The 116,882-nt window shown below is 45.7% G+C and overlaps 10 protein-coding genes across 21 annotated transcripts; 4 read left to right on the top strand and 6 right to left on the bottom strand.

Moving 5' to 3' along the window:
* The first annotated feature begins 3,421 nt into the window (after positions 1-3,421).
* GPR75 (G protein-coupled receptor 75) lies at positions 3,422-11,439 on the top strand. Of its 2 annotated transcripts, XR_007375499.1 has the most exons (3): positions 3,422-6,325; positions 8,085-8,213; positions 11,328-11,439. XR_007375499.1 is itself a non-coding variant. In XM_048938049.1 (1 exon), exon 1 carries the CDS (start codon positions 3,440-3,442, stop codon positions 5,048-5,050), a length of 1,611 nt encoding a protein of 536 aa, XP_048794006.1. In that variant the 5' UTR covers positions 3,422-3,439; the 3' UTR covers positions 5,051-6,585. The 2 variants fall into 2 exon arrangements, 1 of the variants encoding a protein (XP_048794006.1); XM_048938049.1 differs by lacking the exons at positions 8,085-8,213; positions 11,328-11,439 and having other exon boundaries at positions 3,422-6,585.
* On the bottom strand, positions 8,270-11,826 carry LOC125690080 (toll-like receptor 2). 2 transcript variants are annotated; one of them, XM_048938041.1, is made up of 2 exons: positions 11,807-11,826; positions 8,270-10,888 (listed from the first exon to the last, which is right to left on the bottom strand). In XM_048938041.1, the coding sequence occupies exons 1-2, from the start codon at positions 11,809-11,811 to the stop codon at positions 8,281-8,283; spliced, it is 2,613 nt and encodes an 870-aa protein (XP_048793998.1). In that variant the 5' UTR covers positions 11,812-11,826; the 3' UTR covers positions 8,270-8,280. The 2 variants fall into 2 exon arrangements, with proteins under 2 accessions (XP_048793998.1, XP_048793997.1); XM_048938040.1 differs by lacking the exon at positions 11,807-11,826 and adding an exon at positions 11,322-11,425.
* A 5,221-nt stretch (positions 11,827-17,047) lies between these two features.
* Positions 17,048-27,054, bottom strand: ERLEC1 (endoplasmic reticulum lectin 1). Its single transcript, XM_048938051.1, has 14 exons — positions 26,855-27,054; positions 26,679-26,783; positions 26,516-26,596; positions 25,594-25,671; positions 25,416-25,479; positions 23,910-23,950; positions 22,972-23,195; positions 21,401-21,530; positions 20,581-20,742; positions 19,166-19,225; positions 18,570-18,694; positions 18,125-18,202; positions 17,835-17,910; positions 17,048-17,345 (listed from the first exon to the last, which is right to left on the bottom strand). Exons 1-14 carry the CDS (start codon positions 26,990-26,992, stop codon positions 17,274-17,276), a joined length of 1,434 nt encoding a protein of 477 aa, XP_048794008.1. The 5' UTR covers positions 26,993-27,054; the 3' UTR covers positions 17,048-17,273.
* Positions 27,055-27,063: 9 nt separating this feature from the next.
* On the top strand, positions 27,064-52,684 carry ASB3 (ankyrin repeat and SOCS box containing 3). 3 transcript variants are annotated; one of them, XM_048938046.1, is made up of 11 exons: positions 27,115-27,165; positions 39,377-39,477; positions 40,809-41,020; positions 41,348-41,506; positions 42,185-42,297; positions 42,786-42,921; positions 43,640-43,817; positions 45,144-45,341; positions 47,280-47,531; positions 48,854-48,987; positions 51,736-52,684. In XM_048938046.1, exons 3-11 carry the CDS (start codon positions 40,825-40,827, stop codon positions 52,002-52,004), a joined length of 1,635 nt encoding a protein of 544 aa, XP_048794003.1. In that variant the 5' UTR covers positions 27,115-27,165; positions 39,377-39,477; positions 40,809-40,824; the 3' UTR covers positions 52,005-52,684. The 3 variants fall into 3 exon arrangements, with proteins under 3 accessions (XP_048794004.1, XP_048794003.1, XP_048794005.1); XM_048938047.1 differs by lacking the exon at positions 39,377-39,477 and having other exon boundaries at positions 27,064-27,165; XM_048938048.1 differs by lacking the exons at positions 27,115-27,165; positions 39,377-39,477 and adding an exon at positions 40,342-40,451.
* CHAC2 (ChaC glutathione specific gamma-glutamylcyclotransferase 2) lies at positions 32,632-40,314 on the bottom strand. Of its 2 annotated transcripts, XM_048938056.1 has the most exons (3): positions 40,149-40,314; positions 35,107-35,142; positions 32,632-33,121 (listed from the first exon to the last, which is right to left on the bottom strand). In XM_048938056.1, exons 1-3 carry the CDS (start codon positions 40,281-40,283, stop codon positions 32,738-32,740), a joined length of 555 nt encoding a protein of 184 aa, XP_048794013.1. In that variant the 5' UTR covers positions 40,284-40,314; the 3' UTR covers positions 32,632-32,737. The 2 variants fall into 2 exon arrangements, with proteins under 2 accessions (XP_048794013.1, XP_048794014.1); XM_048938057.1 differs by lacking the exon at positions 35,107-35,142.
* A 113-nt stretch (positions 52,685-52,797) lies between the features above and the next one.
* MALL (mal, T cell differentiation protein like) lies at positions 52,798-58,507 on the bottom strand. Of its 4 annotated transcripts, XM_048938054.1 has the most exons (4): positions 56,830-57,089; positions 55,583-55,750; positions 54,946-55,074; positions 52,798-54,618 (listed from the first exon to the last, which is right to left on the bottom strand). In XM_048938054.1, exons 1-4 carry the CDS (start codon positions 56,929-56,931, stop codon positions 54,556-54,558), a joined length of 462 nt encoding a protein of 153 aa, XP_048794011.1. In that variant the 5' UTR covers positions 56,932-57,089; the 3' UTR covers positions 52,798-54,555. The 4 variants fall into 4 exon arrangements, with proteins under 4 accessions (XP_048794011.1, XP_048794009.1, XP_048794012.1 ...); XM_048938052.1 differs by lacking the exon at positions 52,798-54,618 and having other exon boundaries at positions 54,633-55,074; positions 56,830-57,097; XM_048938055.1 differs by lacking the exons at positions 52,798-54,618; positions 56,830-57,089 and adding an exon at positions 55,829-55,916 and having other exon boundaries at positions 54,633-55,074.
* A 172-nt stretch (positions 58,508-58,679) lies between these two features.
* Positions 58,680-78,262, bottom strand: NPHP1 (nephrocystin 1). Of its 4 annotated transcripts, XM_048938043.1 has the most exons (21): positions 78,156-78,262; positions 77,822-78,016; positions 77,679-77,743; positions 75,409-75,469; positions 74,857-74,993; positions 74,266-74,476; positions 73,863-73,964; positions 73,096-73,187; positions 72,094-72,136; positions 71,660-71,744; positions 70,920-71,014; positions 70,058-70,186; positions 68,674-68,748; positions 67,838-67,948; positions 66,312-66,394; positions 65,625-65,701; positions 64,801-64,897; positions 64,289-64,401; positions 62,259-62,332; positions 61,842-61,886; positions 58,681-59,081 (listed from the first exon to the last, which is right to left on the bottom strand). In XM_048938043.1, the coding sequence occupies exons 1-21, from the start codon at positions 78,210-78,212 to the stop codon at positions 58,803-58,805; spliced, it is 2,226 nt and encodes a 741-aa protein (XP_048794000.1). In that variant the 5' UTR covers positions 78,213-78,262; the 3' UTR covers positions 58,681-58,802. The 4 variants fall into 4 exon arrangements, 3 of the variants coding, with proteins under 3 accessions (XP_048794001.1, XP_048794000.1, XP_048794002.1); XM_048938044.1 differs by lacking the exon at positions 61,842-61,886 and having other exon boundaries at positions 58,680-59,081; XM_048938045.1 differs by lacking the exon at positions 77,822-78,016 and having other exon boundaries at positions 78,156-78,261.
* MTLN (mitoregulin) lies at positions 78,018-78,544 on the bottom strand. The gene has a single exon (XM_048938058.1). The coding sequence runs from the start codon at positions 78,492-78,494 to the stop codon at positions 78,318-78,320; it is 177 nt and encodes a 58-aa protein (XP_048794015.1). The 5' UTR covers positions 78,495-78,544; the 3' UTR covers positions 78,018-78,317.
* On the top strand, positions 78,539-93,012 carry LOC125690081 (uncharacterized). Its single transcript, XM_048938042.1, has 19 exons — positions 78,539-78,658; positions 78,797-78,879; positions 80,253-80,367; positions 80,908-81,036; positions 81,275-81,391; positions 82,471-82,589; positions 82,776-82,877; positions 84,098-84,224; positions 85,198-85,399; positions 86,017-86,161; positions 87,888-88,073; positions 88,479-88,543; positions 88,826-88,913; positions 89,226-89,295; positions 89,867-90,086; positions 90,351-90,441; positions 90,768-90,881; positions 91,267-91,385; positions 92,138-93,012. Exons 1-19 carry the CDS (start codon positions 78,638-78,640, stop codon positions 92,281-92,283), a joined length of 2,259 nt encoding a protein of 752 aa, XP_048793999.1. The 5' UTR covers positions 78,539-78,637; the 3' UTR covers positions 92,284-93,012.
* Positions 93,013-93,654: 642 nt separating this feature from the next.
* On the top strand, positions 93,655-112,987 carry BUB1 (BUB1 mitotic checkpoint serine/threonine kinase). The gene is made up of 25 exons (XM_048938059.1): positions 93,655-93,708; positions 93,819-93,878; positions 93,949-94,093; positions 94,426-94,622; positions 95,791-95,831; positions 96,522-96,628; positions 97,923-97,975; positions 98,083-98,273; positions 98,655-98,815; positions 99,128-99,444; positions 100,331-100,383; positions 102,023-102,160; positions 103,264-103,359; positions 104,245-104,335; positions 104,708-104,780; positions 105,410-105,590; positions 106,181-106,259; positions 107,301-107,500; positions 107,767-107,907; positions 108,546-108,661; positions 109,891-110,052; positions 110,244-110,401; positions 110,485-110,662; positions 110,938-111,044; positions 111,266-112,987. The coding sequence occupies exons 1-25, from the start codon at positions 93,686-93,688 to the stop codon at positions 111,459-111,461; spliced, it is 3,264 nt and encodes a 1,087-aa protein (XP_048794016.1). The 5' UTR covers positions 93,655-93,685; the 3' UTR covers positions 111,462-112,987.
* The last annotated feature ends 3,895 nt before the right edge of the window (positions 112,988-116,882 follow it).

Below are 116,882 nucleotides of genomic sequence, written 5' to 3'. Positions count from 1 at the left end.
AAAAAAAAAAGTGATCAAGTAGGGGAATAAAGCTTAAACTGTGCTTTTGGGTGGCACAGGTGGCAACAAGAATCACCTGAGCTCATTGGTGAGCTGTGTCATTAACAAGCTAAACTGTGTATTGATTTAAAAGACAGAAGAGGAGAAGGGATGGCCATTGTGTCTGATATGGTACACTAACTAGGGCTTGCAGTCCTTTCATATTGAATTATACACCTATTAGCCTTTTCACTTCTTTACCAGGCTGCTGGCAGACCTGTCCTTGGGACACAGGGATGAGTTCTGTCTGTTCTGGTAGGCATCCCCCGTGTCCCATCCATACTTTCCGCTCAGTCTTGCACTTTCTTTCAAAGCTTCAGCATTCCTGGAATCCTGAGACTCGGTTTTCTTTTTCTACCTACCATGCTGAGGAGAATCCCTGTAGCCTGGTAAGATGAAGGGAGGAAAAAAAAGTTGATTCATGGAATGTTTTGCTGATGCTGTCCCTGCAAGATTTTAGCTTAAATTAGTCTGTAACTCACAGTAGGGTTAGTTGTACATTCTCACTGGCACTGTGCCCGTCCATTCCCTGTCACAGAATAGAACCATTAAGGTTGAAGAGGACCTTTAAGGTAATCTGTTCCAACCATCAACCCCATCAGGTACTTTCTGTACAGTCACTCTGCAGAGGCTTTGCGAATGGGGCCCCAGTAAGGAAGGGAAAGTTAACCTAAACCTGACCTCAGACGGTGGAGATAACCTGGTGGAGATGCTCTGGGGAAGAGGTTTAGTGGAATTACCCCAACATGGCACTTCAGGCATTGGGGCAGTGATAATTTCAGTCTGCTGCAAAGAAGTGGGGGTTTGATTGCAGGAGAAAATTCAACGGTGTGGAAGATGCAGATTATTGCTGAGGTGTTTATGGCAGCGTGCACAAATAACATGCAAGCTGTGGTTGGTTTGCACTGATGTTTTTTTCTCTTTCCCAGTCAACAGATGCCTCTGAGTTATTAAAAGATATTTAGGAAGAAAATCTCATGAGTTGATGTGAAGAAAGATTGCTACCCTCTTCCTAGGAAGGAGAACAACTCTTAGTAAAGCAGTTGTGAGTCCAGAGATCCCTCAGCACAGAATAAGGCTCGGATGGTTGCCTGCAAAAGTTGCTAGCAAAATCATCTGTGATTTCTGTATTAAGAGCACAGTGCTTGGAGGAATTAGCTGTGTTCTACAGAGGCAGACTGTCCAAAGGCAGAGAGCCTTGCTGGCCACGATAGTTTTCAAAATCTAGAGTTGTGAATTGGTTTAAGGAGGGGTGCAAGAGTATGATAAAGAAAAGAGTAAATATTCCAGTGCCTTGTGTAAGATGTTGCAAAAGTTGTTGAAACTGTGATTGCTGCTTTCCAAAAGGCAGGCTCGTTTCTTTTGCTGCTCTTTTCCCTTGCTCCAAAACTCTGGCAGCCTATTTGAAAGGGCCGGGCCAGTGAAACGCTTTGCTGAGCAAAAGGGGCTGCACTGTGTTTCGTGTTCCCTTGGGATCTTTCTGCCTCAGTTCATCCCCTTGCTGAGTGAAAGCCTGTGTTCCAATGACCTCTTGTGGTTGCTGCCTCCTGCAGCCTTTGCAGGCACTCAGCTGGACACCCACCACTGCCTGCAGCATTTCTGTGCGCATCGCTGAAGTGCACACCTTTGCCATTTTGCACATAAGCAGCTCTAAAATACTTTCAGAAGCACACGAGGTCAAAGTCAAGCAAACTCCTTTAAACTACGTGGACTTGCAAAGAAAAAGAAAATCTCACCAGGCATTTGCAGCTTTATTTCTATATGTATTTCTATATGCGTGCTTCCACCTGCTAGTCTAGTTACTAAGGGAAGTTCATCCACATCTGAGCATTCAGCCACCTAATGTAACGGTGGGAATTATTCAGCCTTTCTTATCTTTCTAAAGGGCTCCTGTTTGTGACTGTGTTCGTGTTGCAAATAAGTGACACCACAGCAGCAGCCAAGTCTAATGCGGGCATTAGGCATAATGTGAAACTAAGACAGAAAGAAGTTCTTACACAGTGCCTTGCTTCCAGCTGCGTGCAGCACATTGCCTGCTCTGGAAGGATGTGGATAGCATGTGCACATTAGTTTCACTTACCCAGAACAAGCATCTCAGTTTCCCCAGCATTAATCACTTTGAAGTAATTGAAGCTTGCATGCCTTGTTTAATCACACAGTTCAGCACTCTCTGGTGTTTGTGAATTAAAAACCTCGAGGGACGTTCTGGCTCCATGGAAAACCCCATACTGATTGAGGGCTCACCCAAAGAACTGAGGAACAAAAATACAAGCAAGAGTGAAAACACAAGCGGTGGCCAATCTGGGACGCTTGAAGCCATGGGAAACAATGCAGGTGATGTTCTGCGTTTGGGACTTTGCCTAATCTTACATGCAGCCGTTTTAAGACCAAGGTGGTAGGATGCCCTGAGCAGAGTGCACCGCTCCCATGGCTGCTGGCACTCCTGCGGCAGAGCGTGGTTCCACATCAGGACTGATTGCCAGCTGGGGGTTATGCTTAGCATGCCATGCCTGGCTGCTGCCGTGAGTCACGGGTTTACTGACAGAAACTGCTTTTACTTTTAGAAGGAAATGTGTTGAAAAACAAACCACTGACGAGCTTTTGGATGTCAGCGTAACATGACAAAGCTCTTGTCTGCCTTGAGGCTTCCACAGAACACTGCCGTGCTTCTGCAGGATTGCTGGGGGTTGAGGCGGGCTACTAAGACGACAGACTCATATATTTGTCTGCATATGTAGAAACGTGCAGCATAAGGCAAGTGCCGGCACATAGGGCAGAAGTTCTGCACCTCCTGCATTTTCACAGCACTTCTGTGCCTCGCCTGCCCGTGCTCAGTTTGCGCGTAAAGCGATGGCGAAGGACAGGCAGATGTGCTGCCCGAAGCGCTGACGATCACAGCCGGGCCCGTGCTCTGGTGGTGCTCGGCCGGCACGGAGCGGCAGCGCAGCCTCGAGCCGCTCGTTTGGGGTCTGGGCACGGAACGGTTGCGAGAACCCTTAAAGGCCGGCCGGCCCAACCGCCCCGCACGGAGCGGGAACCGCCGCAGCCCGCAGAGGCAGAACGGCGACACGGCGGCGTGGCTGAGGAGGCGGCGGCGAGCACGAGCCTCTCCGCAGCCGTGCCGCCCGGGCAGGCGGAGGTCCGGGGGGCCGCGGCTCCGCCGTGCGTGTGCGCGGCCGGAGGGAGCCGGGCGGGAGGCGCCTCTGAGGCGGCCGCGCCGAGCGGGGAAGGGGCCGGGCCGCGGCGGCGGCGGCGGGCGCCATGGCGGGGCGGGCGGCGCCATGTCGGGGGCAGCCCTGAGGGAGCGGCGGCGGTGGCGCGGCCGCGCGCGCTTTGCGGGGCGGCGGGAGAGCGGCCCCGCCGCGGGCCGGCCGCGGCCTCGCCGAGGCGGCGGGCGGAGATGAACGCGTCGGGGCGGCTGCCGGCGGGGGGCGAGGAGGAGCCCCCCTCCGCCGCGCTGCTGCCGCTGGGCGGGAACGGCAGCGCCGCCGCGGGGCTGCGGGAGGGCACCCACACCGCCACCCTGGCGGCCTGCGCCTCGCTGCTGGCCCTCGTCTTCTGCCTGGGCTCCTACGGCAACCTCATCGTCTTCTTGTCCTTCTTCGACCCGGCCCTCAGGAAATTCAGGACCAACTTCGACTTCATGATCCTCAACCTCTCCTTCTGCGACCTGTTCATCTGCGGGGTGGCCGCCCCCATGTTCGCCTTCGTCCTCTTCTTCGACCCGGCCCGAGGCGTGCCGGCCGCCTTCTGCTTCGCCTTCCACCTCACCAGCTCCGGCTTCATCATCATGTCTCTGAAGACGGTGGCGGTGATCGCCCTGCACCGCCTGCGCATGGTGCTGGGCAAGCAGCCGCACCGCGCCGCGCCATTCCCCTGCACGCTGCTGCTCGCCGCACTGCTCTGGGCCGCCAGCTTCACCCTGGCCACCATGGCCACCTTGAGAACCCGTGGCTCCCGGCTCTGCCTGCCCATGTCCAGCTTCGCCCGCGGGGATGGGAAGGTCATCCTTTACCTCTACGTCACCGACTTCATCTGCTGCGTGGCCGTGGTGTCCGTCTCCTACGTCATGATCGCCCAGGCCCTGCGGAGGAACGCGCAGGTGAGGAAGTGCCCGCCTGCGGTGGCCGTGGGCGCCTCTGGACCCCAGCCCTTTGTGGGGCCGCCGGCCGCCGGGGCCGGGCAGAACGCCTTGCCCACCCTGTACAGGAACCGGGGCTCCAGCAAGCCGCAGCACGGCCAGGCTCACAGCTACGCCATGCATCTGGGCCAGCCGTCAGCCACTGGCCGGCTGCAGCTCATGCCGGCCGTCAACCTGTCCGCAGCCAAAGACTCCAGGGCGGTGGTGACGTGTGTTGTCATCGTGCTCTCCGTCTTGGTGTGCTGCCTGCCCCTGGGTATCTCTTTGGTGCAGGACATGCTGTCCGGCAGCGGCAGCTTTGTGCTCTATCAGTTTGAGCTGTGTGGATTTACCCTCATTTTTTTCAAATCTGGGTTAAACCCTTTTATATATTCCCGCAACAGCGCCGGACTTCGGAGACGAGCCCTGTGGTGCCTGCAGTACCTATCCCTTGTCTTTTTCTGCTGCAAGCAGAAGACGAGGCTTCGAGCCATGGGCAAAGGCAGCCTGGAAGTCAACAGGAACAAGTCATCCCACCATGAGACCAATTCAGCGTACGTGTTGTCTCCTAAGCCTCAGAAAAAGTTTGTGGATCAAGCTTGCGGTCCCAGTCATTCCAAGGAGAGTGTGCTGAGTCCCAAGGCATCCTACGGACATCAGCACTATGGGCAGAGCAGCTCAACCCCCATGAACACTCGCATCGAGCCCTATTACAGTATCTACAACAGCAGCCCTTCCCAGGAGGCGAGCACCCCAAATAGCTTGCAGCCGGTGAACTCGACTTTTGGCTTCACCAAATCCTACATTGCCATGCACTACCACACCACCACCGACCTGGTGCAAGACTGTGGCAGCGCTTCGACCAAGCCGATACCCGTACCCTCAGTGTAACCTTGGGAAAGCAGGTCTGATCTAGCTCATTTAGGGGATGCCCATCACTGTTGGAGTTCTAAACTCAATGGTATTGCTGTACTGCTCCCAGCTTAAAAAAACCAAAACAGTAGTGTTAACATCCGGCTACATGCATTTGAAGTGAATACTAGAAAATTACTTCTGTGGCTTTTTCTTGAATTTCTCTGTCAAATCAGAAAGGGCAACATTTTAGGCTTGGATTTCGAATTGTTACTCGATGACATGTGTTTGATTACATTTTGAGGCAAAATATCTCAGAGAACAATCTGAGGCTGCGCCAGGAGTGTTGTCTGTTGAAGTGCATACTTGCCATATTTTCAGGAAGGCAGAGTTGGGAGGATGCTTGGTAATGCTCTGGTTTAAATTTCCATTTGCTGAAGGTCACAAGGATTGGTGGTGTTTTGATGTAGCAAGTGTCAGCAGCACCGAAATCTCTGTGAATTTCAGCTTCCTGGAGCAAGAGGGTTTGACAGACAGTGATGTATTGCCACCGGGAGGGGACTGGGGAGAAGAGTTGTGGTGCCATAATGAACCTCTGAAGTATACGTATTGATTTCCACTGTACATTTATTGTAAGGATTGGTGCCATTGTATATCCCAAAATAATGCATTCAGCCAAGTGCTTTTCGTCTGATAGAAATAACTGCCCAGTATGAATTAGAGGTCTTATTTGAGGATAGGGCTGAATATTGCAGTATTGCAGTACTGCCTCCTGTGTCACCTCTGGAATATTCTAATCTGTTCTGGTGTTGCTGGTAGCTCTTTGTGTGTGGTTTTATTTAAGAGTGGGAAGTAGAGAAGTTTGGCCGAGACATTGCTGAGAGCTATGAACAACTTTTAGAGCAAGAGTTCCAAGCTGTTGGAGGAGCCAGGCCACTACAAGGCTTTGACCTCGTCCTGCGATGTCAGTTTGATTTAAAGTTTAATATGTCTACTGATACTCTTTATCTGGTGGTTCACACTGTGAGCAAACAACTGAAGTATTTTTTACAAATCCACCCACTGGTGTCGTGCAGTGTGTTGTGGGACCTCCTTGTCAACTGGAATCATCTGCAGGCCTTTAAATTCCGGACAGTCACTGCTTTGAGCGGACAGATCTTTTCCAAGCAAGCAGTCGCCCCTCAGCTGCTGTTGGCTTCAGGAGAGCTGTGGTATCTCCAGAGCCAAGAGTTCTGGTGCCAGTGGTGGGAGAATGGCAGCCCTTCAACAAAATGGTCGCGATGGGAAGATGAACCGTTCGCCTCATTGCTGCATGTGAGTCGTCGTTGGTTTGGGCTGTTTGTTAACCCAGCTGTTTTCAGGATTTTCCTGGAAGGCTGTTAGTTTGTGAACACTGCTCTTTGTTTAGCACTCGGAATTTTAGTTCACTTTGAATAATTCAGTGCGGCTTTATTGCAATAAAATGAACGCAGACAACTTTCTAATACCAGTGTAAAATGGAAATGATTTCAGTAAGTTTTCCCCCTGCCCAGACGTGGTTCTTACTAACGTAATTACAAAAGGTGTTTAAAAGATGCGTTGTTTGCTTTTTTCTCTCTTTGTATTTCTCTGAATTTGGAGGTAAAAATACATGGGATTTTGACCATCTCATATTGCAGAATGTAGGGCAGGGCCTGGGATGGACCTTGTGGGGGTTTAAGGTAGACACTAAGACTGGTTTGGACATGAAGCGTGGAACGTGAAGCTTTTGAGTCTGCTGTATGTATGCACACTTCCATACCATGCGTTTGTCTTGGGTCTCCTGAACTTCATCCCACGACAGGAGATGAACTCCTTCTTGCCTTATTCACAAAAGGAGTTCACTGAAGTGATTTGCATTGAATGTTCATGTGGGAGTAAAGAGGAGAGGGTACAGCTTTGGGACAGAGGGAGCTTTTAATTCCTTTATGTGAAATGTAATTAAGGCAAAGGAAATTAAGTCCCTTTCAAGCACCTTGTGTTACTGTTCTGCTTAACCCCTGGTGCCAGCCGTGCTCCTAAAGCAGCCGATGTGTTCATATGTCTGTGATAGGCAAGTATAACAACTTCATTCAAGCAATATCTGATTTAAGGTTTTGATTCCATTTAATAACTGTCTTTTTGGAGGAGGTTTATGGATGTAGTAAATAGAAGAGTGATTTCATTTTGAAAATACATAGCCACAATTTCTTCCAAGCACAATTTAAACTGAAGTAATCAGTTGTACAACGAAAATGACTTCCTGTAGACTCTGCTGTGGTATATCTAGTCTTTTCTTTTCTTTAGCCCACTTGGACTATCAGAACCAGCCAAGTAAAGATCAGTGGTTTGGGTTTGCTCATCTTACAAACGAGTCCAGATTGTGCTGCACCAAATGATCTGTTCCCAGCTGATAGTTCTTTCCTGCCAGGACCTGTTTTTCTCGCTTGAATGTGGAATGTGTTAGATAGCTGATCATTCTTTTATTTTTTCATACAATGTAAGTAAGTAGCGTTAGGTGATGGTGGTGACTAGGCAGAGGTAGCACCGAAATGATGTGAAGTGGATTAGGCTGATTGTGTCAAGTGAAATTTTCTTAAACCTATTATTATGATATTATTATACAGAATTTTCTTGCCTGTTCTTCAGAGGTTTGTGGTAACAGCATTTAGATAAAACACCAATTATTTAACAGTACAGGCTGGCGTACTCTGCTAGCTTGTTCTTGGTTGTCTGGTTCTAATGTTGGCCTGCAGTTTTGAAAGATTTGTAAGTCTGTTCTCTTCCACCACGTACCCAAGTGAGGCAGCACCATGGATTTGCATTTGCATCTCTCAGGTGGCTACACTGACTTCAATCTTTTTGTGCCAAACCACAGGAGGAAATTTTTACCTGTGTACTATTACAGCTTGTGTTTTTCTTGACTGTAACCCCGGTGCATTCTCTCTGAAGCTGTACTAGATTTAAGAATCTGAAGCACGTTGTATTTGAATGACACTACTTTTCATTATTACTGCAGTAATCTCCAAAAGGTAGTTAGGATCTGCAGTGTGACTCAAGCTGTTCTTCCTTTCAGGTGCCAACCACAACATTTTAAGAAATGCTAGTAATAGCTGAAGAAAATCAAGCGCCCAGAAATGAAAGGCTGTTCAGCAGGGCTCGGGTATCAGCCCTCTGGATAACAACACAGCAGGCTTTGCAGAAGGTAATCATGGAAACACTTTTATTTGACTGCTGACTTTCCAGGCACAGTCTGTGTAAGTCCTCATCTCTCATTCCATCTCAATCATATCCTCATTGGGTCCATTTTCCGCTCTCACCAGCGGTTCGTTTGTTGTTTTTAGCACAGCTGCCAGCTGATGCCAGAAAATCCTCTGTTTGTGTTCTTCGGGGCTCCACTTTAAGTAGGTTTTTCTTTTCAGCAGCTTTCTGAGTTTGCTGAACTTCTGAGGCACGCTGTTGGGCGGGAGGTCTTCCAGCACGATCATAATGAGGGAGTCCTGATTTTCATCCAGGACCCGATGTTCAGCAAAATACAGTTCATACTGACACCAGCAGCTATTTACGAAACTGGGAGAGAGAACAAAAAGGACTTTATGGCTGTTCTCTATGCAGTAAAAAATGTTGCCAAGTACAGGATGCCCTGGTTTGAAGTCTCTTTCGTGATAACATATCTTGAATCCGTCAGTTTCCAGTTTTTTCAGTAGATTCTCTTTTGTCCAGTCTGCATCATGCTCGCTGTATGAAATGAAGGCATCGAAGGGCTTGTTTTCTGGCCTCTTCTTGTACTGCTTCCTCTTTGCCATACACCAGTACCAGCCCATTCTCACATACCACAGCCCATCAAAGCGCCAACATAAGCCAGTTAGCACCAGAACAACCAGGATGGCCACAGAGGCTGTAATGGCCATCTGAATGCCCAGGGAGCAGTGCAGAAGTGTGAGATTACTGCTCTTCACCAGCGAGCCCCGCCTGTCCGGTGGGAAGCTGCACCTGAGATCATCTTTGCCATTTATCTGCAAATGTGGGTTATGGATGTAGACGTTTACAAACCAGTACAGGTCACAGTTACAAAAGAAATGTCTGCCTTGAACAGTCAGAACACTCAGACTCGTTAGCTGTCCAAAAGTATCCTGCACAATGGTAGTGATGGCGTTGTCGCTGATGTCCAGCTCCTGCAGAGAAGCTGGGAGGGAGCCGCGCTGCAGGAAGGAGATCTTATTCCCTGATAAATTGAAATGCTTCAGCATCGGGAGAGCTCGCCCAAAGTGGTCGGGGAGTTCTGAAATCAGGTTGTGACTGCTGTCCAGGTTAGTGAGTGCAGAAAGTTGGCTGGCGGGTTCCAGTCTGGTTATGAGGTTTCCAGAGACGTTAAGCGATTCGAGGTTCTCTAGGGCTTCGGTTAATGCCAGCACCTTCAACTTGTTTTTACTAATATCACATGTTGTTAAAGTCGACGGGAAGTATTCAGGATGCATATCTGTAATTTTATTGTTTTGAATGTTAAATACGGTTAAGTTGGAGAGAGATTTAAAGCTGGGGGGTATCACCTTAATATCGCTGTTGCTTATGTCGAGGTGCTGCAGAGAGATTGGTAAGTCAGGAAGCATGGAAATGCGATTGCTGCTGAGATCCAGAAATAGCAGTTGTTGCATTCTGTTGGCAAACCATTCTGGAAGTTCTACAATGGAGCAGTTGGACACTTTCAGGTGCTTCACTCTCTCTGGAAGGCTTTCGATGGGTGTACCAGCCTGGTTTCTGACAAAGGAAATGGCACTGATATGTACAGTTCCAGGGGGAGGCCTTGTGGCTGCGCTGGGGCTGTCTGGACGTACGGTGTATATGAGCTGATTTCCTTGAACATACAGACGTTCCAGTTTAGATAACTTTTTAGCAAAATTTGCAGGTATTGTACTGATGTTTGTGAAGGACAAATCGATGACCTTGATGGTTGGAGGGAGACACATCGTTTCCAACCTGTTTATGGGATTGTTGCTGATATTTAGAAATGAAAAGTTGCTGAATGGGAAGCGACAGATTGCTTCAACGTCTATGTTGTTAATTGTTATTTTGTTGTAGCTTGCATCAACGGACCGTATGTCTTTCATTGGCAAAAACAGGACGAACAGAGATAGAAGATCCATTTCCAGGTCGCTGTGACTAATGTTAAACTCCAAAACAGCACCCAGCTTAGCTTGGCAGAGGTCTGCATCCAGTTTTGCTTCCAGCTCTTCATTAGACAGTTTGGTCCTTGATAGGTCAAGCAACCCATTGATTGGTGCTCCACACACGTCAGGCCTCAGCGTGGCTGCTGGAGGGGAGGTTGTATTTTCCTCTGCTCTTCTTCGTCTGAACCTTGGGCTAACATCTCCTGGATTGGATGGATCTTCCAAATGTGGCAGCAGTTCAGCTGGTGTAGGAGGCTCCAGAGCAGCCTCTGCTGATTTTTGAAAATACATATAGGTCTGTGAAGGTCCTGAGGCCCCACTGGTTGGTATGAGTTTCAGGTGAGGTGCAAGATCAGATACCAGAAGATTCTCATCATTAAATGATAAATCCACAGAAACAAGGCTGAGCAGGTTCTCAAATGCACCGAGTTCAATGTCCTTAATGTGATTGTAGGAAAGGTCCAAAGCTTCCAGTACATCAAAACCTTCAAAGTCTCTTTTGGTTATTTTTTCAATTGCATTATGTGAGAAGTTGAGAGCTCTTGCTGTTTTGGGAGCTTGTGCTTCTGATACAGAAGTGAGGTTGAAGTAAGAGTAGTTATAAAATGGGAAGGAAGACATTGGAGATGTTCTCTGAGTTAGGAATCCATTGGCTCTACTGAATAAGAAAGAAATGAAGTAGAAATAAAGACTTCCAATAAGGGTCCTCATCCTAGAGAAAAGAAATGTAAAATCCATCATTATACTATGCTCTACATTGCATAAATGAGTATCCTTTAAATATGTTAAATTATCCTACTTTATGGGCAAGCACATAAATTGCTTCACTAGTCACATCTGAATCCCTTGTTATCCACACAAAAACGTGTCCTGCTTCATTATTTTGTTCAAGAGGCAGGACTAGAAGAGGTGTCAGAAGGATCTGAAGTACAGCACTGTGCATTTCAGATCACTGTAGCGAATGTGAGTGTTTGCTGCTGTAAAATAACCTTTTCCCCTCCCCAGGCAGGTTGTAAGCGGCCTTCTCAGCAACAGCTTCCCGTTGTGCAATCTGAATTGCGCTTTCCTAAATGCTGTTTGCAGGTTTCGCGCTTCTCATCCTGACTCACAACTGAATTTACCACTGAACATTGATTTAATCTTACCTGCAGGAAGAAGAAAAAGAGAGAACTGGCTCCGAAGATGAAATGGGTGGATTTGGATGTGGCATCCTGCACCAGGAGAGGTCACTGCCTGCTGACCCACTCATCTCTGAAGACTTCCCTGAGCCTGGTAAGGTCGCCGCTCGGCTCCTCTCCTGCCCCACGTCTTTCTTGGAGTTTGCTCACACTGGTTCATGCGCTTCCATGTCTTCTATTTGTTATGTGGAAATGTGCACCATTAGCAGAGTGATCGAGCCTTATCATAGCCCCTTTTAGCCGACATCACAGCTACCAGGCCAGGATCCTCACATTTGACTGAGAAGAAAAAAGCAGGGGGAAGGCAAAGCCCTTCCAGGTATGTCCTCAGTCCTGAACAGCCCCAAACCAGAACCAGGATCAGCCCCACTAAACACCCCACAGCAGTAAGCCACCCCCAAGATGTCAAAGCCTTGCACAGCACCTACAGATGAGAGACAGTTAGAGCCTACCTCATGTTTCTAGTGCCCACTCTCCTCACAGCCCTGCTGCAGCCTCCAGAACTGCCCGGTCCCACTGCTGCTTTTGTAGTGCTGCCAGTGGGGTGGCACAGGCTGTGGGGTGAGTGTGGCAGGGTTCTCCTTCTCACAGCAAGAAACCTTCCTGCCAATGGGAGCCCATTGCTTCTGGGGGAAATGGGGCGTGAGAGCTGCTTGATTTAAGGTTTAGAGGTCGCTCTCAACGACCTGCTCCCAAGGTATTCTCTGGGATTTTTGCTGCCGTGCTGCAGTTATGATAAAGATAGAAAGGAGAACCAAGAGAATACTCTGTAATGGATGTCCCACTGTACTGTTCTCAGCCTTTCTGGAGGGGGAAGAAAAAACAAGTGTCATTGGACTTACATTTGGAAATGGGAGAGCTGGTCACGCTGCTGCTGGAAGCCTCGCTTCTGTCTGAGCAGGGAAAAGAACAGGAGATTTTCTTCTTGTCTGTAGTGCTGCCTTTAAAGATGTGCTCTGCTTACAGCTCGCTCAGGTTCAGGATGTTGGTGGAGTCAACAGATTGCACAAGGCACTGAGTGCTGTCATTTGCTCTGCTTCTTCTAAAAAAACCTAATGATGTTTCCACTCTTTTGTAACCATCAGTGACTGGAAATTCTTATGATAGCCCTGAGGCTCCCTGTCTGGACCTGAGGGACCGGAAAACCCCAGGGTTGTTTGCATCCCCTTTCTAATCAGACCAGCACTTTCCTCCCCAGCCAGACTGTGGGAATTGCCCTGAAGCCGTGCCTTGCCCAAACAGATCCCTCCCTGCTTTAGCAGGAGACAGGAAATCAAGAGCGTTTTGGATGTCAGAACTGAACCTGCAGTGACCCCCTGTAGGTAGCTGTGTCTCCCTGGTGAGCCTTCCTTCCTTGACCAGAAAGGAGCCACTCAATTCTTGAAACTCACTCTGTAGCCCCCTCCTTTGAGAAGATGGACCAGCTGTGTTCCAGCACAGGACTGTTTTGGGGATTGTGGAGGAACAGCAGCACACAAGAAAGCCCTGTGTGAGTGATGAGGCAAAATGCAAGTGTGGCCGAAGGCAGAACTGAGGCAGATTTGGGGAGTCCAAGTATTAGTGTTGTAATGTTAATGTTAAAATAATACCCCGTGTTTCTGTACTTGAGAAAACTGTTTCCAAGCCTGATTGTCTTATTTTGACCCTTGAGCTAGGTGAGACTTTGCAGGGGCTGTTTTGCCTCACACATTGAGCCACTGCATCCTTTCAGCTGTATCTAGCTGTGCTGGTGTCTTACATAAATAATCTCTCTGCTTCTTGTTTCAGTCATGCAGATAATTATTTGTGAGTTTGAATGGCAGTTAGGAATTAGCTCTAAAAGGAATCCCTATTGTCTGAAGGCTCAGGGCTGCTGTGTTTGAGCACTCTTTGAGTAGAGATGGAAGATCATTCATCATATGACTCTTACTTTCTACATAAAATTCCAATCCCATTTCCTGATGGCTTTTTAGCAGGTCCTAGCAGGAAGTGAGTGACTCTGTGCTACATGGGTTGGGTTTTGTAGGAGTTCACCAGTTTCTGACTCATAAGTGAGTTTGAAGCATTCCTGTACTGATAAGCTGGGGAGAGGGGAACGTCATTAGGTGCTTATTGCTGATGATCTTTTTTTGTGTGGATGGATCTAGTATTCTGGGGCATAAAACAGTTCATTCTTTGAGCTCTTCTCATTGAAATAAATACCTTCAATAAGCGGCATGCTTCACTTTCACAGATCTACTTTCCTTTGATGTAATTCCCTTTGACTAATTGCAGATTACGTAGGTGCAATTACTGCTGTCTGCTGTTTGAGTTATTTTCCACGCTGGTGATTCTTAAATGAGGAAGGAAACAAATGCCTCTCAGGCTGAGGTGCAAACCTGCATACCATCACAGGCATAAACCTAAGCAGGTCGGCCCCTGAACCCAGAGAGCTCCAGTTCCACTTTGTGCTTTCTGCACACCCAAGGAAGCTCATTTTCCCCTCTTTTTGGTTCTGAGAGGCTTCCACATCCTAGGGCCTGCTTAGTAGAGCATTGAAGAAGGAGCTTTTCTTCCAGATTCAAATGTATGAGAACGTAAGCTTATGTTGGGATTAATTACTTCCAGCAGTATCAACTTGTGATCTGTTGTGCTCTTTGGTTTTTGGTGCACATCTGTCCTCCTCCTCCTCCCACACTGGTTCTTTCCCAACTCAGCTGTTAGCAGGGGAGATACAGGACAGTGTAAAAAAGAAAAGTGTTCCTCATCTCTGAGTTTGAATCAGGTCCTTCCTGAAGGACTTGTAAGGAAACCTGCGCTGTCTGCTGGGCTTTCCCTGTCGTGTGGGAGGTGTTGCACCACACAGTAGTTCTTTTCTAACTAAGTAACTTTTTTCACTAAGGACAGGGTGAAGAAATTCTCATGACTTGAAAAAAAATATTTGTTTTCTGTGAGCACAGGAAAAACCTGCAGTGCAGCACTGCTCCTGCTGGGCCTGGAGCAGATGGTGTCAGGACCCTCTGCTGACCTTTACTGGCAAAGGTAAATGACGTGCACAACCCAGGTCAAAAGCAGTTAATTTAGGTGCTGGCCTGTCACCCAGTTCCTGTCACAATAAATAATTGGTTGGAGAGATAATCAGTGGTAGTCTGTGGTGGCTGGACAGAACGAGCTGCCTGGGAGAGGAGATGTCCTGACAGAGGAATGTGAGACCAACATGCAGCATGGATTTGGCTCTTAGTCTCTTGGAGGCAAAATGCCTCAGCTACCTGAGCTTTAGCTTAGTGCTTTACTTTTCATCTTTGTTATCCAGCCGTGCGCTTTGCTCATTGCTGGCAAAGCTTTTTCTTCCTGTAATAATAATTGGTTGTAAGTCTGGTGTTGCCTCAGGTACCGTTTTGGTGTTTGATGTTCAGTGAAGCCCTTGTTGTGTAATACAGAGTGCTAATGGCAAGAGCCAGAGGGTTGGATGTCATGGTGTTATGCTTGCAGGTGTGTTGGGTGCAGAGCAGGGATATGTGAGCACATTGCTTCCCTGCAAGGGATGGCAGAAGCTGAGGAATATGGAGAACTGGATTTTGTGGTTTTGGCAAAGGCACATAAATAGCAGCAGAACTTCATTGGTTTCAGTGGCATGCTGAGGTGCTGTGGCTGCTTAGTCACAGAGGCTGCACTTCCCCACTGTGCTGGGGACTTCTCTGCTATGAGGGGAAGTGGAATTCTTTAAATTCTGCAGGTATCTATCTTTATCTTCTCCTCTCATCTAATCTACCACAACAAACAGATGTGCAGATAGGTTTTAGTCTGTTGTGGTTTCTCCTCCCTTGAATATGACCTAACCCAATACATGCTGACGAGGTCTGACAGTGTCCCCACACATACAGCCTGCGGCTCGAGCACTCACTGCTTTGTGGTTCTGCACAGCACTGAGCCACAGTGATGCTGACTTTCCTAAAAGCAGGTAAATAGAGATGGAGCAGCCTCAATTCAGAGCTGCCATCAGGGGTCGCACAGTTCTGTCTCACACTTCCACCTGCAGCCTCAGTAAGAGTCAGCCGGCCCATTATCAAGACAGATTAGAGGAAGCTAAAGCTAAACACTGTATTTTCTTACTGTTATGTTGACCTGGGAGTACCCAAAGTAGTTTAAAGACGTTTTGGTTGCAGCTACTCACACTGCAGTTCCACCTTTGGCATCCATGCAGGCAGTATGGGAAGATGCTGCTGGAGCCTGCAGACTTTCTTCCCCTGTCTATCATCTGCGCTTTCTGAGACCACGTTCCTGAGCACACTGCACTGCCCACTTGCAGACACGAACTCGTTGAATCGCGTGTAAAGACAGCCTTCGGTCAGTAGGGGGCCCAGATTGCTAGCGGCTGTTCCGGATGCCCAGTGAGAGGATCGGGCTGTTCAGGCAAGTTAGAATACTTCAAGGAAACAAAGTTAAATATCTAAAGTTTGGTCTTTGCTTCTTATGCCTCTAGTTTTCTAAAAGCTGGCTTAATACGAGATTAAAATGTAAGGATGATTTTCCTCGTGCTTTAGGGAACATTACAAAATCTAGCTAAGTCAAGTCCTCTTCCCCTGTCCTAGCCATAACAGGACCGGGCAATCCAAAATTAGGACGTGAACAGGAAGAATGACTTTGCATCTAAATGGCCCATCATCGTGCTGCTGCTTTGTTCTCTTCTGCTGTGAAGAGAGTAAATTTAGTTGCTAGTTGCAACAGTGTCCCAGCTTTACTTGATACTCTGGATAGTACCAGACCAGCCACATGCCAGATGCTCAGCGGATTTCCGCTCGAGATCAGTTATGAAACTCCTACACTTTGCACAACTGTAGGAAAGAGGAAACCTGCAGCAGGCTGACAAACTAATGGCAATCCAGACACTGAGAACACACAATTGCTATGCACTGAAGTGTTGCCCAGCTTCTGTGCATCTCAGCATCATTGCACACCTTGCACAACTGCCAAGCTCATTATGGCAGAGCTCAATAGAAAGTATCTGAAAGCACTCAGTAAGTTCTTTCTCAGTTGGAACCTTGATTCTCAGCAGGATGGTGCACATGCCAAGTCTTACTGCAGGGCTGTGACCAAAGGACACACAAGTCATCTGGTGTGTTTATTGTGAACAAGGTCGGTTTGTGGTCACTCAAAACAAGTTAGGGATATGGCACTCAGGAAAAGCAGCAAAGGAACTTTCTGCCAGCCCTACAGTGTTCTCAAGGAAGGAAATCTTTAGGGGTATGCTGCATGACAGCTGCTGCAAAGCAATCTAGTATTATACCTCAGCTCCCCAAGCAGAACAGCAACTCTGGTACACGTCAGTAGGAATGGTCAGCAAAATAAATACATTAAGATGAACCCTGTGAAGTTAGTAATACCTACAAAGACAACAAAATAAATGGGACTTCAAAAGCAGCAGTGACAGCTGAACAGGGACAAAGTAAGTTAAGAGGCAAAAGGACTGTGATATTAATACAGGTTCCATCAGTCAAACTGAGGCAACATTTGCATTTGGACAAATGAAGTGCATTAGAACAACTAATTATTGCTGGGGTGCCTGCTGAAGGCTTCTGCAAGAAGTGCTGGTTTCCCTTTTCCCTTCTGTTGGCAGTTGAACCCCTCTCTTGAAGCCAGTCTGTGTCCATTTTGCCTTTTGAAAGGTGGTCATTTGTAACTCGATGATGATGACAATCGATGCAGAATGCCTCACACACCAGTCAAACAAGGAATGCAAGACAAGATTTTAATTGTTAAAAGTTTATCGATAACCTCTTATATACACATAATTATACACAAAGTGGTTCACGAGTCCCTCATCTCGGACAAATCTGCTGGTGAGGCTGGTTGGCTGAACACTTCTGTACTGGTCGCTCATCTCACAGGTACGGTGTGAATGTGGAAAAGGCCAGCTGGGATGCTGATGGGTATGGCTTTCTTCATGGACCGTGCTGCTCTTTAGCTGGGTACTGAAAGGAGCCCGTATTCATCTGCTGTATCCAAAATTTTACAGATGACAGGAGATTCCACCTTGAACACACGAGATCAAAATTGAAGTGTGAAAACATGAAATAACTGGGAAATAACTTTTACAAGAGGTTAATGGCAATCTTGGGGGTTGAGGTTGGGGGTTGCCTGAGGGGAGGAGGCGCAGCACATGTCGCATATTTAAGGTGCCCAGTGGTGACCAGATGGAGCAGCACCTGCATCAGATTTGCTAAGAACACTGAAATGACATCAGCATTTTTCAGTGCATTTGGAAATCCTGATGTGTCTTTCTGGACAGTGTCTATGTTCCCCTGCCAGGGGCAGGCTGCACTGCTAACCCTGCTTCAGATGGCAGCTGTCAAGTTTGTCACTTGAGCAGAAAAAGCTACCAAATCATACTCTGTGACTAATAAAAGCAGTCAATCAAGTCAGAACTGATCTCACACTTTCCATGAAGTGGAACATGTACCCTGAGATATCCTGCACTACGTGGCAGCTGATCTTTGGAAAGGCAAGAATGTGTTTACATACCCCAAGGATGTATTGGCAAGAATGAGGCTCTAGCATATATATGGTTACAGCATGAGGTGAATCAGACTCTTTGCATCTGAAAAAAAAGAAATGTTGCTGTTTTTAGCATTTAAGAAGCACAAAAATAAAATATATTTCCCTACTATCAGCATCATTTTTATCAAACCCAGCTAACAGTCACTGCTTTCTGAGCCTTGTGAAAGGCAGAAAGATACTACTTTCCTTTCTGGAAGAGAAAGCAGAAACACAAAACATCAGTTTACTAAAAAGAAAAAAAAAAGTTAACTTACTTCAATTTCACTGTCACCTGCCTTGGCTTGTCAGTTAAGTCACAAACATCTCCATTTCCATAGAAATGAGACACCATCCTGCCCAAAAGTTTGCAAACAGTAAACACAATTTTTATGCACAGAGCTCATTTGTTTAATATGGTATAATTTCAAATATTTAACTTCAATATGTATAACAAAGAAGTAAAATAATGTATTTCAGTATTACAGGAGCAAACAGTTGTTTACTATTGGAAGAATCTGCCTCATATCCAGTCTTGAATGATCTTTCTTGACATGGCATGATGATTAGGGGGAAAAAAATCAACATGCTTGTAACAGCTTAGCCATTAGTAAATATTCATGTGTGGCTGAAGTGGATGTTGGCATTTATTTCTCTCTGCCACACATATGAGAGGAACTCAGGAACTAACCAGAGCAGTAATCTCAGTGACTGTGACCATACCTAACTGTCTGTGTGCCATCTTCTTTAAGATAGTACGTTCTAGCAGCATTCTTTCTGGACCATTCAATGTGTTCCTCCTTGTTCCAGGTGCCCACGACCACAGAAGTCTTGCCACTTTCCTTGTCCTAAAAAAAGAAAGGCTGACAGTGATCTTGTACTGTAATTTTAGCAGTGAAGATGTCTTAATGAGTGGAGTGTCATCTCTAGAGCGAGTCTGCTCCCGTCCACATGCCACGTTCTTGCACTTGGGACGAGCCATGAAGGATGATGTTGTAGGGTCAAGGCTCAAGCTGATGGTCTCTTCAGAACAGCCATACAGGCCGTGTAAGCTGATAAACGTATTTCAATGACCAGAAGAGCATTTCCACAAGACAGACACCTTTTCAGCTTTCCTTATCACTGTGCTCTACCTGACACGGTATCTACGTCACCCTGCAGCACTGAGGATTGACGTTCTGAAATCCACGCTCTTAAACCCAAAATGCTGATCAGCCAAGAAAAGGATGCTGCTTTTTTCAGGCCAAATACGGGTCCTCCAGCCTCCCCATCGCACCCGCAGCCATCTAGCGGCAGAGCACAGAACTACGTGCACATACCTCATGATACTGATGAACGTACTTGCCGTAGCAGAATTCATACTTCCACCAGCCAACTCCCTAGGAGGGGTATAATTTCAGCATTAAACCAAAACAAAAGCCCCAAACAGCCACTCCCATTTCCCTCCTGACCCAAAACCACTGGTTATTTTAGCTGTAAAACTCCAAACCTATTAATCAGAAACAATGATTCCTGATTTGCATTGAAACAGAAACTCTTATTAGATTGACTGGCACAGTTAAGAGCTGGAATAGAGGAGTTCAAGCAAAGAGGACCTCAGTTTTATGAAAACTCATGAGAACAGCTGCAAAAGGACTAAATTCCTTAAACTACTTGTATCCCCTCTATTCATCTTTTCAAGAAATGTTTTCTCTTTCAAACAGCACAACCTCAGATGCCTTTTCTCTGTGGCTGTTTATGTTTTATCTGTTCTTTTCTGGCTTTCTCATTAACAAAATCAGCACAACTCTCATGATCTACTCTCATTTCACCATTTGTTCAGTTAAGTCAGTTTTCAACAGAAAAAACTGAAGACACCTTTCTAGCATAGAACTTAGTATACAAACCTTCCCTTTACTGATGCAATTATGTGCAAAAGAGTGCTGTTATAACATTAACTTGATGTGGCTTCTGTAAGTTATGCACTGGTTTTATTTAGATAATAGCAGAACTGTACCATTTCTTCAACTCTGCATTTAGCCCAGCACAACCAAGCAAGCATCACTTAATGAGGATCTACTTAAATACCTGAAAGTCAGGGAAATATTTGTGAACAGTAAGACTTCCAATTCTCTGCTCTCCATATCCCAATGGAAGCTATAGATGTATACCCCAAATATGCTTTTCTCTTCAAACACAGAATAGTCCTATACCTAGCACCACAGCAGCACTGCATACACAGAAATAACTGCAGTATTTGGGTGGGAGAGAGGACAGAAAACAGATAGGAGTGCTGGCTTTAAGGAAGGATTTGCCACAGCACAATGCAACACTGAGATGCTCTAGGCTGGACATAGCTAAGACAGCATATTTAGAGATCCAGGGCAAGAACTGTACAAAAATAGGTCTTGAATTTAGCACAGAAAAATACTTCTAGTTAAGGCTGAATGAAATATCCCAGAATCATACAATCACCAACATCAGAAAAGACCTCAAGACCATCCAGTCCAACCATCCACCTACCACCAGTACTTCCCCACTTAGTACAGCATCTACATGCTTCTTGAACACCACCACGGATGGTGACTCCACCACCACTCTGGGCAGCCCTCCTCTGTTATGAGGAAACAGTGTGGCCCCCTCACCTCTCACTGAGGGATTAATTTCACAGGGAAAAAAAATTTATACACACTTATAAAATAGTATGTACAATTAAGGAGGAGCTATTTGACTGTATTGAGCTTTTATTTCTTACCCCGTGGAAACAGTAGGAGCCACTGAGAAATTCCTTTATAAGTTGGTCGTCAGTCAGTTTGGAGATGAGGGTTGTTCCTACAGTTAATAGTTGATGGCTACCAATAGCAACAGGCTTATGAATGGAAGAAAACTTCTCTTCCTTTGTTGAAGGTGTCTCTTCCTGGAATTAAAGTACAAACAAATACAGTACATAGATTTAATACGGAATCATAGCATCACCAAGATTGGAAAAGGCCTCCAGGATCATCCAGCCCAACCACCCACCTACCACCAATATTCCCCCACTCAACCACATCCCCCAGAACAACATCTGAGCAGCTCTCCAACACCTTCAGGACAGTGACTCCACCAGCTCCCTGGGCAGCCCACTCCAGCAGCTGACCACTCCTGCACAGAAGAAATTGTTCCTATGTCCAACCTGAATCTCCCTTGGTGCAATACATGGCCCCTGTAGAATCATCTCAACTATGGGAAATTACTTATTACTTGTTACATGAGGAAAGCTGTGCAAAAAAGCATGAAAGCAGTGACAAAATGTACAGCTGAATTCCAAGTCTGGATCTTAGCAACTCTGCAAACTGCAGGCTAACAAGGCTACAGAAGTTTTCAGTCAGTTGCCCAAACTTAACTGATACGTTTTCCTTCCAATAAGCAAGCTACATAAATAAGCAACTAACTTATAGACTGTTCCACAGTCTGACATGGTCTCCTAATGTAGATTAAAACAACCTGTTCCAGTGAGCTGCATGTTATGTGTATTGTAACACAAACAGTAAACACTATCAAGCTTTAAAAACAAAACAAAACAAACCACCTACCTCTTTAGCTCTTCTAAAAGGCATCTTCATCATTTCTTGCTGTTTCTCCAGTTGTTCCAGAGTATGGGGTTTAAGTGGGGATCCAGGCAGAGATTGGCAAAAGATGTCATTCACAGGGGAAGCCCTAAACCTGTCCAAAGGATGTATGGATGTATCACTTAGTATGCTTTACAGACAAAACACGCTTTTCTCTATTCTTCCACATTTCTGACTGCCTTGGGGCAGTTATTTCCTTTCCTGCAGTTACATCATCACGGTTAAAGCCTCAATGTTCTCACAGTTACAAGTGATGTAAGTTCCTACAGAAATAAAGCATAGGGCATGCGTGTCTTTTTCCCCTGCATATAAGCCATTATTCCTCTAACATTCTTTCTAGCTATGCAGAAAGCAACTCATCTCAAGAAAGGAGAAGCAGCAGGATGAAGCAGGGTTACAGCTGTCTCCTTGCTTTACACAAGGCAAGGCATCGTTAAAAAAGAAAAAAAAAAAACCATTAAAAAAGTGAAATTGTAACCAAAGAAGTTCCAATGGATATTTGTCTGCTAAGTTATTGGAGCTGCATCACTGGTAAGACAATGATTGCCGTGTCTGAAGTACTGCTCAGAGGAGTCTCAGGGAACACTGCAGGAAAATGCCCTTCAAACAAGGTTGGTTTGTTTGCTGTGAGCTCTGCTGACACTGAGCAGCAATCCAAGCCTGCTATCTCCATCCATCTTTGCTGACTAAGATGATACAACTGGGAAATAGCCCTCGTATTTACTTTCAAGTGTTTCTTGCCAGTGGTCAGAAATCCTTCCACATCTGGCAGGGATTAGTGGCTGAAGACAGTATTCTTATCACATGGAAGAACAACTCAGTTCTGCTGATACATACAGTACAGATAGAGAACATAGGTGCAGCAGTAAGTGCATCAGACAGTGCACTAGTAACACATCCGTCCACGTGAAAAGAAGTAGTAACTGATGATTGGAAAATAACACAAACTGTGAACTGTTCATGTGCAAAATGAGTGACACAGCAGAAACAAAGACACTAAACCAAGACAAGCACAGGTGGGAACTCCCTAAGCTGAGAGAACTGGTAAAATAAGTCTTACTAAGGTTTAGCTGAAGACAATACTCTTGTTTTCTGAAGTTAAATACAGAAGTTGAAGTCTATGTGCACGTATACGGCACACATACAACGTGCAGTATCTGAATACCATGCAGGTGATCCCCAAAGAGCTTGGAATCATCAGCTAAGAGAAGAGATCGGATATTCTTAATCTGCCTGCAGCCTTCAGGCCCTGGTTTGTACTTCTCCAGAATGACAAGGTTAGAAACTTACCTGTTAAAAATGAAGTACTTTCCACCTGCTTCTCATATGGAGTCAACCAGCAGACTTCCAAAAAGCAAGTGTGACTCAGCTTAAGATGAAAGCTTTTAAGACTTGGCAAAGCTGTACTTGCCAAAATAAGTACATACAAGTGTCACAGCTGCATACCAGAAAGCACAGGTGGACAGAAGGCTGATATAAACGCATGCATGGCAGCTGATGCAAATTTGGAGTTAGCCACAATCTGAATACTGTACCTATATTTAGGATGGTTGCATAACAGAGGTGTCAATATAACCACCTCATATTCACAAGTTGTAACTTCTGCTACTGAAAGAATCTCATGTTTAGCTTCTGGATGACAGATGTACATGACTGTACTTGATCTGGGGAGGTTCTGTCTCAAGCTGCAGGGTGTGCCATTTCCCATTTCTACAGGATAGTATGGAGTCATCTGCCCTTCTATGTTTTTTGTGGGTATCTGTGTGAAAGAAAGCAGGAGTTAGGAATTGCAGTAAAACTCCTTTGATTCTTCTGAAACAGCAAACACTGAATTGCAGTGAACTGCAGAGTCAGCAAACCTGAATTGAAAGCCCTGCTTGGTGACTTGGTTTCACTGTAACATCCAAACACATTCTGGCTTACTGCCTCCAGCTCAGTGCTGCACAGATGCACTGCGCCATGTGTGGCCTGATAACAAGCCTGACTGCAAAGGCAGCTGCTTCCTGTGCACTGGTTGTCCAATGCTGCAGTTCTAAGAAAGCTTCCCAGCTGGGTGCAATGTTTTGGAACAGCTCCAAAGCCAGCTGCGTTCATCCTGCAGCCTCAAGATAAGGAGCAGTGAGCAGCTCTGCCAGAGTCAGCTCAGGTCTGAGTGCTGCCTTCACCTCAGTGCCAGGCCATGAAGAACCTGCAAGGGCCTGCTGCGAAGCCATCCAGCTTCAGTGCTACAGCCTTCAACACACCCAGCCTAGAGCATCCCACACCATCTGCTGGCTTGGCTAACAGAAAGTTAACAACACCTGGGAGTTTAATTGCACAGGCACTCGTTGGCTTCCAGTCACACAGCCACTCTATACCTCAGAAAGTTTCATTTTTCTATACTCATTTTGGTAGGGAACTACTTATACAATCTCATCACGTATGAACACCTCTACTATGATGGCAAGAGTTAAAATAGATGTTTTTCACTTGCCTCCTTTGTGCTTTCTTTTGGCTTTTCCTTCTCTTCTTGATCTAGGGAATAATTAAGAATGAGATAAGCATAAAAATCCGTGAACTCAAAATAAAGTGAACTCACACAGGAAGGTTTATACGCTCTGTCTATTTACTTGTACTTTGTTATTAAGCTGCCAACAGACAACTGTACCAACTTGCAGGTGCAGAAGAGGAAGAAAGGAAATAAAGAATGATTGGGGGTCCAGAGCAAGGACAACAAAACAGGAGTAAGCCTGGACTCCATTCAGAACAGATCAGCAAGAGGCAACACTGCTCTGCTGTTCCGAGTTTACTGCATCACACCTGTGGATTCAGCTCACAACACTTTGAGACACCATCTGTTTTATTGTGCAAGAGTAGTGTGAATTCCTGCATAGGAAGCATAGAAAGAATAAAATCTGCCACCCAAGCAGAGAAGACAGTCGATGTGTTAGAAGACATGACAACTTGTAGCATCATCACATGCAACCTCTCCACAAAATAATTCTTAAACTCAATTTAGACATCTCATAGAGCAGCTTCTAAAGAAAATTAGTTACCTCTGCACAGGATTAATGACAACACAGACACTAACTCACTAATAAGAAAAGCCAAACATCACAGCTTCTTCTCAGGACTAAGATCCATAACTGAAGATCTCAGGAATTTGAAGAATTGGGATTAATGGCTCTAGAACTCCCCCAGAATTAAGGCACTAAGATTAATTTTAGGAAGAAAGGTGGTGCTCACCTTTCATGTGCTAGCCTAGAATTAAAAATAATAAACTCTCTTGTTTCCATCAACTCTGCTGAATGATTAATTTGTCAATTTTTAGAGTTCTCTGAACAAATATACTCCGTATTTAAGGGGAGCAGATATTGCCAGGTGTGAACACAGAACTTTTGGCATCCACAAGAATTCCTGGGCAAAAATGCAAGCACTCAGAAAATTATTTTAGACTGTAATCTGACCTCAGGGCTCAGCTCCCTTATTTCTGAAAGTCTGTGGCAGAAACCCTAACAAACACTCTCTGATTCCAAGGATCATATCTACCTGCAAAGGCTCCAAGCGTGTGGGTTGGCATCCCATGTTTTATTACAGAACAGCTGAGCCCAACACATGCTACATGCTCTGCCCATTGCTCACAGCAGTTAAGACATCTTCCCACCCAAAAAGAAAGAGGGGCAATAGGTCACACATCAAACAGACTCATCTGTCACATATTGCTTCCATCTATTCTACCACGTATTTTCTTTCCCGACCCTTCCTATTGCCGATGGATGTAATTAATTAGACAGCATGGCAAACTGACAGGATGGATGACTTCAAGGTGCTGAAAAGGAATTCACTGAAAACAACACATCTTCAAAAAGACAGCCATCTGCAGAACTGTACTATTTTATTTTTTGCACTGGGAGTCAGTTTTTCTACAGTGTTTTTCTCAGATAATAGCAATTAAAAACAAAAGAGCTCGTGAGCATTAGTAAAATAACCTAAGACAAACCTGGTTCAGATAATGGGGTCTTCGTCATCATATTCCCGAGATAGTATTCTTGGATGTTTATTTTCTACAAGCAAAAGAAGCTTAAAAACGTTATCATTTTCCATACTTCTTCAAAGGAGCTCTGCATGCTCCCAGCAGTGAGAGGGAGGCTGGGAGCTCCAGATGGTAGGAAACTCACCTGCCCCGTTTCTTTTTCCTCGTGATACTGGCGGATGTGTTTTCCATGGCAGACCTCATAAGTCCAGTAAGATTCAATCTTAAAATGAAAAGCAAAAGAAGTGACATTCTGTCTAGACACGCTACTCCTAAAAAATAACATCTCCCCTCACGTTCTTGGCTTTCGCAGCAATGAAATGCAGGCCAAACTAGTGGATGAAAGCACCCTCAAAAATAACAGCAGAGTGAGCAGTCTCAGCGTTCCCTCAGCATTTTCTCAAGGTTCCAGATAAACAAAGGGACAAAGCTCCCTCAGCTTTCGCACAGATAAAGCAAAAACAAAAACAAACCCACAACAGGTGTGAAGACCGAGTTTACTGCAAAACCACTGGGGTGAGCAGAGGTGACTCAGCACCGAGCCGCTCAGGCAACTGTTTGTATGCATTGTATGTGTCATCCTGCTTGCCAGCTGGGCCTGACCCACTCTGTTCCTCAAGCACTCTGTGGGACCTTCTGTGGGTGCAACACCCGCACCTGGCTCACTGTGCTGCTCAGCACAGCCTGCTTGCTATCTGTTCTTCTTTCACAAGACATGAGCCTTGCCAATGGGATGGCAGAGCAGCGGAAAACGGCAGAGCCACAGAGCACGTGTGGTTTGAGCCTTCAGTGCTTCTTCGGGAACACCTGTCCTACAGCAACTGCGTGGGAAAGCTCACACGGCCGCTTTACTCCTGCAGATAAGCACTTAACAGCCACAGCTTCACACCGCTGTTAGAAGAGACGGGGGTACGAACACATCGGGCCTCTAGGTGGGAACTGAGCAATGAGATCAGGATAACAAAGCCGCAGCATCACGGAGAGCTGATTTTGGCGCAGGAATCCCGAGCCGCACCGCCGGCACGTCCCACACACCGCGCCCGAACGCGGCCCGGCGCCAAGCTCACCCTGTACGAACAGCTGCTCTGCTTAAACAGCGGCTCCAGCAGCTCTCCCGGCGCCGGGCCTCGGTAGTCCTTCTCTTCTTCCTACACGAGAGCGACCGTTTGGGTTCGTTACCCGAGAGCAGCGGCGGTGCCGCCCGCCCCGGCTCCGAGCACAGCCGCTCACCTCGGCGCCGCCCGCCGTCAGCGGCAGCACGCACTTGTAGCGCTCCTTGTCCGCCGTGGTCATCAGGATGTAGTTGTCCTCCCTGTACAGGACGCCCGTCGTGGGCTGCAAAAGGCAGCACGTTACTCGGGCCTTCCCAACGGGCCTTCCCTTCCCGCCCCGCAGCCCGCACGCACCAGGCTCAGCTCGGTGCCGGGCCAGTTCACCCGGAACGGGACGTCGTCGCTGAGCTGCGGGAGGGCGCGGCCGCCAGACGCCACTGCGGCCGCCAGCAGCAGCCCGCACAGCAGCGCCCGGGGCCGGCAGCGCCTCATGCCGCCCCGCGGCCCCGCAGCAGGCACCGGGACACGTCGGCTTCCGAGCGGGGCGGAGCTGCAGCCGCGTCCGCGTCCGCATCCACATCCGGGGCGGCCGCGAAGCGGGGCGGGGTCTGCGCTGCGCTGCGCTTGCGGACGGAGCAGCGTTGGGTGTCCGCGCCGGCCCTGAGGTGAGTGCTGCGTGTGTCACGGCGCGTCGGCGGCGGGAGGTGAGCGGCCCTCCGCACTGCCGCTGGTGAGGCCGCACCTCCAGTGCTGCGCTCAGCGCTGGGCCGTCACTGCAGGAAAGACACCGAGGGCTGCAGCGTGTCCAGAGAAGGGCAGCGGGGCTGTGAGGGGTCTGGAGCACAGGTGTGATGGGGAGCGGCTGAGGAACCGGGGCTGTTCGGTCTGGAGAAGAGGAGGCTCAGGGCAGACCTCATGGCTCTGCTACCACCTGAAAGGAGGCTGTGTGAGGCGGGGTCGGCCTCTGCTGGCAGGGAACGGCCATAGGACGAGAGGGGATGGCCTCACGTTGTGCCAGGGGAGGTTCGGGTTGGCTGTTAGGAGCAATTCCTTCTCCAGAAGTGATTCTGCACTGACACAGCTGCCCAGGGAGCGGTGGGGTCACCTGGAGGAGTCCCAGAGCCGTGGGATGTGGCACTGAGGGACGTGGTTATTGGGCACAGTGGGCTGGGGTTGCACTGAATGATCTCAGTGGTCTTCTCCACTTTCATGATTCTATGATTCTCAGCATCTCCGCTTCTGCTGCAGCTCCTCTCATCCAGGTCCCAGAAGGGAGCTTCCTGGTGTGTTGTGACAGACCAGTCAGCGTTGCTGTATACATAGAGTAAGCCTGGAAACTGGAAGGCAGTTTTGTACCTTTGTACGGGGTTATAATTAAGTGTGGAATGGCTGCAATTCATATATTTCTTTTATAAGAATTTCTTCTTCATTGTTTTGGTGTGGGCGAAGACCTACTGCCATTTATTTACACCTCGCTGTTACTCAACTAGAATCATAGAATCATTGAAATTGGAAGGAACTTTTTAAGACCATCTAGTCCAACTCCCCTGCACTGAACAGGGACAGCCACAGCTCCATCAGTGCTCAGAGCCTCATCCAGCCTGATCTTGAGTGTCTCCAAGGATGGAGCACTCACCACCACTCTGGGCAACCTGTGCCAGTGCCCTATTGTCAAAAACTTCTTCCTTATACCCAGTCTAAATCTCCCCTCTTTTATAAACCATTTCCCCTTGTCCTGTCACACAAATCCCTCTAAAGACTCTGTCCCCTTCCTTCTTACAGCCCCTTCAGATACTGAAGGTCACTCTCAGGTCTCCCACAGCCTTCCCTTCTCCATGCTGCACAGCCCAGCTCTCTCAGCCTGTCCTCACAGGGAGGTGTTCTATCCTTGGAACCCAACAGTTACCTGATAGTTACACCCAAATATCTGCTACTGCAGAAATCTACTGAAGCGTTTATCCTTGTACTAGAAGGCTTAAAGCTTCAGATACAGCACAACGAATCTTCTGCACAGGGCAGTGTGCACTTTTTGTTAGTGTGCACTTTTTGTTAGTGCCATAACTGCTGGTTGCCCTGCATTGTTCCCATCAGTAAAATGAGCCATGGAGCACCAGTGTAACTGCTGGCTTGGTTGTGTCACAGAATCCTTGTTTTTGTCCCCCAAGTAGCTCCAACAAGGCTTCTATTACACAGGATAGGCTTGGGAGATCAAAGAAATAACCCTATTTAATGCTCAGGCAAATATGAGACAAGTGCTTGCTTTTATCTCCAGTTAAGACTGAAGTGTTGAAACATGGTTGGGCCAAAATGGGAGATGCTGGAGGAAGGAGAAATGTGGGGCAGTGTACCATCTGCCTTGCAGCTGGGGAAGGGACATGATGGGGGGACGATGGGAATGTTTTGGTAGCATACAGCAATTGTTAATAAATTCTTAAATGTTTAATGAGAGGATGGACCCAACAGGTGGCTCATGTAGGTGTGAGGAGTGTGAAGACAAGGAAGGGGGTGATGCAAAAAGGAAGCTCTGGCTGCTGTGTGGGCTGTGCAGATGGGTTGGTTTGTGGTGGTTTGTTCCAGGCCATTCTTATCATACTTGCCAACAGCATGATGGATGGATGTAGGTCTGTGTGTGCACTGGTAAAGTGAGCTGAGTTAACCCAAACTGTTCAAATAAATGGTTTGTATGCCCTTGGTTAACTTTTGCCCTGATAAGAAGAGCAATTTCTAGATGGAAATAATGTAGGTGAGATAGCTAAGTCTGTACTAAACAGCGGTCACAGGTCTAGCAAATACCTTTGAGCTGTGCTATTGTATTCTATTTAAGCACATATTGAAGTGTAATTTTTTTTTCCTGTTAACCATGTGCTGAAGTTTGGCTGGGAATTAATTAATCCAGTTAAAATGCATGTACAATGTGAGCACGGTGCCAGGAGGGAAGACATAGGCTGTAAAAGACCAGAAGGATGCGGGCAAGATAGTTGAGATAAAGGAGAGGAAGAAGTGAAGGAAAGTTACCTGAAGAAAAAGACAGAGGAGCAAGGAAATAATTGTAGTATAAGAATACTGAAGGAATGAAGCTGGAATAGTAAGAGCTGCTGTAGCTGGCAATTGAAATGAGGGTATGGGTGAAGTCAAGCTTCTGCAGAAGACTGCTAGAGAAGCCTAAATACTTGAGGAACAGTCTCTCTCTGACCTTACACAAATCACATCCTTGCACAGCAGAAATTCAGGACACAGTGCCATGCTGGTGGTTTGCTGTGCTGCTGCCTGCTTGTGTGGACAGCCAGCATCCCCCTGCACACCAGCAGCCTGGCGTTCAGCTGAAACGTCTGGACTGTCAGAAACAGTTTAGAGATGGCTTATTGCATGGGCATTTGTATATTAAGCCCTAACCGACATCTCGTATCCTTTTGTCACTAATTTAGATTTGATTCTATCAAGGAGGGAAGAAAAGTAAGCATGTGGCATGCAGAAAGCATGTATTAATTTTGTGGTGGGTAACAGATCTGAAAGCATACTGGGATTGTGCTGGTGACTGAAGCTGTTGGCAGGGTGGCTTGGATGTGCTTCCAGTGCTTTAATTAATTGCTCATGTTGGCATCATTTATTACTGCATAGTGGTAGCTAGCTCATGCACATCATTTTTCATCGTGATATCTAACAGCATTTTATAACCAGATGCTATTAAGATACACGGTGGTGCCCATCCTATTACTGGATACCTCTTAAATGTAACATTACTGGAAATTTCTATCTCCAACACCATTAATAAAGGTGATGCATTTTATTGTATTGAAGTTGTATGCACAAACTGGAATGTATCATTACAGATATTATTGCAAATTTTATGAATCTGGAAAGCAAATGAACCAACAACGTCCTGAATATAATTAAAGATACAGAGTGCAGAGCCATACATAAGCACAATGCCCCAACACAGTACTTAAAGATAGTTTCAAAGAGAAAATCATCACCATTGTTTTTGGGTGGTTAGCGAGCGTGTTGCATCCCTTGCCCTGTTTTGAGGAACACAGATAAGCTTTGGAGGAAAGAATTACAAAATGCATCAAGTGGACATGCCATTCCACGTGTTTTAACTTTACTACAGCTTGTCTGTACCCGAGGCAAGCACAAGAAAAGAAGGGGGTTTTGTTTTGCTGAAGGAGGAACGCTTACGTATTCGTGAAATAAATCATACCTAACATTTCTAGTAGCAGCTGAGTATCCCCTAACGCTTCAGACTTGTTCTTTAAGTCAGAGGGAATAAATGCATGTGTTAATGGCATGTGTTCATCGGTGCTGATGTGGGTGTTGGCTGTCACTGTCAGTCTTTGGTGTGCAAAGCCACTCAGACGTTGGTGTCATTACGCTCTCAGGCATCTGAATGACTGCCATTATGGACAGACACCTGGATGTCCTGACCACCCTTCTGTCCTGCCCTACAGGTGCATTAGTCAGGGTTGCTTTTCCACTCAGTTGTATCAATCCTAAGCCAGCACAGTGCAGTGGAGAATCAAGACCCCCAAAGCAGTTTGCAAGTAACTCAAGGAAGAATGGGGCCTCCCTACATATGATTCTAACACTGATATGATCAGAAGGTTTGCTTCTGCAGTTTAGAGTCGTCCATCAAGTGAGACCCTGCTGTGTCCTTTTAAAATGGCAGCATTCAACCATTAAGCAGCAGATTCTAAAAAGCAATCTGCTTTTTTCCCCACCAATGAGTGCATGCGTGAGAGATGCCAGAAGCACGCTGAATTTGTAACCTGGTATTTAAAACATACAGCTTTCTTGGCTACATATCTCGCATGGTCTAATTATCTGGAATTTGGGTTTGAAATGTAATATCCTACAGTCTGCTTGTCCAGGTGCCTTTTCCAAATGCTATTTTTGACTTTTGTAGGTGGCCGAGAGAAATAACAGCAGCTTGTTGTTCTGATAACCTTAGCATTTTTGAGAAATTACAAACATAAAACAGGGCAATGCAAAGAAAGGAAATGCACAACCTGTATGGTAGAAACAGATGTTTTTTGCAAGTACCGATGCAAAATAAATAGCCTTCTGAACTACTGCTAAACATACACATCCCCTGTATGACAAGACCTGATGCTACGTGGTATTTTGTTAACACACAAAAATACGTTTTGATAAAACTCACAAAAGTAAGGTTTTGAGAAGCGAGACAAGTCGTCGTGGGGACGGAAGCTCCATTTACCTCTGTTTTGCATAAAGTAAGGCTACTGGCCTCAGCTGGGGGCTTTCCAACCTTGGCTGACTGGCAGCCCATACAACGCCTGTCTGTTGGCTGAAAAGGGGGTTCCTTTCTTAATGGCCCTTTGTTTCAAGTCCCTGAAACGCTGCTTGAAAATTGCTGACTTAAACTGTATCCTCAGAGACTGGTGAATCTTTAAGACGTGCAATTGCACCAGCATCGAAAGGCAGTTATCAGAGCTGAGTTTCTGAACGTTCTGGCACTGTGGCTCAAGTCATACTCTTAGCTGGTTTCAATAATTTAGACTAATTCTTGATATTAACCTTGAAAAACAAAAATAAGGCACTGATACAGTATGGCTTGTTGATGTCAGAGTACCCCGTGCTGCGCTTCTCAGGGGCATGACATAATGAGCCAAGGGCAAAGACTATTTTCCTACCACTGAAACACTTTATCCTCTGTGCCTAAGGACAAGCTAGGATCTATGGGATGAGGTCACTGATGCAGTGGAATAGCTTAATTTCCGTGAAGTTGAACACTGGTGGAAGTGTTCTACCACACATTCACTCTGCGATTTACAACAAGTACTTCACATCTCTCTCTTCTGCTACGCTGAGCTCCACGCTGGTGGTCTTGAATTGGGAAGAACCATCACTTCAATGACTCGGGAGTTGGAAGTGAATGCAGATTTTGGTCGGAAAAAACACTGTGAAGGTTTTTTTTAAACCTGAAGTAACAGAGAGGCTTAAGTGGTTCCCTGGTGATTTTTGTAAAGAAAGATGTAATCCTTGGCTAAAATACCAATATACCAAATTCAAACCTAAAACGCTTCCCCTGCTGCCCTTTCTATAGATTCCCAAAAGAATGTTTTTTAAAACAGTACGTTTTAATGACTAACTACTCTTTTGAATGCAATATTCAATAAATAAGATAGCATAGTACAGAGCAATATGCCTCCAAGTCATATACCCACTGTGCAACGAAACCATTCCTCTGAAGATGAAGCAATACCGCCGAAAGAAGTTCTTCTATAGGCAGTTTAGGTTTTGCTCTTTTTCCAGGAGTTCCTTTACTAGTTTCTCTAAGGAGAAGAGATGCTCGTCTACATCTTCTGGCACAAGGTTTCTCATAGAATTAGCGAGTTCAAACAGGTATTCCGTGTTTCTTCCACTGGGTCCGACGGCATCAATGATCTGCTCAGCAATCTCCTGCAGAGGCGCAGGGCCGAGGTAGTTGGGGTTATCGCGAGTGCCGATGTAGAGCAGCACATCAAAGGGTCTGACTGACGAGTCCTTGGGGTAGAAAACCACCGCCGTCGTCCTGTAGCCTCCCTTCTCTCTGAAGTCCAGGTACGCCTTGACTTCGCATTCTTGTCCAGCTGGCAGTCTGTAAGCAACGCCCCACACGCAGCCCTATGGGAGGACACAGGAAAAGAAAACCCAAGCGGGGTTTAAAAGCGTACTCGGAAATGAGTATATTTCTGTTTAACAAAACGCTTAAAATGTTTTTCTTCTATTTTCAGTCTTTTTATAGCCATTTCTCACACTGTTCTTGGAGTCAAGAGGGCTGTTGTTCCTGATGCTGAGGCTTTTCTTAAATAATTTCTTGTTGCAACTAAATCTGAAATAACAGACAGCCCTCATGAGCTTCTGAACGCTGTCTAGTAGAGAGCTGACAGAAAGGAAATCAAGTATCTTCCTGACCTCACAGAAATAGTGCAGTGAAAATCAGAATTGTGAACAGGGCCAAATTCCAAGAATTTTGATCAAGTCGCTGTCTGTGTTTCACTTTTAAGGGTAGGCTGTCCCTTCTGTCACAGGTCTGGCAGCATGACAGCACTAATGCTGCCACACTGACACTGAGCCCAAGAAGATAAAGCTGATCTGAACCTTGAGTTTGCACAATGAGGTGTAGCATAGCTAGTTCCACAGCAAACACTGCTGGGACAAATTTCATCACCACCTCTGTAAGTCTCTGTATTTCTTCTTCATTGTGAGTAAAATCTCTGAGAACATTAACTGTGGTGAGTTATATTCCTGGAAAGTTTTAGATGGGCAAATGAGTGAGATCTGAGTTTGCTGTCTGTTTCGGTTTTGTCTGCTTGATGCAGCACAGCAAAATGATTGTGGTTTGTTATCCATTACATTCATGTATGCATACAAGCACCACTACTTCATTTTGCTTTCAGTGGAGGCAAATCCTATTTCAGACAATGGGAAATTAAAAGCCAGAAATCTGACAAGGAGTACAGTGTTCCTTTTCATCTTGGTTTCCTTTGAACTGGCACAGAGATTTGAATGGAGCACATTAAAGTAACTGTGAGCTAGACGTTTCCAGACAGCACAGTGCAACTGCTGCAGGCCACACAGCTGGCGTGGAGCTGGGGGCTGGCACTGCCAATGAAAGCACCACTGCCACCAACGTTTGGGTGTGTGTGCAGTGGAATAATGGCTGTAGTCTGTGAAGGGAGACTCAGGAGTGAGATGGCCATGTGAAACTATAAGAATGAGTAGCTAAGAGTGAAGTACAGGCCATTCATATCACTTGATGTTTGTGTGAGCTGTGCCAGATTCTGGAGAAAAGGGGAAAAAAAACCATCCAAACAAAACTGGTTTGCTAAGGGGAAAAAAGTTTCTATGACAACGAGTAAGTTTGCTTAACAATAGAAATGGAGTGACAACAAACATAACCATTCTTTGTTTATATAGGAGTCTGTAACATAATGGTACCCAGCAGTGCTGTAATGTGAAAAAAACCCTTACTAGAAAGGTACAGAAAATCACAATGAGGGACAGTGCACTGCATTTTGCTGGTTTTGCTAACTGCAGAAACAGTCAAAGTTTACAATTACTGCTAAACTTACCTCTATCTCTGAGCTGTTTACAGTATTAGGTAAAAACTAAACACACAGTTGTGGCATTCCTTAAACATTTTATCCATGTAGCAAAAATTAAAGCAAGTGAATCGTTTTAATCACTGTGACATAACCTTAATTTGTTTCAGTTTTTATCTTGGGAGGCTGAGATGATGGCTCTCACACACCATCTGATGTCTGATACCAGTGCATCTTCAGCACCATACATACACTGAAAGCAAACAAACCTGCACTGTACAGCAGGAGAGCTGAAGTGACTGCTTAGGAAAATACTTTACAGTACACCTTTAGTAATAGAGCAAAACTATTTTCAGTTGCTCAGTTTAGACTGATGGATTTATTTGCAATAATGAAGAGTTGTTGGTGTAACTCTCAAGTCATTTTGAGAAAACGCTTCATTTCAGTACAGATAACTCAATTATTGGCTTGTAGAGAAGCAAAAATTAATAGAGACTTACTACACGGGCTGGGAACACAATAGGACAGTCTCTATACTATAGAGACAGAACAGGAGTACTGTACCTCAGGGTCTTCAACCAGAGTCACAACTCTTCCAGGCTAAAATTAAATGAAAATCCTTGTTAGTTCAGTCAGCAGCTTTTACTGTAAATGACTGGTGACAGTAATTCATTAGTGCAGGATTATCTGGAGTATCCCATCCTCTGTCATGCTGCTCCTCACCAGGAGCACGCCGTGTTTTCTCTGGAGCAGCGAGGAGGTGAACCTTCACTACAGGAGGTTTTTACCAGGCACAGCAAATGATGTCACGTGGAAATCTAGCCTGGCTAAACAAAGCGAGATGCTACCACTGCTGCCTTGGATTGCACTAACAATCTTAGAAAATGTTAACTATGCACAGTGGCAACTCCTGAGTTTAAAAGCACCCTGCAAATCAGATGGTTTTGGAAAGTTACAGCTAGCTGAGTTTTTATGTGTAACCTGTGGGATTGCAGAATATCCCAAGCTGGAAGGGACCCACAAGGATCACAGAGACCAACTCCTCAATAAAGTTTAAAATAACAACTTAAAGCGTAAAACCCTACGAGGAACTACATCAGTAGTGTAGAATTGCTGTTTTTAGCATCAGATTAGTGTCTAGTTATGTAAGGGCAGTGTCAGTGTTGGAGACTCTGTACCTAACCTTTGGATGGGCTTGGGAAAACAAAACCCTAAGGAAATGTGATGACAAGACTGATGCAGCTCCAACTGCCTGCTGCCCACTGTTAACCCCAAGGGACTCCTATGTGTTCTCTCTGATGTGGGGTTACCAAGTTTATAAAAAATGAGTGATTCAGCTTAAGGTGAATGCATTTTAAGATGAAGGGCTTTTACTTGTTAACCATGAAGTGGAGAAAAAAGGTAATCAAACTAAAACCTTTTCTAAGGTAATGTTTCCTCTTTATCCCATCCTATTTTTGTCCTCACATGCCAAAATGAATCCATTCTTCTAACAGTAAACATTCGGTATCTTCAGGATCTGAGCACTTTCATGCAGCATTCAAAATAATCTCATGTAGCAGTGGAAGATCTTACTTCTGTTTGCCTTTTTAATTTCATAGGACACATTGGCTAGGCCTGAGGAACTGCAAGCTGTGCAGAACTGACAGAAGTCCCTCCCAGACCCCTGACTTAGGAGATCATTCAAGTTCATAGTAGAGCAGAAATCATTTTCATTTATTATATATTGTATAACTCATCATTTCCAGCTGTGTTATTTTCTTTACTTAGCTTGCAGAGGTAATACTTGTGGTTCCACAGTGCTGTTTGGTTTATGTAGTTCCCCACAAACCAGTCAATGTAACAAGCAACCAGCTTGTTAAGCCTAAAATACTTAGCAAAATATTTGATCATCACAAGTTTCCATCTGTGAGAGACAGCCTAGCAGGACTTTGCTGTTATTGCCCAGATGAGATCTGTTCAGATATACTGTACAGACAGACAGTGGTATATTTAGCCTAACTCAAGGTGAACCCTTCAGCACTATTATTAGTGCAGCGTGTTAACTAGCTTCTCTTGAGGTTAAAGCTGAATGACAGCAAAACAGCCCCAGGTGATTTATTGATTGAGACTGTTCTCAAATGGACGAGGTGAACAGGTAGCTGTGCCAACTTTTCCCCCAAAATAAACAGCCATTAAGATGCTGAAACAGCTTACGCTGAATAAATAAATAGTACCTGCAGTTGATGGAAGATGGCTCTGCAAAAACTAAATTTTGTATTTTCCTTCTTAGGAAAGGAATTTCTGTTCTTCTGAGGACTCGGTGTAGGAGAATACCAGCATTGTTACTGTGTGAAAGAGACAGACTGAGCAAAGAGAACTAAGCGCAGACACGTCAGTGAAGCTATGATAGAGGAGTTGTAAAAAGAGTGAAATGATAGAGTGCCCAAGGGCCAAAGTTAGCTGCGACTCAATGAAAGGCCTGCACCCACACACACCGAGTTCTGATCCTCTGCCTAATGCCCAAGGAAACAAACTTCTATCCCAGACTACAATTGAATGAACCAGTATCTCTGTGGGCACTGGGCAGCTACAGCAGGTGGGCAGGAGCTGGGAGAAGGGGCCTGTAAAGAAAAGCCATCCAACCGCCCTTCTGGCTGCTGCTGCAAGCTGTTAGTTTGGTCAAACTGTGCTGTAGTAACAGTGGTTTCATGCTTCAGCCCTTGAATGTGTTTGCACTTCAGTGCTGTTCCTGTGGCTTGCAGAAGAATGAAGAACACAGGGCAGTGGGCAGAACCAAACTTGCAGTCCTAACCTGGTGCTGCACTGAGACACAGCTCCTTGTCTTGTACAGAGCAGGCCTTGATGCAAATGCAGACACACTATGCACGTCTGGGGCTCTTCAGAGAGCTGCCAAAAGTTAAAACTGTTCGAATTAATGCATCTGGGTGAGATTATGCCCTGAATTTTAAGTTCGTTGAGGAGCTCTTAATAAGTGAGCCTTGCAACCTATCTTAGAGAACTGCAGTACTAAGAAGAATTCAGCATTTTTAAGGTAGCCTGAGGAACGGCAGGTTAGTCTGGTGTTGTTGGAAGAGATTCTCTCAAACACATGGAGGCTAAAAATACAGTCTGTGAGCGTGGAAAACTGGTTATTTTGCAGAAAGAGCTGGATTATTATGGTAGCCCAAGCTATGTGCTTAGTTACTGGAAGAAGAAAATTTTGATGTTTTTAATGTATTTCCTCCTTTGCAGTTGAACAGAGAAAGTGACTTATCATGCTTCAAGAAGGATTTGGAAACAGTGGGAAGTCAATGGGTGCCCAAACCATTGCTAAGTAAGAAAGCCAGCCTTACTAGAAGAGGTTTGGGAAGGTCGGAAATGTACTTTTAGGAGGGAAAGTACCAAGATATGCTTTGGTTATGTTCTATTAAATAGATGTTGATTGATCCCCTAGGTTTTAGTCTGAGGAGTTTAGTGTGAATTGTATAGAACTGTGTTTTTGTTGCCATTTTCTCTGAAGTTTGGACTAGGACGTTTGAATTTGCCATTTATGAAGTGCTTACTGTTATTCAGGTCTTTCCGAGCCAACGACAAGATGATGAAAACATCACTTTGTGCTATAAGAAGATGGTTAACTGGTTATCAGCCGAGCAGTTCAGTGTATGCGTACAGGGCCAACTGAGTTCTGCACTAAAAGCTTGCAGCCATTGTATGTCAAAGTGCTCTGTATGTTGTTGCTGTGCTGACCATGGAATGTTGGAGCAACCTGTGATTTCAGGAGGGCATTTTTAACTTGCTGGCTAGTATTTCACTGCTCTCCTTTAAAATGCTTTAGTACTGAAGGACCAATTTCTCCAATAGCTCACCCACAAGAGACATTGCTCCTGATGTTAGAGGTTTTAATGGCTTATAGCAGAGATCATCAGGCCTTGGTAATTGTGGTGCATTTCCTCAGCACACAGTGAGGGAGCCCTTTGCCTTGGAATTAGCAGCAACTCGTGGACTGAGTAATTCCAGAAGGCATTAATGTGTTGGTGCTGAGGAAGTATGTTCTGTTAACACTAAGCATTTCCATCAACAAAACCAAAATGCATTAATCAATAAGCATAAATAATAACAGACTATTCCTAAATAGAAACAGAGCAGTGCATGAGCCCCTGTAGGGCTTTTGTTTTGAGGCTGTTTATGGCTGCGGATGATGGTTCTGGGCATGACCTGCACTGGGGGCACAAATGCAAACCGTGGAGCTAACTGGAACAAGGATGCACTGGCTGGTAGTGAGTTGGCACAGCCATTCTGCAAGACTTCCAGAATCCACACAGACACAATCTGGCTATTGCCCTGAATTTCAGTTAGCCCAACAGAAGGTAATGCAGTACAGAAAGAGAGGAACACTGGCCTGTGAGGGATTTATGACTTTCTGAAGTCCAAAGAAAGGGACTTTCTCTACTGATTTTTTAAAATCTTGTTTTAACGCCCAGCATCCTAATTAGTGAAGGCTTGCAGATGATGCTCTTAGGCCTCACCTGAACAACTCTGCAATGCTTTTGGTTTGGTTTCTTTGATCTGGCGAGATGCAAGAGAGGAACAGAACTTTTGCAACGTACATGAGCAGAGTTTGGAAAAGGATGGCTGGTGGCTCCTGCTAAGAAGGCACTCAGCTGTACAGCCAGCATCACAGCACGTGCTGTGTCCTCCCAGCTCAGAGAGCAGCAGGGAAACACTTGGTGTGCTCATACCTAAAAGCACTGCAAGTGTCACCTTCTGCCAGAGGTAGGAATCAGTGCTGGTTAGGACTATTTGAAATTCCTTCCGAGCTACGTGCAGCAAAGAATCCTTCTGCTTTTGCTAGGGGTGCCCTCACTAACTCCAGCCCGGCTTCAGAGCAGTGTCAGCAGGGCGCAGGTTTGGGGAAAAGCCGTTCCACACGACTTAAAGCAGCACCGAGTGCGGGTGAGTTGTCAGCGCCGTACCAAGTATCGGATCCTACACATTTATGACGCAATCGCATTTCTGATGACTCAACCGTGAGCAGCATCTGCAGCTGTAAATAACGCAGTCCTGCCACATCAAAGGCATTCATCTAACCTGCTGGGCGCTTCTGTCACCTATTGTCCCTTTAGTGCCTGCTGAGCTCTTTAGCCCTGTATGGGGAGGGCCGCAGCAACGCGATGTTATTCCCATTCCAGTGTCTTAACCACACCAAGCAGTACCAGAACGAAGGAGAAAATTAAAACTCCGAGCATTCCAAAGCGCATCTTGCCGCAGCGAACGACACCGGAGGTATTCGTCCTCGGTGCCTCACAGCGGCAGGATGGAGCATCAGGTGCCCTGCCAAGCTACCAGCAGACAAGTCCCGGGTGCAGAGCGCAGCCGGTGCCCTCAGGGCCGCCCCAGAGCGGCGTTTCGGCCGGCCGGCCGTCACTTGGCGGGACGCGGCTCTATGGACAGACCCGCCCCGACAGAGCGCCGAGCGGGCGCGGAAGGCAAGCGGCCCGCCGGCACGGGCTGCGGATCGGCGGCCACCGCCACGTTACTGTGCGGCGCGGCGAGGAGCTGCCCCGGGCACATCCGGCCCTTCCGAGCGCGGGTGCGGAGCTGACACAACCCGGCCGACCCCTCACCTTGCCCGGCACGCCCCGGTGGTCGGTGCTGCCCTGCCAGAACCGCCGGCTGTAGCCGCGGATGCGCCCCACCATCTTCTCCTGGTAGGGGAAGTCCACCTTCCAGATGAGGGAGCCGTAGCCGAACACCCACATGGCCGCAACCCGCCGCGCTGCCCCGACTGCGGGCGGGACGGGGCGGGGCGGGCATGCGCACTGCGGGCGGGGCGGGGCGGCTCCTCCGTGCCTCCTCCTCCCGCACCGCCCGGCTGCGAGGCGGTACCGCAGCGCGCAGTGACGGCGAGGGGTGCCGTGCCGTGGGAAGTGAGTATCCCTGCCGTGCCTGTATGCGACTTGCTGTGCCCCAGGCTGTGCCTGTTGCTCCTTGTCCTGTCCTGCACAGCGCTGCAAAGATCTGCCCCCACCCGCTGGACAGTTGGTCTCACCAGAGCAGAGCAGAGGGGAAGGATCACCTCCTCGCCCTGCTGGCCTCGCTCTGTGTCACGCACCCCATTGGCCTTCCTGGCATCAAGGCACGCTGCTGGCTCATGGCCAGGCTGTCAATCACAAGGAGCCTGGACAGTTGGTGCTTCTGGCCCTGTACTGTAGTAATTTCAGTGTGTTTTGTACTAACAAGCTTTTTTTCTCCTTTATTTCTTCCCTCCCACCTTCCCACTGCAGGGCTTATTAGTAAAGGATGGATTTCACAGAGGCGTATTCTGACCGGTGTTCTGCTGTGGGACTTGCAGCAAGAGAAGGGAATGCTAAGGTGCTGCAGAAGCTGATCGGGCAGGGATACAGCCTTGATGTCCCCGACAACAGGGGCTGGATGCCAATCCACGAGGCAGCAGCTCACAATTCTAGCAAATGTCTGAGGCTGCTAATTAATGCAGGTGAGGAGAAATGGTGTGCAGTCGTTCAACTTGCAGCTCAACTCCCCAGTGATGTAAAATATGAATTAAATACATTTATCGTGTTCCTTTGTAAGTTTGTTTCATAGATATTGACAAGATGTGGTAAAGAAAAAAACGGCAGTGTTATGGTCTGTGAATGACAGCTGGTTTTACTTTATCTTCTCAGTCCAAAGCAAGTACCTGTACGTGGCCAGTGATAACTGATACACTGCAGGCCTTGCATTTCAGTACCTCGAATATTTTAAGTTAAGAACTGTGCTTTTAACTTATTGCTAAATACTTCTTCTTCGTTGTTCTCATCTGTAGCTCCATCTGATGACTACATACATTCAAAGACGTTTGAAGGGATGAGCGCACTGCACCTTTCTGCACGCTGTGGGTCCTTGGAGTGTGTTGGGGTTCTTCTGGAAGCTGGAGTTGATCCTGACCAAGTTACCACCGAATCAAACACCCCCCTCTTCCTAGGTGATGCTTTTCTGAAGTCTCAGAGTGACTGCTATGTGGGAGAAGCTGTGCTATCCTCCAGAGTTAATTCTCTGCTTGTCATATTCCATGCTTCTGTAGCCTAAATAGCAGTCTTGGGGCTCACAGGTGGAGTAGATCCAGACACCATTGATTTAAAGAAAGTTCTGCAGATTGTGCCTTAAAGCAATACTGAAAAACGAAATAGTAGGATTCATTCATTAATTTATGTAAATTAAAAATACGCCTTGTGAATGAGTTTCATATCGACGGTGTTAAAAGTTTTAAACTTTTTTAAAGAAAGCTTAAGTTTTGGGCAATCTGTTGGAACGTAGGCAGTGGGCTTCTTAAGTTCTTAAGCTGCTATAGAGGCTGTCACGTAGTTAGGTGCCTACTGCAGGGTTGCCTCTGCTTCACTGGAGAGAAACCTGCATTTGTTGTCAGTCTCAGCACAATGGCAGTGGGTTTCTAACGTGTCCAACTAGAAATTTTGTGACTCAAGTTCCATTTCCCACCTCTGTTCCCGCATTTTAAATGTAAAAGTGAAGTAAGCAAATATAAACGGGTATACAATAATCAAGAAAGTTGTGTCAGGAACTTAGTGATGAGACTGCCTGAGTTTTTCAGTGAGTTCTTTAATAAGAGGTTGTTGAATTTTTTGTTTTACTGTTTGATTTGAAGCTGTTGAAAATGGGCATGTAGATGTTGTAAGGTTTCTGATCCAAAATGGAGCAAGCGTTGAAGGATCTCATTCCTGGTCTGGGTGGAATTCTTTGCACCAAGCTGCATTTCAGGTAACCTGTAAGCACATCATGCTATTGGCATGTAACTAGTGTATTCTGTGCAGTAATTCATAGCTCTGGTCTTTTGATCAGGTGATGTTTTCCTAACCTACCTTAACAGCCAGAAATACTAAAGGGCTTGCAGTGGACTCATGACATGTTGATGTTGGGAAGCATTAATTGAAGTATTATTAATACTGCATGCACTCCCTGGCTCACTTACTGTATGTGGGAAGTGAATGTGTTGTAGTATTTCCTGACAAAGTTCTGTTGAGTATCTCCTCATCAGTGAGATATAAGAGTTATTTCCAGGATAGAAATATATTACTTTAATGTTTCCAATAAATTAATTTCCATTTGCAAATGAGCAAATGTGAAAAAAATAAATTCAGATTTTTTCCAAAACTTTTTCTGACATATCTTTAGAACGGCGAGTAGATTGCATTTTTCTTATTTCTGCTTAGAGTGTGTTTTGTTACTAACAAAAATATTTATTTCAGCAACATATTGAGATAATGAAAATACTCCTGGAGAAAAGAGCAGACATCGAGTGTAAGGATGACTTTGGAATTACACCACTGTTTGTTGCTGCTCAGTATGGAAGGCTGGAGAGCTTAAGAACACTTATATCCCATGGTAACAGCAGTCTTTTGTTGGGCTTTGTTGTTCTTAAGCTTACATCAGATGCCTGTCATCAGATACGATGTTAATTCTACTTTTGCACTTCATAAATTCACATTTAATTATTTAAATGCGATATCAGTTGCAGATAGATGCAACATCGTCTTGATTAAAAGTTGTTTCAGTAATTTGGTGTAGTTTTCATCAAGTGATAGTAGGAAATAGTACAACTATGGAGTGATGAAGGATCACTAGTCTTCAGAAGACCTTCACTAGCACTGTGTCAGTAGTTGGTGGCACATTGTTTAGGCTAATGAAGAGTCCTCTCTCTAGTGATAAAGTGACAGCAGGGGTTTCATCCACACAGTCTGCAAGTGTCATGTATCTAAGTGCATGTATCCTCACAGCCAGAATTAACTGCCTAGCTATTAAAGCTGAGGGTGCCTTGACCTAATCAGAGGAAGCATGCTAACAGAGCTACCAATACGAGGGGAGAACAACTTAAAAATTAATTGCAATCAAACACTTGTCTTGGCCATTGCCTTTCCTCCAGCACTTTTGTTATCATTTGGGGAAGTTAATGCACGGACTGTTTAAAAAGTCAGCAGCAAGCTAGTGAACGTTTCCTTACTGCTGTGGAAAAGACTTGTGTTGTAAAGTCACTCCCTGAAAACCAGTTACTTGTTAATTCGTTGTTTATTTTACACCAAGTGACCTGAAGTCTTTCTGTCAGGTGCAGACATCAACTGCCAGGCCAAAGACAGAGCCACTCCACTGCTGATTGCTGCGCAGGAGGGCCATGCCAAGTGTGTGGAGCTGCTGCTATCAGAAGGGGCAGATCCAAATCTCTACTGCAATGAGGATAACTGGCAGTTGCCTATTCACGCAGCAGCTGAGATGGGCCATAAAAAGTAGGTGGTTAAAGTTCATTCAGAGAAAGCGTTCTGGTAATAAAAGCCTCGCCAACAAAGACGATGTTCAGCTCTACAAGAAAGGAAAATGAGTTTTCAAGCTGATTTATAGCTTAGAATTTCGAATTCCTTTCATATTTTAAACATGTTAGCAGTCCCAGTAAAGCGAAGATCCATTTTCAACAGCAAAGAACCAGCATTTAATCTGGGTCAGTCTGTAACTGGATGTGTTTAGAAGGTTTCACACTGTGCTGAATTGGATACTAATTCCCTTAGTAGCCATATTACTTTTTAAATGTAAATAACAATTGCATATGATTTATACATCTCTTGTACAGCTCTTAATTAGGATTACCATTGCAACTGTGAAGTAGCAGAAAAAATTGTATGCAAATAACAAATTAAGTCACTTTTCCATCCAGGGTGTTAAGAAGTTGGTGGCATAACAGACACTGTGAAAAGCATCTGTCAGGAATCCCTGTGCTTTGCACGTGTATGACTTAAATGTATTAATGATGACACTAACTGCTGGATCATTAGCAGAGGCTCAGTCTTAACCACTGATAACAGGTGTTCTTCAGCTGAGCTGTCATGCAGTGTGCGTGTCAAACTGGTGCCTTTCTCAAACTGATGAGAAGGGGAGGCTGGTAGATGCTGAGTTGATTTTTCTTCATTTTCTCAGGAACAGAGGATGGGTTGGCAAAATTGTCAGTGCTAGGAATATCTTTAAATCAAATGCTGCCTTCATAGCTTTTGCAGTGGAACTGGCAATCTCTGAGCAGGAAGTAAATTCTCATGACAAAGGGTTTTTCAGTGATCCTCATTGGCTAGGAAGGATTTGGGCTGCAGGCATGAAGGAAGAAATTGAATGATTTTTCTGCTTCAGTATCTCTATGATTACTGTAGAACAGAAGTAAATATTAATTTTATTTGCAACTCAGATGGCTTTCAGGCCTCATAGGAGTCTGGCTTCTGCCAGAGGTACTCTGTTTCTGTAAAAAGGATTGTTGGATAATAGGAAATATCTCTCATTCAAATTAAAGCGCACTGCCAGCCTTCCTCAAATAAGAGGGCACAATTTGTTAGAGGCTCTGGGGCCTGCATGTGGCAGGGCAGTTCTTTCAGCCCATCGTCAGCGTGTTGAAGCACACTGCTGTTGGTCTGTGTCTGTGATCATGGTTCTTCTTTAAAGCAAACTGAGTAATGAAGAAACAGGTAGGGTTTTCTTCTGGAGTTGGAATGATGATTTAAAAAAATGAGTGTAAGTATGAAGCTTCGTTATTGTGTAAGATCACACAAATAAATATTGTTTTAAAATCCTTGCAGTATTTTAGAGTTGCTGATACCAATTACCAATCGGATTTGTGACAAAGGAAAAAACAAAGTGAGCCCCGTGTATTCAGCAATATATGGTGGAAATAAAGAATGCTTGGAAATGTTACTTAAAGAAGGCTACAGTCCAGATGCTCAAGAATGCCCAACCTTCAGCTGCAGATCACCCATGTGTATGATTTTCCAAAGAAAGTAAGTACACATCTTATGTTCTGGAATTATTCATAACTCCATTGGACTATAACTATTTCATTAAATGTGCAAGGTTTTCCTGGCCTTTCTCCTCAGCTCTTGAGCTGGCAGAGTTGAACTGTGAGTAGCAGGCAGATGTGTGGGGTGGTTGCTGAAGGCTCCATGGGGGGGCCTGGCTCTCTGACTCCTGTACAACGTAACTGCAGTCTAGCTCTTGTGCTTTCACAAGGCCTTATCCACACGTCTCTGTCTTCTGGGAACACAACTTCAATGCAGGGGACTCTTAATCAGCTAGATTCTTTTCAGAGAGGATGAGTTATTGGAAAGCAGTCTTTTACTTTTCTGTATGCTTGTCTTGTACTTGTACTTATTTTAGAGTTAGTGTACATATTAGAGTCAGTGTACATATGGTGTCATGTGAGGTGTTCTTCAAACCCCCATTGCTGAGTTTTTCCTTTAGTAATGAAGCTTCTTCATTTTTCCATGGGAAATTACTCTGTGGAGTAGTGAGCTGTTAACTCAGAGGTGTAGAGGTAGCAGGCCCTGAGCTCACTTTGTCCTCCTCCCATAAAACAATTGGAGGATTGAGTACTGATGCAGCTCAAAGCAAGATGGAGAAACAGATCTTTGTTACTTGTTGGCAGTGCTGAGCTTTGTATAGACCTGTAATGCTTTGCATTTTAATTGAGTCTCCATTAAATGTATCTCATAAAGACTTAAATCTTCTTAAAATTGAGATTCTAGTGGAATGATTCATGTGTATGGATCAAAACTTGTTGCTTACACTACCATTTAAACTCATGAGTTCAGGGGTAGTTGTGAGTTTTGTTCAACCCCTGTTACAAGACATTAAAATGCACTTTATCCAGCTGATCTTAAAACAGAATCTTGGGACCAGCTTAGATTTGTGATTCGTTACTTAATTTTTTCTGTTCTTGTTGATTGTCTTCCATGTGTGACTGCTCTCAAATCCTTTATTTTTAAAGGATAGTAACCAATTTAAGCAATACCTTACTTCATCACCTACAAACTTTCTTAGCCAAATATTAAGGTTAGAGGATGAGCCCCGATTGCTGTCACTAATTGAGGCTTGAACACAGGCATGCAGAGCCAACTTGAGAAACTGCTTTTTAGGAGAAAGCCTACTTTGATTTAAAATGGTGGTCTAAAGGGAATGTACTTTTTTTTTTCCTGGATAAAGCTGTTAGAAGAATTAGCCTGGCTGGGATAATCCTTGCTGAATACATACGAATATTTGTGCCTACTATAACTGATAGTGATAACATTTATTTTAATAGAAGTTTGTTTTGTTTTGCTTTTTTTAATTAAAAAGCAAACAAAATTGCAACACATTTTAAAATGTTGGCAATATTTCAGTGGGTGGCAGAGCTTCCCACAAACACAGCTGCATGTAAACCCTTAAACACTGCCAATGTTGGGCTGCTCCTCGAGTTCAGCAGCGCAGTCCTTTGCTCTTTTCACATACTTGTGCATCCTACACACATGACGTTTCCAAGGGTGGTGAGCAGAGTGCTTTTTGTTCCTAACAAGCACACAGCTTGTTGTGGTTGGGTGGTGTGGCAGTAGCTCTGTGCTACAGGTGCCCATAAAAACGATGACTTTGGGTGCATCTGCTTATCACCAAGGCTTGCTGTGAAGAGTTGAGAACTGGAAGGAGCCATGCGTTGTTCGTCCTTCAGGACGAAGGGGACAAATGTGTGAAGCGTAAGGATTAGAAACAGAAACCAGATTTGCTCTAAACTGATGCTTTCTAGAAACAATTGCAGTCAGCATGGAGAGATGGACTTTTCTCTGGGGGAGGGGAGGTGGAGGGGCCTATGGTAAAGCAATCTGCTTACTTGGGGGCAAGAAGTGAACTAACAGATGCCTCCTGTGAAAAACTAATGGAATATCCTCTTCCTCGTGTGCTGTTGATAGGTTTTTTAATTTAGTTGATGCTCTTCTGAACCACGGCATCACCCTGTGTGGGATAAATTTGGGATATTGCCTGTTCCATGACAAGTTTACTTTGTTTCGACGCTTGTTGAAGATTGGCTGTCCGCTGCCTTCTCCCGAAGAGCTGCCAGAGTTTCTAAGCTGTGCAATTAAAGCCCTTGGTATGCACAAGGAATGGCTGCCTTATCTGCTCTTGGCTGGCTTTAACCCAGTGAATTTACTGTACAGATTCTGGTAAGCAGATGATGTTGCCTCATTTTCTTAAATAGTCTATGCTCATCTGTAAAGCTGTTGCCGATGCTGTTTGACACATGCGTTCAGAGGGCAGCACAAGAGCCGTGCCTTGCTCAGGAATGGTGAGGGTAATGGAAACTCTGAAATAAAAGATTAATGCCTAGTGGCTGGATTGAGCAGAACAGGTTTCTTTTAGGGAGAAAGTTAGATTGAGGACTGCCGCTCTGAAGAATGGCATCCATCCTCAATTGTTACACTCAGCATTTCTTAAAATCCCCCCAAATTTTGTTGCTAGTTGAGTTAGTATGTGTAATACAGTAACTGTAGGAAGAATTTCAAATACTGAGAAAGAGATTGGGAGAGATGGGAAATCAGTGTAAGGTGACGCTGCCCCAGGGGTGGGAGAGGAGGAAATGGATAGTTAGAGGTTGGTTTAAACAAAACACTGTGGTAAAATCCACAGGTAAGTAAGTGCTTGGTAATGCTTTATATCAGGCACTGCAGAATTAGGCATGTATTTAAAATTAGGAAGTTTTTCTGTGTTGTTTTTCTCCTGTCCATGATACTTGGGTATCATATTGTGTTGAATAGTAGAGGAGCATATGTAAAGCATGGCATGTCTGCTTCTGCCCGTCGTATTGCTACTCTTTGCATGCATTTTTGTGTGTTCAGAATACTCAGATTTCCATTCAGATGAAGACTGAGGGTTTTATACAGCTAGCCAAGAAGATGTGCTGTGAAATTGCACGGCTGTTCATCATGTGTAATGCTAAAGCAGCTGTTTTACTTGCTGTTACTTCAACCTCTGTCAGCTATTGCTAGAAGCTTAGAGTTTAAATCGTACTGATTTCTGAGTGCTTATAAACATCTCTGGTAGGAGAGTTTCAAACTGCAAACTTTGTTGATGTGTTTTTAAGTGGTTAAATACAGGTACTCTGACTTCTGTTTCCTCACGTGTGACAGTAATGCCTTTTATGTCCTTGTGCCTTGAAACCTTACTCAAATTTAGGTGCAAATTAAATAAGAAATCAGTGCAGAGAAGAGCACTGCCTGTTACAAAGCAACTTATATTTGAGAGCAGGTATTTTTCCCTTGCAGTCTGACTGACTTAAAAAGAGGTAATGGAGGAAGATAAAATTATGCTGGTAAAGGGTCACGCTGTCAAAATTACTTTGAATTTCTCCTTATGTTTTAAGCAGGGAAACAGGAAAATGTAAATGAAGAATTTGTTAGAGAGTAAGAAGGCTTTCTGTGTGTTGTTTCTATTAACATATTTACACTACTGTGTAAAATGAGATTTCACAGTCATTTCTGTTACTCAGGATTCACTCTGTGAGTGAGGATACCCTCAATTTCATTCTGGAGTTTACGAACTGGAAGAGGCTTCCTCCAGCTGTAGAGGAGGACCTTGTACACTACAAAGAGAAGTTCAGTTGGACTCCCAAGAGCCATTTTGGTAAGCAAAACAATGAGGAAAAAAGGTTTGTCTGTACAGCAGTCTCCAGGATGTAAGTGGGAAACAGCTCTTTGTGTGAAGGAGGTCAAAGAAAGTCAATAAAAACTGCCTGTCCAGAAGCTGGGCAGCAGAAGGAAGTTACCTTAAGCAAACAAACAAGCCACGTTTGTATGGATGTTACTCATTATGCTGTTCAGTTCACATATTTCAGGTAGGTGTTCTCAGTCTAGGTTATCTTTTCCACTTCATATTGATGTGCACGCTATGAAATGCAGGCAGTGACTGTGAGTTGTAACCACATCCCTCAAATGATGTGGTTAGCCTCTTGGAAGACTGAAGGGAAGGTGATCAGCATTACTTGGTTACATTTTCTAGACAGTATCCCACTGAGTTTGTTTTTTAATTTAATTTGTGTTTCCCATGATGTGTCTGCCTTGTTCTGCAGGCATTTGAGAGTAATTAAAATACATACTCTAAATCATCATATTAAATAACTGTAAAGCTAGGAGTTTCTTATTACTGCTATAATTGAAATGTGGTCAGCCAAACAGAATCACTAGCAGACTGTCCAGGAACACCAGTGCTTGCTGCATTCACCCAGCAGCTCCAGCATACAGGGTTGCACTGAGACGTGCATTCAGTGTGCATGGAGAAGCTGTGCTCCAGTGTCCTTGTTCAGTGCCTCATCTTAAAGCATGTTAAAAGGGGCTGCCATCATTATGAGAATGTCTGAATTACATTAGTGTTACTAAATAAGATTTTCCTTCAGATTGTTGAATACATTTGTAACGTAAGTATTTATGCACTTATATTTAATATGAAATACACTTCAGATATTTACTGTGTTATTTATTAATGTATTTATACCTATTGTTATTATGAACAGTAATAGTAACCAAACCACACAGAGAAAAAAGGGGGAAAAGTTTTAAAGCTTTTGCTTTTCCATTCTTTGAGGCAAGATCAGTCAGGGCAGGCAAGCCAGCTGTGGTGCTGGAGCTTTCCCCTGTGGAGAGTGTGAAGTTCTTGAACTGAGATGAGTTAGTCCTGAGAGTGAACACAAGAAATTAACAATGAAGCATTCGTGAAGGATGGAGATAATTCAGTGAAGGGTAGAATGGGTGACCTACAGACATGTCAGCCTCACCTCTGTGCTGGGGAGGATCCTCCTGGAAACTATGCTAAGGCACGTAGCAAGAAGGAGGGGATATGAGACAGCCTGCGTGGCTTCACCAAGGGTAGGTTCTGCCTGACCAACCCGCAGGCCTTCTTGGTGCATAACTGCATCAGTAAACAAGGAAAGAGCCACTGATACCATCTATCAGGACTTCAGTGAGGCCTTTGATGTGGTGCCCCATAACATCCTTCTCTCTGAATTGGAAAGATAAGGATTTAATGAGCAGGCTGTTCAGTGGATGAGGAACTGGTTGTGAGATCACACCCAAAGAGAGGTGCCCAATGGCTCAGTGACCAGATGGAGGTCAGTGATGAGAGGCGTCCCTCAGGGTCAGTACTGCTCTTTAATATCTTCATCAGTGACGTCAGTAGTGGGATAAGTGCACCCTCAGCAGTTTGCAGATGACACCGAGCTGTGTGGTGTAATGGACGCAGCCTGGGAATGGGGAATGGGATGCCATCAGAGGGACCTGGACAGGCTGAGCAGTGGGCCCAGGTGAACCTCTTCAGGTTCAAAAAGCTGAGTGCAAGGTCTGCCCCTGGGTCGCAGCAACCCCCACTATCAGTACAAGCTGGGGATGTAAGGATGGAGCACAGCCCTGCCAAAAAGGACCTGGGGTACTGATGGATGGCAGCTGGACATGAGCCAGCACTGTGCCTTCACAGCCCAGAGAACCAACCACATCCTGGGCTACATCCAAAGCAGCGTGGCCAGCAGGGAGAGGGAGGGGATCTGCCCCTCTGCTCTGTGTTGTGAGACCTCACCTGGAGCACTGTGACCAGATGGGGAGTGTTCAGTACAGGAGAGACATGGAGCTGTCAGAGAGTGTGCAGAGCAGAGCTGCAAAAATGAGCCCAGGGATGGAACACCTCCCTGTGAGGACAGGCTGAGAGCTGGGCTGTGCAGCCTGGAAAAGGGGAGGCTCTGGGAGACCTGAGAGTGGCCTTTCCATAACTGAAGGGGCTGTAAGAAGGAAGGGGACAGACTTTTCAGCAGGAACCATTGTGTTAGGGCAAGGGGAAATGGTTGCTAACCATCTCTCCCCAAAGAGGGGAGATTTAGGCTGGATATAAGAAGTTTTTTACAGTAAGGGCAGTGAGGTACTGACACAGGCTGCACAGAGAGGTGGTGGTGCCCCTTCTGTCTGCAGACACTCAAGGTCAGGCTGGGCAGGGCTCTGAGCACATGATGGAGCTGTGTCTACAGCTGCAGGGAGTTGGACTAGGTGACCTTTAAGGGTCCCTTCCAACTCCAACAATTGTGATGGTTTTGTGCTGAAAGATTCAAGAAGTGATGTTCAGACCTCCAGGTCTTCAGGCTTACAAAATACAGCGTCCTGTAAAGTTCTTAATTTCAGTTTAGAAGGGTAAGTATAGCAGGTGCAGAAATGATTGCAGTTAATATTGTAGCCAAAATTTTGACTCCAGCAGCAAAGCGTCCCTCACAGGCAAGAATTCTATCTCAGTATCTGGTAGACTGGAGTTTCACACCGGGAGCATCTGTCTAAAGCAGGTTCCTGTAGACGAGTGGTGTATGATGATGTTCCCTGTTTGCCTTTTGTCATTTTTCAGCCGACATTCCTTCCCTGTCTCACCTTTGTCGCCTTGAGATCCGCTCCATCTTGGGGACTGAACGTCTGCGATCTGACCGGTTTATCCGGGCTTTGCCCTTGCCAGTCTGCCTGCAGGACGACCTGCTGTACCTCAACCTGCTGCGTGCCAGCACTGCGCCGGAAGCAGAGGAGAACCTGAGGCACGGTGAGGAGGGACCTCCCTCTGCTGCTGCCTCCAGCGCCGACCATACAGAGAAGGGGGACACCAGTAATTCCCCTGCTAGGTGATGGCACTGCCAGCGACTGAACTCGGTGGCCGCAGACATTGTAAAGGCAATAAGCAGACAACAGGGACCTGCTGTAAGTCACTTTGTAGTCATAAGTCTTTTCACGTTGTCGTTTTATACTTTGTTGAGAAGTTGGTTGAAAGTTCAAGGGTGTGCTCATCAAAAAGTCTGTTGTAGCCTTTGAAGTCTGCAAATGTTTTCTGGTTTTGAAAGGAATTTATAACTCTTACGGAGTAAAATTACCTTGTTCAATGAACAGAGGCTGTACATAGAAGCTGAAGTCTATTTGTTCAGGCACTGCTAATAGACACTGCACTCCGAGTATGGCACATAGCAAACGAAATATCTGGAAGTCGAGGACCACAGTGTAGTATTGTTAAGAATTTCTTTTGGTGAGGAGTGATCTAATTAAACCGGATAGCAAACTAATGAGAAAGGAAATTGGTTTTCTTCCTTCTGTCTGCATTCAGCACTTGAAGTGCTTGCTGTTCTTTTGCCATCATTTTCAGTCATCTTTCAGAGCATCCTTCTATTCCACATCCTTTGGAACTGCTCCTGCCTGTGTTAACAAGCTGCTGCTCTTGTCACTGTTTTTCTAATTAGTGAAAAGCAGATCACAGCCTATAAAGATGAACAAGGTTTCTGCCTTACTCAGTGGCTAATACACCAGTGTCTTTATAACTGTTTGTAACTTTGATTCCGAGTAGTAATTTCTTAAGAATACTCCCCACACCTCAAACACGTGTACAGTGAGCACTGAACTCTGTGTGAGCTGCATCTAAAACATTGAGAAACGTCTGGAGCTTTCTGCTCAAATTTACTGTACGACATGGGTCAAAGTTTGTGTTCTTTAGTAACAAAATTGATTACGGAATAAAGGTAATCCATATCTCTGAATGGGATTCCTTGCATAAAATCTGATTAGCTTGTGATATTTAAAAAAAGAATACTTCTGTATCTACGGCTACATCAAGCTGCACGTTTTCATTAGCAGTTACAACACATTTTTGCAGTCATTATCAGTGAATTTTCTTTCTGTTAGCAGCCCCATGTAAGGAAAAAAATGACATTGAAGACTTCTTACCATTTTCATGCTGGTTTCCTTTTATGCTCCATCTGCACCTAATTGGGAAAGGGGCAGCTCTGCCACATCAACAGCCCTTCCCTGGTTGGGTGAAAATGGCTGTGGGGAGGTCAGGAGAGCCCCTGCTCCTCTATGGGGGAAATTCCCACTTGGAACGTGGGGAAAAGGACTCTCCCTTTGGAGGAAGTTCCCCCCTTTTAAGAAAATTCCTATGTGAGTTGCTGGGAACTTGCTCTCTTTTTTCAGAGAGCTCCTATTGGGGATTGTCAGGAAATTCCTTCCTCACATGTGAGGAAATTTCCACTACAAATGCCAGAAAAAAATTACCTCATTTTAAAGGAAATTTCCCCAAGAAATATTAGAATTTCCTCCCTTGCTGTGGTACTAATTACCACTTGGGTTACCAGGTAATTACCACCCCACCTTTGACAGAAATTTCCATGTGGAAGGCCAAGACCTCCCCCCTCCCGTGACACCGGATGAAATTCCCACTTTGATTCATGTTTGTTTTCCCCACACTTGGAGGAAGATGCCCTGTGGGATAGCAGGAACTTCCTTCTGCTTTGGAGAAAACTGCTATTGTGAGTGCAAAGAAGGGGGAAAGTTCCTCCTTGGAATGCAAGGAAACCCCTCCAATTGCACTCCCTTGCCCTCCCACCCCTTGCAGCCCCCATCTGTGTGCATCCCCACTCAATGGGTTCCCAGCAGTGCACAAATGCGCCCTGGTGTGGGCAGCAGCTCCTGGCCTCACTGCATGCTCCCTGTCCCATTATCAAGGTACATTCCTTTCACCCCTTGCCCTAGGTGCCCTCTACACCCAGCAGCTTGTAAATAACTCATTGCCCATGTAGTAAGCTACCTGTCTGTGACCTTTGAGCCTAGTGCGGCTGGGTGACATTTCACAGGGGAGAGGCAGCCCGAGGAACAGGAGCAGCTACAGTGCTGTGCCAGCATGGGCAGAGCAGCATTGCAAGAATGGCTTGAAGTAATGAGATTGCCCAAGCTGTTTACTTTCCCTGTACTTGATTTGCAAACCTCTAGCCTGTGGGGCTGGGATGGATTTTGCAGAGGGCTCTGCAAGGCAGAGGAGCTGGGGCAGGACTCCAGGGGCCGGGGCAGGATGGGGTAGAGACGAGGCATGCTGCTGCAGGGGAGGGCAGCATGAGATGCTGCCAGGGGAGATTGCCCTTCCCAACGCTGTCTGACTTCTCCCCTGGGCTCAGTGGAACATTGGAGCCCACATGCAGCCTTCCCTCTTGTAGCCTACAGGCCCCAGCATCAAACATCCCCAAAACCACAAGGACACGACACCGCTGTACAAAAAACCCTCTTTCAATGAACTGAAAGAACAACCGCGTCTCGCCGGGGTCGGTGGAGGTGCCAGGACACCTCTGGAAGCCCACTGCTGCCTTTGCTGTAGGAACGCCCTCATCCTGAAGATGTGAAGCTGGTGCCATCTCCACCAGGCTCACTGGTAGTAGTTGCTGAAGGCATGAAGGATATACAGGAAGGTCGTGATGAAGGCGAAGAACTGCAGGAGAGGAGCAAAAGCTGGAGTCAGCAGAGTCCCCACGGGGTTACAACTCCGCTGTCTCACAGTGTTCTCTGTCTGGGGAAACCACTCGGCCAAGAGCTCCCTCCAGCCTCACAGAAGAAGCAAAGCCCCCACATTGCTCAGGATGTCCCTGAGCTGCTGAGCCCCAAGAACCCCCTTATGCTGGCTGCACAGTGTGATGGACAAAAGCAGCTGAGGCTGCTGGGTGATACAGGCTTGGGTTGGAGTGTCCCTGCCTTGGAAGTCAAGTTTGCTTCTGCTCTCCCCGGGAGAAGCTGCTGGTGTGCTTCTGGACTGACTCACCGATGCCGCACAGTTGAGCTGGTAGTAGCGTGGTGAGCTGAAGCTGAACTCGGAGTTGATTGTCGCGTTGGCTTGCAAGACAGCAGCGCTCATGTACAGAATGGCTGTGGCACCGTGGTACAAACTATCCTGCAAAACAACGGAGTGTCATGGATCAAAAATTGCTCTGCCTTCCTTTCTGCCATTCACCCTTGGGGCAAGGTGCTACTGTCCAGCCTCTGTGCGTGAGCATACAGATAGGGATAGGTGTGTACAGACACACACCCAGATGGGGGCTGGAACCAAGCACTGCCTGGCTGCTTCACAGCGTGCTCAGCCCTCCTGCGTCCACCCAAGGGAACCCATCTCCAGCTGGAAAAGAACAGAGCCCTGCCACAAGCTCACAGGTTGGTGGGGATGGAGATGGGAACAGCTTCTGTCGCATCCTGAGCTTTTCTCCTTTGTTCTGTGCTCCAAATGGGGCTGAATGCGATAAAGTGCCACGCAGTGGAATAGCAGAACCTCCCCCAGGCATTTCCAGGAAATGCTTCACTGTCTTCCCAGTGAGGAAAGGGACACTTATTTGCAGACGGGCTGGCCAACACATCTCCAGCTGCTGCTACCACCCACCTCTGCCCATTTCTGAGCCCATCCTTACCAGCACTTTCCAGTTGTTGCTGTTGTTGTGAAAGCCGAAGAGGTAACTTATGAGGAGCAACAGGGAGATGAGGAAGGAGGTGAGGGACACGTACATAACCCATCCCTGCAGCAGTGGGAAGGAGACTGAGGTAGCAGCAACGAGGATCCAAACCCAGGCCCCGCAGATCTGTTGGCGACAAACACAGGCACTTCTAGTGAGCTTAGGATGGGGAAATCCCTTTCTTCTCCCTGCATCCTTGCATACCTCCTTCTCAGATCAGCCTTCACCTTTGGGCAGTGCAGCACAGCCTCCATGCAGGGCATCCTTGGACCAGCAGCAGCATCGCAAGATGCTTTGAATGCTCATGGGAAATACCTCCCAATGTTCCTTACAAAAAGGAAGTCATGGCTGCTTTGTTTGACAGAAGGAAAAGCCTCACCCTGAGGGCTTCGGCAAGAAGCCAGAAGCACACTTTTATCTCGGAAACGTGAACCACTGATGTCAGCCCAGCTCTGCCTGCATATTAATCTCCTGGGCCTGAAATCACAGCACAAGGAAGTCGTCTCCTGACTTCACACAGCAGCCCAGAATGAGTCGCTTGCTCTGTTTCCACCTCAAGTAATTACTGAGCAGAATATAGCACATAGGGCCGCTTCGATAAGCTCTCGCCAGCTGTGTTGGACAGCCTCCTTGGTTTACGCTGACAGCACCTACGAGGTGTGGATGGTGTGTGCTGCTGGTACCACATCGTGGCAATGAGCTGCTGGGCCCTGTGTCAAAGTTCAGCTGCAGCTACTACAGCCAGTCAGGCTGGATGCCCTCTGGACTCGGTCACAGTGTGAAAATGCATGGAATTCTATGCAGTACAAGAAGCCCGCTTGCCTATAGCCCTCGAGACCTCATGGAGACTTAATCCAAAGAACAAAATGCCTTTAATTATAAGCTATTCTCAATTTCTGTTTGCTAAGTAGAGCTGCTGCTGCTCCCCAGGCACACAACACTCTTCAGCCTCTCTTAGCTAGCTGGCAGCCCCCTGTGCAGGCTCTGTGCTGGTGCTGCAGCTCAGCTGGTCCTCGGGGTGCGCCGAGAACAATTTAGCCAATAAAATTACCTCTATGTGTTCAGAATAAACCAAAAGAAAAGAAGGTACTTTCCATTCAGGCTATTTGCAGGATGCTTCAAGCGCTACTCCCAAATTGTTAACCCCAGCGTTCCCTAGAGTCGCTACCCAGGTGGCAGAGCTCAGCAAAGCTGAGGGTACTCACTATCTCCGGCAGGATGAAGGCGTAGGGAATGGTTTTAAAGACGATCGGTCCAGAGGGCAGGGTGGACTGCGAGGTGGCTGCAGTGGGAGATGCCGATGCCATCGCTCCCCAGCTGACGCTGTGGCCGCTCGGGCTCCGCTAGGCTCGCATGTGTCAGTGCTGCACCACTCCCTGCGGGCTTTTAGCTGACACACCCGCGGGACGTAATCGCAGAGACCAGCCCAGACTGGCACCACGCCGCTTCCTCCAGTCTAAGGAGTCCTCACTAACCCTCACTAACCCTCCACTTACCTCCTAATACACCCCGATGTCGACACAGGGATGGGATGGGCTCCCGCACCTGCCAGCACTGCCACTGGCAGCAGCACACGGTCAATGGAACGAGGAACGACAAAGAATCCACGCCATACTAGCACACAAATGTTTCCTACAGTCCGATTTTGTCCTTGGCACTCACTCAAGTGTGAAGTATTTTCATTTCCACTTTCTTTGCCTCCTCCCCTTTCTGCTCAGGTTTCTGCTCGTTGTTCACAAGAATCCCTCACACCCAATGGACGTATCCAGCCCTTGAACGCTTACAGCCTGCCACGGCCTTGACAAACATTTTCTACAGGCAGCTCAACGCACTGGTGAAAGATGGGAGAGTTTGTTTGCTCAGAACTTCCACTAAGAGACAGCTTTCATTTCCAGCTCCTTGTAGCTGTGCTTTGGATTCAATGAAGGCACTATTTGTTCTGCCTCGCCCGCTCAAGAAGTGTAGGAAATAACCAAAGGAATAAAAACCTGAAGGTGGTATCTCTGGCCTATGTCACAGAGTAGACAGAAAGAGTCCACCACCTTGGACAATCCTCTGCAGCAAGAGGAGGATGATATCCTACTGCTATATCATATGTATCTGATAGAAGGGCCAAATTTAGCCCTCGGAATTTGGCTTCCAGTCTCCTGAGCAACACAGAACAGAATCAAATCCATGATCCATCATTTGAACCTGTCCTAGGCCAGGGGAATGTGCTTTGTAGGACTTCCAAAGGCTCCAGTTTACAAGTGCTGACAGTGAGGACTGGCCCTGGGCTCTACAGCGCTGCGATCATTGCAAGACCTTATTTTAAAATATTTCAGATCAGTTTGGATGTAAATTCATGTGTGACTTGGTAAATGCTCACTGTGGCAATGCGCCCATCACCATGGACAAAGTGTGCAGACATCCGGATACTCCAGCACAAAAGAGAAAACAGATGAGTAACTTCCTACCAGGACTGCGTAGCACACAGGACCTGTGGTTACACAGTGCTCAGGGAAAAGCAGCCCTTAACGTCCTGGTCCATATGAGAAATACCCCGCAACTCATCAGCCTGCACTCAGAAGCCAGCACAAAGCGAGCTAACCCACAGCCCAGCCATACAGAGGGGAATGGCAGCGTTCCCTGCATTCTCACCACCATGGATTTGTGCTGGGTGGGGTCAGGCACACATTCCTGTGAATAACTCAACCTTTTCCTGAGTGAGAACGGAAAACAGTAAAACAGTAAAACAGTCTAAATAAGGAGCAACCTGCTGATTGGACAAGAGATTACTTTTTTTCCTGACCTTGTTCCACAGCATTCTTAAAGATCGTGGCTGTTTTCCTTGCCTGCTACCAGTCCACTTGGGTGCTGAAACAGTCTGTTGTTCACCCTGGTCAAAACAAGATTGGAATTTAACTGAAGGCTGTGTGAGGGAAGTGCTGCCACGGCATTTGCTCTGCTTCAGCACGGAACAACTGTGGCTACAAGAGGTTCACGTAGCAACAGACTGCCGTAGCTTTGGCTGAGAGAGGAAAAGGTAATACAATTTATTTTAGCTGAACCAATGAAACAATGCCTGTGTGCCTCAAAAATGTTATTTTTAATGTGTGAAAATGTTTATTGCAGTACAGATAGTACACATGATTTCTCTTTGGTAAAAGTTCATCTGTACTGTTACCCTCCGATCCATTCATACTGTGGGATTGTTTTTCCTCGTTTCTCCTAAGAAATCGTAGGCCAGCTCAGAGATGTCAAAGGCTGTGTGAGTGTTTTCTGAGGACAGCAGAGACTGAAGGGCACCGCCGTTGTCTCGGCTCTTTCTCAGAAAGTCAGCAATCACTCTCCAGCGAGATGCTTCGGACTCCTCATCTGCCCACTTGTAGCTGGGGAGCAAAGTGGACCTGAGGAGGGGGAAGGCTGAGTCGTGGTACACCTGGATGAACACAGACTTCAGGAATTCTCGATCTCTCTGCAAAGAAGAAAAGCATTTGACATCATTTCCATGCAAAAATATGCAGTGCTGTCAAGCAGTCCTACATAAGAAAAACAAAACAAAAGCATTCAATCAGCCCCCAGTTCCTGGGAGGCCGGACCTTCTTCAACATCAGTCAGGCTGGATGAGCCTCAAACCCAGCACAGAACTATACTGTGTAAGCTGCAGATCAGCTCTCCAACTGCTGGAGCCAACACAGTGCAGTGGTACACAGCCAAACCCACAGATGCTGCCACCTCTGCTGAGGAGGAACCTTGTGATGCTGATCTGGCCAGTCCCCGTGGTTTTCACAGCCAGGGGGTTCTCTGGAGAAACAGACTGTGCTTCCCAACGAGCCATTCAAAGGCATCGTAAGCTTCACAGTGCACTAAAATCCCTGTCCACATCCCCACACCTGATTTTCAGATAGAATCTTACTGCACTCTGCCTGAGGAAGCATTACTGCATAGTTCGATACTAAAATTCATCACTTAAAGAGAAATTTCAACCTTCTGCAACCCTCTTCTCCCTCCACCCTGGTGAGCTGCCTATGTTGAAGCAGCCTGAACTATCAAGCTTTCTTTTGGTCCTGCCTTCAACTTTGGATAGTCCCTTGTGAAGCATTAACATGCTTTTTTAATGCTTAATTTAGGTTGGGCAAACAGAGGAAACAACACACTGGAAAGTCTAATCATTTTCTTCCTTTTTAATACTTATTATCTTAGTATTAACTCATCTAGTCTTAATGACTTCATCTTAATTAACTCATCTAGTCTTAATGGCCTTCATCTCTCCCTACCTACGTTTGTAGTCACACACATTAGAAATGAAAGTCAGTTTGCTGGGGGCAGTGGAAACCAGCACTGAGATCCTCTGATAGACATGTCAACACCTTCCTGATTTCAGAATTATTTTGGTTCAAGCTCTTGCAAAACTAGAAGAGATCTTTGCACTTTTTCATTGTTTTGCATGAAGTCTTGTACTGCCAACGCTCACCACAGAAAGTTATCTCATGGGGTATTTATATTTCTTCCTAAAAACACCAATGTATGAGGAGAAGACTCTTCTCCAGAGCCCTGCATGCAGAAATTGAGTGTGTTTGCTCTTGTCCCTGGGGGAGACACACACCCTCTCTGCCTTGCAGGCCCAGATCCCACCTGTCCTTCCAATGCTCTTGGCAGAGAGATGCAACAATCCCTTGTTCCTCGCACCACAAGACTCTGAGCAGGAGGTAGGGCCATTCTCTATGTAGTTATTTCACATTCTGACAGGGCACTCTGTGTAGAGACAATTATACCCTCCCATGTTTGCAAAACCTAGAAACTAAGAATCAGCCTGGTCAATTCATCAAGCACTGATCGCTTCAAGCAGACAAAATTTGGGTGCCTCCTTTTCCAAACACGGGAACATAGCCTTCTATGCAAGAAATACAGAATCACAGAATGGCCAGGGTTGGAAGGGACCTCAAGGATCATGAATCTCCAACCTCCACATTTCATAGCAGCCCAGGCTGCCCAGGGCCCCATCCAACCTGGCCTTGAACACCTCCAGGGATGGATGGGGCATCACAGCCTCTCAGTTCTTTCCTGTTCCAGCACCTCACCACTCTCACAGTACAGAACTTCCCCCTGACATCCAACCTCAATCTCCCCTCCCTCAACTTCAAACCATTTCCCCTTGTCCTGCTGTCATCTCCCCTTTCAAAGAGTTGACTCCCCTCCTGTTTGTAGCTCCCTTTAGGTACTGAAGGCTGCAATGAGGTCACCCCGCAGCCTTCTTTTCTCCAGGCTGAACAAGCCCAGCTCCCTCAGCCTGTCTTTGTAAGGGAGGTGCTCCAGCCCCCGATCATCTTCTTGACTCTCCTCTGGACGCTCTCCAACATCTCTGTCTTTCTTGTACTGGGGGCTCCATACCTGGACGCAGTACTGCAGGTGGGGCCTCACAAGAGCAGAGAGGTTCAGTCACCTCCCTGTCCCTGCTGGCCACCCCTCTTCTGATGGAGCCCAGGATACGAGTTGCTTTCCAAGTTGCAAGGGCACACTGCTGGCTCAGAACACTGCCTCCTCGAAAACTCACCTGCCATTGAACCTCTGCTAGGATCATGAACAATACGACTGGCATTGGAACCTCTCTGCTACCCCTGGGAAGCTGAACAGTTCATGTCTCAGCAGAAGATTAGCAGCTGAATGTCATAAAAGCATGCAAGAAGGAGCAAGACCTAGCTGTCGTGCCAGGCAGCAATCCTGCCATAGGAGTGGCACATGACAAATCAGGTAAAACTGGATGGTTCTGGGATTCTGAGGAGTTACTAATTCTCTGAGCAGATCAGCTTACATTTTGGATGAACGGCCTTGAAAAAGCTGTTCTGCTTCAACACAGGGAGATTGCAGAACTTGGGGCCTTCCTCCAGGTAGACTGGAGCAGGACTAGAGCTGGGAGGCTGGAAAAGGAGATTGTTTTGTACCCTTTTACACCAGTGGGAAGTTTTTACCAGGCAAACGTTACAAGCACATCGTGAAAGAGAGGCACATTTTGAGCACAAACCTATGACATCTTCCACATTAACAATTATATTTACAAACACCGAGACAAAAAGTTACAAATTAATTTCGTAGTCCTCCCAGTTTTCTGCATTTTCTAAATAAATCTACGGTGAGAGGAACAGTTAATTCTGGCAGCAATGCTGAAAGAAAGCTTCTAGTTTGTATTAGCTTTGGTGTATGCCAAGGAAGAAACTGGCACTTGGTGATGTACTACCTTTTCTGATCTCTTCAAAGTTCTTTCTCTGTCCGCCCAAGCACTCTGAAATGAGATGTAAAATACACAATGGGAAATCAGATTGAGACTGGGGAAATCTGGCAAAGTTCCACTTTCACCTGCAGAAATCCCTCTTTTACTGCAGCCCCACGGTGGCTTCAGCCCTTGTTGCAGCCCTTCTTTCCTCACGTTCTAATCATCAATCACTTTGAGGCCTTACATCCTTTTCAGATGTGCTCAGATGTTCTCTTGCTTTTGAAGGCACAAGAGATCTGCATGTACTTCAAGTAATTATAGCTTTGCTGCTTGGCTTTTCTGTTTATCTTTTTACAGTGTAAATTAAAAAGCTCAAATTATGGAAACTAGCTGGGAATTCTGACACATCATTTGTAACTGAACACTATACAGAAAACATACCCGCAGTGCATCCATCAGGTCTGGCTGATCCATGAGTTGAGGAAAAGTTGCTAAAATAGGATTACAGATTAATTCTGAAACAAAAAATAAACACATTGGAGGCAAAGAAGAAATGGGATGGTTTTCAAGGCAGAAGACCAGCTATGCCTAGAGACAGCCCCCTCCCCAAACTCTTGAGAGGGAAAATGAGCTGTAACAGTACTCCAGAGCTGCAAAGATTGAAGAGTTCCCACAAGAGCTTTCTACAGCAAGCTCTCTAACTGCTGAGGTGCAGTTAGCAAGGGAGAGAACAGATGTGCATGAAAGAAAGAAAAAAAACAACAAAAAAACCCAAACCAAGTGCCAGTTTATTAGGAGAAGCCAGCAAGTAACAGCCCTTACTAATTTAACCCAAGGGTAGAGTAGGGTGTTTTCCTCACTGCTGCACCTGTCTTTTTTATCAACATCTGAAATTGTGACACCTGGTTTGGATGTTATGAATAAACATGCTTTTGTTCTGCCTTGATCTGGCTTGCGTTGCATGTGGGTTGGGGATACCTGGACAACTGCTTTGTCAGAACGCAGCAGAATACAGCCAACCATTTTAAAAGTATGATTGACTCTGAAGTAAGAGCATCAATTTGCCTTTGCAACATCAGAAAAGTAGAGAACTGCAACCTGAACAACTTCTGAACCATGGGGGTAAAGCCTTTAAAACATTTCAAATCAAGACTGAATCCAAATGGCAGCAACTGAACTCCAGAGATGGTCAGCCTGATGTATTGTCCTATGTTACAAAGTTCAAGTCAGGCAATTGTGGTACATGGATCTTAGCTGGCCCTGAAACACTGAGCATCTTCTTTTTCTCAGTGATGAGTTTAATAAATAAAGCACTCATTCATTCAAGGGTCTGACTTTTGTATGTGCTTTGACTACTTGCTGTCTGGAAGTTCATGGAAGGCAGTTTAGTTCTGAGCATCTTTGAAAGGTGAACCTGTAATTCAGGTGCCTCAGTATGGCATCACATGGACTGCAGGCTAAAATGTACAAGCAAATGTATTTGCCATAGGAACAGAGGACACATCATTCAATCTGGGAAAGAGACAGAGGAGAAAGCACAAGAAAATTACTTTGCAGTACCACTGCCAAGTCATGAGCAGCAGAGTTAAGAAATGTAATTTTTTCTGTATTTCAAGTGTGAGTGTGTAACAGAGAAGACTGTAAGCTATCACAGTTTTGGTGTGGAAGGAATAACATACAGACTTTCAAAATCAGCACAAGATAGAGTTCTAAAAGCAGAGCTTTTCCACTTCCATCTCTCCCCACTGCCTTGACCAGAAAATAAATACTTAAATCAATAAAAGGAATTAAGAGAGGATGACTTCATCCCAGTGACAGAAACAGCTGCTTAATCTTTCCTATAACACGGGAGCACGCATTCTAGAAATGGATGAGTACATCTGTCAGCACATCTGATCTCTCACTGCATGGGTGGTGCAAAGGAAATGTTTATCTTCCAAACAATCCCTTAATCTTTATTTACTGCTGATTTAGAAATAACCTTTTGCCTGTCCACGTGGGCTTTTTGGGGGCTAAGTTTCACTGAAGACACTTCTCATACTTCACAGAAAACAAAACTGTTCTCGTGGTTTCTGCATCTTGCTGTGTGAACTGGTGCCAAACAAGGCAACGCGTTGGATGCAAGTTGAAATATTTCTAGTTTGAAATGCAAACACACCAAGAGGCTGTTTCCTTTTGTTAGCAGGGACAGCAGTTTTCAATTTGTTCCCAGTGCACCTGCAAACACAAAGTTTAAACACCGAAATCCTTGACAGAGGGAGCATGGCTTCCTAACAGTGCAAGACAGTCGGCTTCTTCCCTAGCAGGAAAGGAAGCAGTAAAAGCAGTGTGTGTCAGTGAGAGTTGCTCCTGCAGACCCATTTAATTTTACAAAAGAAAGACTCTGGAATGACTGCTTCTCTTTGGGAATCTGGCCCTTTTTTAAACACTCTCCACGACCGAGTTCTTGTGTACAGCAGTGCAATCCTTACCTGCGCTTTGCATGTTTATTCTCTCTCTCAGCAGTGCATCCCCAAGTATTTGCCGATAAAATATCAAGAGATGGATGTAGCACATACTGCCAATTAACGTTTCTGGTAACAAACTATTGGGAAAATAAAGAACACGCTAATGAAACTTTTATTCATAACGTTCCTGCAAAGCACTGCTCTCCAGAACATCAGAGTAACGACAGGTTCAGAGATGCCATCAGCTCAGATGGGCGTCCCCACGAAGCACCAGCCTGGGAGGGCACACACCGACACAGCTCTAACAGCCAGACTTCTGCTGCTGCCATTTTCAGCCTCCTCTAATTGCAAGCTTTTTGCTTGTTTTCAGCAGCGCAGCGTTAAGCCTCAGAGAATGAACGTAACATGCAGGGAGACAGCACTCAGATTTTTCCATAGCCTATGTTGCAAGGAAGGAGAACACTTCAGATCGATCTCTGGGACCATTCTAGGCTGAATTATGTTCTCATTTTACAGCAGCACACACAGGTACTTACTTCAGGATGTCTTTTGACTGTGTGCTTAATGACCTCAGTTTCACTACAAGCACAGGCTGCTTCTTGAGTGATATAAGCTGATGAAGAACACCACTGCCTGTTGGAGAAATAAATACACAGTTAATTATCCATTTTGAAATAACACAAAGAATTCTATTACAAGAATGAATACTGACATTTGTTAAGAGATGAGGGTTTTTTTTGTGGAATTGTAATAGTTTAAAGATGCTCTAAAAATCAGGAGGAATTGAAAGCTTTTTTTTCTTTTTTTTGCATTTTCAGTTGTACCCGTATTCAGCCTAACTTAAGGCACACTGGGCTAAGGAGTCCCCCTCCATTTGCTTGCTCAAACTCCCTTCAGCCACTGGCTTGTTTTGGTGAGTTCTTTCCATCTGGCTCAGTTCCCTGCTGCAGGTCACAGCATCACCTGCACTGCCTGTCACTTCTCACACCAGGTGCTGCGAGACAGGCAACAAGCAGGAAGCCTTGGGAACTCTTTAGATCAGTGTTTCCACTGAATCTTGTAGCAGCACCCCACAACCAACACATGTTCAGTGCAATTACAGAAGTAACTGAAAACCTGCATCAAAAAATAATCCTCAGCCTACAAATAATGGAAGTTACAGAGGTGTTGGCACTGACAGGTGGTTGTGAATCCAGCTAGCACTAACAACCAATTCTCCCTCATGCAAAACAGGAACACACAAAACAATACCAGGCTGTGGTGACTGCATGCTCATAACAGCCCCAGCTGAGCTCTGCCTGTTATAAAAAGGGTATGACACACATCATTTTACTTATGAAATGTTGGTGGGAAACCATACCTCTTCTTGATAGTGATGGGTCAACCTCAACACCTCTCTCATAGGGGGTACCACCATTCAATAGCAGCTCATGCATTCTGTGAAGGAAGAGCAGCACAGTAAAACAACGTGTGGGTATGGGGACACAGCACAACTGCTCTCTGAGAAAGAAAGAAACCTGCTATCTCAAATAAAAACCTGACAGTGCTTGAGGCTATGACTGGGATTTGATGTGAAATGACTACACCTCATTACTAAGCAGCCAAACCTCAGATGATAAATTTCAGACTTGTATCATATTGCGAAACTAGCTGATTATTTGAAAAGAAATTAGCAGCAATGATACCAGTATTGTCCCTGCATCAGCTGTTTCATTCAAGTATTTCTGAGGAATCACTGCTGAAGCATCAAATTTCAGATGCAGAAGATTTTAAATGTTTAATAATAATGTAATCACAGTTTTGTCAAGAGTAAGTCCATGTTGAAGTATCCACGTGATTTCACTCTGCAGAGACTGTGCTTGACTCAATGGAACAGAAAACACTAGAGACCAGATTTAGAAGAGTTGTAGAGGCTAATACTTGCATATCAGATTGGTCTACAGCTGCCCATATCAATACCTGCCCATATTAGATATGAACTTGGCTCCTAACCTAATGTATATATATATGCATACATACAGAGAGATGGAAAACACCATAAACTTACTTGGAAGGAACAGGCATTCCATCAGAAGAAAAAAGCTTCTGAAATGCCCAGCCACAGCTTAGCTCTTGTCGTTCACCTGTTGACTGCAAAACAAAAGAGGAATGTAAACCTGAGCAGTTGAACCAGACCTTCTACCATTCAGCAGAAAAGCTGTGGTGAAGCTGATCATTGACATAAAGCCAAGAAAAGCACACTGAAGGAAAACCTACATATATCAAATACTAGAAAGCTTTACTACCAAGCACTGGGAAATGGAGCAGATCCTGTGTGCCAAGCCACCCATTTCCAGGTCTATCCCAAATCAACTGCATGACCCTGAGAGTAACATTTTACCTTTCAGGATCTCAACTTGAATAAATACCAAGTGAAGGCACAGTTTCCTTCTTTTTAAGGTGTTCTGATAAGATGAAACAGAGAGAAAGCACCAGAGCACTCCTAACAGGTAGGAACTTGCACACAGTCCTTTGTTTAACATCACTCTGCAAACAGAAGCTGACAACTGTACATAACCTTGATGATTCAAATGTGCATGAGAGGGGCTATTATCTCTGGTTAGGACTCCACGAACTGAACGTGTTGCTCATCACCAGCACTCACACCATCCAGCTCCCTACACATTTACACTCTACTTATCTTCCAATGCAACAGTTCTGCATTCCCACCATGCTTGCTATCGGCCCCTTTCCTCCATGCTGCCACAGGGACATCTGCATCCCAGGTTCACACAAGTGTTAATGAAGGAGAAAATACAGCAGTACCTCTTTTGTAAATTCTGTCTTTTCAGAGTTCTCTTTTTCAGAATTGCTGAAAATTATAACTAATACCCTAATCATTGCAATGATTTTCCCTTTCACTCAACAATTGCTTGAGTTCATCCGAGGAAGGTGGTGGCAATCATGAAAATGCAGATGTTTCAAAAGAGGCAGCAAAATTTGACTCAATGTTGTAGACAAAGCAGCTGAGATCTTTCAGAAGAGGACCTCTTCCAAAAAGGCACTGTTTCCTTCCAACAGTACTGTTCCCTATCCCCTTTTCTATTAGTTCTTAGGGAAAAAATGGTGTCGCCAACCCTTGTACTTTCAGAAGCACCTCCTAGAAGGATAGGAGGATATACCTGTATCACTTACAGAGACCAGTGTTCTATTTAAACAGTTAACATTTTAGTTTCCAAATTACACACACAAAAGACCAATAACACAGGAGTGAAAAGAGAACTGGTCCTTTGTGATCACATGACACCAAAGTCTTCTATTTCAGCATAAGAAAAACTACACTTCTGTCCTGTAGTCAGAAAGCCTTTTATTCTCTAAGCACTGACTAGAATTAAATTTTCTCAAAACCAACTCTCTCTCCTCTTTCCAGATGCCAAAATACAATTTTGCAATAGCAAGAAAAAACCCCCTGAGCTTCCATTTGGATTTCACAGTCCTCTATTGAGATGCTGCAGGTTGCCATGGAAAACAGGACAGCTGATTTGCTTTATAAACGTGCTTGGAATGATTTATTCTGCTACTTTATACACTTACGTTGCGAATGTAAGTGATGCCAAGTTCAAATAGTAAACCAATGTCTGAAGATAAGGAATTGGACCTGACGAAACAGTCACCATCCAGTAGGCTGGGCAAAATGCCTGTTACCTTTACAGAGGGGGAAGAAATAATAACGTACATATTAAAAAAAAAGAAAGCCAACAGTCACCTCTGATTTCTAAAGGCAATTAAACACTTCACCCATTTACATAAAATCCCAGACCCAACCCCAATGCACATAAAAGAAAACAAGAAGTACCAATTTCAAGTTGAAACCACTGCTCTATTTGTTGTTTATGCTGCCATTAACCACAGCTATGCTACTAAGGTACATTTTTTGTGCTGAGAAGGTATCAAAGAACTTTCAAAGTCAAAAAGCAGTGAATTCTCTCTGAGAACACAGGAACAGCTGAGGTAAAACACACAAATAGTTTGGCTGTGAATGCAGCTTTGCACAACACCCAAAATATGGGACAGGGCACGTGCTCTTTTCAAAGGAAAAAAAAAGGAAAAGCAAAAGCTCATAGGCAACAAATGAACACCACGTAGTGTGCACCTGGCAACAGGTCAAAGTTAACCAGTGCCACTGACTGGATCACCAGTTCCTCCCACTACTTCTCCTTCCACTCTTTTCTCCAAAGCATTTTTGCTTTAAAAGCTTAGCTTGAATTGCTGCACTTCAGCAAGTCTTTTCTGCATGTTTATTTTGCTCACAATAGATGTTCTGTCAACAAGAATATCAGAAGTAATAGACATGGCTAAATAAGAAGCTGTAAACAGACACATTAAAGTGTCTGTTGCTGGTTGTCTCATGCCCTGAGCAAGATACCTACCCGTGGGGAAAAGGTCCACATTTGAGGGTTTTTAGGTTGCCACGTAGCTCTCACTGTGTGAATGTTACTCAGCACCTAAAACATGACAGTGGGGAAAAATGCTAACACAAGTTCTTCTGGAAAGCTACTCAACTCTAAGAAAATGCAGTATTATCCAAAGTTGAGCCAAGGTTCTGCATGCCACAAAGAAAATCACACTTGCTCTTCAACTTCATCACACAGTCTCTAAAACTCCAGAGGAAGGCAGAATCATCCAACCATTCCTGCTTCCAGTGCACCAGGAATAGTTCCTTTGACCCATTAACACTCAGTGCAGCAGAAGGAAATCCAGTGCTGACAATCTGGTAGCTTATCTTATGCAGAGCACAAAGGCATGTGGAGGAATGATGGCAGGTGTGAAAATAGAATCACAGAATGGCTTCTGTTGAAATGGACCTCAAAGCCCCCCAGCCTCAACCCCTGCCATGGGCTGGCTGCCCCCCACCAGCTCAGGCTGCCCAGGGCCCATCCAACCTGGCCTTGGGCACCTCCAGGGATGGGGCACCACAGCTCTGGGCAGCAGTGCCAGGGCCTCACCGCCCTCTGAGTAAAACATCTGAGCACAACCCTGCCCCAACCATTCCTGGGCCCATCAGAGAGGACAGAGCAGCACAAACAGGGCTCACCTCCACAAACACAAAGATGCAAAGAAGCACAACAGCAGGTGGAAGAACCAAAACTGTGGATGCACAGAAATGAAGCCCCCACCCCAGCCCCACCCAGGGCTGTCCAGGAGCTGGGTGTGACAAGATGAGTCAACAAGAGGAACTCCCAGTATCACAGCCAAAAAGGGGTGCTGCTTAGGGCTGGGAGGTCCTACAACACACAAGGGAGAACATGTTGGGACTGCAGGTGACTTATGTGATGTTCAGAGGAGGAACCATGGCTGAAAGAAGGCTGAGGTGGTTTGTGGAATACGAAGAGTGGGACATTCAAAGGGTAAGGGGATAAAGTTGTCCTTGTGAGCAGGCTGGTATGCATGCCTGGCCATGCCCTGCCTATGATCAATGCAGTTTGTCCTGTCTTCTCACTCAACTCCATTTCTCACTCTTTTTTTTTTCCTGCATGAGTGGGCTCTCTGTTTTGTGTGCATGTGCATGGAGGCCTGAGTTTCAGCCAACAGGCAGCCCACAAGTCGCAGGAAAACTACATTTACTGCACCTGGAGAGAATGAAGGTACGCATGTCAGTGTACTGTATCAAGCCAGACTGATTGGCAAGCAGATTAAGCAGCCTAGGAGCCAGGTCTGACTGTATGACTCTGAGACAACTGGAGGAGATGGCTACCAGAGGGACCAGAGCATCGTGAGCACCTCATCAAGACCTTTGCTGATAATCCAACTCACCCGATTGCCATCGAACAGACAGAGGCGAACGTGCCTGCTGAGAACCTGAATGCTGGCTGCTGGGAGAGGAATCGTTTTACAGCTACATAAAGTTACAATCAGGGACACTCGAGTTGGTGTAGGACAGATCTGAAATACAGGCAACAGAAGGAGGAGTAAATGCAGAGGTTCTTTCTATCATTTCTATCATTATGTGCTTATTTACTGAAACGACTGACAGCAGTGACCACTGGACTGGATTCTGTGACCCACAAAACTAGCATAGTATTGGTGGCAGCAGCAACATTTCTTCATACACCTTTACACCTCTCCTAAGGAGATTGCTACAAATAATTCAGTGTGACAGCTACAAGGTCCTGTCAGAAAGGAATGCTGTCACGGGGCTCTTCACCAGGTATTTCGGGTGACAATCACATTGCTGGGCTTTGTTTTGCCAGGGGTGTTTTATAAATAGTCATTCTAAAAATGGTGTGAATCAAGAGATTATTAGTCAGAATGAGCAAAGACAAATGAAACTGGTGGTTTCACAGCAATTAGTAGACATTCATGGCACAAGAATTCAACTAACCACCCGTGCAGATTTGTTTCAACCCAAATAAGGAACCACAAGCTTAAGATGAAACATAATTCTGAAGAAATACCCAACATAGCAACCTGTGCTGATTTTTTTTATCAGAGTGTAATAACATCTATTGCCTGAGGAATCTAGGTTGACAATGAAGAACTCTATCACTATTTTACAGCAAAATTGATCTACTAATATGAAACATTTTTTTTTTAAGTTGCTAGCAATTCACATCTACAGATGTCACCATTTCTCTTGAACCAAAAGCATCACAGCTTTCTGATCAGTAATACTCACAGTATTTTTTTCAGAATCCCACACCAAATCTTTAAAAGCCAGCTGGGATGGAGTAAGTTTAGGCTGCAAGAAGTAACTTGCTCTGAACTGATTACCTGAAACAAATGCCATTAAGATAGACAGATAGATAGATATCTAAAAAGTCTTTTATGATCTTTATTGCCACAAAATCAATAATGCCCAAAATTCAGATGTGCCTTAAGGTCCATTTAAGTATTTGACAATACTAAAGAGGTTTCTACTACAAGTACCCTCTAAAATGGGAAGAGCTATTTGGAAAAGTGTTCTGCAGCATTTCATTTTAGAATCACTGTAATTTCTTTTGTCCATTAAGCTACTGACTAGAAACAGTTTCAAATGAAAAGATGAAGAAAACTGAGATGTGTACTATCTTTTGAAGTCTCTTCATGGAATATCTGTGAGAAAAAGGGAGGAAGGCTATTCAAATCCATAATTTTCTGCAGTGTCAACAGGAAGAGCGTTCCAAAGTGGAAAATGTTTGAGATTATCAGGGAACTTGTCATTGCCTTCATGTGCTCAGGATTTCACTCACATAGATTAAATTTATTTGATAAGATGAAAAAAAAAAACAAAAACCCCAACACTTCTAATACATTATTTAACTGGCCAAATACAGCCTGAACAGATTACCAGTGACAATAAAGCAATGAAGATTTCATCCCAGTTATGCTGTTGGACTACAGAACTCACTACAGACAGCTGCAGTGAGAAAACCTTACCTTGTTCTAAGAGCTGGGAAAGCGTGGACAGACGGAATCCTGCAGGCACTGCTCCCATGGCTGCCAGCATCTCTACTGTGTCACTCTATGACAAAACAAGTGGCTGTTTGTGTTCCTGCCATCCAGTACCAAAGACCTGAAGATTCAGTCACCTAACTCTACTTTGAAGCTGGTTTGGTGCAATCCAAGGAAGGACTTTTACTTCGTGTTGTGTATGATCCCACACAGACTTTTTTTTACTAAACCCCCTCCATTATAATGCAGCATTGGTGCAGCCTGTTCACAAAATAAAATCACACCCATGAAAAAGAACTGGTGTTAATTGAAAACAGTGGTCCTAACTATGACACACAGCACACAGTAGAAGTCAAATCTTGTCTAAAAAATAATTAACATTATGGCAGATTACATTGCTATGTAGCACAGATGCCTACCTCTGTGGTAGCTTTTCTTACAGCACTCCAGTGAGAGTCTGTTCTGGGAGAAAAAAAAGAAATATTTTTATTTCAGAACACGTTACTGTCATGAGGACAAAAATCTGAACACTAAATACAAGTTTGCTGCAGTGTCTTGTAAGCTGAAACGTGAGTTGACACATGACCCAACCATGTTTTGAGGCAAAAAGAAAAAAAAAGACAACACCAAAACAAACAAACCAACCAAACACTCAAAAGATCCTAGCAAAGTAAAAGTGTGTCTGCAAATTGAAGTTTGTACAATTGAGAAACAACTGCGGGCTCAGGTTCAACCTGCTGCCAGCCAGAACCTCCAGATCCCTTTCTATGGAGCTGCTCCTCGTCTCCCAGTCTGTAAAAGAGGGCTGCCCCATCCCAGGTGCAGAACCAGCATTTGCTTTTCTTCATGCAGATGCCCTTAGATCTGTCAAGATCTTGGGGCAAGGCCTCTCTACCCTCAAGGGGACCAATACTCCTCCCAGTTAACCATCATCCACAAATTTACTTAATATAATGTCCACGTTCCTCTGGAGGAGCAGAAGACTTTAGTTTGGATAGGAAGAAGAGCTGAAGTTCAGCATGAAAGTCCATTCCAGCTGCTCCTTTGGAACTTTTTGCCAAGACAGGACAGTAAACCATTTAAAATAATAATACAAAAGTAAAACCATTAAGCACCTCTCCATTTTTGCTTCTTTAGAGTCTGCCCTGGGACTCCAGTGTCCCCTCTCACTCTCCCCAGTGTGGAATGGCTTTGACCCGTGGGGTGAGGCCCAGGCTCTTGGCAGCCCAGGGCAGGCTGCAGGCTGAGCACTGGACAAACGAAGCCAAGGGATGGAGGACAGCAGAGGTACCCCCAGCTCTCACTGCAGGGCAGCACCATGGCATGGGAAAGGCCTCAGCAGCCCCCAGCACCTGGTGGTTGCTATGAGGGTGGCAGCTGGCCAACTTTATACTAATTTCCCTTTGCATCATTCCATTTACCTTTTTTTAATTGCAGTTCCATCTGCTGTTTCATCCACCACTTCTATGTGTTCATCACTTTCCTCTTGGCTTTCTTCATCTTCATTATGGACCTGTAATTCAGATTCAGAAAGGACGAGTGCTGGCTTTTTTCAGTTCTGCTCTTCAGAATGTCTTCTCCAACCACAGCACATGTGAATGGCTCAGAAGAGGAGACATTCTGCCCGTAACGACTGTCACTGCACAACACTGACCTCAGTTCTGTACCTACAGCAGCACATTGGAGTATTCCTACGAAAGCACTCTAAGGTAGAAAAGTTAGCTACCCAACAAATGCTATGTTGTGAAAAGCACTGTTCCACAGTGTGAAGCTCAGTCTAGCAGGGCTCAGTAGAGCCAAATTGTGTACCCACATTTACATGTCCCTCACAGCTGTCCATGGATACATACCCAAGAATAAACACACTAACACAAGTAAGCCATTAAAAAAGAAAGGGAGGGGGAAACAAAACTTGAAAAATCAGTTTCTGAAAAGGTCTTTTCACATCAAACCACAACATAATCCAGTTTTCACGTGAACTGGCACTTCATACGAATCATGAAAAGCAAGTATCACCCCACTACAGCTTGGAGTCTTCACAGCTGATCTTTAGTGGCAAAGATGGCAGTAAGATACTGCAGTGTGCACATGTAAGCCCCCTGACCAACTGCATGCAGCTCTATGACGATCAAGGCACAGAACATGACACAGGTGAGACTAGAGCAGAAGAAGGTCGCAGCACACTAACCGCAAGGTAGGTTCTAGGCACGAGGCCTCTCTCCCCTTTTGAGTTCTCAGCTACCCACCAGCCATCCGCCTTCTTATCATGTATAAGCAGGACTTCACCTTTCTTTGCCATTGGGATAGAAGGAGAAAAAAGACAACCAAATATTTCAATGTGATGCCAAACACAATATGAACAACAATTCAATTTTTCCCCACAGGTTGCAGACTAGAACTACACATTCTGGTGCTACAGAAAGAGGCAAGAGAACACTGAGCTCCAGAAAGGGAAATGCAGACTGGGGAAAGCCTTTCTTCCCAGATCCTTCTGAATCCCAAAAGCATGGGATGTAATTATTGCTACTGTTTAATACAGAATGACCTGCAGTACCAGCATGGCAATAATTTTTTTGCAGAGGCCTGCTTACCATAAATGTGAGGTCCCCTTCCTGCTGCGCATTAAAGTTCCCCACTGCAATGCATTCTTTGACATCAGGATCATCCAACAACTTATCCTCATCTTCCTCATCTGTTTCTTCACTTTCTTCTTCCTCACTACTTTCTCCACTGTCATCAGCACTCTCATCCTCTTCTTTATTTTTGCCCTCTCTTTGAGGATCTTTCTGATGTTCCCCATTCCTACCCAAAAATAAATCAAACTTTTTATTCATTTTTAAATTTTTAATAAATCTTTTTGAAATTGCTGTAAAAGCCTTACAACATGGGCTTCCCTGTGTACAAAAACCTCATTGTAGTCCTTGGCCTGGCCCAAAATGCTGTTTCATCCTTAAGCATACAGATCACAGTACAACCTGCATTGTATTTCAGCCATTAACCTAAATCCTCAGAAAGCTGCAGCAAGGCTTTCTTGACTTTATTAATAAAACAAGCCCCAGAAAAGCCAGCTCTTCTGCAACGTTTTAATAGCTAATAAGGAGGATAAGCCGACTTTGAGGGTCCTTTCCAGTGCTGCATGTAGGATTCTGTTGAAGTACAGATGCTTTGTTTGGGTTACTTACACCGTGTCGTTTGTAGCCACGTTACCCTGATCCAAGATACGATCAAGTTTCTGCAGCTGCTGGGATAGCTTTAGCAATAGCTTTTCTTCTTCTTCTTTCCTCTGGTTGTAATTCCCCACCGGTGCAGGCTCATCAGCCTGAGAAAGGAAAATACAACAAATTTACAGTTTCCCTATAAAGATAACTTTACAGACACATCTCATGAGTTTTGATATTCCAGGGCAGTGATGACTCCCTACTTAGTGATATTTTTCTTGCCTTTTGCTTCAACAAGATGAAGTTCCAGGGTATATTTTCAATCTACATTCTCCTCTCCCAATACAATGATAAACATCTGGAAATATATTGGGTCAATAAAGATTTTAGTGCACATAACACAACATTAAAAACGTGTTTTTAAATAGTACAAATGAATCTCAGAGATCCCACAGGTTATGCAGTGCTAGGCATTACTTTCATCCTGAGGCATCTAAAATTGAAGGAGGTTAGCATTCTCTGAGTATTTACCACAATGTGTTAAGGAGAAGGCCATGAACAAGTCTCTATACCTACTTTTTTCAAACTATGAAGAGTGTTTGTATTCTCATCCACCAGTTTCTGCAGCTGCAAACATCTGCATTGAAAGCAAAGACAGGCAGACAGCATTATCTTAAATCTGGCTGACAGGACATTGAAATCATGCAAAATCACTGAAACATGTATATTTAGATGCCCATACCTTCTCACAGCTGTATGCACACAAAGCTTTACAAAAAACACCAATACAATCCCAAAGAGTACTTCATAAACCAAGTGCTTGGTGTCTCCTTAGAAGCGGGGTTTTAACAAAACTCAGAAGCAGCAGCATCAACAGATTTGGAGCAGAGGGATAAAATGAGACCATCTCCTGGCTCTGACAAGTTTTGGTGACAATCATTCACACAAGAATCCCTGAAGAACAAAGGGAATGTGCAGCGTAACTGCTTATTACCTGTGATGTGCAAGTTCCCACTTAAAACAACTTCAGCCTGGAGGAATCCAAACAGCCTATGTGCTTACCAATGCTACATCACCTCACAGGCACCCACTATCCCTCAAACCCAGCACTGGGCAGGGTGCTGAAGGAGCCCATTGCTGCTGCCCTCGCCTAGTACTACTTGGGGGGAAGGTAGGATTGCCACTGCACCACACAAGTTCCTCAGCATCGAACCCCTGCTTTCCATAATGCCCAAAAGACCAGGTAACACTGCATTAAGTAGAGGCTCTGCTGGGCCCCCTACTGCAAGAAAGACATTGAGGCCCTGGAACATGTTCAAAGGAGGGCAACAAAGCTGGTGAGGGGTCTGGAACACAGGCCATATGAGGAGAGGCTGAAGGAGCTGGGAATGTTCAGCCTGGAGAAGAGGAGGCTCAGGGGAGACCTCACTGCTCTCTATAACTTCCTGAAGGGAGGTTGTAGTGAGCTGGGGGTCGGCCTCTTCTCTCGTGTCATTAGTGATAGGACCAGAGGGAATGGTTTCAAGCTACGGCAGGGGAAATTCAGGCTGGACATGAGGAAGTATTACTTTTCAGAAAGGGTGGTCAGGCACTGGAATGGATGCCCAGGGAGGTGGTGGAGTCACCGAGCCTGGGGGTGTTCAAGGAAAGGCTGGATGTTGTGTTGAGGGACATGGTTTAGTAGGAGCTATTGGGAATAGGTGAACGGTTGGACTGCATGAGCTTTTAGGTCTTTTCCAACCTTAGTGATTCTATGATTCTATGACTTCCCAGGCTGAACCTCAGCAAAAGACGTGGTTCTGTGTCCTGGCATAGCACAGGTGGAGGCAGGTGACAAGTGGTGTCCCCCAGGGGGTCTGTCTTTGGATGTGTACTTCAACATCTTCATCAGTGACACTGACAGGGAGACTGAGTGCGCCCTCAGCAAGTTTGCTGGTAACACCAAGCTGAGTGGTGTAGTTGATACAACAGGGAAACGGGTGGCATGCAGGGGGACCTGGATAGGCTTGAGAGGTGGGCCTGTGTGAACCAAACAAGGCCAAGTGCAATGTTTTGTACCTGGGACAGGGCAATCCCAGATATGTGCAGACTGAGAGAAGTCCTTGAGAACAGCTCTCTGGAAAAGGACTTGGGAGTCCTGGTAAATGAAAAGCTGGACATGAGCCAGCAGTGCACACTTGCAGCTCAGAAGGTAAACAGTGTCCTGGGCTGCATCAACAGAGAGGTGGCAGCAGGGAGAGGATTGTCTCCTCTCTGCTCTGCCCTCCTGAGGCCCCACCTGCAGTACTGCATCCAGGCCTGGGACAGCACAAGAAGGATGCGGAGCTGCTGGAGTGGGTCCAGAGGAGGGCCACTAAGATGATCAGAGGGCTGAAGCACCTCTCCTGTGAAGAAAGGCTGAAGGAGGTGAGCTTATTCAGCTTGGAGCAGAGAAGGCTGCCGGGAGACCTCACTGCAGTGTTACTGTGCCTCAAGGGAACTCATAAGCAGGAGTGGGAGCAACTTTTTACAGTCTGGTAGTTTTAGGACAAAGAGGAATGGCTTTAAAATAAAAGAGGGGAATTTCAGGTTAGGTGTTAAAGCGAATTTTTACACAGACGTTGTGAGACTGGCACAGGGTGCCCCAAGAACTGAGGATGCCCCATCCCAGGCGGTGCCCACGGTTGGATGGAGCCCTGGGCAGCCAGATCAGGTGGGGGCCGCCAGCTCACGGCAGGGGGTAGGAGCTCAGTGATCGTTAAGGTCTCTTCAAGCCACCTCCAGCACTGAACCCGCGCACGACCGCTGCTCGCGCCGCCGACGCTCCGGGCTGCGGGTGAGGCCGCGCTCCGCAGGCACCGCCTCACCTTTGCCTCAGGGCCTCTCGCCGCCCGACGGCCGCGCTCGCGCTGTCTACCCGCAGCTCCTCCACCTGCAACACACGAGAAGCGCCGTCAGCTGCCGGAAGGGAAGCCGCTCCCCGGCGGCGGAGCGGCTGCTGGTGCCGTACCTGTGCCCGCAGCTCCCGGCTCCGTCGCTGCACTCTCTGCAGCGGGCCCCGCGCCCGCCGCCCTGTCATGGTCGCTAGGCAACGGGCGGCGCACGGAGATGACGTCACTCCCGGGAGCGCGGCGCGTGCGCGCTGGGCACAGGTCCCACGAGGTGCAAGAACGCAGTGCGCGGGGCGCAGGAACGCAGTGCGAGTCTAGCGTACAAACACCGATTTAATGTTCCCGTTCTGCCGCAGCGCGCCGCTCGGTCACCCCCGCGCGGTCCGTCCCACTCGCGTTCTGTCACGCCGAGATCTGTCGCTCGTTACGCGTGTCCCCGTGCCGTGTCCTCACCGACGAGGCGGCGGTGCAATCGGTTCCGGCTGGTGGATCGGCGGCGGTCCGGGGCATCGCCGAGCGGCGGAGACGCAGCGCTCCGATGCACGGCGACGACGATAGCAGGGCGGTTCACGCGGGGAGGGAACGGGATCGGAGCGGAGGACGGCGGTGCCGGGCTCAGGCCGCCTCCAGCTGCTCCCGGGCGGCGTCCAGGCGGCGCTGCAGGCGGCTCTGTCGCCAGCGGAGGAAGCGGCGGCGGGCGCGAGCGGCCTGCCAGCCCACTAGCACGCCGGCGGCGAAAGCGGCCAGCAGCGCAAAGCGCACGGCGCGGGGCTTCAGCGCCTCCAGCGCCATCGGGGTCGCGGGGACGTGCGCTGCGGGCGGCTCCTCCTCTCTCTCCTCCTCCAGGCCCGCCTCCGCCTCCCGCTTCCGCCGGCGGGGGCGGGCCCGTTAAATGCCGCGGGGCCGGCGGGAGGGGGCGAAGCGTCTCCCTAGCCATGGCTGAGGCTGCCTCACAGGTAGTGCCTTCGCCTTGGGCTGGGGAGGCGGCAGGGAGCGCAGGGCGGCGTTGCTCCATCTCTGCCTTTGGGTGGGGGGGTCTCCCCGGGGTGCCTCCCTCGCCCCCCAGCACTCCGTGACCCGTGTCTCTTCCCCAGGAGCTCCTGCTGGCGGCAGCGTTTGTCTCTGATGCACAGTACAACAGAAATATTCCTTTTAAGACTTCCCCCGAGGCTGTCAGGTAAGGGGGTCTGCAGGGCTCTGCTCCTGCAGGCAGCCTGGGGTTGGGGGGGGCTGGGGTGAGTTCCTTCTCCCAAAGTGCGGTGAGGCAGTGGCACAGCTGCACAGGGAGTGGTGGGGTCACCATCCCTGCAGGTGACCGTGGTGACCCCAGAGCCGTGGGGATGTGGCACTGAGGGATGTGGGCAGTGGGGATGGGTTGGGGTTGGGCTTAATGATCAAAGTCTTTTCCAACCTCGGTAGTTCTCTGTTGGAGGGAGCCAGCCTGTGTCTGTGGAGCTGTGCTGAGCTGTATGGTGGTGGTGAGGCTAAGGTGGAATGCTGAGAGGCCTTCTTGGGTGGGACTGTGAAGGCTGAATTGAAGCTTTAACGTGTACATTAAATACAACTCAATGCGTCTTATAGGAACACAAATGAAAACTTTTATTTATTTTCTGGAAGCAAAAACCAAAATGAAGCTGTAGTGCTAGCAGAGATTGTGAATATGGACAGCTCAGTGCTTGGAAGGAAGTGCTGGAAGGTGGCTGCATGGGGCGTGTGTGGCAGGGTTCTGGTAGCCAGGCAGGAGAACAGCCCTGTGCCAGCTGGCTTGGTAATGATGATAACAGCCCCGTGTGCACCAACACTTCAGCTAATCCTAGGAGCTTGTGGTGTCTCTGCTCAGGTGCTTTTTTGCAAGGGCAGTGACTGCTAGAAGCAAGAAGTCACCAAAAGCTTGTTAATTGGCAGTTAGGCAAATGAAATTCCCAAAATCAAAGCTATTTTACCTGCAATATTGACTCTCCTGACTAGCTGCTTTTACAACATCGGTCGCACTTCTAATTCTCTTAGCTCAGCTACTGAAGCTTCATGAGTTTTGTACTGCCTAAGCATGTTAACTCTGAATAGCTGAAGTGAGTGGGTTTTACGTGGTGGTGTCTTAGTGCTGTTGTTAAGGACATCTGTTGTCATTCGTTTTATCACCTGCTTTGTACCTTTGGGGTGATGACTGGGCAGGTGAGATGATTACGTGGCAACACAGGCATCCTATATATTAGCAGAGAAACCCTGTGCTCTTTCTGTGGATGTGCTCCAAAAGGAGCCACTATTATATGCTCCTGTGGAAGACTGAGAGCCTGATGTGTTCGAGGTTAATATCAGCATTCACCAGAGGCTTTGCTAGAGGGGACAGAATACTACTTGACTTGTGTGTGTACATAGAAAAGCTTACTCTGACAGAAACTTTTGAACACTTCCCTGTTCTATCTATGCTGATGTACCCTGTTTTCTTTACTGTTTGGGCAGTGTGTGCTGTTTTTCCAAGACAGGCTTGCTGACCACATGGGTACATACACTGAACCCCTTACTTATGGTGCCACTGCCTTCTCTCTACAGGCTTTATTATCTCTATAACCACTGGTTTATGCGAACAGCCACCTATATCTTCATCTTTCTCAACCTCTCCCTGGCAGTGTTTGAAGAACCTGCTGTGTATCCACTCCCTTTCCTGGTGAGTTTCCAGGCAGTGCACAAGTGATAATGCAGCTACTATTGTGTTGGCTCAGTGGTGTATTTCATGCTTGAGACAAGTTACCAAGGTGTAAAGAGATGCTTGCTGCTGATCTTCCTGTTCATACTTCCCATATGCTGGAATGGGGTCAAAAATGGGCATAAAAACTAGATACGGTCCTGTGGACATCCCCAATGGCTGATGTGATTAGGCAGTGTCACACTGCTCCCTTCCACACTTTCAGGCTTTATCCTTTTTCTCTGCACCAGTCACTGTGATTGATGTACTCCTCAAATCCTAACCAAATACACAGTGACTGGTTCTTATCTGTGCTTAGCAAGGAATTTCACAAAGGAAGCCTGAAACTGTTGCCATATGTGAGCTTGTAGAACAGCCAGCAGCAAAACTCACTGGCAGAACTTTTATATGAACCCTATATATTTATTTTCTCACCTGCACCTCAGCCTGAGAATCCTTATTGGTATGGAGAGGACTAGCATTGCTTTTGTTAGTCCTGACTGGAGTCTTTTCTGTCTGCAGGCCACTTCTTTAGTGGAGGTGTTGTGCCTTCTGGTGTTCTTTGGCAGACTGATGCATTTTGCAAAAATCACCCGTCGTAATGTGTTTTGGAAGGATACCAAGAACATCTGCATCATGGTTGCAATCCTGGTGAGTTAGGTCTTGAGATCACAAGGGTTGAGCTGGGCTATGTGGAGGCAGCTTTTTGTTCCTCCTGTGTCTCTTCTGGGATCTGCTGCACAAGGGCCGTGACCAAACCAATTGGCACATCAGCCTGTTCTCACAGACCTGTTGTATGTGCATCTGGCTTGTCTAGATGGTGAAGGTAATTGAATGAGCTCATACAGTTTCCGACTTCGTTCCTGTGCATTTTCATCCTCTTCTACAGCTGTCTCTGACTGATTTGGCCATATATGGGGCCCTCAGGATATACAACATAAAGAGTGTTCGATGGTCCAGAATAGTGAGGCCCATCTTCCTGGTCAACTTTGCAGAGAGTCGCCAGGTAAGGAATGGATCTCGTGGGAATTACTGCTTCTGGACAGCATGCTGCTTTCTAAGAACCAAGGGAATATGTAGTAGAATGTAGAATAGCAGGATTCAGACTCATTGAAGTGACTTTCACTGAGGTGACCTGGAGCAAGATTTCGAGACAGAGAAAAGGGTGCATTCACAAGGATGCTGCTTGGGCATAGTGCAAGGTACTGCAAAGCATCTTCCTAAGTTTGGACAGCAGCAACCCAGTCCACAGAGCCCTGAACATGCTTGAGACTGAAACCAGAGCATCTTGCCATACACAGTGCTGTCTTGTCATCTTTGTTAAAGACTGGCACCATGTGAAAGAATAATGTTTCTCATAAGCTCAGCCTATGGGCTCTGATTCCTACAGCTTGTATGGAAGACCAGTGTCTGTTTGCAAGCAGTTGCTACTCTCAGAAGTAGTAAATGCAAGCAGTATGTATAAGTATGTACAAGAAAACTGTTTCTTCTTGAGACTGGGGCCAGGTTACTTATTTCTGGAAGTCTCCTAGGCAAACAAGCACAAATGTTGCACAGTTCCCCAAACTGAGCTCGTGGTCCAGATGGATGGTTTGGACTCTGTTCCCTACTGTCACAGGGAGATCTTTGCCCTGCTACCCAAGACTATTCTGTTCTGATTTGCAAATAAACTGTTACACTGTGGAAGCCTGCAGGAGGGAGCAGCTGAACTCTCAAGCTTGGAGCATATTTAGTGCCCTGGAGTGACGGACTTCTTCTCTGACCAGTCCTTTAGAGCAAGAGCACTTCAGTGATGCCTGGGGCTGTTAAGCAAGGAACAGACTAAGTTCACAATGCAACATAAGCTGGGAGGATGAAGAGGAGAGCTCTGGTACTCTTGCACAGGTTTGCCTGAGTAGCAGGGCTTGCCTCTTGTTATCCAAGGCAAACGTGTAAGAGTAGGAAGAACTCATGCAGTCAGAATTTTTCCTTCTAGGCAACAGACAAGGCCGTGTGTCCCACTGTGCCTTTCCCTGTGTAGATGTTCTGTCCTGATAGAATGGTGATAGGAAAAGTGCTTCTAAACACTTCCTTTGTCTGTGACAGATACGAAGAGCCTTCCGCAGCATCCGCAATACACTGCCAGAGATCACCTATGTCTTCTTGCTCTTCATGTTTAGCCTTCTCATGTTCTCCCTCATGGCTCTGAAGCTGTTTGGTGAGAGGTGTGAAAACATTTTTTTGTTGTTGTTGTTCAGAGTATGGGGGGATGAATGGCTACGATTCCTCCTGAACAAAATGGATCTGGCAACTGCAGATGATTTCTGCTAAACACAAAGTGCTGATACCTGTAGTTGCTGGAGTGGGATATGGTCTCTGTGCTTGACTCCAGGTTGTTGCCTTCTTCCTAGGAACCTCCAGACAGCAGAAGGCTTGCCATATTTTAGAGACTACCTAGAGATTGTGTTTGACCTCTATGTGTTGGTGACGACTGCAAACAGCCCGGATGTCATGTATGTATGCTGAGCTTGCAGTCTTTGTGTTGCAAATGCTGGTGTCCTGCTCCTAGTGTAAGGGAAAAATAACTGCGTTGTGCTATGAAGCTGTGATCAGCATCTCTGGCAGGTGACATCACTCACTAGGCCCATTTAGGGAATAAGGAGGGGGGAGAGGGGAGCAGGGAAGAGTCTTCTAACACTGCCTACCCATGAGATAAACCCTGCTTGTTCTGCTGCTGTATTTTTCTCAGCTTCCTATCCCTCTGGCACTAGGTAACCAAGAAGCATCTTGATGCAACAACTAGACCTGAACGCTCACACTCGGCTATCTGAGCACTGTCTTGTGCATCCTGGCAGGGTCTCAGGTTAAACAGTGCTGTTGTGCAAAGGAATGTCTTCCAGAGTAGAAATGGGGCTCTCACTTCTCCAGCTTGTAGGATTTTCAAGAGTTGTTACCCATCTGTTTTATAGAAGGCCTCTGAACCACAGTCTGAGGTTTGACCCCACAGGTTGGGAGGAATTCTTTAAAAGATGCACTGAAGGTAAAGCTTTCCAAAAGATCCATCAGCTGAGTAAGGCATTGATCTAAGAGACAAATCCCCTAGCTCTTTAGAACACTTTCATAAGAAAAGGAAGTGTGCTCTAGTGATTGGATGTCTCTTATCTCATGATGTTTGCAGGGATATGTATGCAGACTTTCATAACTTGCACAGCTGTGTTAAAAGAGGCTTGGACTTCTGATCCTCACTTGTTCTGAGTTGTTACCATTTCATCAGGAAAGATGGGATGGAGGGCGGAGTGGGACTCATTTGTGTGCTGGAGATGTACTGAACAGAACTGGAGTGTTATGGGGACCCCAGGTATTTAAATGGTGAAATACAGATTGTTCTCCTAGGGAACCTAAGCAGAAGTGCAGTGAGGGACTCTGAAGCCAATAACTCGCCAGTGTGACTGAGACCTCACCCAAGACTCGGTGTGTCTGAACTTAGGCATGCTGACAGAAGTTTAATCTATGCTTTCTTTTCTGTGTCATGTGAGTGAGGGACCAATTAAACACAGGATTCAAACTTGGTGGAATTAAACTTTTGTAACTTAATACGCAGAGTTCTTGGTTTTTCCTTTTTTTCCCCTCCAGGCTGTCTCACCTGGCTATCCAAAACATTCTACAAATCATCAGGAAGATGGTTTGGTTGTATTTCCTTGTCTGCTCAGCAAGTAATTTCTCTTCTCTCTAGGATGCCAGCATTTGACTTCAGCTCGTGGTATGCCCTGTTCTTCATTGCCTTTGTCATCGTCAACACTTACATCTTCATGTCACTCTTCCTGGCTGTTGTGTATAACAATTACAAAAAACACCTGAAGGTAATAAGAGGAGGGGTGAAGTGTGATCATCAGCTACCTGCTGTTCTGTATAACCTTGCATGGGGGCATCTGGCCTTCCCTTGGGAGGCTTCTGCAAGATGTGGAGAAGGTGAACAGCTTCTCCTGAATAAACATGTAGCTTCCAGCCTATACTTGTCTGCCTTTCATATAGTGGAGATTGCTGCTAATTTTAAGTATATGAAAATGAAATGCTCTATTCTGGTGTGTTTGAAACAGGTAGGAGGTGCATGTCTGTTATGTCTGTTAGAGGATTAGTTCTAGCAAAGAAACCACTGCTTCTATGCAGACTGTTTTCAGGTGGCTGTAAGTACACAGCACGCTTCTTCTGCCACTGCATGGACTCTTGGAGCAAGGGAAATGTGAAGGAAGGTTGAAGTAATCTGAACTCTTGTTTCTTCTGCACCAGATAAATAGGCACAGTTTGGGTAGGTGTGATCAAAGGATGAGAGCTGGAAATTCCTGGGTGCCCCATGAGGGGATTGACCCTCCTACCCAGTAAGCAGTCTGCTAGGATGTTTCCCAAGGTTATGAGCTTCTTTAGTCTGCTTATAATCTTGTACAGAAAAAGATTTCCACCCTTGATGTCAGCAGTATTCCCTGATAGATGGCAAATGTGTGTGGACATATCCTCTTTCCTTCTGTGACCAGCAGGCGTGCAGATCCTGTGATCTTTGGGAGATATTGCCTCATCTCCTTCCTGTTAGATACCATCCTTTGTCTTCCCTTCCGTTTGTTTCAATGCATCTCCCAACAGAAAGCAATCCAGTGATCCCTCCAGAGGCCTGTGGTTGCCTGTTAAATGGCATTTCTCATCACCCCATCGGTTCTGCTCTATGTGATGTCTAGTAAGAGAAACAAGCTTGGAGTGACGGGTCTCTGTGCTAGGGAAATAAGGTAAACCAAGAAGGGGAAAGTGTGACTGAAGCTGCCTGAATCTTCTCATTCTTTCTAGAATGAGATCCGTACACTTGCTTACATGAAGCGCCGCAAGATGATAGAGGCCTTCAACCTCCTGAAGGAAGAAGAGGGAGCGCAGTTTGTGGTTAGAGAAGCCCAGTGGAAGCAGCTTGTCAAGCTGGTGGCTCCTGATATCAGCAACTCCCACAGAGAGTTGCTGCTACGCATCTCAGATGATGAGCAGAAAGGTTTCATAGGTGAGCAGTGGGGCGCTCTGTGCGCATGGACTGGGGAGGAGCCTGGGATCAGGAGCCTGGTTCCAGGGTTCTGCTACTGGGACTCATGTTATGTAATGGATTGAGAGGGACTTACTTCCCTCTCTGGATTACTGAGGTCCTGAAAGGCTGTTCTTTGTGCCTGTGCTGTATGCTGTGGGCAGTTCTTCATGGCCATTTGTCATCGGGCCAAGTTCCCTATGAAGAAAGATTCTTCCTCTTCTCAGCACAGGACAAAGACCACTTCCCTTGTTAGAAGATTCCTCCAAATAACATGGCACATATTCTGTTAGAGCCACTTGCTTTGTGTTGTCTGGAGACAGAATACTGGGAGAGATGGGCCAGTCTCATCATGCTAGATCATTAACGGTTTTTGTTGGCTTCTGGCCTCACTTTAAGCCAGTCTGTCAGGAGTGGCGCAGAGGAACTGCTTGAACACTGAATTCTACCTGTTTTGTGGTGGTATCTCTTTAGGCTTGTGCTTTGACTGCAGAGGTACTGAGTCCAGATTGCTACAACTTATATGTACATAGATTTGCCATGCAGGGCTGTTTTTAAATGACAGTGGACTGATGTTCAGTGCTCTCTCCCTGCTGCAGACAAGAAGTCCTTTGTACAGCTGGCAGATCTGCTCAACATCCAGGTGATTGCCCTGAAAATACGCAGCCATCCATTGGGGCAGTGGATGCCTCGTGTATACAGATCAGCAGTGAGTCAGTTCCTGCGCAGCGTGGTTAGGCACAGGTAAGTCTGTGTTGGTGGAGCAAGCAGCTCCTAACATGTAAAACACTGCAGAACACTACTGTTGTAAGTAAATACTCTGCTGGGTGTTATGCTGAAAAGTGCAAGCTCTATTCAGGCAAACTGGAGGTTCTAATTTTGAAAGTGTTCTGTAAATTAATTACTTTTAGACTACCTTTGCTAGGTATGGAGAGAGTAGGCTTGGATGTTGGTGGTTCTGTGCCTATTCCAATCCCACTTGCTGTTCTATAGGTGCTGAGTGTAATTAGCTTTCCCTGAAAGCAGGGAGTGCTTTATGCCTGCCTGGAAGGACCAGGCTACAGGCTTTACTGGAAAGTGGCTGGATGTGGCTTTGGGCAGCCTGGTCTGATGGTTGGTGACCCTGCACACAAAGGGGGGGTTGAAATTAGGTGATCACTGTGGTCCTTTTCAACCCAGGCCATTCCTATGATTGATGATTGAAAGCGATGACTGTAAATCAGCAGTCTGCTGTAAATCTGCATTGTATTGTTTCACCAGCTTGTATTAAATTGGTGCTGTGAGCTGCTAGTGCTCTGCTTCACATCTGAGGCTTCACATCTGAGTCTTCCCAGAGATGCAGAAGTTATTGAGGTTGGAAGGGACTTCCAGAGATAGTCAGGTCTAACCTCCCTGCTCCAAGCAGGGTCAGATAGAGTAGGTTACTCAAGGTTTTGTCCAGTTGAATTTTGAACATATGCTAGGAGAAACTCCACAACCTCTGTGCAACCTGTTCCAGTGTTTAAAACTGAGGACAGTCAAAAAGAAGGGGAAAGAAGCTTTCTTGTTTAAATGAGATTTCCTGTATTTCAATTTGTGCCTATTGCCTCTTGTGCTTTCACTGGATACCACTGAGAAGAGTCTGGCTCCATCTTCTCTACACCCTCCTATCAGGTATTTATACACATTAAGACTTCCTCCCTGACCTTTCTCCCCTTCAGGCTGAACATCACCAGGTCTCTTAGTGCTGTGTCAGGTTACTCTGTTCTTTACTTGCTTTTCGTGTTCCTTTGCTGTACTAGCTCCAGTAGGTTCCAGTCCAGCCCAGATCCTGCCACAGCACTCAAACGAGGCCTTTGGCGTTCATGACCTGTTCACAGCTCTTCCACCGAGGTAGTCCAGGATGCTGTTGGTCAGCTTTGCCACCAGGGTGCATTGCTGGCTCATGGTCGACAAGCAGAGCAAGACACCCGTCCCTTCCTCCCTCCATGCATCACCAGCGAGGCGCTCTGCAGAGCTGCTTTTCAGTTGCTCTGTCCCCAGTCTGCCCGGCTGCCTTCCTCCTGGACTTCACCAATAGCAGGACATGGCATTTCCGTTTGAATATGACGAGGCTTCTCTCCATCCACTTATTCATTCCCAGCTTATTCAGTTCCATCTAATTGTAGCACACCCATCTCCTCTCAGTTTTATTTGTCCAGTTCTTGATTAAATGCTGCTAGACTTGGTGGAAATCCAGCTGTAATAAATTTCTGAGTGCTTAACTCTGAAAGTACCGGCAGTGGTGTACCTTGAAGGCTGGGTAATGTGCTAGACTCAACTCCACAGTAACTTCCCAAAATGCAGGTTTTGCAGAAGCTGATGAGTAATTGCCTAAATTGTAATGTTAGAGGAAGGAGGCAAAGAACTTCTGAAGTAATTGATTTTTACCTTCTTGAGAGTGGTGAGCTGACTGTTTTTGTTTTGTTTTGTTTTTCCACTCTGCTTGCAGGGGATTTGTTTGGACTTACGATGTGATCATACTAATAAATGCAATCTTCATTGCTCTGGATGAGGAAAGCCCTTATATTTCTTATGCAGAGTGGGTCTTCCTTGCTTTATATATAATTGAGATACTCCTGAAAGTATACACATACGAACCAAGGGCATTCTTTAGCAAAAATCAGTTCTGGAACTGGTGAGTATGCATTTCAGTGAGATCTTTGTGTTCAGTTTGTCAAGAAGTGGAAGTCTGAGGGAATAGGCTTCCAGACAACTCATGTTCTAGGATGCAGTTAAAATGAGTTTATGCATGAGAGGACAGTGTACTCATTCCTGTCTAACAGACTGCTGTTCTCTGGCCCTCTGCTAGCTCCAGTCAAATGTGACTGCAGTTCATGAAAGTAGTGGCTGGGCAGGGGAAAGTATTTTGCTAAATAAAGCTTTCCCACCTTCCTCTGTTGCAAATAACCCTGAGAGGAAGCAGGGCTGTCTGCTACACAGAAGTAGTGACCCTTCTTCCTCTCATGTATGTCATGTGGGATCTTAAGTGCCCATTCTGTGTTGCCCACAAATCTAACAGCACTGCCTTCCCTCATGCTAGGTTTGATACCCTCATCATCATTGCTGCCTTGACTGCAACGATACTCAATACCACCCTGAAATCGAGTAAGTGCAGCTTGAGCAGCCTGCATGCATCTGGGAGACTCAGTGGTTTTGAGCTGTCTTTTGCCATCATCTTGGTCTTGGGAGGCTTTTTGGCAGGATAATGGAATTCCTATAGGGTTTCTAAGAACCAAGTTCTTCCCCTTCCCCCACTAACTTAAAAAAAAAACCTATTGTGGTTTTTTTAAGTGTTTAATGAGGACATAGCACGTGCTTACATTTGTAAGAGTTCACATGCTTATTTTTCAGAAGACATATCATTTTTTTTTTTTTTTCTTTTCTCAGCCACAAAATACAACAGTCAACAGATCCTGGACATTGTCTTCATATTAAGGGTCCTCAGGCTAATAAGGATTGTTGACAGCATACAAAGGTGATGAACAGAATGGGGATATGTTTGTGGGGCAAGCTGGATCAGGCTGGCAGAAACAGTGCTTTAAGCTGCTCTGTAGGGTTGCTTTAGATTGATCATGGCATTCAAGAAAACATCCCAAGGCCTTGTCTCAACTTGCCTGGGATGAACCCAGCTGCTGCAACCTCTCTGTGGCAATAAGTAAGGATATGTGGGGGAGCTCATGCTGGATGGGATGTGATAAGTAAGCATGAGATTTAAAAAAAATAAATAAATAAAATAAAAATAAAAAGCCTCCCCACAGTAGTAGTTATCATGAATCATTTGCTGCAGGTTCCGAGTCATCATGAACACACTGATAAACATCGTGCCAACCATGCTGACATTTGGAGGGCTGACTCTGGTAAGAAAACCTGGTATCTTAGCTCAGAGCATTCAGTTCAGCAGGGATGTGTTAAGTCTCACACACATCTGGTTTTCAAGAGGATGAATACAAATGTTTGGGTGTTGAGCCACTGAAACTCAGTGTACATTTGGTTCTTGGTTATGGCAAATCTTCACATGTGCAAAGCGGTTGGGTTACTGCTAGTTGCCAGGTCAGAAATTGCCAGGACAGTATGTCTTCCACGGGGCAGCAAAGATGTTCTGTGCAGGCTTTGGATGCTACAGGGAATCAAGTTATGGTTTGGGTGAGAAGCTGAATGAGAACACTTATTTTCTAAAATCACTTTTTAGAAATAGGTTTTCCTCCAGGTTTGAGAATGTTTCATTTCTGTGTTTGGTCTGCAGTCCTGGGCAGGAGTAAGTCAAATATTTGCTTAGTTGCTTTTGAGGGGGCTGAATATCTTAGACTGTGCTTCTCTTCCACAGCCTGTATCAGTAAAAACTGAAAAGTAAAGCCTGCTGGAGCTTTTAAACCTGCCATGGGGCTTTCTGTTCAGTGAAGAGGCCTGTAATGGTGTTTCTCTTCTCAGGTTGTATACTGTATATTTGCTATAATTGGAATGGAGTTATTCCATGGGAAAATCCAGTTCTTCCCTGCAAACTCAAATGCTCCTTATGCTTTGGAATGTGGAAACCCAGCTCTCAAGGATTCTTTGTTTGCCCGTGGAAAATACTGCAAGAACAACTTCAACAACTTTGCATCTTCCTTCATTGTTCTGATGGAGCTTACTGTAGTCAACCAGTGGCACGATATCCTTTTTTGTAGTGGGATGTACAAATGAGAACTTGGTGACCCATGTTTCCCTTCTCCCCTAAGCCCTACTTTTTCCTTTGTACTGAATGTACCTGTGCACTCACTGTCATTCCAAAATGGAGGAATGTTCCCTGCACAGGACTTGTTATTCCCTTATTCCTGAATGCTACTGCTAGGGAGTAGTATTTGATCCCTCCCTCAGCACTACTTTAGAGCAAGGTCTTCACCTTTAACAATTTTGCCCTTAATTCCCTTTATACTTTTTGCCAACGGATTTGCCAACGTGACTGCTCAGCCTGCAAAGCTTTATTTCATCGCCTTCCACATTGTGATGGTTATAATTATTGTCAAGTAAGATTTTTGGCTTTCTCTTATCCTTAGTGGAGCGAAGAGGGGCTCTGACCCTTGCCCAGGCAGTGTTTATGATCCCAAGATTATGTATGGTGTGCTTCTCTGACATGTGTCCTGCCCCTCTCTTTGAAGAGCCTCTTGTAAACGTTCTTAACTCCACGGAGTGGTGCTCTGCCTTAGAGCTCATCTCCAGCAGATGTTGCCATAAGCCCTCAGTACCCAGAGCTGGTCTATGAGCCTGTCTAATCAGAGCAGTTGATGTCTGAAGCTGGAGGGTTTCCAGTAAGGGAAAGCTGCTATGTGATTCTACTTCTCATTTCTTTCAGCATCTTTGTGTCATTCATCTTGGAAGCTTTCTTTGTGGAGTACTCCCTAGAGAAGAGTGAAGTGGAGACAGCCATTGAGCAGAAAATCCAGGAGCTGGGAATGGGAGTTCAAGAGTAAGCAAGCCCCCTCAAACAGTAGTGCTGGGTGTGGTTGGCTTGGCAACTCCAGTGAGAGCAGTGGGACGGCAGGAGATGCTTCCCCCCATCTCTGGGTGTGAATTGAGACTCCTCTTCCTTGTCACAAAGATCTTGCTAATCTGTCGTGACCTTAAACGTCTTGGTCTAAGGATGGTAGTAGAAAGTAACTTGCTTTCCCCTTGGAGGTGGGAACGCAGTGAACTCTGCCTCACTGAGCTTTTCTAGATTTAGACTGTCATCTGGGGGCAGGAGATGCTGGAGACTAACAGCATGACTGTGATGCTTGCCTTGTCCAAGAGAATGCATTGCTGGTGTGTATACGTGGGCCCCTGTAGAGTGACCTCTGATCTTTCCTGTGTAGGGAGGCGCTCCAGGATGAACAACTCCTTGATAACATGGAGAGTGCTGGCAATGACCTTGAGGGGGAAGGTGGAACAAAGGCACAGCCTAAAGGGCTGGTGTTTAAAATTGCCTCCAAACGTAAGTGTTGCCCTTTCTTTCAGGTTCTTTCAGGGGTATGGTGACTGCTGCTGCTATGTCTTATTTTTTTTGTTTAGAAGGCCAAGGTTCTGAACTGTCCCTGTTAGTTGCCCTGTCTCTGAGGAAGTTCCCAAGCACTTCTGCTTTCCTTGAGCCATAAAAGCAGCTAAAACTTGGCTAGAGTTGTGCTGAGAACTGTGGATTCTGCTGTTTCTTTTTACTTCTGGAGCAGCTTTTTCTTCCTCTCTCTTACAGTGTGTGCTTGTCTTCAGTAGCCAGTCTGTGGAGACACTGCCTTGGTGGCTGAGATCTTGCTACTGCCAAGAAGCCTGTCTTCTTTCCTTCCTCAGTGCACTCTGTACTCCTCCTGGCTTAGATCATGGGGTGACTATCCACTGCTTTCCTCTAGCTTAGTGCCTGTTTTTTTTCTTCCACTAGATTTCTTGCTGCATCTTAGCAGCTCCTGTAGCCCATGCTTCTCACTTTCCCGGTTGGTTGGGATCACAGATCCATTGAAGGAAATGTGGGAATAGAAGTGCATGAATTCTTAAAATAAGAGTCTATTCTTCACAAGTGCTCAAAGTGTTGAAAAGCAGACTAAAATATCAGTAAATATCAATGAGGCATTTGTTTTCTTGCCTCTGTAGTGTGAAACACTGGGAGCAGCCTTTAAGTAAGAGGTCTATTAAGGCAGGTGCTAATGCTGGAAAAACAGACGTGAATGCTTACAGTGACTCTTTTGCCACCTCCAGGGTACAGGACAGTTGATGCTCTGCTTCAGCGTATGTTTGAGGCAGAGATACCTCTTGAAGATGAAGGACCTTCTTTTGAAGAGATCTTAAACTTGTCCCCTGCCGCTGCTGTACCTGGTGATCTTACTTCTGAAAGAGCTGTGTAACTCAGGGTAAAAACACAGTGGTCGACAAGGAGGAGCTAATCCTCAGCTGCACAGGTCTCCAGCACATTTTCTGGCTGCCTGCCTTCAGTCACTGTGGTCAGGTACATCATGGACGAGATTAAACAGTTGAAGGGGCAGCTGCTGCAGGAAATGGCACTGTTATGTGAAGGAGCTTTATCTTGTGTAAAGTCTCACGTGAATGTGGAAACTGGAAATGCTATCACAGGAGAGCAGATGGAGGGTTTTGTGTATCTGGCCGTGCAAGTCAAGTGCAGTATTCAATATGTTATGAAGTACCTATTCCTTATAACTGGAATCTTGTATTACAGCACTTTTATATGCGTATATGGAGCAAAGTAAGCTGCATTAAATGGTTCTTGTTAGTACACTAAATTTAGCAGTTAATCATTGACATCAGTTATTGTTTAATGATGGGAGGAGGCTGGGTACGCTACGTGATGAACTGCTAACTTACACAGAGCACTTGATGATGACCTATGTTCATCAGTAACCTGAGAGCTGAAGACAGAGGCTAGAATCCTTATACAAGAACAGAAGGGTGACTAGTGAGCTCCAGCCCCCACCAGCTCAGGCTGCCCAGGGCCCACCCAACCTGGCCTTGGGCACTTCCAGGCTCTGGGCACCACTGCCAGGGCCTTGTTGAACCTCAATAGGTTCTCCTAGGCCTGCTTGCCTGCTCAGTTCCCCTTGGGTAGCATCCCTTCCTCTTTTGTATCAGCCACAGCACTCAGCTCAGTGTCATCAGCAACCTTGCTGTGCCTGTCGTGTGCAGCAAGTTTGCTCTGTCCACCTGTGTCACTGATAAGGATGCTGAAGGGTGCTGGTCCTAATGGGGGGACATTGCATGTCACTGGGCTCCACCTGGCCATAGAAATAAGGACTTCAACCTTCTGGCTGCATCCATCCAACTTGCTCCTCAGCTTATCTCTCTCTGCTTAGAGGTAAGGCTGTGGCTGGGGACCGTTAAAGGCTTTGCACTGCACACATGACACCAGTTGCCCTCCCTTGTTCTGCTGCATTGTAGAAGGCCACCAGACTGCTCGGGCGTGATCTGCCCTTGTGGCTTCCAGAGCAAGTAATCTGGAGCATCGCAAAGCCCTGCGTCGCACCACCCGGGCCTGCCTATCCATTATATGGACATCCAGCCCTCCTCGCCGTGCGGCGTGGGGCGACGACGGAGCGCCGAAGCCCAGCCGGGAGGCGTAGGGAGGGGGGCGGGGTCTGGCGGCGGAGGTGAGTGGGATTGGTGAAAGGGGGCGGGACTTGACAGCGAAGGTGAGCGGGATTGGTGGGAGGAGGGCCAATGGGGGTGCGGTGCCGGGCCGTACTGCGCATGCGCGGCGAGTTTAAATCGGCGGCGGTTGGAGCGGGAGGTGCAGGGATGGCTGAGGAGAAGATCGCACGGTGAGCGGGACGTGGCGGGAAGCGGGGCGGGCTGCCTGAGGAGCGGGGGTTTCGTACGGGCTTCAGCCCGCCAGCTCCTCGGCCCGGTCGGACCGTTGTTTGTTTTACAGAAGTTACGAGGCGCAGATCCAAAACTACCAAGGGAACGACCCGCTGGAGCCGTGGGACAGGTCGGTGTGCCGGCGGCCGGGCGCCGCTGTGGGGCTGGGCTCGGCTCTGACCCGCCTGTTCGTTTCTCAGGTACGTGCGGTGGGTGCAGGGCTCGCTGCCGCCTCACGAACAACAGAAGCGCCTGCCGCGTCTCCTGGAGCAGGTTGTGAAGGCGTTCCTGGCCGACGAGAAGTATCGCCAGGACGGCAGATTTGTGAGCTGCTGCATTAAGCTGGTAGGTGTTAGGGTCTTAGGAAAATTCAGCTGTCCTAGGAAGTTAAAGCTATTCTCCGGCTTGGCGGCTCTGTGGCTGAAAGCAGCTCGCAGCTCCTTTTTTCTGCTTCCGAAGTTGTGTGTCTTTGTGCACAAATTCTTGGAGGGGGTCCTCTCTCCTGTGGCTCACCGGGCCCCGAATTGCTTGCACTGCAAGAAAGGCACTGTGCTTGTATCTTTAGAAAATAGTGCTTTCCTACTATGGTAAGAAAGAAATCGTTATTCCTTTTTGCTTGTGATTTCCTTGGATGCTTATGGAAGAGCTCATGGGTTACGTGTCTTTGTCTCATGCAGGCAGAGTTCATCAACCCTCCTTGCGTGTATTTTGACTACCTGTGTGGTCAGGGAATTGGTACAAACGTCTCTGCCTTCTATATTGCTTGGGCTCAGCAGCTTGTAAAAGAAGGCCTTGTGCAGTGTGCGGTGTCTGTTGTTCAAAAAGGACTTCGCAACCAGGCACAGCCACAAGAGAACCTGCAACAGCTGTACTGGTAATTGTGACACACCTCTTATTTACTGAAATACTTAAATAGTGTTCAGTTGTGGGTGTTTGTTGCTTTTTTTTTTTTTTTTTTTTTTCCTTAGGGTATGCTGTACTATAGGAGAGGCAGACCAATGGTTATTGCTGGGAAATGTGGGTGTAAGCTTAAGAATGATTCTTTGCTATTCATTATTTGCTGGCTGTTTTGGAGGGTGTATTGAGAAAGTCTCCAATGCAGTGCCTTCAGTGAAGGAGGCTGAGAAAAGGAAAATGCTACATCTGGTTGATTCATCTCCTGTCCTTTTTTTAAATAGATTAAAAATTATAGCACAGCCTGTTTGACTTCACAAACCTGCTCTGGATTTATTACACCCAAAGAAGTTGTGACTGCCCCATCCCTGGAGGCATTCAAGGCCAGGCTGGATGTGGCTCTGGGCAGCCTGGTCTGGTGGTTGGTGACCCTGCACACAGCAGGGGGTTTAAAGTAGATGAGCATTGTGGTCCTTTTCAACCCAGGCCATTCTGTGATTCTACACGTGAACTTTGTTAGTTAAAAGCTGGAGTAATTGGCCGTGCTAATGGCATCCAACTTGTCAAATGATTGTGTGCTTATGATGGTGTGTCAGCTGGATGTACATCACCCTGTAGCTGCATGTATTTCCAATGGCTGCCTGCTGGATGCGCAGTTCTGCTGATAATTGACTTGGATATTCCTCCACTTCTGGTCAATGGCAATAACTGGAACTGCAGTGGAATTAGACATCAGTTCTTGATCTGAGTTGAATTTGAAGTCTGTATTGGGGGCATGTTGATCATCATATGTAGGTTCAGTTCCTTGTACTTGTTACTTTGCGGAGAGGTGGGTCTGCTGGAGTTCAGCATTTAGACATTGGAAATGCTGGAGCTGGTGCTTATCAGGAGATGCCTCCTCTTCTGATGATAAAACAACCCTATTTCTAACTCTTCTGTGTACTGTGGAGGTTTTTTATTCTTACAGATGTGAAACTACCAGTACACGTCAGTGTACAACAATAAGGGTCCTGTAACTACTCTGAGTATTTTTAGGGTAATGTTTCTAGGCACAATAGTTGTGTAAGGAAAACAAAGGTTCCTGGGGGTGGATGGGAAGGAATGGGGGACAGATTACTTAATAACAACTGATGTTTCTTGTAATTTAGCTGGCTGCAGAATTATGATCCTTGGAATCCTTCTCTGCAAGGTGAGGCTACAGATCTTTGGCTGTGAGGTGTACCTAAGTTAGATTAACCTTTTACCTCAGTCAGTGAGTTTTGTCATAGTGAAGGAAGCTGTTGCGTGCTTTGTTTCTCTCAGCTAATCTGATCTCTAAGTGGATCTTCACTTCATAGAGCTCTGCACAGGAAACATGCTGTGTTGGTTCTATTCCATAGCATTAAGATGTTAAAGCATCCAGCAGAGGTTTATTTAATGAAGCAACTGAAGGTTGAGATCTCGCAATTTCAATACTGTACTGTTTTACTGTTCCAGTAATAAAGTTGGGAGTATAAGTAATCAAAACCAGAAACAATTTGAATAGCAGCTGTAAAATTAGATTAATAGTATTTTAATAACAAAACTTAAAATTTAGTGGCAAGCTTGTGCCCCTTATCAGACTTGGGTAGTGATTGAGTGTTCTGTCGTTGATAGTGAAAATAACAGCATCTTTTTCTTTGAGAATGTAGCAACATGTATTGTAGAAGACTGAACAGTGGGTTATCATTGAATTTCACAGCTAGTTTGTGGCTGCAAGTGTAATAATTTGCCTGTAGAAACTGATCTTCTGTTTTCTTAAGGGTGTTCGAAGAGAGATATTAGTTTTCTAATGTTTGAAGTTATTAATAAATGATAAGTCTTTCTCTTCATTAATTCAAGCCAATATAATCTGTCCCAGGTGCTGCTACTGTAAAACCACTCCAAACTTCAAATGCTGAAAATCAAATGGCTCCTCAAACAGGTGTTACAGTTCTTAATGATCTGGCAAGCACGTGCAGGAATCAGGTAACAAACTGGGGAAGTAAATTAGTGCAAGGAAGACTGGGATGCTCATATAACATTTACATTGGAGAGTGTCACTGGATAAGAAAATCAGAATGTTCTAACAAATCTTCCAGGTACCATGAACACTTCAGTGGTGTGTTTAAGCATCACATCTTCATAGGAATATTTTGACTAATAGAAGTGCTTATTAATCACTCAGCACATTTCCAGTAATCACAGACAAAATGTGATCCATCTAGCTACCACTGTTTTGGAGGAATAGTATTATCAATAGTATTTTGTCAGTCATGCTTCTTGAATATTGATGTCACTGAATTTCTGTGAAATTCAAGTTACGTTTTCGTATGCTTGTGGAGAATGAATAACAAATAATTCCTGAGGCAGAGAAATTTCTCAACTAGTCCTCAGCGGTGGCTTCTTTTAGAGGTCGGCCTGTTGATGTAGGAAATCATTAGGAGATGACTCTCCTACAACCCCTGAGCCCCTCTGTAGGGGAAATGTCAGCAGGATGCTGTAACCTGCCAGGTCAGTCTGTAGCAACTTCCACCTGAGTTTCTATTTGTACCCAGTAGAAGTTTTTGTTAACTATACAGCCCAAACTCTGTCGCCCTTTTGTCGCCTTCCTTCACCCCCTTCCCCACAATAAAACCAAAAGAGAAACTATGTTACTTCTAAGACATCTTAGGTAAGTACCAGAATGGAACACTGTTGATCTTCTGAGGTATGGCAAAACTAGGTAGGGTTCTTCACAGCTTTTCTGGCACAAGAAATGAAATGTGATCCCAGGGGACATGGCCTGCCAGTATTGACTGGTGTCATGGAATGATGGAATAGAGCTTAAAGTTATCAGACTTGCTGCCTGCCCCCAGCCCTGAAATTGGATAGCTTGTCAAAGAAAGAAGTCGGAGACAGCTGTCCAGTCTGTTCTTAACAAACCCAAGTGGTCCCTAACTTAGGCTCCTAGCATTTTGAAATCAAGGTCTTCTGCTCAAGTAGTCCCAGAATCCTTCTGAGGACTGTAGTTTCCAGATCTACATCTTGTCTGTCTGGATTCTCTGGGATCTTGTTCATCTTTCAAAAGATCTGAGATTACAGCTAACTGTTACACAGCTAATTCTTCAGGAATAGATTTCTTGTGTGCAACTTGTATGACTCTTTCTGGTCTGCTGTTGCTACACTCGTGGCCTGAGTTGCCACTTCTTCAATCAGAATTCAATCTTAGGGACTTTCTGGTTGCTAGTCTTGTCAAAATGGATGGCTAACTATAATATTGGATTTCTTTCTTCCCCTTTAGGGTCCTGATTCTGCTGATACTCAGTCCTGCTCTTCTGATGGAAGACAACAAGTGTAAGTTTCAAAAAGAAAACAATATGCCAGATCTCTGTAGGGAAAATTAACACGCTCTCAGAACAAAACCAATGTGCTGACATAGGGCCCTTTATTTTTCCTCACAGGACGTGTGTTACATACATCTCTAAATCTGAAGTTCTTCCCACATCATTGCCTTCTGCTGTGGAATGCAAACAGGTTGCAATGTATGACAAAAACCTGCTCATTTGTGAGGGCTCTGAACTTTCATTTGAGGAGCTGAGAGCCAACCGATACCTCAAGAAATACAAGCGCTTCAAAAGACAAAAAGAACAGGGTATTCTTCCATTTCCATCTAGCTATTTCAAAAGCATTCTTACAGTGTTGGAAATCTAGTACCTGTCTGTACTCATGTATTTTCAAACTCTCTGCTAAAGCCTGCAAAACTTATGAAAGCCCAAGTTAGTGTCCCTGTTCAAAAACAGAGTGGAACGAGCTTGGAAGTATCAGTTAACATGCTGAGTGACTGAAGTGTGGTGGTATTTGGTTACCTTCAAATTCTTCAATTCCCAAACTGGCTGGATGTTGTTATTTAGAATTTAAACTCATCCCTGGGTTTCTGCAGCTTGGATCTTTGTAAACAAAACAAAAAAGTTGAAGAGAAAAAAAAAAAAACCAACAACCTTTTTTTTATGACATATCAATGATTCTTCTTTAGAAGAGGAAGACAAGGAGTTTGTGAGGAAAAAAGAAGCGGCTGTCCTCGAACTGCAAGCCCTGCAGCAGAAGCTGGAGCAGCTCACTCAGCTCACGAAAAGCTTGGAGGAAACTAGGCTGGAACCAGCACCTGCAACATCTGTTGCACCAAATAATACAGTGGTGAGTGTGTATTATGTTCAATAGGAGCAGTCCTCATAAAACTCTCTCTTAAAGCTTAACTGTGCTTCACCTGGTAACCTGAGTGCTTTGATAACCAAATCTGGAAGTTGAGGCTGCAATATCTGACTACCACAAATACCTGGCATAACTTGAAATACATAATGAAGAGAATTTTAATTGCTAAACCTCAAAGATTGATATTGCCTCTGAAAGTTTTCTTAAATGCAAGAAGCAGTTACAAGTTATGCAAGCTAGCAATGGTTACACACATGTGGGGCCTTTGGGGGTTAAGAGACTTTCTTTTTCCTAAAGGTGCATCCACATGTGGCATTCAGTGCAGCTCTGCAACAGAACTGGATGGCACCTTGCCAAAGCTCAGGTCTGGTACCAGACCAGCCTCAGTCAAGTACTTTGTTATCAAAATCTCTTACACTGGAGTCAGCAAAACCAGCTGGCCCCAGGATGGCATCAACCTCCCTGATGAAAGCACCATACAAGAAGGATGAGACTGCAACTCAACAGGAGCTTAGAGAAGTCCAGAATGGTTTGTCACACCCTCCTTTCAGTAAGGTTTCAGCTCAGGAACGGGCACAACCTGACTCAGCTCTTCAGTGGAGCACCAGAGAAGGGTATGTATAGAAAGGCTAATTCATGCCCTGCAGATTATCAAGCTTTCTGTGTCTTTACTTGAAACTGAGAATTAACTTGGGAGGGGGGAAAAAAAAAAAAAGGCAGCCTTTTTCTTCCTCTTCTAGTTATTGGTTTCCACAAGTTCTTAAGATTTTTTCAGAAGACATGGGTCAAACTTTTATAAGTTATGGTCCTCATTTCAGTTTTTAATTCCTTTTACATTGTGTTTTAGTTGTAATAACCAGGAGTAAATTCAGTGCATAACGAAAGTGTTTATTCAGCATTTGTGTCCCTGGCATGCCCGAAATAAACTACGGAATGTGCTTAGTTCATGCAAATCCCAGATGTTACATCTTGGCTTCTAAGGTCTCTGGAGGAGAAAAAAGTGCTTGTATTTATTTCTCGTGTTTTGGTTTATATGGCAGCTAATAAAAGAAACAATTCAGTGGCAGGGAGGGAAAACTAGGTGTGCAAAATGAGCACAGCTGAGGAGACTTGACCAACAGGAAGAAATGGAACGGTTGTCATTCATTTATGTCGGAGGCTTACCTGGAGGCAAATTGTATTCAAGAAGAATATTTGCTGGCTGCATTTTATCTTTCTCAAAGGACTGCTGCGTTTCTGGCTTTTACTATTGGCAACTGAGAATCTTGGACAGAGTGGGGGCAGGTCAATCTCTAATGTTTTCTTTTGACTTCATTTTTGTGTCCTGTGCGAGGAGGGCTGTAGGATGGCTGATGTCTCTGTGACGTTTCCTTTGTTTTAAGTCTGGGAAAGGCCTTCTTACTGGTTAGTAACCTTGCTGGTTACTGTTACTATTAAGTCCTGGAATTTAAAGAAAGGCATTTATTTCAAGCTAATGTGTTTTAATCTTTTTTTCTGAAGGCACTCTAAGAAGACATCATCCACTGGACTGACTGCTTGTGTGGACGTGGAAGGTAATAAAGTAAATTTTGACAGAGACCAACATAGCTGGTGGGTCTTCACTGGCTGGGGATGAATAGCATGTAGCATTTCAGTTTTGGTGGACATAGACCATCTTATTTGAGAGCTCCTAATATTCAGTATAAATGTGTGTGAGACATGATGGGAGAGCTCTACCTCATGCCAGAAGTCCTACATCAGATATGGAAAGACACTGTTCCAGTCTTAACATTTCCATTCCATTTAAAATAAGACAAATTCTCTAACTTTAAAGAGCGCTTAACTATTGAAATTCCTTCCCAAATGAATTATGAAAACTCTGATTGTATATATGTAAAATGAGATCCCCCATGTCTTGTCTATAGCAAGAATTCTGTAGGATGGATCTTAATTTTTTTTTTTTTGTCTAGAAGTCTGTTGGATGCATCATACCTGAGATTATAGAGGGTAGGATGTAGGAGCAGGAAATGAATCAGGAGTTCCTGAGCTTCCCTTGGGATCACTCTACTACTTGTAGTTCTGCATTAAGATGGCCAAGATGGTATTTCATATTTCCAATTTCAAAGGAGTTTCAATAGGAGTTTTAACAGTTAGTTGACTGTTGCTTATGTTTTTGCCTTCTCGTCAGGCATCAGTACTGGTCACAGTCACCACCAGTAGATATTGGTTTTAGTGGACTGTGGTATTTCAGAGAAGATGAGTCTTCTGCTAATTTGTTTTAGATGTCATCTTTTAAGTGGGGAAATGATGGTTTGCCCTTGAGAGAGGACTTTTCTCAGGTTAAAGCAGAGAAGTTAATGGGAGTGTGTTTTTAATTCCACTACTCACCTGCAGAGGTGATATGGCAGAGAAATGAGACCAACATACTGAAATACAGCTGTAACCTGGTTGTAATGATGACTCATACAGGCAGAAATAGACTATAGACTGTAAGGCCTGCTAATCCTTTCCAGTTTCCAACTGCCACTGCTTACAGGCTGTTTATACTTGGTTAGCTTGTGCAAACTAATCTTGTCTGACTGGGAACTCCAGGCTTCCCATGTAATGCTTCCTTCCTCAGCTTTCTGCCAGAACTTTCGAGGACCTGGGAGCAGGCCTTAGAGTAAGAATGAGGACAAAGCATTTCTGTGTCATCTTTCACTAGGTCACCGATCTCACTGAGTAGTGAACCTGCTTTCCTCAGTTTCCCTTGTTTTTTGTACACAAAGCCCTTGTTGCCACATCTCTCACCAGTTCCAATCCTAGCTAAGCTTCTTTCCTCCCACTTTGGGGCAATTTCACATTCTCTCTTCTGTGTATCCAGTTCCTATTCCCACTTTTGTGCAATTCTTTTTGGTTTGAGTTCTGTTGGGAGATCTTTTGTCCTTGCTGGCTTCCTGTCTGCTTGACTCACTGTGTCAGAATGGATATTTCCTGCGAGTTGGTAACAATGTCTTCAAAGACCAGATGTTTGTCCCAGGTTCCTTCTGCCCTTCAGGGTAGTCTCCTCTGGGCTCCCAACAAGCAGATCACTGGATAAGCCAAAGTCTGCTCTACAAAACCTCTGAGTTGTCATTCTGTTACTCTTCTTATTTATTTCTCTTATTGGCTACTGAAATGTTAACAATCCATCCCAGGCTACTTTAGAAATACTCTCACTGTTTCCTTTTCCAGTATCTAGAGCTGGAAATGCTTCCTTTGCTTCTGGAAATGCTTCTCAGGCTACACCAAACACCTCACTGGGAGGAGCAATGCAGGCAACGCCATTCAAAGTGCAACCTTCACCAACAGTTCATACGAAAGAAGCATTGGGTAAGCATTTGGAATAACATGTTAGCTTCACTGGACTGAATGGGATCTTGCTTGGTAATTTTAGTGGAGCAGAATATTCAATGAGGTTTTCTACAAATGGGCATTTGTACAGCTCTTTCAAAGAGGGGAAAAAAGTAAAATTAGTGGTACTGGTACCATGCCCTTCTGCAACTGAGTGGATGACCCAATACCTCGACTGGAGTAGAACTTACCTCAAGTGAGAAATGCTTCATTAACATACTGTTAGCCCCAGGCTGAGCTGCTTTGTGCAGCCTGTTAGTTGAGGGCTCTTGTCAGCACTGTCAGTGACTCTGAGACCTGTTGCAGGCTAACGTGGGAGAATGATCCGAAGTTAATAACTTGGGTTGAAGTTGAGCTCCCCTCCAAAGCTGATACAGGGGTACCTCATGCAAGAGGTCTCCCTATTTATTGAACATCTGTACATCATCTTCTCTAAACACTGATTTTTTTTCAAAGTACTGAAATGGAAATTGCAATTTTGTTTCTGATGTCAGATGTGGAGTGTAATGTCCTGATGCTGTTCTGTCCTTCTGTCACTCCTATCGTGTTCTTCAGTTGTGATAGGAAGCCTCTTGACTACTACCACGTAGCAAACAACTGCAGCTGCAGATAAACTTATAAAGAGCTTTAAAAAAAAAAATGCAGACCTTGAGTTGTTCATTAGATATCTCAATCTCTAGAAAGATAAGGAAGTTGCTCCTTCAGAATATAAATAAGTTGCTCCTTCTGGTCTGCTGGTTGGCGACTCTGCAGATAGCAGGGGGTTGAAACTAGATGATCATTGTGGTCCTTTTCAACCCAGGCCACTAAGAGAAAAAAATAATACAAGAACTGCAAGTGTCATCTTTGAGAGGTTCAAGAGCAGAAAAGTCATTGCACCAATGGTTACGCATTGGCTAGGTCTGATCTTTCTGTTTTTGTTCAGTTATGCAGTGTTCAAATGAAATACCAAAGAATAACTGATCACTGGCATTTGACAAATGCTAAGAATTGTAATAATTGGCATTTGATTTGACTGCTACACAGTGGAAAAACCTCTGACAATACTTTCTTCTGGGTGGTGGTGGTGGTGTTGTTGTTAGGATTCCTAATGGATGTATTTCAAACACCTGTCTTCCCTGAATCAACTCCTCTGGAAGAAAGCGAGGAGCAATTTGAAGCCTTTTTCTGCAAAAGCGGTACGTGCTTTTATTTTCTGTGCCAGGAGATTTCACCCCTTTCCTTCCTGCTCACCCAGGCCTCATAATTGCAAGGGAAAAAGTTTCTTAAGTAGGTGTAGAGTGAAGGAGCAGCTGCTTAACTTGATAATGAATTTACTGACAAGGTTCTGGATGGCAGTGCGCAGTCTGAGGAAGGCATGAGTTTAGGCATGAGTTTACTACTAGCAGCCTATTAATGTCCTAATTAGGTTCTCTGTAGATATTTTAGTGGTACTTAAAGTCTTGATTTTGAAAAAGGCACAGCTGCTACTTTAAGAGTTTTTGTTTTAGAACCTTTTGCAGGCTGGGTGTTAGTCCCTGAATCTTCAGTTTATCTGTAACAGCTGAGATTGTAAACCAGCGCTGGGCTTTCAGACAACAGTGAGTTCAGAGATATTTTGTAACCGGCCAGATGCAGCCAAGAAAGCTTATGTATTCCTGGATACTTTGTTTCTGAGATGGAAAAGTCAGGTGCATTTCCAAAAGTTTATTGGAAAGAGCAGCTGAGTGGCAGCTCTGAAGGCCCTCTTGGTGTAGCTGAACGTAGCCATGACGGCATCTCACACTCTGTCAAGCACTTGCACCTTTGCCTTGCCAGTCTGCTTTGTTTTCTTAGAGTTTGTCTGGGCTTTCCAAGAAAGTATCTCTATTTCAAGTCCTTGTGTGCCCAAACTAATTCATCCAGCTACTGACCTTCCTCAGAACAGGAATCATAGCTACTAATAGGTGCGTTGCTCTGCCATATCTGTGCCTGACATAAAAGTGCAGTAGCCCGAAAGAAAAGCTGCGAATCCAATCCCATCACCTGTTTAACTGGGGGGAAATGTGAATTTTTATGAACATCAGTGATCTTTTATTTTTAAGAGCTTGATGGAACCATGAAAACTAACGTCGTCGCCCCTGTTGTACCCATGTTTTCTATCTTTGAAGATGAAGAGGAAAAAGAGAACAATGGGTAAGGAGGAAAAAACCAACTGAGTAAGGCTCGTTAAGAAGATGTGGAATAGAATCAATTCTAGGTGTACAAATTTTCTATGACTGTATTTGCAATATCAGGATTGGCTCGAGTGAAATCAGTGTGAGCTGTGGCAAAGTGGCACCAGAAAGCTGCAGTTGCTTCTCTGTAGAATGACGTAACTTTCCTGTTTTGGACAGCATACTTCAGGCCCTTAATTTTCAGGCCGAGTGTGGATAGCTAGTTTCTTTGAGCTACTGCAATTTCTCTAGGTTATATACAAATGGATTTCTCTTTAGAAGTCTGTCTTACCATTAGACTCCTTTGAAAAGGCTTTAAGGAAAAGTTATTCTAACCTACCTGTTTTGTCAGGATTCCACCACCAAAAAGCAAGACAGAAGAGCCCAGAAATATTGGAGAGCGGCCCTTGACTGACTGCACAGAAGTGAGTGTTTCATCTTATTGCAGGAATTGGCCTTGACAGCAAGGGCTGGGTATTTAGAGGGCAGCTGCCTTTGTTCCATCCCCGTCCTGCTACGCTTAGCTCGTTCAAGTCTCAATACCCCTTTCTGTTTTCTGCCTATGAGATGAGCTTTTTCAGTTAATTTTCATTTTGGAACAAAAACAAAGCTAGGAGCTTAAGAGGGGGATTTCTGTTTCCAGACCAAATCTGATTGAGGCTGATGTGTAGATTTGGCATCTGTGTTAGGAAAGGAATGACAGGGAGCCAGAGGTGCTTGAAGCTGTGCTAACCACCTCGTGCTTCTCATAGCTGTGGAGAAGAGTTGAACTTTAGGCTGCTTAAACTTTAGGCTTCTTCGGACTACTATGGCAATTTCTTGACGTCCAGCATTTTGCTGTGAAGTTGACTACTGCCCACATGCAGATCTGATACAGAACCAAACTACATAAGCCTGTGATTTAGGCTATATTGCCACTCCTTTATTTTTTGCATGTTCACACACACACACAACACTGTGTTATTGAGGCTGACTGCTAACATGTCACAGTGTGGATCTGACAGGTTAGTTCTGATGGCTTAGCTTAAGTCTGTGTATTTATTTTCCTGTCTAGGAAGAGACGAGGACACCAGAGTTCTTGCAGGATGATTGTATAGTGTGGAATGCATCATGTACCAATAAAACATTGGCTTCCTGTCCAAACAACACAAGAGACTTTACAGAAGCTGCCCGGCTTGTATCAACACCGTTCAATTACCTGTCAGTGCGTTCACGGCCAGCTTTGGAGGACAAAGGTAAAATAGTAAAATAGTGAATGCTTCAGGTTTAGAGCATCAAATTCAATGCTTCTCACCTCCATATCTGTGCCCTAGTTACCTTGCAGGCCTTGCCAAGTAAGGCACAGGTATTGCTCCCACTGCTACAACTTCTAAATGCAAATCCCTGGTAAAACAACAGCTAGGAGTATGGGCAGGCCCAGCACTTATGCTTTCCAAATGTTTTTTTAATTGGGAGCAAAAAAGATAAGGTGGCAAGGGACCAGAGAGCCTTTGACTGGTCTAATCTGAACCTCTGTGGAGGATTTTCCAGTCTGTGAAAAGCCAAACAGTTGACTGAAATCCCAGCAGCACCTTCTTTGGTGAGGTCCCTTATTTTTATCTACCCCTCTTTCAGCTCTGGAATACTCTTCTCTAAACAAATCAAGCTATCGTGTTCCCCTTGTTTATTTTAAAATAGACTTGTTCAGTTGTAGCTCTCATGGTACCTCAGCAGCTTCCACAGTTGCAGTGTGACTTTCCCTTCTTGTGTTGGAAATAATGGTCTAAACGTGCTTGCCTTTTGGGCAAAATAAGCATGTTTTATCGTTGCTACTCCCTCTGTTCAGCTTCCAAGAATGACTTGAAGCAAATGGATTTGGAATTTTCTGAAGAACTGCACAAGAAGGCAAAAACTAAGAAGCTAAGGTATGGCATTGACTGACTGGGTGAGATTTTCAGGACTTCAGGCTGCAATGCAAATTTATGCCAGAGTAGGCAAGTCTGCTGTGTTGTAATTGGGTCGAGCCCTCCAAGTAATCCAGAGCTAACATACTGGTATCAGCTTGACTCTGTTTAGCATACATATTAGCACTTTGCAGAGCTGTGTGAACCTATGGTGATAATATCTGCAAAAATGCTTGTGTAACTTCAGTTTTCTGGCACACGACGTGGGTAACAAGTGCTTTAGCTATTGTACCACTGCTGCAAATGTCTTACAGCCCCTGGGGGGGCAAAATAAGAGCTGGTCGATAGTGGTGCTCCTGCAGCGTTTGGGAAGCAGTGTTTGCAGAGTGTGTGGGTGAAAGTGACATGTCTGGCAAATGCCTGACTTTCATCAACTACAGCAACTTAATTATTGTACTGGTGGCCGTCTGGACCTCCTGTGGTGTCTTTTTAAAGGGTTTCCATGGGGGGCTCAACAGTACCTTTCTTTGTAATGCATGTTTCACACTCAGGTGCACGCACCACTGTCAGTGATCTGGTTAAGTCCTTGCTTACATGCATTTGAAGGCAAACTTCAGCTTGCCAATTCTGCCTGCATGCTCCCTGCTGTGGGGTGCATTTTTCAGTGTTATTAATGCGGAGGTTGGAGCAGCTGAGCAGAACTGTTGGTGTGTGAAGTATCTTTGATCCAGAGCGTGAGGCTTTCTACAGAAGGTTTTGTCAGAAATGATGTGCAGGCATTAGGAAGGAGTCAATGATTGCAATGCATAAAAGAGTCATGAGCAAATAAGGAATGCTGATAAGCCTGCTGGGCTCTGTTGGTTTTGAACAGATTTATTTGCTGCTTGAAGATGCAGATAGCTTGTAGAGGTGGTTCTTTTTCTTTATATGGCAAGTTGTGCCCAGAGTTCTTATGGTTATGGCAAGCGGGTGCAGCTGTTTGTCCTCTGGCTTAGTGAAGAGGTAAAAATGGCATGGAAGTACTGCCAATTAAAAGTTGTTTATTTTTTCTTAAATATATAGCTCTGCTCTTAAACACACTGCAAATCAAGGGGAGTGTCAAGGAAATGCCATCACTGCAGCTGCTTCTCACAAATTACACGAGCAGATTACCACTACTAGAGCTGAATATCCTTCATCTCTTGGGGTGGACAAGACTTCCCATGAAAAACTGTCCAGAACTGAGCAGGACAGCAGGACAGCCAGGACTGGTGGAGCTTCAGGTATGGAGCCTTGGCTGTGATTTTTCTTCTGTGAAGTCTGAGACTGGAGCAGCATCGTGTTGTTGGAGCAGTGCTTTGTTCCACTGTGAAGGTGGTCACTGCAGTAAGCACGATGTCCTGTGGCTCCTGCAGGATGATTGCTGCTTATGCACCAGCAATGGAAGGATGAGTGTGGATTGATCGTACTCATTCAGTTATAAGCTTGTGGTACCTCTTTGAAATGACACTTTCCTTATGGCTTAAATCTTTTTCTTTTTTTCCTGAAGTCCTTGTTGAGAACCCTTGGGATAAGGAGTTGATTTGCAAATTCTTATCAGAGCTCCGTAAGCCACTCAACACCTATGCCAACTATTTTGAATGGAAATCTGTTCTTCCATCTATCCAAGCGAGGGCTGAACTCCATCTTGGTAAGAGCTACTTCAAACATTGCATTCTGAAGCACTTTTACAGACTTTTCTGGAAACTTCTGAACTACTTATTTTTCTAATCCAGCTTACTTATGGATATATCCAAATAGTTTCCAGACTATCTGGACTTCAGATTTGAAATTAGACCACTTTGTTTTGTCTTTTGTAGTCAGAATGCAACCATTTTTGACTGGTGTTCTGAGTAAGGAGCAAAAACCTTTGTTAGTTTTCCTCTCCTGGTCATCTATGATGCAACTCTTGCACTTTGTATGGGACAGCAGCAGTCCTCTGTCAACAAAGTCTGTGTGACAGTAATTGCAACATACTTGCATGTAAACATTAGTGTTTACTTTTTAAGAAATGCACTTTGGAGTCAAGCAAAAATAGAAACACTGATTTTTTTTTTCTTTTTTTTTCTTTTTAGTATGTGGTACTTCACAGCACTCCTTCTCAAGGGTGATTATGGGTTCTCTTTTATGAAAAGCTTGGTTAGCAAGAAGAGCAAAGTAGTGAAAGCCTAGCACTAGCATTAAAGCACTAACTTATGTATGACTGGTGTGTTTTCTTTTGGCTGAGTAATTGCATCTTTTTGCTGAAGTTTGCAAGTGGGGCTTGCTAATCTCTTCTGTCTTGTGAAGGTTCCCTCTCAGTCTGTGTGGACAGCTTGGTTGGAGAAGGAGCTTTTGCTCAAGTCTACCAGGCTTCTGTTCTGAATGCAAGTGACCCTAGAAACAATCAGAAAGTAATATTCAAGGTAAGTAGTATTGGAAAATTCTGTAGTCTTCCAGTAATCTAATCCTCCCTGGATTAATTCTGCTCAGGTCAAGCTTCGTTCAGTTTGAGTGCTGCAATGTCTGATGCATTGTGTGGAAAGTTATTTTATTTTCATCAATTTGTCTTGACTCCCTCTTGATCTTCTCTCTATCAAGTAGTCACAAGTAACCTGGCTATAATTTTTAGGATATCTTTCTCAGCTGAACAGGGCTGGCTACTTGTGTGAATGCCCTTATGCACATTTTCATTTGCTGTGGACTAAATTGGTGCAACAGCTGATGCTATAAGGTCACTCTGAAAGGGCTGTGCACCTTCCCAAGTGTGTACCTGCTACTTTTCCACATGTGTTCTGCACTCAACCAGCACTCATTTTCCATTGTGCAGCCAGCCTTTCTGGTGGCAGCTGGCTGTTGCGTACTCTGCTAGTTGATGCCTCTAGGGTGCAGTTTTATTAACAAACAAGCTTGTCTAGATGGCAGTCATAGATTGAGCAGCTCACTCCCTGCTCTCCCCTTCCACAAGCTGCTTCACTGCAGGAATGAGCAACAGGTGATAGGATGGACTTTCATCAGAATTACTGCCAAAAAGAAAGTCTGCACAACTGTGAGGTCAGCTTAGCACAAGAGGGTTATGCTAGATCATGCAACCCTGTGTCTGCTGTTGGCTAAAAGCCCACGTGTGCACTTACTACAGCCTGGCTGAAATGTGACCGTGCAATTGAGTCAACACTTCACCCCCATCAGATCTTTGTTTCATAGCTTTGAAGCCTTTTTGTGAATCCACAATATTTCAGTCTTCCTGCAAATAAATATTTTTTGCATAACACTTAACTAAGAGCTTTCTAATAGGGTAAAGGTAATGTCTAAGAAATTTCTTTCCTCCCCCTAAGCCAAATAGCTGATGCTCAGCATCAGGTTTTCCTGTTTTGAACTCGCTGTAAGCCTTCCCTTAAACAAACTGTATGTTGCCACCAGGAGACTGAAACATCAACGTTAAAGACTGACGTTTTAAATAACATTAAAAAGCAGATAAGCCATAATGGAACTATGATTCAATATGGTGGAGTTTGCTATCCTGAGGTTGAATACTGTAGATACAAGCATTTTGTGCTTAGTGCTTAGGTGCATTAGTCTGGTGTTCAAGAAATAAAGCTGAGGAGGACTGCTTTATTGTTAGCAGATCCACCCAGTAATGAACCTTTTCTTACAGGTCCAGAAACCTGCCAATCCTTGGGAATTCTACATAGCAACCCAACTGGTAGAAAGGCTCGATCCAAGTATCCATCATCTTTATATCCACCTTTATTCTGCTCATTTCTTTCAAAATGGAAGCATTTTGATTGGTGAGCTCTATAACTATGGAACTTTGCTGGTAAGTGCACTCAACTTGTGCTCTGAACATCTGCGTTCCTTTTTGAGTGCTGCTATGTTGTGATATGCAGAAGTCTCTTCACTTTATGGAACTTCACTGTCTGTGCTTATTATGAATATGAACATGAAATTCATGTAGAGTTGTTTCTGTGTAGCTGATGGTTCTTTCCTATGTTTGGTTTTTTTATGCAGAATGCCATAAACATTTACAAAAAGCTTCCTGAAAAGGTGATGCCTCAAGCATTTGTAGTCTATTTTGCTGTAAAGATTCTTCATATGGTAGAAGAACTCCATAGCTGCAAAATCATTCATGGTGACATTAAACCCGATAATTTCATGCTTGGAGAAAGGCAAGTATTTCCCTTGACTACGTGAGATGCCACCATATCGTGGCATTGCAGTCTCTGATTGCTGCTGCTTGTATTGGTTGAAGGTTTCTGGACAACGACACGTGTGACATAGATGATCTCTCTCATGGCCTGACTCTCATTGATCTGGGACAGAGTATAGACATGAAACTCTTTCCTGAAGGAACTGCGTTTACTGCAAAGTGTGAAACATCTGGGTTCCAGTGTATTGAAATGCTGACCCAGAAACCATGGAACTACCAGGTAAGACACTGTATAGACAGCCATAATATTCAGGGCTCAAGGCATGCATCTAGCATAAATAGAGTATGAAATAGTGAACTTCTGCACCAGTGCTGTAGGTTCAGCTCACTGCATCATCCAGAACCCTCTTCTAATGGAGACTGCTCTTTGAGCACCCCAAGGAGTGGGGGGATATTTTGCTTTGGGTTCTTTCTATTTTGTTGTTTGTTTTTTGTTTAGTTCTTGGTGGTCTGAGTATGCCTTTTTAATGTGGAATTTGTCTGTGCTTTGCTTAGACAGACTACTTTGGCATTGCAGCAACAGTCTACTGCATGCTGTTTGGTACTTACATGCAAGTGAAGAATGAAAGTGGTGTCTGGAAGCCTGAAGGATCCTTCAGAAGGTTGGTGTCAAAGGTCTTTCCTTCTCTACAGAGATGTACAGTAACCTTAGACCCAGACCTACATTCTGTCCAGTGTTGCTTGCACTTACATGCCAGTGCTTTAAAATCCATGGGTTTAATTGCATGGGGAACTGCTTCACAGGGTAAAAGCAGGAAATAATATTGTAGCAGTTTAAACTTTGAATTTTTTTATACCTTTATTGTTTTCCGGTTCTTTGCAGGCTTGTCAATGCTGAACTGTGGAAAGAGTTCTTTGACATCATGCTAAACATCCCAAATTGCCACAGCCTGCCTTCTTTATCTGCCTTGCGCAACAGACTGAAGGACTTATTTTGCAAGTCATATGCAAAGGAAATAAAGCTCCTGAGGAGAAGACTTGTTGTGCTGCTCATAGAGCACAAACGGTCACGAAGATAGGTGTTCAGCTTGCTGAATGATTGAGGATGGGAATGTCGTGCACATGGAGTATTTTTGTAACGTCTTTTAAACCTAAATGTTGTTGGCCAAGCTTCAGGAATGGTAACTTTCACGTTTGTGTGAAATAGTGTAGAAATGTGACCTTTTGGAAACTAGATTGTTAATGGGACCTGCCCAGTTGTAGTGTGGGAGGGACAGGCATGCTGGAGACTGTCCAGAGGCACAATATATTGTGTGTTTTGAGGGGGAGAAAAAGCTAGTGAAGAGGGCTGTACAGGTGAGGTAATCACTTTCGACTTTCAGTGTAAATAGGCTAGGAAGTATACAGGTAATAAACGCTGTCCAGCCAGGTGAAAGTCAGGCTGATCTTTGAAACTGAGTGTATGTGAGGTGTTCAGGATGTGTTTTCCTCAATACGAAGAACAACAAGCGACTCTGTGGAAGGAGCAAGATGCTAGAAGGTGAGATGTAATTCCAAACTGTGGTCCTACTGTTGTGAAACACTCCAGAATCTCTTCTGAGAGAAGACAGCAATTGGGAGCAGTACGTGCTACTGGTCACAAGAAGGTGAACTTCTGTGACTTATTAGACTCCATCATGGACAAAACTCTGTGCCATGCATAAGGACAGGTTTTCCATATGTCCCTGTTCTCCCAGGAAAAGCTGCTGGAGCCACCTGCAAGTAACTAAGGAATGTGAGCAAGAAGTTTTGAGTTGGTGACAAGATGAGCACTGCTGCTTGTCCATGCATTCAAGACTGCTGTTACTGCAAGTCCTTCAGCTTTGTGCCTTGTGTATTCACAACGCTTCTGTTCCACCCCTTTTCTCAGCAACTGCTCATCTCAGTTTCTTTCAGCATAGATGAGATTTGGATTACATTGAACTGAACTCACACCTGCCACTTCTTTGTTAAATTTGCTTCTGAGCAGTCAAAAATGATTATAGGCATGGGCAAAAGCAAGAGGCAAGTGTGTGTGTCTGTGCTGGAACTGAAATAGTTGTTTCCTGGTCATTCTGAGGATTTGTTTTCCCTTAGTGCGGCAAAAAGTTGTGTTGTGGTATCTGGCACCTTGCTCTGGAAAACTCCAGAAAAGCTTATTTTTACAAGTACCATTTTTTTTTCTCTATTTTGTTTGTTAAAATTATCTAATTCTACACATCTTAGCTACAGCGGCCAATAAAACTGCATTGATTTGCTATTACCTGTGCAACTTGCTTTCTTGGGAGTTTGGCTTGACTTACAGGAGTCCTGTCAAATGCTAGATGTCAAGCCTGCTTAACTTTGGTGCTAAATCCATAAATGTCAGAGAGATTCAGCAACTAGCTTGAGCAGCAGCTCCACAGCAATACCCAATCTGGGCTTTTCTCCTTAGCTTGGGAGCATGGAGTCGTGTAATCTTGCTGGGGGAGCATGGACACTGCTTATTAGGAGCAACTCAGTCTTACCAAGCGAATTTTGCAGGTCTGCAGACTTTCTCTGCTTTTGTAGTTGTTGATTGTTTGATGTCTTCATTCCAAATGGACCATTTAAAAGAATGCTGGGGTGAGTCAGGGCTGGACACAGGCTGTGGGCAGGAATGGGCTGTGTTTTGCACTTGTGTGAAGGGATGACGGCTCTTGAGCTCCCCTTCACTAAAGGACGATGTTACTTTTTGCTGCTCTCCATCCTTTAGCACAGCTCAGCTGAGACTTTCTGCTAAAACCCCTGGTCCTTTCCCACATCCACACCTCTCACCACGTCTGTGCAGGAGTGCTCCGTTCTGCCTCCCCATCTCAGGATCCCCATGTCAGGGCTCTCGAGGCAGTCCCCTGTGCCGGCGTGCGACAGCCACGTGCAGCAGGTGTGCCTTTGGCTGCCTGCCCAACAGGCACACGGCGGCTTATTACTGCCTTCCTTTGAGCCTCCATGGCTGCCGATTGATCTTGGAGTAAATGCTGACTTTGTTCCTCGCGTGCTGGCAGCACTTTGCACTGCTGCTGTGCCAGCTGTGAATAGCGGGCTGCTCACTGGGCGCATCCAGGTATTGAGAAGCAGGGCTCACCTGGAGGTTCCCAGCACTGAGGCTATTCTGTTCACGAGGACGTTTCTCCTGTGCAGGGATAACGTGAGAAGCTGTGAGCAGGAGCCCCAGCAGCTGGAATGATTCATAAAGGTAACTTAAGGGAAAGACATGAGGCAGCAATGCTGCCTGCCTGCCTCAGTGCTCAGCATGCGTGCAGCATGCAAAGATCCCGGTGTTCAGACTGCCAGCCTGCCTGGGCCACCTCGAGGATGGGAAAGAGATGGTTTAGCAGCAGAGCAGAGGCTGTTTTAAAGCTTTTAGATAGGTGGGAGTAGCTCGGGATTCTGTGTGCAGAAATGACAGTACAAAGTATATTGCTATTATTTTGGAACCTCAGACCTTAAAAAGAAGGGGCTGCTTTGGCTCACCATGCCTGACTTGCCAAAGGCTGACTTTGAAAAACAACAAAGAATTCAGAGAAGTCTCACCAGTAATTTTCCCGTTCCTTCCTCTTCCCTAAGATTACTTTTTAAAGGGACCTTCCTCCAGCAGAAGTGCCAAGGGTACAGCTGCCCCAAGCTTTTTCAGGGCTCTTTCTGTTTTCCATGAGCCTGATCCTGCCCTCTGGGAGCATCCAGCAGCAGGTGAGGTGCAGATCTGAGCTCCGCTTGGGCACTCGCCCAGCTTTCCTCCTGGCAGCCCCAGCAGAGCAGCCTGGAAACACCACTTCCCCAGCTATTTTGGAGAGGTGCAGGATTAACCCCAGGTACGGCAGGGGTGTTATTTATGTAGTGCATCCCTCCAGAGGAGGGAGACAAACAACAGATTTTCATAAATTTCCCTGTTTCTGTATTTAAGGGGTACTTTGGGTTGTTTTGTTTTTTTTTTTCAGTAGATGTTCTCCTCAAGTTGTTAAACTTGGAAAACATCCTGTGGTTGGATACTGAGCACGGGCTGCCCAACACATCACCTGGATGCTGAGAAGAGGGCAGGGATAGTCAGCTCACGAGCTGAGACTTGCCACAAATGGGGAGGTAGAGTTTGTTTTTTGTAGGGCTTGCTATTCTGAGACATCGTTTTGGCCACGACTGCAGTGGGAAAGGCAGCGGCGCAGCGAGCTGAAATTGCAGGCTGCTTTTGCTTGTAGAGGTACTGAGAAATGCTCGTCCTGTTGTTTTGATAAATCAAATTGCACTGTAGGAAAGCCTGTGTCGGCGGGAGGGGCATTGGCCACAGCACATGTGTCATTTTTGGTAATTCTCTCCTTGTTTATCTTCCTCTCCCAGCTCTGGAGAGCCCCGCGGCTCTGTGCCACGTGCGGTGCGCTGCTCTCTCAGAGCACCCAGCCCTGCTGCATGCTGCTGGCACGCTCCCTGGCCCCTGCTGCGCTCTGCCCGCCGGTCCCACTCTCCCTGGTGTGGTGTGGGGAAAGCCTCCGGGTTTGATCCCAAACAGCCGGCTGGCTCCGTCAGCTGGAGCGCATCAGCTGGAGCAGGGTGAAACATAAACACCCGGCACTGGGGATTTTTTTCCTCCTCCTCCGTTGAGTTTTCTTACGTGCAGAGCTGGAGCCAGCTGTTCCCCAGCCAGGCACAGATCTCCACCAGCTGCAGGAGCTCATTTCATTTCATACGTCAGCTCATAGCGCAACCTACAGTGCTTCTGAGTGTGAGTAGGACTCGGGGATACCCAAATTTACCCAACCAAGTTCACTACTCTCTTCCCACCTTCGCATGCTAATGGCACGGCTGGGGAGTTCAGGTGCCTGACCCATGTGTGCTCCCTCCCAAGAGAGCACAGGTGTGGCCACAGCAGCTGCACCCAAGCCTCCAGAACCCAAATGTCAGGGCCGTGCCTGTGGTGCCAGAGCCTCTGCCTGCTTGTGTGGGTGTAGGAGTTTCACATTGTTCTCTACAGCCGCTAGAGGCGAGCTGCAATCTGCCCTGGCTTTCAGCTGGGGGGAGGCGCTGGCTGTGATTTCCCCATCCTAGGCTCCTGGATTCCAACGGCTGTAGGGCGGTGAGGGGCTGAGGGGTGCACAGCTGCTGGGGACAGCTGGGGGTGCTGCCCACGCTGCGCAGGGCTGGGCTGCTGCTACCCATGGCATTTCCCATTGAAAAGGGTAAAAGCATCCCAGGCTCTGTGAGCACAGTGATGGGGGGGGGGGAGCTCCTGTTTTCTAACCGCCTTGAAAACAAGCTACTAAAAAAGAGCTTTGAGGGGAAAAAAAAAGAAGAAAAAGCAAAAAAACCCAACCCAACCCCCAGCTGCTGAGGCTGATGTTTCCTCCTGTGCGCGCCAGATCCACACCGATGCCGATCTCTAGGTATCCCCAGAGTTGCCCTTTAGAGATAGCTCATCTTGGGGCCCCCACCACCCACACCCAGAGGAGAGATTTCCTGGCGCGTGGGTGGCTTGCTCTTTCTTCTACGGAAAACCCAACTTTGCTCAGTTTTTGCTCAGTGCCATGGTGCCCACAGTGAGGCAGGGCCCCCGGGGGGGCTGGCATGTGTTTGTGCCACGTCCTTTGGTGGCCACCTGTCACCGTGCACCTGCTTGGAGCCAGCAACATTCCCTCCCATGGTGTGTCAAACACCAGATTTCTCAATTGCAATGAAAGAAGAAATAAATTACAAAGACAGAAGCTGTAGGCACCTTCCTGATGAGATGGTGTAGCAGCAATCCCATAGGGAGACAGCCCTAACGTCACCTGTGGTGCTGCCAGCCTGCCCCACTGTGAGTGCACGGCTGCTTGGGGTTTGCACTGCCATCCCACACCACGCACATCCTTCGCCCTTGAGGCTTATTTCAGAAGCAGCTTCCCGTGCCCTGTGTGTCCCCATGCTATCCCTATGTCTGTGTCTTGCTGCTGCTGGGCACAGGGTGGCTGCAGCCTGAGCAGCACACCTCTTCCTCCTTCTCCCAGCTAAGAATCTCCCTCTTTTTCCCTCACCCCCTGCCACCTCTGGGGCTCCTCAGATGATTCGCAAACAGCTTTGTCTGTGTATTGCCTGGAGGACTGAAAAATGGCAGCGTTTTGCACAAAGCGTGCCCCATAAAGGTCAGGCTCTGAAACCGATTCAGATAAAGGCTCGAACTTCAGGCATCTGGCTTAAACTGATTACATCTGCTGGCTTTGTGTGAAATGCCATTTATCACAATGGGCTGGAGAAGCAGAAGTCGTCTTTTTCCATTCCAGTATGGAGCAGAATGAAGCCCATCGCAGCCCATCCCATCAGCCAGCAGTGCCATCACCGATGTGGAGGTGCTTGCAGGGCTGTGCTTATCCCTCAGCCTTCTGCTCATCAGTTGAGGTGGGTTCCATCCATACGGCTGTTGGGCTTCAGGGGGCTGCGGCGTGTGAGAGAGAGGGCAGTCCTGGAGAGAATGCTGGGGTGTGGACACTCGCTGACCCCCA

This window comes from Lagopus muta, chromosome 2 (assembly GCF_023343835.1).
Source record: "Lagopus muta isolate bLagMut1 chromosome 2, bLagMut1 primary, whole genome shotgun sequence".
Lineage (NCBI taxonomy): Eukaryota > Metazoa > Chordata > Aves > Galliformes > Phasianidae > Lagopus > Lagopus muta.
Note: the sequence above shows the minus strand (reverse complement) of the source record. Positions and strands in the feature narration are given on the sequence as shown.

Excerpts from the sequence above, each read along its gene's own strand:
- GPR75 (XM_048938049.1), top strand. The coding sequence starts at position 3,440 with ATGAACGCGTCGGGGCGGCTGCCGGCGGGGGGCGAGGAGGAGCCCCCC.
- LOC125690080 (XM_048938040.1), bottom strand. The coding sequence starts at position 11,425 with ATGAGTGGGTCAGCAGGCAGTGACCTCTCCTGGTGCAGGATGCCACAT. Across the intron at positions 10,889-11,321 it reads TCTTTTTCTTCTTCCTGCAG|GATGAGGACCCTTATTGGAA; the intron begins GTAAGATTAAAT and ends TCTTTTCTCTAG.
- ERLEC1 (XM_048938051.1), bottom strand. The coding sequence starts at position 26,992 with ATGAGGCGCTGCCGGCCCCGGGCGCTGCTGTGCGGGCTGCTGCTGGCG. Across the intron at positions 26,597-26,678 it reads TGACGGCGGGCGGCGCCGAG|GAAGAAGAGAAGGACTACCG; the intron begins GTGAGCGGCTGT and ends GCTCTCGTGTAG. Across the intron at positions 18,203-18,569 it reads GATGGCACACAGACAGTTAG|GATGGTGTCTCATTTCTATG; the intron begins GTATGGTCACAG and ends ACTTTTGGGCAG.
- CHAC2 (XM_048938056.1), bottom strand. The coding sequence starts at position 40,283 with ATGTGGGTGTTCGGCTACGGCTCCCTCATCTGGAAGGTGGACTTCCCC. Across the intron at positions 35,143-40,148 it reads ACCGGGGCGTGCCGGGCAAG|CCTGGAAGAGTTGTGACTCT; the intron begins GTGAGGGGTCGG and ends ATTTAATTTTAG. Across the intron at positions 33,122-35,106 it reads CTCTGGTTGAAGACCCTGAG|GGCTGCGTGTGGGGCGTTGC; the intron begins GTACAGTACTCC and ends GTCCTCCCATAG.
- ASB3 (XM_048938047.1), top strand. The coding sequence starts at position 40,825 with ATGGATTTCACAGAGGCGTATTCTGACCGGTGTTCTGCTGTGGGACTT. Across the intron at positions 47,532-48,853 it reads AATTTACTGTACAGATTCTG|GATTCACTCTGTGAGTGAGG; the intron begins GTAAGCAGATGA and ends TCTGTTACTCAG. Across the intron at positions 48,988-51,735 it reads GACTCCCAAGAGCCATTTTG|CCGACATTCCTTCCCTGTCT; the intron begins GTAAGCAAAACA and ends GTCATTTTTCAG.
- MALL (XM_048938052.1), bottom strand. The coding sequence starts at position 56,931 with ATGGCATCGGCATCTCCCACTGCAGCCACCTCGCAGTCCACCCTGCCC. Across the intron at positions 55,751-56,829 it reads CCTTCATCCTGCCGGAGATA|ATCTGCGGGGCCTGGGTTTG; the intron begins GTGAGTACCCTC and ends TGTCGCCAACAG. Across the intron at positions 55,075-55,582 it reads GCAACAACTGGAAAGTGCTG|GATAGTTTGTACCACGGTGC; the intron begins GTAAGGATGGGC and ends GTTGTTTTGCAG.
- NPHP1 (XM_048938043.1), bottom strand. The coding sequence starts at position 78,212 with ATGCCCCGGACCGCCGCCGATCCACCAGCCGGAACCGATTGCACCGCC. Across the intron at positions 74,994-75,408 it reads CTCTTCATAGTTTGAAAAAA|GCTGATGAGCCTGCACCGGT; the intron begins GTAGGTATAGAG and ends TTCCTTTCTCAG. Across the intron at positions 70,187-70,919 it reads GGGATTCTGAAAAAAATACT|ATCTGTCCTACACCAACTCG; the intron begins GTGAGTATTACT and ends CCTGTATTTCAG.
- MTLN (XM_048938058.1), bottom strand. The coding sequence starts at position 78,494 with ATGGCGCTGGAGGCGCTGAAGCCCCGCGCCGTGCGCTTTGCGCTGCTG.
- LOC125690081 (XM_048938042.1), top strand. The coding sequence starts at position 78,638 with ATGGCTGAGGCTGCCTCACAG. Across the intron at positions 80,368-80,907 it reads TGTATCCACTCCCTTTCCTG|GCCACTTCTTTAGTGGAGGT; the intron begins GTGAGTTTCCAG and ends TTCTGTCTGCAG. Across the intron at positions 90,882-91,266 it reads CTGGGAATGGGAGTTCAAGA|GGAGGCGCTCCAGGATGAAC; the intron begins GTAAGCAAGCCC and ends TTTCCTGTGTAG.
- BUB1 (XM_048938059.1), top strand. The coding sequence starts at position 93,686 with ATGGCTGAGGAGAAGATCGCACG. Across the intron at positions 98,816-99,127 it reads TTGCACCAAATAATACAGTG|GTGCATCCACATGTGGCATT; the intron begins GTGAGTGTGTAT and ends TTTTTCCTAAAG. Across the intron at positions 110,053-110,243 it reads ATAACTATGGAACTTTGCTG|AATGCCATAAACATTTACAA; the intron begins GTAAGTGCACTC and ends TTTTTTATGCAG.